At 42.2% G+C, this 144,179-nt stretch overlaps 2 protein-coding genes and 1 long non-coding RNA gene across 3 annotated transcripts in view; all 3 read right to left on the bottom strand.

Annotated features, from left to right (window-relative positions):
- Nucleotides 1-25,706: 25,706 nt before the first annotated feature.
- LOC311028044 lies at nucleotides 25,707-28,390 on the bottom strand. The gene is made up of 2 exons (XR_014598677.1): nucleotides 28,342-28,390; nucleotides 25,707-27,194 (listed from the first exon to the last, which is right to left on the bottom strand). It is a non-coding gene; the product is annotated as an uncharacterized lncRNA (long non-coding RNA).
- A 1,006-nt stretch (nucleotides 28,391-29,396) lies between these two features.
- On the bottom strand, nucleotides 29,397-109,028 carry khdrbs3 (KH domain containing, RNA binding, signal transduction associated 3). The gene is made up of 9 exons (XM_084031890.1): nucleotides 108,617-109,028; nucleotides 74,864-74,982; nucleotides 64,546-64,662; nucleotides 58,617-58,763; nucleotides 57,449-57,588; nucleotides 52,360-52,540; nucleotides 44,027-44,109; nucleotides 34,152-34,204; nucleotides 29,397-30,568 (listed from the first exon to the last, which is right to left on the bottom strand). Exons 1-9 carry the CDS (start codon nucleotides 108,705-108,707, stop codon nucleotides 30,477-30,479), a joined length of 1,023 nt encoding a protein of 340 aa, XP_083888016.1. The 5' UTR covers nucleotides 108,708-109,028; the 3' UTR covers nucleotides 29,397-30,476.
- A 25,888-nt stretch (nucleotides 109,029-134,916) lies between these two features.
- The window catches only part of LOC311027500 (uncharacterized protein), a 13,327-nt gene continuing 4,064 nt past the window's right edge, over nucleotides 134,917-144,179 (bottom strand). The window contains exons 8-14 of the mRNA XM_084031522.1: nucleotides 141,478-141,572; nucleotides 140,476-140,780; nucleotides 139,539-139,735; nucleotides 139,275-139,442; nucleotides 138,258-138,303; nucleotides 138,027-138,146; nucleotides 134,917-137,618 (exon numbers count right to left, since the gene is read on the bottom strand). Of these exons, the coding sequence (XP_083887648.1) occupies nucleotides 137,451-137,618; nucleotides 138,027-138,146; nucleotides 138,258-138,303; nucleotides 139,275-139,442; nucleotides 139,539-139,735; nucleotides 140,476-140,780; nucleotides 141,478-141,572 (1,099 nt within the window). The 3' untranslated portion in view covers nucleotides 134,917-137,450. The remainder of the gene's footprint in view (nucleotides 137,619-138,026; nucleotides 138,147-138,257; nucleotides 138,304-139,274; nucleotides 139,443-139,538; nucleotides 139,736-140,475; nucleotides 140,781-141,477; nucleotides 141,573-144,179) is intronic.

Raw genomic sequence — 144,179 nt, forward strand, 5'->3', positions numbered from 1 at the left:
ATAACGACTTATATCAAGTGTGCAGAAAACAGAAGCAAAACGCCCAGCAAATAAATAAATACATAAATAAATAACCCAACCGGTCTATTGTTTTTACTAATGTTATGAATAATAATGAGTTGACTGGTTCTTCTTGTCCGTAACATCTCATTGCATTGTGACAAATAAAGCTTGAATTTAATTTCAATGAAAAAAAACAACATTTGATTTGAGTGACAAAGATTCGACATGAGCTTCTGCTGAGTTCAGCGATGGTTGCCATGGTTGCGGTGGTCACACGGCAACAAGATGGAAAAACATTTGACAATTTCAGTAAAAGTGTCAGCAGTATAGAAGAAAACAGTGGAACTGGAACTCAAACCATTCACACGTTTTATTCCCTTTCTTTTCATGGAAAACATTCCAGAAAAGGCGTCACTTAATGTTTTTATTCATATTTTATAAGCCTCAATAACATCTATTGTTCATTTTTACCATGAAAGATGAAATCAGGTGGCTTACGTTTTAATTGTGCAGCGTTCCATTTCTTAATTTATAATCAGTTTTCACTATTTTTGTGTTGCAATTCTGCACGAAATGCATTCTATAAATGAATAAATACATAAATAAGACATTAAATAAATTATATACTTCTTTCCTACTGCTCCATAATTTGCCTACAGTTACATTTTAAGACACACAGATTCAACTTGCTCTGGCGACACTTTGACATGTGGACAGGAGCTGTCGAGGATCGAACCACCAGCACCCCACAATTAGCGGACGGCCCGCTCTACACCCTGTATCATGTCTGGGATTGTGGTTTAACAAGCAATTTGGAGGGATATACTGTCCAACCGTCCAGCGGCTAGTTTAGCCTCAGTAACTCCACCAGCTGTCAATACGTCCTCTAACTCCGAACAGCTGGACCGGTCCATCCGCTGGGCCCGGGGGGGGGGGGGGGGGGGGGTCAAACTAACCAGACAGCAAACAAGTCGGCAAACGTCAAAGTAAGTAAGTGGTCCTGGGATTTTAGGGTATATATTGGTTTATGATTTCACCTCCTAATTCCGTTTCCGTGGTAACATCAGAGCTCAGTACACGGGGAGGTCAGACAAACAATGGATTTCTGACCCAAGGAAGAACGTCGAATACACACACACAGGCAGGAAGTGGAACATCTGGAAGCAGGTAACAAAATAAAAGCACAAAAGACAGACAGAATGAGGATCTTCAGAAAGCTGGAAGATTAGTGGAGACGGATATCTGGTCGTGTTCTTTAAGGACACACAGAGATCTGCAAAGAATCAACATGAGGAAAAACGACAGCAAGGATCGATGAAGAGGAGGAAGAAGAAGCAAAACGGTTTATGAAGAAATTATACGTTTTAAAGTTTGCTGCTCATTTACATTTTCTGCAAAATGTGGCACGTCTCCTTACATAAAAAATGAAAAAGAAAAACCCAAAAAGCATGATTTTGGGTAAATCAGCCAAATAAAATCTCTGTATGTCTTTTAAAACACCAAACAAAAGTTATGCATGAATTAATGTTCACCTGTGTAACTGTGACACATAATGTAAATCATTGCACCTGATTAAAAGTGATTAATGATGTATTTAAATAGGAATAAACAGGATTGTGTCTGAAAACCAAATATACCAACTTTAAGGGCGACAGTGTACAATATATACAATGATATATATTGTATGTATATATATACTGTACTGCTGCCTGCTGATGTATTCCAGCCCTGAACCACATGTTCCCTCGTTGCATCACTCTCACTGCCGACAAGCACAAGCGGCACATCAGCCGGTTGCTATTCAAGCTATCTAGAGGCAATCGGCAACACGAGCATTGCTGACCAAGCCGATGCATTATTACCAACTCCATTTGGGTTCTTTTCATAAATATAAAAATAGATGTTTTTTATTTGGGGGTGAAGTGAGTCAGGTATTAGGCTGCACAGATATCACCGCGTGTACAAATGAACAACCGCGGTCAACAAAAACACGCTGCGATTCCTATCAGCGGGGAAATGCGGGCAATTTGTGTCGAGGCAGCCCTTTTTTTGTCAGCTCTATTTGCTAGATTTCCATACCCCCCCCTCACACCGGCAGGAAATAGGCATTCAATGCTTTTCTAGATGACTTCCTGAAAAGAAATGAATCTCTCACGGAAAATGAGAACAATGAATAATGAAACGCTGGATGGGATGTGCCTGACCCGCCGCTGTTCACGCAGCCCTGCTGCCGTCGCAGAGAGCCATGTATGAAATTGAAGGTTGTGATCACGGGGCTGGAAAGAAGCCGCGGGTCGGACCATTAGAGTGGGGGGGGGGAGGGGGAGGGGGGACAAATAGGTTTTTCTTGGCGCACGTATAATCATTTGATTTAGGCTGAGATGCAAACCAGACCTCCTTCAGTCGGGAGAGAGCTTGTGTTTTTGCAACTGTAAAATAGATTATATATGTTTTTTCCAACATTACTGACATCCTGCGTTTCTTTGGGTTTCAATCACAGCTTGTTTGACAAACATTTAGATTGAAAAATTGATATCAAACTTTACAGAGTCTTTACTATATACACGCACACACACACACACACACACACACACACACACACACACACACACACACACACACACACAGGGTCGCCCATTTGCAAATGTCTCGTCTTTTATAGCGTAAAACAAATATTACGCATGAATTCATTTCACCTGGGTGATTGTCTGAAACCCAAATATTCCATAAAATGTAAAAGATTAGCCGATATAAACAAGTTGCTTTGTTCCCTCTAAAACCGGATGTTTACCGTTGCTATGACAACAAGTGAAAGCTACCACTAGCATCTTAGCCCAACCGCCACGATCAATAAACACCTATAAGATGACAGTTTGTCCTCATATAAATAAAAACAACAATAAGCATCAACATCATCACCCTAAGGACCTTAACGAGGCGTTGTCACACGATGGGATGTATTCATTAGAAAAATAAATGTACATTCATGGGACGTTAGCCAGTGGCGGCTCCAGAGATTTTCTGTTGCAGGTGCTATGGGGATGCTCAACACTTAAGAGAAGATGCTTTGAATTTCGGGGCATTTCATTATGGCGGTGGCATCGGACCACCCTTGGTATATATAGCTACACACGTGTACACGCATTAACTATACTCGTTCCACGACTATAAGCAATATATGTAAAAGTATTCAACACAAGGGCTATAGATACAACATACATGACATCAAGGACAAAATTCTGATTTCAGAGGTGGGGGGGACACAAGTATTTTTAATAAAACTCTAACTCTTTCAGTTCACTGTGTTTTCTAGTAGTTCTTCTAGTTTTCTATTGCTAATTTTAAGTGTACTGTTCCCTTTTTTGGTTTGACTGGTTGTAAATCATGTAGCAAAACATTATCACCCAATTCTAATCCAATAGTAATAATAACAACAATAATAATAATACATTTTATTGATCAGATTATTGAGAGCTTTGTAGATGATGAGGAGGATCTTGAAGTGGATATGCTGTTTATTGGGAGCCAGTGAAGGTGTTGCAGGATGGGTGTAACGCATTTGAGTAACTTACACTTTGACTTCTAAAGAAGTCTCTTATGTCCACTTTTCTTTTTTTAGACATCCTGGCTGCGTCTAATTACCAAACACACGCGCACACACGCGCGCGCACATACGCACACGGACACCGATTCAAACGTAAATGTAAATGAAACCTCTGATATTAACATCCTTCTAGCGGACGTGAACTAACTTCCAGTAGCGGACTCCTGTAGGACTCCTGACCGCAGACTAGCAGACCGTCGGTGTGCAAGCAAGATGGAGTGACAGCGGGGACGGCCAATCACACAAGAAACGGCAGAGCCAATCGAGGAGCTTGTGGGCGGTCTAAACTAAGGGAAACAGGCTTCAGCTTGAGCGGACGTTTTCCGCTTGGTCCTAGTGCTTGACGGGTCTCTGTTTACTATAGCGTAACATTGTTTTTGGACGGTAAAAATTGCAACGGACCAAAACGGCCTTTTGAAAAAGTGCAGGGGACATGTCCCCTGTGTCCTCCCCCCCCCCCTAAATTACGTCCATGCATGACATTAAAATATAAATGTAAAAAAACTACAGACATTTCTTGGGGGTGCTGGGCGGGTGCTATGGCTATTATAGGGGGAGCTACAGCACCACCTAGCTCCCCCCTGGCGCCGCCACTGACGTTAGCTAGCATAGATGCCGGTTGTTAGCATTGTAATAAACTCCCCTCTCTCAGCTCTGTTTTACCCCCTTGGAGTGAAAGTGAACCCCAAAGTTCCTCATGGAGGAAAAACAGTCAAGAAGTTGGCGGCTACATTACGGCGGGAAAATGAGTCTTAACAGCATCATCACCCCGCGAGGCGTTAGCGGTGGGAGGGACCGGAGAACCTCGGAGGTATCGGCCTCTTTTCTGCCTCACGCCAGCCTTCCATTCTCTACGAAAGGAGTCCGAGCGTCTTCCCTCCAGCTGCACCGATCCCGACATGAAGGGGAGTCAGCGTGAGCACTTACAAATCTTTCTAATCCCTTTCAACATTGGAGCAGCATTCGCCAGACCCCCTTACTCCTCCGGGGGTCTTAGAGAGAGAGAGAGAGAGAGAGAGAGACTGTCAGTTGGTTAGGATGTGCAAAAGGACTTTTCGGGAGTCACAAGGCGAAGTCGAAGCACAGCGGCTGCTCAGTGTGAGCTATCATTTACCCGATGGATGTCTGGGTGGCTCACACCGCCTGTGTGCTACCAAAAGGCTGTGAACTGCGAGATCAAGTAATTACTGAACACTGCCAAGACTCCCGAGTGTGTGTGTGTGTGTGTGTGTGTGTGTGTGTGTGTGTGTGAGACTCCACTGTTCATTTGGCTGTGTATAATCATATTGAGCGTAATGGGAGGGGTGCCTATCCTGACACCCGGCGTGGACTGCTGCGCTCCGGGTCACCGAGCGCTGTTTACGAATCATTGATTTCGTTGTACAACAGCGAAAAAGACACACGGCGAGGCTACGCCTCATCACGGACCTTCCCAGTGAGGCAACAAACAGAAAGGGGAGGGGGGGTGAAGTCTCATGGCAGTCCCTCCAATTAGGTTTTTGTTCGAGGCCGGTCGCTGGAGACCTTCTTAATTCAAGCCGGAGTCGTCGATTCTAAAATCTAATCCTCGCGTCGTCGTCATCTTCAGAAAGATGTCGGTAATGAGATGATTGATTGGAGAGGAGCGCTGCTCTGACACGGACGCAGCTGGCTGCCTGTCAGAGGAGACGGCTGAATGATATACGAGCATCCTCGCTCCGAACAAAAAACACACAACGCCCACGTTTGCAAGGTGATGCTGCAGCCTCATCCACACATCTGGGTTTATTGTTTAGTGAGGTTAAAGCATCCCAAATAAAACCACGTTATCAATCCTGTCATGCATCATCAAAAGTCCAGCTATTAGAAAACATAGAGATCTTAATTCCAGAACAAATCGCCATCTATTTCCTCCCGTATTTGATATGTGGCTCATTTTAACCCTGTAAAGCCTGACTCATCAAAAAATAGCCAGAACATTGTTGTTTATTAAACCTTCTAATAAAATCCAAAATGTTTCTTTTTCAAATTTTGCTATTTAAAAAAAAGTTACATGACCGACCATATATACCTTTACATTTTAACACAATTTAACTGTTATATAAGAAATGAATTGTTACATAATTATGCATTATTTCAATAAAGAAAATGTAATGATATGAATGTTTTCCTGTGGTAAATTGAAAATTAGGTAAAAAGAGGTAAAAAAAAAAGCCTTACGCTGCCTGCAGTTGGATGATCATCCACTAGAGGGCAAAATACATCGGGTCATATACAACAGCTTAATAAGGAACATATTGATCATGTTGATAAGATCGAGGTCTCAGAAACTCGGGTAGATACAAGTACAGACTGGGTCATTAGTAAACGTGTGTTATTATTAATTTATATCATAAGTTTGAAATGCTTAAAGATAAATAATACCCGTGTACTGTAATACAACGATAGCATTGGATTGCATTACTTTGTGTCTGTAAAATGAGAAATCTATACGAGAAAAATCAAAAATCCATCACACCACTACTCCTATGATCTGATTGATGCCAAGGAAAAGTGGTATTGATTGATGACAGTCTCTTTATCATGTCTATTGATCGGGTTTTCGGTGGATTACAGCCACGTGTCCGTAAACACGAGAGGAAAAAAAACCTTCACATAATGAAATATGAGGATCTATTGAATTGGAAAAAAATAAATGCTTTCGAAAATATTGCTCCACAAAGCTAAATTGACGGGCTTCTGGAATGATCATTATTTATGGGGGGGGGGTCATGGCTCATCCCGTTCAGCATTTTTCATGCAACGAGATCCGACAGGACGGCCGGGGTCGGACCGCCGCCCGGCCGAGAGGGGAAAAGTGCATGTGGCAATATGCGTGAAAGAAAGCAGGATCAATAAGCAATCTCGGGAGCGGAGAGGGTCAGGTGGAGCGTCGGGGGCTTATTATATACCGCACCTCCACCCGAATAACGGAGGACTCGTCTCCCAGCTACAATGTAGGGTTTGGGCCGATTGTTTGGCGTATTGGAAAAGAGCTTTGTTATGAGAGAAAGTTCATTAGAGCTGTTAGATTACCTTTCACACGGCCCGACGACACATCGCTCTCCTGGACATGCAACTAGCATGATGCTAAGCTAGGCTAATCAACTGCCCTTCACAGGTAAAACACAGACGAGAGCTTTATTGATCTCCTCTTTCAACGCCACACCACAAATAAAATGTTTCTCAAACTATGCATCCCTTTACTCTGTCGCTACGGCAACGGGATTCACAGCTACTGCAGTGTGCACATGACTTTTTTATACTATAGCAGGGCTGAACATATGAGGTAAGTGTATATATATATATATATATATATACTTCAAAATGTTCACTTTGAGACAATCTTTGTCCAGTTGCGTCTGGCAGATTTTAAATGCATCTGCAAATATTGTACAATGAACATTTCTGATACTTCAATCAGCATGTATTTATATTTATATATACACACACACATAAAGGACACCCATAACTGTGTACTCCTAAAACAAACACATCAACATGTATAGTTACAGGAATTCCTCACCTCACATCCCATAAATAAGAAAATAAATGACATGAAATAAGAAATGACCTAGATCTGATCAAAGCCAGCCGGTTGAAAACATTCAACACACATTTTGCAAATAAATGCAAAGCTGGAATTAGTCATGCAGACGCTGACCCACATGAATGTAGTCTCTTCCTATGTGGTCCGGTTCTTTCACAAACCGGTTTACGGGACCCGTTATGACCCTGGACCACTAGAAGGCCGGCCACCGGCCCCGCTACCTGCTGGTTGTTCATCTCCGCTGCGTTTCCACAGCTTGTCATGGCGTCGAGGTGGTTTCGAAAATTCAAAGCGGAGTGTTTTGCAGTCGTCTCCTCGAGGGAGATAACTCCCAAAAAAACAACACGACAACAACCACAGCGCTGGAAGGAAAAGTGCCAAAACCAGGTCATCATCTTCACTTCGTACAGTAGATGAGAAATATCAAAATGTTAATGTTAAACTGTCGTTCGTAATCACCAGAGGATGAACCCATGTCTTTTTGGACCAAACTAAATGTCCACTTGTACAAAAAAAACAATATTTAATGATCAAACAGGCAAAACTTAACTTATGAGCGTTGGATATAAAACACTTTGTATTCGATGCCTCAGCCACTAAATAGTAGATGGATGTTTCCCCGCTGGCTTTTAATTCACCTAAACCCCCCAAAATGGACAGAAAACTCAGTGAACATGAAGAGTTCAGGAGGTGGTCTGGATCCAGCCTGGCAGTCGAACCCCCCTCACAGAGTCCAGCTGCATTCATGGTTCTGGTTTCAACAGAAGTCTCAGCAGGCCGGCTCCTGAAACGGCAGGAAAACTCTGCAGGAGCGACGTGATGAACAAGACCGCCGAGGCCGGGTCGGCCCAGAACGTTGGTTTTACTAAAGCTTGAACAAGAATCAGGATTTCAGAACTGCTCTTCTGTTTTTTATGTATAAATAACCCACGTACACGATGGATGGATATATATTAATAATCATAAAATATCAATGTCATTGTGGACGATCTCATCTGGAGATCAATGAGTGGATTGTAATCAGAAGTCCTCCTCAATCTGATCCAGGTTCAGCTTCTCCTCCTCTTTATTCTCAAGGCAACATTTAACCAGTCCCAGTCCGTCTGTCCCAGTATGAACAGTCCATGTGGCCTCCCAGTCCGTCTGTCCCAGTATGACCAGTCCATGTGGTCTCCCAGTCCCAGTCTGTCTGTCCCAGTATGACCAGTCCATGTGGCCTCCCAGTCCGTCTGTCCCAGTATGACAAGTCCATGTGGTCTCCCAGTCCCAGACTGTCTGTCCCAGCATGACAAGTCCATGTGGTCTCCCAGTCCGTCTGTCCCAGTATGACCAGTCCATGTGGTCTCCCAGTCCCAGTCTGTCTGTCCCAGTATGACCAGTCCATGTGGTCTCCCAGTCTGTCTGTCCCAGTATGACCAGTCCATGTGGTCTCCCAGTCCCAGTCCGTCTGTCCTAGTATGACCAGTCCATATGGTCTCCCAGTCTGTCTGTCCCAGTATGACCAGTCCATGTGGTCTCCCAGTCCCAGTCCGTCTGTCCCAGTATGACCAGTCCATGTGGTCTCCCAGTCCCAGTCCGTCCGTCCCAGTATGACCAGTCCATGTGGTCTCCCAGTCCCAGTCTGTCTGTCCCAGTATGACCAGTCCATGTGGTCTCCCAGTCCGTCCGTCCCAGTATGACCAGTCCATGTGGTCTCCCAGTCCCAGTCCGTCTGTCCCAGTATGACCAGTCCACTTGGCTACTCAAACTCTTAAAACCATTTAAACCCATCTAATTGCATATTAATACACTTTTAATGAAACACTTTCTTTGAAGACAATAATATACGTTTACACTTCGTAGCCATAAGACGGAATTAACGTGAAAAAAAGCCATTGTTCGCATTAATAACAAACACAGAGCCTTTTGACAAACATCGGAATGAGACTCACATCGTAGGATTGAGCTTCTTAAAGGAACGGAACGCAGCGGCCGAAATAACTCACTCCGTTAATTGAAACCAGTAAAAGATCAATAAAGCTCCTGGTCCCTCTCTCTTAAGTCTCCAGTATTAATTAAAGATTCTCACTTTGAAGAGGGTTTTTTTTTCCTGTATCTACTTAATTAGAAACTTTGAAGCAGTAAAAAAACCCGCCCTAAACTAGATGAACAAAACAGAAGATCAAATTAAGCCGCAGGATTTCTATCAGACTTTCAACAGTGACTCCAAATCTTCATATCATGACATCGTCATCTCAACTGGATCTGTCGGGTTAAATCCCATGTTTTTAGTCTGGTTTCAGTCACAGTTTAAATGACATGTTAGGGGGGTCCGGGACTCAAACCGACCCCCGCTGGCCCGAAGGCGGCGGACTGCGAGACGAGCGGCTTCCCGCTGCATCGTAACCTCGACCGCGGCGACCGAAGCTGGAGCCCAAGGGCCACTTTGTGCCAGCGTTCCCCGTCCATGTCGCAGCGAGGCCCGGCGGGCGGAAAAGAGGAAATAATGAAATGAAATGTCACAGGGAGAGGACAGAGGATGGTCTTTACCACAGGGCTTCACAGGGGAAGGGTATTTACTGCTGCTGCTCTCTGGATCGGGCTATATACTGCAACGTGGAGTCATGAAATATGAGCTAAATTCTCCTCAGATGCTGTGACAAGGCGTTGATGTTCAGTGCTAGAAGAAATCATTTAAATAAAGAACTTATACTTCATTTTATCTGTTAAGAATAAATGCTCAAACATCACTCGTTTAGCAGAAATACATGCTTCTTTTTTAAGAAGGTTTAACAACAAATGCATTCCACATTGACTGTTTTAATTCAAAATTAACTGCAAGAAAAATGTCCATATCCCCTCCATAATATATATATATGTATATTTCACAGACTCCCGAGTCCTGAAGCTGCAGGGACGACCTCCTGACCTCCCAGCAGACCTGGGATCAGTGTACTGTGTGGGGGCCTTGCTATGATCATCCTAGGGCCCTGTATTTTATTTTTTTTTTAGATGAGGTGTGCATAATGGGGAGGTTTCTCTCACTGAAGGATGAATCAATGTGGCATGAAGAAGAGAATTTCCAGGCCATTTCCCCCCCTGATTACCCCCACCACATACAGCGCCTTAATAGCTTGTTGTGTGTCATAAATCTCCTTTTTACCACCACAGCATCACGGATGTATTACACTGGGTATGCCTCACATACTAAACCGGGGAGAGAAACAGAAGGGTGCAGGTCTTCGGGGGTCTGCGGGGCCGGTAGCATGTTGAGACGGTGACTGTAAAGACATGTTCATGGTGTTGGGATGAATATCAGAGTGGTGCTGCTTCTCTGGTTTCTAATAACGCCGTCGCTGTGTGAGACGATGAGGTCATGCTGCTTCTCTGACCTGGAATCACTGCTTCAAACCTTTTAATTATCAGATTTACACAATAAAACACTAGACTAGATGTATAAATACGATCCTGTATCGCCTATCTGAAGTATCGATGTATTATCACCTGATAAATATACGTTCAATGTGTTGAATTCTGGGGTTTGAACAGCCTATGTGCTGCATTGTTCACCAGCTTATAGTCATAACCGTGTCTCTTGTGTTTCCCCTCCTCTCCCCTAATAAATACTATAGCAGCACTATAATTACCCATGATACTTTGGGGCAATCAAGGGAGCAAAAACTCTACCGGAGTACCAAGTTTCTTTTTGTTGTAACATTTATAAAAAAGTAGTTGCAGGTTTTGCAGTTTCCCTTCAGAAAATATTCCAAACCAAGCGTACAAATACACTAATATTGATTTTCTTTTCTTTCAGGTGGCCCCTGGTTCTGCTGCTGCCCCCGGTCCACGACGGTGCACGGCTTTGTTCCCGTATGGTTTTTTATCCAGATGTGCCAACATCATGACAAAATAACCCAAGCTACAACTGTTACTATGGCAACCACTACAGCAGCATCCATGACAACTAAACAAAATCAAGTCATCATGGATAATATCACTCGCCAGTCATTTGTTAGAACAAAAAAACAATCCCATCACGGCTAATAAGAACATGATGAATTAACAGTGATTTCAATCTGGAGCATCAGGATACAGAATCTGCTTCTGAGGGAACCCCATGGATGGAGATTGGCCATTTAAATGCAATGTCTGTAATTAAAACCAGCCATTGGAGTCTCGGTTTGTAATTCCTTAATAAATAGTGTCGAGGAGTCGGGCGGATCGGAAGCCTTTCATTTACATTTAACAGACGCCTTTTCCTTCCTGTACTTACATTCACTGTTCAAGTTTCCATTCTAGTCTAGGATCAGCATCACAAATCGTCGCCTGCTCAGATTCCAGGGAAGCACAGAGAACCTTTAATATTTAGCAAGAAGAATAAAAAAAATAAAAAAAATCTGAAAAATGCACATATTTTAGAGTGAAGGTCAAACATCCAAGAAAACAAGAATAAAAAACACGTTTTGAGTTCTTCAAAGCAAAGTGAAAGTTTAGGATCAAAAGAATATGTATCAATTAAAACACTTTGCAGATATGATATGAATCACAGAAGGAGTGTATTGATGTTGAAGATATTGGGATCAGATCTCACCAACCCTCACACTGATAATACAGAGAGAAAAGATAAAAAAGAACCAGCCTTCAATTAAATCTAAAATAGAGATTGATGCAACACTTGGCCGAGGTGAGAATCCATATATTCGCACTATTGTACGTGAACGCAACTCTTTTTCCAGTCAACCAATTACCGATGTAAGGCAGCTTTCCCGTGGCTTGTGTGTCATCCTGCTTTCAGAGAGAGAAGTGCAGAAACCTGTTCTACACCGAGCTGCACCGCCGGCTCCATTATTAGGCGGAGGGATTTCTCCCCTTCCTCGCTGTCAGAGCTACATATGCAAATGTGACAGAAATGTACCGACTGGTCATGAAGAGCAGTGGGAGAGCTCCATGGCATTAGTCATCCTCCGCAGAATGAACCGCCGCGCTGACACAACCACTAATTAATGGTTTAAAAAAAGACTCAGAGTGATTTCCATCCAGCTCTGCTCCACCTAATCAGTCTATAATAGCGTCTTCGTCCTCCGGGATGAGAACGTCTCCTCTCAGATGCTCCGTCATTAAGCCACTTAGTCATTAAGGTGCTTTTTTGTTGTTTTTTTTATTATAGAGGAACTGTAAATAAGACAAGCAAGGAGGAAAGGTGGTAAATAAAACACTTAGGTGACCCTCGTGTCTCACACGTATTAGACTTTACGAGCCAGAACATGGATTCACGCTGGAAGTAGCTGTGGATCGATTTAGCGTTTTTGAGGGCCATGTTAGGTAATTGGAGCAACCAAGCAACCAGCAACCTGAGGAATCCCAAGCAGCTCTTTACTTTACATTCAAAGCCGACACGCCAAGCTGATGCAGGAAGTAGAAACGGCGTGGGCGGCTGGAGGGAAAGGCATGCTGGGAGTCAGGGAGTTTGTGTTCTGGCACACACTGTTGGTTTTTTTTTAAGTGTAATCTGTCCAATAAATATTTTAGAACAGAGGTGTTCAGTATGAAGGCCCGAAAGCGCCATGGGCACACAAAAGAATGTAAACTATCTCCATGTTCACAAGTTTCCTGTGTTCAAAGACTATGAAAGTCAGGACTACATGTGTAGCTCCCTGAGGAACCCCCACAAACTTTAGATTCTTTGATTTGCCTCGTAACAGAAAAACGCTGGCAAATGGTTGAAAAGAGCCAACATTTTAAGAGCTCTCATCAGATCGTTGAAGTTTCCTGAAGCCCAAATTCAACGTTTCCTCCTTTAAATGAGAAATTCTCTCCATTCAGAATAGATCTGTAGATAAATGGTAATCATACCCGGATCTTTGAAGAGCCCCTTCTTTGTGTGTTGAGTTACATTCCTGTCGAAATAATCATTATTTACATTCAATCAATTATTGCATTTTTTTATTTTTTGTTGTTGCTGTGCATTTTTTATGAAACATTGTGGGAAACGTGTCACGGTTTCATTAAAGCTATCTGACACTCGAGGCTGTGATCGGCATGTCGTTCCAAAATAGCTAGGATGCGTTGCTAAGGGCGTTGCTAAGGGGCGTTGCTAGGAGCGCCAGATATAACCACAATCTTTTTTCCATCTCACCCGCACCGTCGTTTAACAGACACAGATTTAAGAAAGTGAAAACTTAAAAAAACAACTTGATCCAAAAGTTCAGTAAATCAGAAACAAAGTTTTGAAAATGTATTAAAACGAGATGTTTGCACATCTATTTCAATGCAATCCCCCCAAAATGGCAGAAATAATTGATGCAATGAATCTCATCCAAAAATCCAATAGTTGCTTTTCTCATCTAATTTAAAAAAGAAAAATGTATTACAGAATATGGGAAAAAAACGGATTTGTGGAAAAATGTGTCCATAAATTGACGACGAGTCGTTTCTTTCAACGTAGAAAACGAATCGCGTTCCCAGCTGATGAACGAAACGTAGAGTCGATATCGTCCCACAGCAAAAGTTAGGACGATCTCAATGAATCGTGAATCCATAACTGAAGGTGGTAGAAGTGTAACTCATAATTGGTAAATATGTAAATTAAAGAGACTTGGGAGCAGAGAGGGTCTATTATAGTTTATTCCTCCTCATAGGATATTGGAACACCAAGACTAATCTAAATGTCACATTGAGATATGTGTTATAGACACACATATACAGTAGATGTAATTACAGTATGTGGATATAGACCATTGGCTTCATAATCCCAGTGTTAAAGCTGATATATTCTCTCACATGAACACAATGGATGGAGAAAGCAGCTGTCGCCGGGGTGACGGCGAGTTCATTCATACCTTTGCTATGGAAATTAAGTCACTGCAACACTTGATATTTGTTTTCCCAGCTTCATTAAAAAAAGAGAAAGGTGTCTGAGCAGTAACTTGTTTATCACAACAGCAATTCAATTGTGTGTTTGTCATAGACGGCTGCACTGACACGCTTTATTTGAATAAACACAAATACATCACCCCAACCCCCAACGCCATAATAATAATAATGCACTGTAAGTGGAGAAAAGCCAACCGGCGACGGTTAAGCACGGCCATGAATTACATTCCGTCAAACATCTTTTTCAGGTTTATGTTTCATTGATTGTCGGTTTTGGTGGATCCATGCGGGTTTACGAAGACGGATGTTTCCGACCGTCCTGGACAACAACAGATTCTTCTTTGTGAAAGGGGAGCAGGATTATGATGCATGTGGTCACCGGCCTCCATCGATCCAGGACTATCTGTAAATCCAATAATCAATACCAGCAACAACCACGTTTGGACCTCTTATATACTCCTGGAAAAACTGTTTTTTAGAGAACGTATAAATATTAAATAAATGATTCATAAAACACTGTTTATAAGGAGTCGTAAGGAAATGTGTATTTTTAAGTGTATTTTCTCCTACGCAACATTAATCAATGTAATTAGTTTAAATCTTTAACTCGTGTTAATAAATGCTAATGAATAACAATATTACAGCTGTAATTATATTTATTGATATACACTATAATAAACGATAACATCATCCACAGACAAGTGAATACAATTTTCAAATCTAATTAAAACATCGAAGATAAAACTTTTTTTTTTAAATAACCTACTCAAGGTCCACTTACTAAATTTCTCATTTGCCTCTGAGAAAGAATAGAACATCAGCTATCGATCGAAATAAAGCAAAACAATAAAAACGGCCCGTATAAATGCCTAAAGCTGCATTACAGTGAGTTATTAACTATATACAATGTTAATAACAGAGTATACTACTCATTATTTCTAAGTGTAGGCATGTAAAAAAATTAAAATAAGGTGTTTCCAGGCTATCAATATCATTTTAACATTCAAACTTAATGATATATTTAATTTAACACAAAATATTCAACAGTGTTGTTGCCTCCATTCGCCACAATCATCTCCACATGACAATAAATAACTTAATAAATGAGAAGCTATGAGCAGACACGCTGATGAAATCCAAGCCAACACGATGGAGAATAAAAAGAAGAATAAAAAAGCTGGTGCTGGGAAACCAGAATACTGAAACCACACATATACCGTGCAGGTCGGCAGTGCGAGTGCAAATGTGATGTTCTCCAAATGCTAATTCGAATCCAAAACCATATTCTATACCTGCTGATTTACATGGAAAGCAGCAGAAACACCGACGGGAGGCCAGAGGCCGGGAGTCGGGGAGGCGATCCGGAGTGTAGCACGTCCGACTTTAACACAGGAGATCAGAGTTCGTGTCCCGTCGCGCACATGGAGCCACGCCTAGGTTTAAAAAACTGACGAGGTCGGCTTCTTTCTCATCATTATGTCGATGAACATTCAGATTGTTGACCTCTCAGCTGATTCTTGTGCATCAATTATGGCGTCATGGGGAAAACACAGGGGGGGGAGCGGAGATATCGGAAACCACTCTGTCGTCTCCAGATGCGATTCGGAGAGATCTTCTGAAAATCAGCTTCTAAACGGAGATCGACTCAAATCACGAAGGAGCCGACGTGATCGTCTGCAACCAAAAAAGCAAAAAAACGTCAGTCAGAGCAAAAGCACTCAGACATGCTTTCCGTTCTCCTCCATTACAGCGAATCATTTCGGCTGACATGTTTGACACGAGCTGATCAATCAACCAGCTGAATGAACATGTGTTTTACTTAAAGAGCACCTTTCAGCTGGTCAGACGGTAGAAGGCACCGGTCAAAGTTCATGCAGCAACAACATTCTGATTCAGACCTTTACAAACACCTTGGATCTGCTTTTCACACATCTGGAACAAAAGAGGGTTCTGTGGGCTTTTTGAGAAGAATCTATTTTTTAGCAGTCCAGGTAGTATTTTTGTAGCAGCAGTAAAAAAAGAAGAAGAAACCACCGAGACAACAAACCGTTTCATTCATACTTCGGCACCATTTATCTCCCCGTTCTCCTTTTACAGGCAGAGCCAGCAGCTTGGGGCTTCGGTTCAGAGGTCAGAGTTCACGCAGACTGCAGGACAGCGCTGCCTGATCCACCTGCCATCACAGCCGAGTCCCTCCTCCGGCCCCGGCATGCTGAGCAGCCACCAGGCGACCCCTGACCCCTGGCTAGTCATGTGAGTTTTGATCCTACCAGTCGGCCCAGCGGCGGCGGCACAGCTGCATCGACAGAGAGAGGGATGGGGGGGGGGGGCGTCCTCGGGCCCTAATTAGACTCCCGAGTCCCAGACCCCCTCCTCCTCGGGGATCCGGATCCTGACACTGATGCAGCCGTACAGCTGCTGGAGGGGAGGTGCTACCTTTGAGGCAACGCCAATAAGTGGTTTGAACATGTATGGCACCCCCCTGTCAAACTTTCTACATTTCACGGTGCCATGGCAACCGACGTGGGCTGGTGACACACACACACACACACACACACACACACACACACACACACACACACACACACACACACACACACACACACACACACACACACACACACACACACTACACAGAGCTGGCAGGAAACGACGGTGATTGAAGGACGAGGAGAGGAACTGGATTTGATCCTTTACAACCAAAAAACAAACAATACAGTTTGATTGAAGGCTGAACTCCTCTTATGAATTTATTATAATGTTTGCATTTGTATTAAAAAACAATATAAAGGCAGAGCAGTTCCTTAAATCTTACTTTAAAAATAGTAGGGAACTCCAACAGTTTCCACAAAAAACTAACTAACTAATTAACATTGTTATAAAAAGGAAAACCTGCATATTTGCAGTGCTGATTGAATGTGTCTACATCCATAACTAACAGTATTTAACTTAAATGGACCTTTAGACTCTCATTCAGGCTCACTGTACTCGTCGTGTTCACACGGTTTAGTGTTCTAACTGGGCTGATGGAGGCTTGATGGGCGGTGACAGCGACGCATTCAGGTGATCCAAGGCATCGTGGGTCATTTGAGTGACTCCTCCAGTCCCACCGGAGTCCTGCAGGATCCTGGATGGAGCCACGCCAGAGTCCCACACACTCAGCGACCTCCAACTGCTTATTTCATCCATCAAGCCGGGAGCAGAAACTGGGTTATGTCATAGCTTCCATCTCGGCTCTCCTCCTCTTCCTCGGGGGAACTTCGCTTTCGTCCTCGGACGGCCAATCGTCTCAAAGTACGTTGCACTTAATCCGATCCCAGCCTTTTTCTGGTGTCGCAATAAAAAAAAGAGAAAAGGACAACAAATTAAAGGCAGAGTAGGTCATCTTTGCAAAAACCACAGAGATTTTTCTGAAGAAGCCCCGCCCCCTTCAGTCAGACCAAGCATTGACAGACAGGCAGGACGTCCAATTATTTTCTCCAGCCCGACTTTTTGATTGGACGGAGGTTTTTACACTCCTGCCACTCCCAAAGATGACATTTTTTTTATTTATTTTTAGAGCATTTAATTCATTCATTGCTTTCCGTATGTTACGAGGATTTAAAGTAATATAACAGAAAGTGTTTCTGAGTAGAATCACCTCCTCAACCTTTAAGACCACAACCTGTTTAATTAACGGAAGCCACGGGCCGAACGTACACGTCGATAAGTTCCCGTGATATAATATAAAGAGGCTGACAGCACCGATCTCCACTTATGCTAATGAGGCGTCTCCCGTGTGGAATGGTGCCGGCAGCCTGCCGGTGCGAGGGCGTGAGAGTCTGTGCTGTCAATTATCCAACGGGAAAAGTAGCCTGATAGGACAGCTTGTGGCCCTCGCCGCTCATCGGACCAAATATAACCCAAACCCCCCCCCCGCCTTCAAAGTGTGTTTAATTCACGTCAAGTCAGCGAGACGACGTCGGTGTGATAAAATAAAAATGGTGTTTTTAGGTTCAACATGATCAATACGAAGTGACTGCGTAATTGTTTGGCCTGGAGCCGAGGTTTCTAACACACACACACACACACACACACACACACACACACACACACACACACACACACACACACACCTCATGTTAACGCTGAAAGCAGCCAAAAGGCATCACAAATCATTCCAGCGTTATTCCAGCATTTATCAAGGCAACATGTGTCCTCTTCACCAGACGTTTCTGTTCGCATCCCTGCTCTAATTACCCAGCATGCCGCTCTGCCTGGATGAAAATAGGATCCGTAAAAAATAAAAAATAAAAAGTCTCTGCCAAACACCTGGGCATCACGTCTCACAGACCTCCGAGCCGACGACTTAACGTTCCTTTAATTTAAGTGCCTCGTTTTCCCTGGTGTGTGTGTGTGTGTGTGTGTGTGTGTGTGTCATACATCGAGCACGTGAAGAAGACAAAGCTTTCATTAAGGGTTCCCCCCCGACGTTCATGCTCATTTCTGTAATTTAGCTCTTTTTGTCATATTTAATTACATTCCAGAGAAGTCAATTGTTTCTCTGGATTTGAAATAATTGCATTTTTTTTTTTAAAGAAAACTCCAAAGATTTGTGTTTCAGGTCAAAACACGGAGGGAACGCCTGACGATTGGACAAGAAAATACTCCTCCCATTTAATAATTTCATATACATCAGAGCTACGATAACCTTCTTGGCTGTATGACTGTACATTTCCAGGCTCATATTCTAATCAGTGTATATACTAATGAGGAATAATGTGAAGGTTTTTGTGATCTCCAGCTCATCTTCACACACATACGTGTTGAGTTCAGGGATTTTAAAACCTGGGACAGCCTTGAATCCCCTGATGCTTCCCCTCCCCCGTCTCATCATTCACTATCTATAGAAACAAGACATTGAGATGAATAGTTGGACAGTTAGGAAGCACCATGACCTTGAGTCCAACAGGAAGGACTTGTTGTGAACCGGGTCGTGGTCCAGACGAGGAGACCACGAACCAGAAACGCTTCATTAAACGATGTTATTTCAAAGAAAAAGCAACAAGGAGACCATGTGGCAGCTAGACCTGAGAGAGTGAGACAGGCTGGTTTTATAGGCGAGCTCAGGTGAGACGGGCTCCCTAACGACCTGCGAGGCTGCAGCGACATTAAACTGATTCACGGCCATTTCATCTCCTAAACTTACTCTTATTCATGTTATTTCTTCTGCATTGAAATCAAAGATTGCACATTTAAATAAATGTCTTTCTAAGTTTGAACCATTTGAAAGTGTGATATTTTTTACAGAAGAAATCAAATATATCTGCTGTTCAGAACTTTTTTTCACCTTTACGTTTACACACAAAGAGGAAGTTACACACAAGTCTGACAACTTGAAGCTCATGTTTCAGCAAAATGTCATCAGACTGCTAAACCCTCAGTATAATTCCATCGTTTTCACTCAAAAAGAAAGTCTAAATCAACCAGAAACCAGAATTTATTCCAATCAGTGTATTAAAAAGGCTTATCTGAAGAAATCAATATCCATTTAAATGTATTTGAAATCAGGTTTTGCCTTTGAAGACGGTGTTTCTGGTCAGTTCTCCATCAGAACGGCTTGTTTAACAGATTTCTTGACCACAAGATTAAAGGGATACAGATTTTTATTTTGGGTACTGAAGATATCTGACGTCTTTAATAAGGCGAGATGTGTATTTGACCTTTGATCTGACAGTTGTGACCGCTAACAGAGAATCCTGTATGACCTTTACATGAAGAGTGAATTATTCAAACGTGTAAACGACCGTCACATTTAAGGGGCTTTTTCCGCCTCCTGATTTAACGATGATTGGCAGGAGGTTGGTAACAAAAAAAAACAACAGAAAATGTTAGTTTTTGTATGAAAAAAACAGAAATCAGAGGAGCAGAAGAAGAAGAAGTTCATCTCCTCTCCTGTAGAGCTCTGAAATCTCAACATGAGCTTATTTGAAAGTCTAAAACTGTGGAAGCTCACGCTTCATGTTGTGAGATGTTCTCCTCGTTCACAGCGTTGTTTAGGACGCCGCCGGGAAGTGAAGACATTCAGAAAGCCAACGCCGTCTCTCCTCCGAATGCTGCGGTCGTGTCCGAGGAGAAATAACTCCGGAAAAACCAGGTGAAACGAGGACCGAGCTGTCCCTTGGAGGAGACAGTAAAAGCACAGCGTACCCATGAGTATTGTTAGGGTTGTGGTCTCGGTGAAGGATCCGGCTCTCGTATGAACGTGACCCGCTGGATCTCCGGAGGGAGGACTTCTCGTCTCAGGGACCCCAGAGACGGGGTGTTTTTCCCCAAGTGATTTATTTAATGGGGCCTCGGCTACAGAACGGCGTGGGGGGCCGTGATTGGAGGGGAGGCCTCCTATCATTATCCCTCGGGGTGTGTGAGTGTGTGTGTGTGTGTGTGTGTGTGTGTGTGTGTGTGTGTGTGTGTGTGAGTGTGTGTGTGTGAGTGTGTGTGTGTGTGTGTGTGTGTGTGTGTGTGTGAGTGTGTGTGTCAAATTAACATCAGAAGTGCCTCTTGTTTCGAGCAGCGTGGAGGGAGACTTCCTTACAGCAGGTTTTTGCCACCGACTCACATTAATGTAAAATCCGGATCACCTCGTTGTGTTTGGCCTAAACGTGACCCCCGGTGACCTCTCAGGGTGAGGGTCCTCCATCAGGTAAACAGAAAGGTAATAAACTCTATATATGTGTCTCCTGGAATCATCACTGGGCTCACTGTGGGTGGGAAGCCAGCTAGGGATCACACACTGAATAAGACATTATTTAGATGTTCCTGATTCTGGTTTCAAACCTGTGGGTTTCACTACGTGACGTAGTTAGTTATTAAGGTTTGGGCAGCTCCATCGCCATGGTAACACAGAAATGAAAGGTGGTATTTTGTTCACTCTTCCTTCCATCCCGACATTCTTGCAAACAAAGCTCTTGAACTGAAACGACTGACTGATGCTAACTCATAAACACGGGTGAGAGTTTGGTTTGTTTCTCACGTTATCGTAATCATCGACACAACTCGACAATTCACCAGCAGAAAAACTCCATAGGGTCCCTTTTCTGAGGGAGCAAACATGAGCTAATATAATGATATTATAATATTATACAGTTGGGTATCGTCATTTCATGTTTTGTGATTAATAACATCGGCTGTGGAATAAACGTAGTGAAATAGAGCGTTGAGCCTCGACAGCCTGTGATTTACGCTAATTTTACAGCAGCTGAGCATAAAACCTGAATAAGCAAGTACCTCAACACTATATGTGTGTATAGTTACTATTGTAAATGTACTGCAGCTAGCCTTCTCTGAGTTATATTTATCTCTCCTAACTATATGTGTGTATAGTTACTATTGTAAATGTACTGCAGCTAGCTTCTCTGAGTTATATTTATCTCTCCTGTGGTCAAATACTCAAGGTTACAATCTTCTATGAGCCTCATCAACATTATCGGTCTGACCTCCAGGAACAGAGAGAATGAATGAGAGAGAAGAAAACACTTCACCATGAGAGGGGGGGGGGGTTCCCAGAGGTCAAGAGGTCAATATCTGTATCTTTATTCTGAGCGCGTTTAGAGAAAACAGCGGTGGCGGTTTCATCATCCCGACGCTGATGCAACGCTAAAGCTGGATCGTGTTCACCCGGCCCTCCGGAGGATTGCCCCCCCCCACTCCTCTACCCCCCCCCCCCCCCCCATCAGAGAGTAGGAGACCAGTAACCAGTATGAGAGATCTGCTGGTGCACCACTTTCCAATAATGCAGCCTTCATAATCGCGTTGCATTCTAACCAATGGTTTTAATAACGGCTAATGAAAAATGCATATTTATTTATAAGCCTATTATTAAGGAGAATTTTTAATTAAGTCATTAATTAAGGCGTTTTAACTACGGTAAATGTTTTATGTCTGCTTTGTGTGTGTATATAAATATAAATATATATACATAAAAACATATTCTTATATGAATGACCCCTTCATATCATTTTTGACTTTAATCCACATCAACACACACAAACCCAAATGAGTCTTTTTCTCTTGGGCGACTCATGTTCTGAACCTTTTCTTCATGCTTTTATTATTTAGTCATTTTACTTTATTACTTTCCCTTTCTTTTACTTTATATGTAATTACTTTGATAATTTTGGGCCGTCACAGAAGGCAAGTGTCATAGCAAAGAGTCTTTTTTACAACCTGGCAACCCAAAATCATTCTGTTTAAACTACATAAAGTGCAAGAAAAGGGATGTTTGGATGTAAATGTGAATTTCAAATCACACTTTAACTAAACCTGCTGCACTTTTCCACTTGACTTTGACAGCTAAGCACATTTGCATGTTTACAATGTGACTTTTAACACAATCTTAACTCCCAGAATGTTGAAGGATCTTGCACGAGGACCCTTCAGCAAAAAATGAGGAGCAGGGATGGGGGAGGGGCCACCAACCAACCAATGGGTGACCGCCTCCCCTTCCTGTAATCCTGGCGTTAAACTCCTCGCTCCAATTAATTATCACCTTCCCGAACGACTGCGGAGCGTCGCGGCGGTGACTTTGCCGACGCCGGCGGGACGCTGCAGTCGTAGAGTGATGCTGCAGTTTCCTCCTCGACTTTCAAGCATCTACTTAGTACCTCACAATTGTTCCAGTTGTCATTAGACGATGTTGCACCTGCGGAAGTACACGATGCATTAGCAGGAACGCGGTGTATGATGTGTTACAAGCCTATAACACACACACGGGTTAATCCGCTGCAGTCTGAAGTGCAATCACACTTTTCCTGCAGGATGATACTTCCCTCCATGATTTACTTACAAACACAGCTATTACAGGTAAATGTGATATAGGTGTTAAAGCAAACAGTCTATACCTCGTATCCTCTCAGCTATACGAGCCTCTTTCATCTGCTCATATTGCTTCTATCTCACCCCAAAGCATAAACAATTGTTTTAATCTCGCGGCCCCGCTGGCGCCGTGGGTTAATATTTGTCTCCCTCGCTGCTGCAGATGGAATGAAAAGCCAACAACACAGTCCGAGGTGGAGGCTGGGTATCGTCAGGTTTATTAACCGGGCCGACCAGCGGGGGAGAGCAGCCTCACACTGGGTTTTTATTGGCAAATGTAAGTATGTTGCTATTCTCACCTGAAAGACACATAAAAAATAAATAAAGATGTTTTGTTTGCCGATGCACTCGTACACCTTTATGGAGCCGGGAGGACTTTCCCCGGCCTCGGCCCGCCGATGAATAAAGAGAAATTCATCGTCTGTGTCGGGGTGTAATTGATCCACGGGGGCCGCGACTGGCCCTTTAAGACATCGTGGCTCAATTTGACCCGTTAAAACACTTTATTTATTTTGAGGGTTGGTTTTTGTTGATATCTGTGTATGTATTGATGGGGGGGGATCACGAACAGATGGGCTTTAATCCCAAATTCCACACAGCTGAGAAACAAACTTCAAAGTGGAACGGCCTGAAGGATGGAAGCACAGGGAGAGGGAGGAGAAAAAAACCAAAAAGAAGCTGAAAGAATAAAGAAGAGCAGCATTTACATGAGGAGGGAGATGTATCCAAGGCAGCGGCGGAGGAGGGGAACATGCAATATTTAAAAGGTTGGAGACTGAGACAACACAAACTTATTTCATCTGCAACTATTATTCCAAAGGTGCATCAAGGTAAACAGTCTCCCTGCAGTGGTGCTGGTGGGGAGAAACTGCCAGAACGCACCATGAGGTTTCCCCCCTCGGAGTTATTAAGACTATATTTAGTTCAGACTTCATTATGAGTGTCAATCCTCAAGTCGGGACGGTGAAGCTGCCTTCACGACTCGCTCCCCCGACATGACGGAGCCGTAGCGTTCTCACTTTGAAGCTCGCTATCAAAGACGAAGGCAGCTTCACATTGTTGTCAGAAGTGCAGCGTCACAGCACGCGTTCCACAAAAGGATAGCAACAACTTTATTAGTCGGAAGGGAAACTACGACCTGACACCTCAGTGAGGAATCAGCATTCATACACCAGAATATTGGCTTTGCACACAATGTACTAAAACATATTTTTGCATTTACGTTTTAATGGAAGATTCCTGCACCTGCTTGTTTACTATAGAATAACAATGTGTAGTACCATGAATAGAAGTACATTGTATTGATGTATGTATTCAATGCTAAGCCATGAAAATAATAACTGCTGAAATATTCATGTTAGCATTTCTACATCACAATTACACAACATAAGATTTATATTTGCTTCTTATAAGTTGTATTCATGTTAATTTGGGTGTATTTTGGGACGTATTTAAAACATTTTTTGGCATCAAATAATGTCAGGGACCCCCGGTAGTAACCCTGCGGACCCCCTGTGGGTCACGGACCCCCTGTTGAAGATCTCTAGCTTTATTTCATTTGCTTGTTTTTTCTCTCGCTCTAACCTTTGAATAAAATAAGCACTCATTCCATTTCCCACATTAAGAAGTTTATTAGGTACATTATAATTGAAAAAAGATTCCCATCGGTCAACATAATGGCGGTACATTCTCCGTGTTATTGCGAGTTTGTAACAATCTGAGTTTCCACTTAGCGGGCGGCGTATTAGCGCTCTCCCTTCCAGAGGAGACGGACAAGCACTTCAGCATTGATCAGGGTGTTTTAATCAGTAAGATGAGGAGCCCTCCAGTTAATTACAGAACAAAAAGGCAGGAGACGGCCACTTTAGATCCTCCACACCATCACTGGGGGAAATACAAATGGATCCACACACTTCACAGAATCAAGAAGCGTCGCTTTGAGTCACAGAAGGACGGATGTAACCGAGGATCACTGGGTTTATATGCAGGACGTGAGATATGGAAAGCTGCTAGTCAGTCAGTCATTCCTTCCCGGATTTGTTGAAGGGAGTGGAATTAAAACCATTATGCATGGAACTCTAACAGTGTATGAAATACTCTGGCAGACAAATATGACCCAGGGACGGCAGGGGGCTCGAAGCAACACATAAATTGCACCAATTTCCTAAAAGACCAACTGTCTAATTTCACATGGAGAAAAAAAAAAAAAGTACACCATTTGAATATTATAAAGGATACTATAAACACATAGACGTCACACAGGAAATAAGTACAATAATTGCCAACAGCACCTATAAGGCTATAAGGCTCACTATATAACCCTGTAAATACATAATCATGTCTTTCGTTTTAGTGTTTGTTTAAAAAAAACAGTGTAAAAACAACAATTCAACTGGTTTCCTGGCAACTACTGGACACTGCAGAAACAATGGCCTTCGTTGACATGTAACAATAATTTAAAAGAACAGAACTGAAATATATAATGGTAATTCATTACAAATAAATAAACATAATGCTTATATGCTAAGTACAAACTCAATATAAACAAATCAAGTAAACTTTACTTTATTTATTAATTACTTGATTGAGTTCACCTTAAAATTTGCAATTCTTGAATAAACATAAGGTTCATGTAGAAGTTCAATTAATTTACCAATTTCATTTAATCAAATCCGATAAATGTATTTTAATTTGTTCACACTGACTCAACATGGTAGAAAAGCATTGCATTAAATGTGACCTTTTACATTGGACCTATGCAATTATTCAGTGTTTTTTTGGTATAATTATTTTTTTTTTGTGTACTGGTCCAAGAAATAGTCCGACGTATTCCCATATTTCCAATATTTATGCTAAGCTAAGCTAACTGGCTGCTGGCTACATATTGAGTGTCATAAAAACCTTCTCATCTAACTGAGCAATTATTCTTTTCAGAGTTCGCCACAAACACTGAGCACAATCTGCTTTTTTCAGGACTGTTTTTCCAACAGAATTGTTCCTGGATAGAATCAGTGACAAAGAAAAGGACAAATAGACAAATACAGAGACATTTTGAAGGAGACAAAACCTTTTAAAAAACAACCTCAAGGCTTTTAAAACCTCCTCTAGCGGTGCCTTTGCCCGAGGTTCGGGACCCATCGATCCGTCTCCCTGCGGGTGAAATGGAGACTCCCTCTGACACATCAAGACATCCTCCTTTGTATGCATTCGTAATCAAATAAGCCGCTCTTACTTTATTAACTTGGACAAGCTTAGTTGAGATAAGCCTGTCGTGTTAAGCCACCTCAGAGGAGAGGGGGGGATCAGATGAGAGTCGACTCCGGCGCCCCCAGATGCGAGCTTTAGGTCGCCGTGTTATTGTCTGAGGCTTGGCCCGAGGCTCCGCAGAGAATCACTTCCTCTAATGGAAAACTATTGTCAGCCGCGGAGGACATACAACCGTGTGGAATACGGATCAGCCGATCCGGACTTATGCACAAGACAGAAAAGAAGCTCTCCGTCCAACAGAGAAGGCTATTTTGGAATTGTAATATCCACTGAAGTCGATCCCGATTAGGCGATACATTCCGAGTAGACTGGACCCTCGTGTGCTGGGTGGTGTGTGTTTTTTTCCCCATCGTTGTGGTGGTGATGTGTACAGAAAGCAAACAAAACAACAACAAAAAACAACATGAAAGCTACATTTCTAGTGTGCTGCCCCATATTTTAATTCCGGCGACGGGACTAAACATCTAAAGCTGTCATAACAATAAAACAATAAGGCACTTGGTGAATTATTTATTCATGGGAGTGGATGAGATATAGGCTAATGAGCATAACCCCATCTTTGCTATGAATATGTCATTTCCCTTTCACACACGGCAATTTTTTATTTATTAGTCGTACCCTGGTAGGCTTTGCCTAATGTAAATTGACATGTCCCCTCAACAGCAGGCTGAATGAAGAAAGACGCCGGGCAGGTTCAGAGTCAGTTCAGAGCACTCCTGCGTATGTAAAATGTATACCGAGCGCTGAAGGAAATATTCCCCGACAGATCGTCCCGGGGGACGAGGAACTCCATTTGCCTCGCTGGTTTTCGTCTCTCCTTCGCTTTCTCCGTAGAACGACGACGTGTGATACATACGTTATCCCCCTCCCCCTCTTTTTTCCGGCATTTCAACAGGTCAGTCCATCTTCAGGATTCACCTCAGTCCAGGATGTGAAAACGTCCATTTGGCCTGAGAGGAATCCTTTGCAAAGTCGTTTTTTTTTTGTTGGTTTGACACTGTGTGGGCTTGTATATGTGGAAGGAAGCTGGTGTGTGATTTTTCAAGTCTATTAAGAGAGGAAAGAAGAGGGAGGAGGAAGAATATGAGCTTCAAATAAAAGCAAAGAAGAACATTTCTTGAAGGAAAGACCTTTTTGTCACATCCAGCTTTTTTTTTTGGCCAACGCAATCATCCGGGCATTACGTTCCTCCACTTAATACAAGTGAGGGTGTCATTTTCAAAGTGCAGCGACAGGGACCGCCGTTGTGGTTCAAATGACACAGAGTGCTCTTACACACTAATTGCATAGGTGCAAAGTGAAGAAGAGAGTCCTGCAGGACAGGAATCCCCTTGAGGGGATTGTGAAAGGGTATAATAAGAGAGCTGAGGGGTCGGGCCTCCAAACTAGGGGGGGCGAATCTGAAGGATTTCAAAAGCTCCGGGGAAAAAATATTTTCATCCATAAAGGGAACATCAAGGTAGCTCAAAGTCACATTAATATTTGATATGTCATGATTACACTGTGTCCTCGGTAGAATATTTCATTTTCGAGGGGGATTTCAAATCGACACCCGGCACAGGTTAGAGCATCGTTTTCCTGAGGGTCACCCCTTCACATCCTTCATTCTGTACTAGATAAAACCCCCAGCTCTCAACTTTATACAACTGCTTGTACTGCATGGGTTAGATCAATGCATACAATCACAACTTTTAAAAATCTGTAATTGAATCTTTTCAAGAATTCGCAAGACTCGTCTAATTCGGCCTCTAAGCTCAGATCATTCTAGTATATTATTAAGTTTACACACAAGAAATCATCATAGACAACCTTATTTAATGGCCTGGTGAAATCAATACATCTGATCAAAGAACACTGAAATCAAGCCATTGACCATTTTGTTTTGGAACCCTTTCCAGAATCCGGCAAGGGTCGCCAGATCCAAACTTTAAGGTCAAGAGATGTTTGGAGTTTCAGCATATTATCATGTTTACGTGAACAGAATTGACACCAGAGATGCAGAATGACTATCTATGATTGAAATTGACCTTTTTTTTTTGGAAGACTTCTTGGAAGCTTTCCAAAAATCGTTCAAGGTAATTCGGATCCTACCTTGTTTCAATTGCTATGACATGTTTTTGTGACCCCCCATACTACTACAGTATTTCAAAATGTCATCAATAACATCTGACACATAATACAGAAAACAACATACCTTTAGCACCAATGAGACAATCGGACGGATGGCCTGGTCGAGCCCCGACATCCGCCTAGAAAGGAGTATACAAGACACGGTGAAGTTCACAACATGAACATATTTCACAACTAATATCATGAAGACAAATGCCAAGACACATCATAGTTTATGGTTCAATTATTACAGAGGATATTACTGCTATTTATCATTATTATTTTTTTGTTACAGATATCTAATTATTCCCAGCTTCGTGGCTAGATTACGGACTTAACAGAGACAGGAAAACATGTTACATTTATGTTTAGAGAGGGTTTATGTTCAACTACGTTAGGGGGAGAGGTTAAATTGGGTCAGGTTGTTTACCTTGTGGGACGGAGGTCTTTTTAAACAGCTACTGCCATCCTCTCTCTGCGGAGGTCAGCTGGGGGTCATTTAGAGTCTCTTTAATGGACGGGAGCAAAGGCAGGCTCTTTAAACGACTGGGAGAGGGTCACATGACCGGAGAACAGAAAGAGCAAAAGCAAGAAGAGAGAGCAATCCCAAACCCCCGGTACTGAACTGAACAAGGCCTAGGAGGTCAAGGAGGCTTTTTCGTGGGGCGCCGCCAGCCGCTAACGTCGGGGGTAAACACTCAGAGAGTTAATGTGTGTTTACTGATGATGCTCGACGTGACCGCCGTTCTCTCCACATCGAATTATACGAGCAAACAGAGCAGATAGGGAGTTTCAGGAGCGGCAACATCGTTATCGCTAAATCCTGTAAATCTCAGGCGAGAGATTTCCAAAAAAAAAAAAAATGCATCACATGGCGTTCAAATACAAATAGGAAAGTCTTCTTATCAGATTCAAGAGGTCAGCAACAAGGTCACAAACAGCCATTTGCTGATTTTTTATTTTTTGGTAATACCATCTCGCTTCCAGTTTGGATTTTATGCCAGAACATATGTTTGTTGTTTTTTTATCTTGTTTTTCTCTTAGTTCTGATGACACACGATGTGTCGGAGCTTCTGTCCTGTTGGTAAATATTCCCCCCAAAAATGTATCCAGCTTTTCTTTTGTTTGGGTTTGTTAGTTTAAATTATGAGGATTATTTATGAGTCCATAATTATTCTCTCCAACACAAGTGGTTTCTTTCAAAATGTTTATTCAGCATCAACAAAGAAGAAAATATTAAAGGGCTTACATAAGCTCAAAATCATTAGAGTTGAACACATCTAGAGATGGAAATGTTTACCAATTCACCAGCATTAGATTTAGTGTCTGAAAATTGATTATTATGCCCACAAAGTCAGAAAAGTAAAAAAAAAACCTGTCATAATTACTCATGTAGAGCATCTAAATAGAACACAAAAATAAAAAAAGCCTGTGGATTGTTTTGCAGCTCTGCTTGTTCAGTGCACATAAATTATGAGTGGCTATTTATAGATGTGATAAGTGGATGTTTTTGGGGGCCGTGATGATGAACACAACTACATGACAATATCCACAGTAGCACACCACGCTTTTATAAGCCCTTTAACACTAAATAACTATTATTTTACAAAAAGGAGAGGGGGACAGCAAAAAACAATATGTATACAGTATGACTTTTCTCTTTTTTTCCAGATTGTAAATAATTCATTTACAAGGGACACAATTTCACCAATTACCCCCTTTAGAAAGAAATATCTACAGTACTGCACTTTCCTAGAACTAAGCTACTACATTTTAAAGTGATCAACCAACGCAGTTCAAGGTTCGGAGAATATCGGGTGATAAATTAAGTCGCACTGGCAGCTGTGTAGAAACATTTGTATCGACGGCTTATAGTGATTCACTCATCGGTACAATGTCGTTCTTCACAATCACATAGCTGAGAGAGAAACTTAATGTACTATGGAGTCTTTCTTAATCTCAAAGTCCAGTCAATTTCTCCTGGCAGGAAAAAAGGATAGATCGCCTAAATTTTTTACCAAGTGGGAGTATGCTTTTTTTTAAATGTTTAAAACGTTACTCATTCAAGTGTCTCGCTATCGCCGTTTCATTCGTATTATTATTAATTTTTTTTTGCGGTTTAAGTTTTTTCGATTCTAAAAAGGGGGGAAGCGTCCATAAAAAATCCATTACTTGGGTTGAAACAGCCATGAGGACTCAGGTGAAGGTTGTATAAACAGTTCAATATCTGGTGTATGGCTGATCTCTGTACGCTCCCTTGGTTGTTCGCGCTGGCGGCGCCTTGCCGCGACTGTTCGCCCATTCTTCCAGACCTGATTGACAAAAAAAGCAGAATTACAAAAAAAAGGTGTTACATTTAAAATCATTGGTTTTCCAGCTCTACAATTAAATACATAATTACACTCCCGCCAATGAAAATACAGCAGGAAGTCCAGAGTCTGGTCTCACACCACAAAGCTTGACTTCCACCTGGAAGGAAGCGTCTCAGATAACTGAAGGAGAGCATTGAAGAGCTACTTGAAAAGGACCCGTTTAGTGGCTCCCGGCAAAAAAAAGAAGGTCACAATTACCATTAGCCCAAATCAGCCCCCGGTTCACCCCCCACCATGCCTGGTTCAGTCAATGTGAGAGTGCCACTATCGATGGCACCCTTTGTCTGATCTGCAGCCAGCTTTGAGACTTTTCCCAGAGCCGAGGTACACAAAAGGGTTGTGTTGTTTTTTTTTGTTTCTGTGAACAGGCTTCTCTGTTGGCAGCACATAGCCAATACCCCTTAATTAAACCTGTCAGCCTTTCACCGGCAGTCACTTTGAAGAAACACACCAAAGTAACCTTGTGTTTGGAGAACAAGGATGCCCATCAATGCTGTTTATCTGTTTTCCTTTGAACCGTCGCCCTCCTCCTGTGTGACCCACGCGCCAGCAGCTCATTTCATTTTTATGTGGCGGTATGGTGGACCTCTAACGGCGGCTCGGTGCTTCGGCTTGTGTGGTCACAAAAGTTTGGAAAGTTTTCATCGTGACTTCCAAAAACACAATAAATTATCTTAAAGCAATACGTTTGCTGATGCAGAAAATATTATCGTTATGTATTTGCAAAAAAAGGTAATAATTCGTTCCTAGAGGGCTAATGTTGTTAGCATTGGAGCTAACCACTAATATATTATGACATGTTCAATGTCAAGACTTATTTATATTAGAGAGAGAATTATGACCTGTTTAGCTTCCTAAAACTTTCTAAGCAGCTTTAAAACACAAAGTTAAAACATGCCAAAGATCAATAGATCAATAAATATATCATCTTTTCTTTCCTCATAATTTGAAATGTGTTATTATGCAAATAACCAGACGACTGCAACAAAGTCAAAGACACATTTCTTGACAGTTGAAACAGTCTTCACATAGTCTGGAGCCTTCATAACAACCGCTATAACACCATGAAACAGACCATCAGCTCCACTTCAGCTGAACGGCAGCGCGGCCTACGCTACACTCCGTATCATCTCAGCTATCATCCGAGTGCAGTGCTAACGTCCTTGGCCCACTTTTTAACGGTATCTTGTCAGAGGTTGACGTAGTCGTCGAAAAGAAAAAAAGGTGTTAACTGTGTGAATCTCTGTGGCGACCGGGAGACGTTCACAGCTTCTTTCCAGACACGATAAACAGCCTCCAAACCAGAGAGTGGCCTTAAACAGAAAGCTCTTCCACTTAGCTGACACCGCCACTCACCAACATGCATTACTTACACCTTTAACACATCTTTGTTTTGTAATCCGACGGATTCTTTGAGCTTTACTGAATATAATCCAATCATCAGATTTCTTGCATATTTTCAGGAGACTAATTTGTGTTGATGTGTTGAGATGAATTGCATCCAAATTATTTTACAGTCAAGGATGGTTTATTATATAAACAAATAGGTCGTTAAACAAAATGAATGTGCAGTACACGCTATGGAAGCTATATCATTTTAAACTTGTGTATCTACGAACTAATCCAAGGATTTAACATGTTGAGCAGAAGGAAAAAACATATATCAGACAATATCTCATGACCATGTTTGCTAACAGTGTTAGCGCGCCGTGTTAGCATAGGCGTTGTTAGCATGTTAGCGTAGCTTTGGTCGGTGTACAAAGCCACCATGGAGGCAAAATCCCAACTGTGAAAGTGGAGAAATATTTCTTTTTTTTAATTAAGCTTTATTTTCATGATGCCATCGGCCTTAAACATATGGAAATAGCTGATTTTCTGTTGTCGTGGTTCTATAAATGTAATGTATGGTGCCAGACTGCCCCGGTTGGATAAGTGCATCACTTTTCTTTGCAGCAAGCTGGAGAGCAAAACATTATTTGTTGACCCCATTGAAAATGTGTTATTGAAAGACTAAATGGATTGAAGAGGAACATTTTGTTCGATAAAATCCTGTTGTGAATTTTGAAAATGATGACATACTTTTTTTCCCCTATAGATTTTGACTTTTGCACCGAGACAATTACAGAGAGCCGTGTTGCTCTCTGTGTGTGTGGGTGAGAGAGAGAAGGTGGGATGCAGATATTTCTGTAAGTTATTAATAAAAAAAAATGTCTGTCATTTATGATTCATTCTGAACTGAACTTTAAGACTGAAGACTCGTACACTGCAGCTTTTTTCATTTTCAAGTACTTAAATGTCAATACTCGAATATGGAAATTATATCTACTTATTTATATGCCTGTTTGGTAGCTTTCTGCAGCTGAACCCAACTTTAAAATGAGAAATAATTAACTAGGCTGTGTGAAGCAGCTCGTCCAGAGGGCCCACTTGCCATCTCAACACATCCCGACACGCTGCCGCCGGCGGCATGCAGCCAAAGTCGGGAAGCAAGAAGTTGTGAAGAAGCCTCCTCCACACCTCGGTTGTAATGGGCAACAACAAAGACCGGAGAAGTCTGAATGTCTCTCTCTCGCCCTCTCTCTCTCTGCTCTGCCTCTTCCTGCCTCGCGCTGAATACTTTGCTGCAGTCGACTACAAAGAAAAAGGGACTTTTGCAAGAAAAGACTTTAAATGAAAGGAACTTGCTCCAGCCAGAAAGGGGGGGGGGGAGAGAGATGATCCAGAGTCCTGCTCAGACCCCCTGGGAGCCCACGATGTCTGAAGATACCGGAAAGAGCCAAAGCAAGATGTTCCCAGAAGTGATGAGTCATCAGACGATTCTCAAGAACGCCCAAAGAGCGACGGCGGCCGACTTCTGATACGTACACGAATAAATGGATGTCACTTAATAAACCGACGTCAGACACGACGTACTGGACTGACTAAGCAATGAACGAAAGCATCAATCAGCTTCAGACGGAAAATTAAACTTTATATGAATCTTCACAATATGAATCTTCACTACTGCTTCGTAACCTAGCAACTGTTGAGCAACGCATTAATCTATTGAAAGTGTATTTAACTGGTAAATAATCAAGAACTTCAGTCACTGATTGCACCTGGTTACATATGGTCTGCTTTTAAAAATAATAATAATCATACATTTAATTTATATAGTGCTTTTAAAGGAACTCAAGGCACTTAAAATAAAAAACAACAGTAAAAATCTGTTTTCTTTTTTAAATGATTCGTCGTTGCATTCATCTATTCCTTTATTCATTGATCCGTCCTTTTAATGGAATTCTCTGTATTTTCTTGTGTAGTTAATGGATCAATAACATCTCATTTCTAAAGAACTTGATGCATTAACAACATTCATTAATTGAATGCCACAGTAATGCAAAAGTAAAGCAAAGTAGATGTTTAAGTGATTTTTCAGCTTGTTCAAGTCTCTTCTTATTCTTTTCTCATTTGTTATAAGGATTCTTTTTGTAATCAAAAACGAAATAAAACAAATTAAATGTATTTGAGGTGTTCAACTCACCGTACGAATCATACGACTCCCCGCTTTGTCCGTATTCGTAGTAGTCGTCTGAGCTGGAAACACACAGGAAGGTGAATATTAGTGTAAATGTGAAATAAAAACATATTGTCAGTAGAAACATTTATCACAGCATGTAACATAAGGCCTGCAGTGGCAATAAAGAAAAAGAGTGTTTTTTTCCCTCCCAGTTCTAATAAAAGTTAACAACAAAAACAAGAGGCAGCTTTCAATCAATCAATCAAAAGTTTCTGCAATATTTTCAGCTTTTACAAGGCAATTTCCCTCCAAATGTCCATTTCCATACCGCCGATACGGAGATCTATGAGAGGTGGCAACTTTAATGAAAAATAAAAAGATGGGCAAAGGCAGAGTCGCGTAGCGGGTTCATTTCTGGCTTCTTTCTTTCTTTCTTTATTTGCGGTCACCGTGGAGATGCTGACAGAACAATCCCGCGTTAGCATCACTCTGTAACGCCGCTATCATTCCAGAGAGGTAATTCATCATAAGGCTGCCACTGAGCCGACACCAGCCATCACAGCTGGGTCCTCTCCGCCTGCCTGTCAGTCAGTCTGTCAGCGCTCTGCTGCCGGATTAGAGAGCCCCTCCCCCCCCGACACCGCATCAACACCGGCCCGACCGCTGAGGGCAAAGAGGTGACGGGAATGACACCACGCTGGAAGTAACGCCACTACGCTTTACTCCACTAGATTTCTTTTTTTTTTAAATGCCAAAGTGAGAAGTCTCACTTTCCACCGCGGCTCCACGGAAATCAATCTCCACTACTTCTCATCTGCTATTAAGTCGGAGGCAGGAGAAGAGCTGCACAGTGATGAGTGTTTTAAAGGAAGTAAGTAATTATTCATCTTCACATTAATGCACAACAGCATGGTGGCACTTTGTTTTAGTGCCACCATGCTGGTCTGATGATGCACAAGAAACAAACGCCCATTAAACATCCAACTGTGACATCTTCCAGTTGCAAATCTACAGGACCTGTTAGCATCATGCTAAATGCTACAATTTAGTCACTGCATTAGCTTAGCATGCTACACAATAACATAACTGAAAATGTGCAATCATGCAGTATATATATTCAGGTTTATTGTCATTGCAGTTTATACAACTAACTTTGTTAAATCTCTAAATTCTAGTTCCAGCTAGAAAAAAATACAAAATAAATATCAAATATAAATATGAAAACGAAAATACAGCAGATGTCATTTTATAGTAACTTAACTTTGGTAAACTTCAAAATTCAAAAGCTACACTGCTGTTGCTGTTAATACGAACACATTTCTGGGACTATTTCCTCCGCAGAAAGTAGTTCCAGTTTGTATAGAATATTGTAATTTGTTTTTATTTAAATGTAATTATTCTATGCTGCAATCCCCAGATACAAAAAAAGACATTGTTTTCACGTAGAGGCGGAAAACAAATAAATAAACATAAATGCATAAATCATGTCCTGCGTTGCTTAAAAAAAAACTGTAAAAAGGGAGAAAGTGACAAAAATATGCTTTCTTGTGTCGTGGGTGAACTGATCCTTGCTTTTGGCAGCGTCCCAATAACCAATAATGCCTTTCGACAGCAACAGCATGACAAACCCTTTGCTCGTTTTATTGTTTTTTTTCCGCAAACAATTTCTCGGCGAGGATGAAAAAACAAAAAAAACAACCCGGCCAATTGAGGACAGTGGGAGGAATCGTTTTAAGAGCACTACGGCGGCTCAATGAGACATGAGACAGCTCCCTACAGAGGCTTGAGCCCTAAGTCAGGCTTAGCATAAATTTTACACAGTTCATAATTCAACCGCAAACAATGCCAAGCCGGCGGAAGCAAACAAGGCTGCGCTAATGTAGTCGCTCCCGAGCAGCGAGGCCAGCTGCCGGCGCTGCGAGGCTTTCCAGGCAGCCGAGGTGCCACCATGCATCTGCCACGGGTGTCAAGTCACCGCCATATCCTTGACACCGCTCGTTGGCCGACAGAGACGGAGACAGAGAGAGAGGGAGAGAGACATGGCAACCGAATGCATGTTTTGGCTCGTCATGTTGTGTACCCGGAGACAAGGCCTGACAGGATGCTAAATAATTACATTTCACACTACGCCAAAGAATTGCAGCGGTGTATTCCCGAGGTCGCCTTCAAAAATAAACATCAATTTTCATGAATGTCAGAAAATCAATTTGCCACAATTCACAGGTGCTTTGCCGACATATTGCGAAGTGTCTGAAATATTGGCGATGTCGTTGATGTCCGGCTCTCTGAAACAAACAACGATATTCCAGAGGATTGCTTACATGCCGTAATCAGCATCTTTTTGCATTTATTCCCACTGTCTATCTTACAGGAAAAAACTGTAAAAACAAGCCTTTTTTCTCTCCTTAACTCTGCAGGTTGCTGTGTTGCTGAAAGGCAAGAAAGGTCCAATAATAGCACTCTGTGGTGCTGAGAGCTGCCAGCGCCGACCTGCTCTTTGCACAAAGGAGAAGAGCTGTTAGGCGCCTCTAATTTCTGAGGTGACATTTCATCAATATCGCTACACAACTTCTCCCCGTAGTTACTTTCTTTTCTCAATTACAGAGTCCGGCGAAGTCTGAAGGTCAAAGATTCCAGTAGAAATTCTGCCTCGAGTTGTGAAAAGTTCAACGACGCCCGCGTTCCCCCCCTACAGCACGTTTAACTATCTAGCATGCTATAGTGCATCTAGCACTAATTTAACTGAAAATGACCTTTTCTGTTTTAACACCAATAAACACATTCAGCGTGTATAACAGTATTATCATACTCAGGGAGGGAACATATATCTGCTTTTTGGTCTATAAATAGAGACGTTTTTTGAGTGTGTGCTTCCGTGTGTCTGTCCATGGCTAATCTCGCATTCTGCTGAGTTAAACTGTCAAATATTTTGGGAGTCCAGTCCTTGCTGCACGCTTAAAGACCTCTCAGGGTTGTCGAGACTCGCAACTTTCTTAAAACACCATTTATTGCCTGTTGACTCACCAAAACAGTTTGCTCACTTTTATCGTAAATGTTGCGTTGCAGCTAACAGAGCTACCAGTACACACACAAACACACACACACACACACACACTTGATTTTGTTTTTGAAAAGATTGTATTCAATTATTTTAAACGCTTTCGAGAAGATTGCCTGCATTCGTTGTGAGTATCTTATGAAGACTTGCAGTCCATTAGTGTCGAGGTGGTTGATTGGCTGATTGCTGCAGACACACCTGGCACTCCACTGAGCACCTTTTTAGTATTATAAATAGGGGTGAGTATTGGCAATAACCTCACGATATGATACGTATCACGATACTTTGGTCACGATACGATACGTATCACGATATCATGATATAAATAAAGATGAAAACACAAGTACCTGTATATGTACATCAGATGATATTGATCAGAGGACAAATTAAGTCAAAACTATTTCATTCAAAACAGCCTCTCCATTTTGTTCATTCCCATGAAATTCACTGGAATAAATATTGAGTATTGGGCAGCAAAAGTATCGCGATATATTGCCGTATCGATATTTTTACCCACCCCAATTATAAATGCTATTTATTCGCAAAAAGTGAAACAATAAACCATGTGATGTAAAGTCAGGTTTACTAGAGGTCCAATATGTGACATTGAACATTTTCATTCATGTTGCTACAAGCCATCATGTTTCCTAGAGAGGCCAAAATACTAGACCAGCAACAAGTATGCTGAGTGGCTGAAATGAGACCTGAAAACCTTCTTAACTGCCTTGTAAAATCTACATAAATCCTCATTGATTCCAAATCACAGCGTGTCCTTATCACACAAACGGTGAACACCTTAGATCTCACAGGTGCAAAAGCTCTTTTGACTTTCTAAATAGGTCAAATTGGGATCGTGGCATTCACAGGATGAGGCGTCCGCTGATTTGCGTCGCGCCCCGAAGAAAAAAAACAAACACAGCAATGAGAGCTGCAGGCGATTTCATCAGGCATCTGATTCCAGACCTGCTGTTTTCCACAGGTAGAGACCCGGCCTCTCAAGCGTATCTGTCATCTCTTTAAACGCTTCGTCTTAAGCACCGATGTTGCCGTTCCCGAGCGCGGCGAAAAACAGATGGCGGTGTTAAATCTGAATGATGTAGTGCACGTCCCCGGTGGACTTTGTTTTCTCACATCGCCATTACTCTTCCAGTGCTCAGTGATGAATTGAAGGAATCTAGTAGGACATTACGAGGAGGGCTGCAGAGGTAATAGGATGCTGGTGGAGATGTGGACGGAGGCTGCTTTCCTTCTGAACACGACAAAAGGAACATTTTTATTCTGGATAACATTTGCTTTTTGTCGTGTCGTAAATACGTTTCAAATAAGAAGTGTGTGTGTGGGTCGTATTTTTGTTTTGTTTTAGTTCAATTTTGTAGATTTGAGCCAAACCATGATGTTTTTTTTTTTTTACCCAAACAATGTTTTGTTTTATAAGAAAACCGCAGAAAAGAATAAATGTTTTTCCTTGAAATGAATTGATTGTGGAATTTAAGCACGGAGATGTAATTTTGTAGGACAGAGGGGTTTTTTGGACGGTGAATCCTTGAGCAACAATAACTTTCTTGTGTAAGAATCTTTTTTTTTCATTTATTCTTGGCACAAGGTTGAAAAAGTAAAAAAATCGCTGATGAAAATACCAAACACTGAATGCTCTGATTACACCGGCTTAGCAGTGCTTTCTACAGACAACAATACGATGAAAATGAATGAAAAGACTGGAAAAAAAGCAGGTTTTTTTCCCCTTCCTCACCACTTAGTAGCAAATGAGGCTGACATAATTCCAAATGGAAAACCCTCCTCATGGATACACTGGTGATTGCTCAATGTGGTGGCTGATTGCAAAGCCATCTCCATCGCTGACCCCCCGCCGTAGAGCCACAAAGACGGACAGAATGGCCTCCAGCCACGATTTGACTCTACAAATGAGTCTTCATTTCTTTATTTATATGTGACTTCCCCATCGGAAAGTACATGAAATCCTCCTACAGGGAAAACGCCTCTTCTATCACTTCTAAACGTGTTTAGTGTCTACATCATGACAACCTGGAATCTGTGAATCTCTTGGTCTTATTGACATAACATTTACCTTTACAATTACCAGTATGCCGCTGTTTGTCTGAAGACAGAGAGAGGGGTGTAAATCCCGCCCTCATTCCCGCCGCCGCACCTGTCAATCATCCCGACAAGCTGTCTTCCTTGAAAACGGCATCGACATTCTCAGCATCTGTGAAGCCCCGTAGGCATTTTCTGAGGCCGACAGCTAACACAGAACAATCTGTGCTAAGATTCAAACACACACACACACACACACACACACACACACAATGCTGATATTCCCATTGTACTAAATGGGTGTTGTCTGCCTTCAGGCACAAGAAGAACACCTCAAAGAGGCATCGACAAAGGCGGGTAGATCAAATCAAATGATGAAATATCGATAACAGTGTTAATTTTAGGGGTTCGCTTTAGTAAACCAGCCGATGTGTCTTGCTATTCACAGTGAATACAACTCCTCTGGGTGATGTCATGAACTCAGACAAGTTCATGAGTAGCGCAAGCTGAAAAATTCGCTTCGCATTTGATGTGATCACACCTTCACACCGAGACTGGAGGTGTGTGTGTGTGTGTGTGTGTGTGTGTGTGTGTGTGGCTTCAGTAGTTCGAGGGCTCTTTCAAGCAATCGATTCTAAACTGCTACATAATGAAACTTAGAAATCCAGCCGCTCTCAGGCTCCTGTTCTCTTGTGTGCCCCGTCTCTTTTACTAAGATTTACACTCGTTCCTCGGGGGTGCGACTGCCCTTTAAAACACTGTCACACAGCGATCCTTGTGCCCCCCCACCACACCTCCACCCCGATCCCCCCTCCGTTCCCCCCGGGCCTCCGGGATCAGGCCTAAGATGTAGCGTATACCACAGCTAGATTCGAGGAAGGGAAGGTGCGAGGTGTCGGCGGCCGACAGCCTCCGAGGTGTCAAGTATGAAATAATGCTTTGATCGCACTCCGAAGACGACCTCGCCGTGACCTCGCCGAGTGTCCAGTCGGGCCACAGCTGTCATCGCTCTCATTTCCCTACAGTCGCCACCTTCGCTCCGCTTGATGAAATTAAAGACGCTCTCAAACACAAGCAGCCTCCTTGACCTTAACGCTTGATTGGTACCTCGGCGGCTCCAAGCTCTCTGCTGCCTCTTCAAAAAAAAAAAGATGACGGCTCGCCACTCTGTATTGTATAAACACGGTAAGAGGACGCTGTGATCTCGGAGCTGGCGTTCCATGAGGTTCCCCCCCTCCGGGTGCCAGCTGCCTTCTGGAACATGTAAATGTGGATAAACGTCTTCAAGACGTCTTAAAACGCTTAAGTCTCATGTCTTGAGCTCCTTAATTATATCTTGATTTCTAAATCCTGACTGAGAACGTTGCATTATAGTATACATCATTCATTAGAGTATGGGTGGCTTTCTTTTTGCAATTATGCAAATGTTTTTTAATGTTGTCGTTTATACAAAAATGTCGGCTTCGATTCAGAAAAATATTATCGTAACAAAAAAAAGATCTGTCTGATTGAGTTAGTAGTATTTACAGAATGGGCAGAGCATACAATTAAATAATGATACGTATTTCATTATCCGGCTGTGAACTGTGTGACAGTTTTAGAACAAACACAACAACACAAGATATTTCTCTGCTGAAACTCGAGGCGGTCGCACTGAGAGGAACTCAGTAGCATTAAACAGCGGTGAGTGGGACAAACAAAAGGACTTTCACACAGGAGGCCGGTGTTCGCGTCACGGTGAAACCAAACATGTTGAATTTACGACCTTACTTCCATCGTGTTTTCACATGTAATTATTTTAAGTGAAACCAAATCCTTTCTTCTGACCTAAACTAAGTGTTTTTCTCACCTAAACTGAACCGCGACCATTTCACAACATTAAATTATGCAAAAGACTGCTTCTGCCCAGGTGGCAAAATATAATTTTTTAGTGTTTCTGCTAATAAAAATGAGTCTCTGAGAATTTGTCTTAATGGGTGTTTTTCCTTTTTGACTGTTAAGCAGAGCGATGAAGAACGGTTATATGTATTTCAATTCAAACTCAGGACTTCAATTAGGTAATATTTCAATCCTAGACATAATTTAAAAGGTATACCTTCAGACATTCTGACCACAGTAGTGCCATGCAGCAATGGTTTCACGTTATTTCACCAAATCAGCAGCTGGCTCGAGAAACGAGGAAATGATGTGCCGACAGAATCAGCCTGATGTCTTGATTCATCAATTATCTTAATTTCCCGATGGACGACCAATTAACTCACAAACCCAGAATCCTCTCAGATTCTGTGTCCAGTGAGAAACGTGGGAACAAACCTTCACTTTTTGAGCAAAAGTAATATAACCACTTCTAGCTAAATGTACTTTGTGCCTTATGGAAATATACTTGAACATAATTAAGGTATCAGCGATCTTTTTAAGAGCAGCAGCCTTTTAAAAACCATCCTTTCCCCTTCACGACGAGGGCTCCTGTTTGCAGCAGAAGCCGGCGGGGGAACGCCGTGACAGAGAGACTGTAAATTGTTCTGCTTGTTATCCTCCGGCAGCTGAAACCCTGCCACGCAGTCAGAGCTGAGATTGGTGACTGGGAGCTCCTTAGGCCTGAGAAACATTGTTAGGAGACTTGTGGTCCACACACACACACACACACGACTCTCCTTGGGCTCGGGTTAGAAATAATGCACTTTTGTCCATCAAAAAGCCAAGAAGGAATGCGACCGAGAAGAGGAGGCCGTGGAGCACAGGCAGCATTGATTGCAGGAGTTTAAATGGAAGAATTAAATGTAATAAATTGGTAACAGCGTCAGAATATTTTTTTTTTATTCATAATCATGAACATCCTTTCCATGTAGCTGCTTCTCTGCAGGTGTAAAAATCTAACAAAGTCACACAATTGATTCCGTCTCCTTCAAAATAAAGTTCCCATACAATTAGAGGGGAGTCTCTTTGATTCCCGTTGACCTCCCCGACCTCGATGCAGACTTATTTGAAACTAGGGTCCAATATATTCAGAGCAAACCTTTCCTTCAAAACAGAACTCGCAATGCCGTTTCCCAACCAGAGACTGCGTAGTGCAGCTTATGATATGCAAGTACACGACGTCCGCCTGCAGTAACAGTAACTTTCCAACCAAATCCAGGACACGAGACAACCAGAGTAAGTGAATCAGCCGTCTCTGGAGGCAGAACCCCTCCATGTCCACGTCGGAGTTGCTTTGTTTCCCAGCAGATAACAGACATGGAAATCTCTTTTGAGTCGACCCCAGCCTCCAGCCCTTACATGATGGACTCCATTTTTCTTCACATCCCCCCCCACCATCAACACCACCACCTTTGCCAAAAACACCCCGACATTATTCACGACGACGCTCATAAAACAAATAGCTGCAGCTTCCTGAGGCGGACCTGCATCTCCCCCAGCGAGCATAAACACCACCACTTCAAGATACGTCCCTCTGTGTGTGTGTGTGTGTGTGTGTGTGTGTGTGTGTGTGTGTGTGATGTGGCCCCTGAAAAAGAGATAGCACAAAAGATGGATGAAGCCTGGGTGACATACATCCCGACACCTCGACAAAAGAAAACATCGACCGCCGTGCTGCACAAAAGCCAGAAGCAGAGACTAATGTTCTTTTTTTCCCTCCCTCCCTCCCTCTCTGTGCGTCTGTTTTCATCTTTTCCAGTTGCTGCCAATCCAATCCCACTTTTGACACACTAAATGTTGCAACAATCACTCTTTCTTTGAGGTGGCACAGACGGCCATACATAAATGCAGTGGGACGGCTTTGACCTTGTGTGGCGTGGAGAGTGGGATGGAAGGAAATCAATATCCTCCGTTTAAATGGAGCGGCGTATCACTGAGGCTGGTTTATTCTTTGCGTTGACGTGGACAACACATGCACCTTTCAGCCCGATATTTCAAAGGCTGATTAAAACTAAGAGATAACTCATTGAACACAATGAGCTCCGTCTGCAGACGTGGGTTTATTTACAAATTCCATCTTTTTAAACTCTTCTGAAGACGTTTTTTTTTTTTAAGAAGTGGAACTTTCATGAGTTCATCTTAATACGACAACATAAAGGTCAGTTAATACATTTCACACCAAACAAAATGCCTAATTAACACGGAGTGTTTGGCCTCCTAACAGCTCTCGCACCATAATCAAGCTGTTCCCAAATCTCAAGTCTACCTAATCTAGTCCACATGGCCAGACTCCGGAGAAACCCAACCGAACTGCCACATTAAATACATCTGTTTGTGTACACATGCACTCCCTCAAACCGTCTGGAGTCCTGCTGTCCGTCGTCCCGTCTTGCCCTGAACTATAAAGAGTACCATAATATGATAACCCAGTTGAATTGAGTCATTTGTTCTGCACAAGTACACTCAGTTGCCAGTTTATTAGGTACGCCTGGTTTAAAATAATTCACTCTGCTACAGAAGTCCTGCAATAAATTCTCCTTCTGGAAGGTTATAGTCTTCAGAGAGGCATTGGAACTGCTTCATGATCATTATTCAGCCCCCGTTGGGAGGAATCAGTGTTGTTACACAAGGTGTGTAGTAATACAGGTTGTAACACTCGTTAATGAAGCTCCAGGTTTTTAAAAAAACTTTGGAAGTTACCCCTTTACAACCCAACAAGTATCTAGTATCATTCATTTCATGTACCAAGGTAAACGTTTAACCATGAAATCCACAAAACCTGAGTGAGCACGCTGGGATCTGACTGATGCTCTGCACATATAAACAGGTTCTGGTAATGCCTCGTAAAAGCAGAAACAACAGCAGAACTTACTTCTGTCCTTGATCAGTGTAGCTGTCGTCGTACGCTTCGTATCCTTGGTCGTCGTAAGTCGCTCCGTAGCCGTCGTCATATTCCTGAAGTGGAGGAGACCGAATGCAGTGAGATGAGGCAGAAACAAGGGGAAACATTGTCCATATTACAACCTGTTGAAATGTAAAGACGTACGCTGGATGAGAGTTTCAATGTTTGGTCTTTCTTGCATCAATTAATGGTTTTAGTGGACGTTTCTTCTTACTATCCCTGAAATGCTTACGGGGTTGTTTTTATTTGAGGACACGTCGCAGCACACTGAAGCCTTCGACCGATGCACAGATGTAGGTCAAACTGCCTGATCCGCTGCTGTCGGTGGAGCGGCCCATACGCAGCACCATTAACGCAGCGACGGCAGCCCTGCCCTTGTCTCCGTGACGACCGGCTGACAGCGGGATGTGAAGACTCTCGCTGTGGCGACGTTTCATCACAACCTCAAAAGGATGAGCCTTGAACATCTGTTTGTGCTCCAGCAATCTGCCCCCCCCCCCTCCCACACTCCCAACATCAAAGGCAACCAGTGCTGCACCGTCCTAATTTGGGATAAATGGGACTTATGTTCCCACAAAAGGCGTCGACCCCTAGCGACACATCGCTCATCCCCCTCCGCGCACTTCTTGGCTAATTCCATCTGCCCCTGATTTGCATGCTTTGAAATGAACGCACCAGAAGAAAAATGCTCATCACACTATTATTATTCAGGCCTCCCTAATTCCTGATTAGAAACATGCATTTTTTTTCTCAGATGACAAGCATTTCATTTGACTCTTTTATCTTTAATCCTTCGGAAAACGAAGTGCGAGTGAAGGAACTTAGACCCGGATGTCATACCTCCTTGTTTCTGGGTGAAGTGCATTTTACACTTGGCAGGTGCATTTTTTTAGGAATCACTTTAATATGCTCAAACCTCTGCTTGGCCTTCCCATTGCGTAGCTTTCAAATATTTCCTTTTGTTGTTTATGTGCGATCGGGAGGCCTGTTGGTTTTTTGGAGGTCCTTCTATTTGTCGAGACGTAGCTCGAGGGGATTTTAAGTTCCCTGCTCGCATTTGTAATTCTGCAGCTACAAGAGCTTTTTTCCAAAGTCAACAACTCCCCTACGCTGACGACTAAGTTTAGTCAACAACTGTACTTTCACAATATTAAACCCCTTTCCAACAGTCACATTATTTCTCCAAAGGGGGAATTGTTAAAAAACACACTTTTCAACAGGCCCATCAAACTGTAGACTTTGATATGCAATTACGCTTCATAACCTCATTCTGCCTAATGAAACACTGAAGAGGCATGTCCACGTGGTTTCTGGAGGGGACAGGAGTTTGAAAGCTTGTGTTTCTGATTGTTGGAATAATAAGTTAGTGTACAATCTAATTTAAAGTTAAGTTGTAGAATAAATACTAGCATTTTGAAGGTTATTGCTCCAATTTGTTGAGGTTTATACTTACTATACATAAAGGGACATTGCATATATTAGCAGTGCTTTTGTATGGTGTCACAATACTGAATTTTCAACAAACTCCCTTCATAGACACTCGATCTTTGGAAATGCTAAATTATTTTATAATATGTGTCACTCTTAGCCAGTCTCAGATAGTAAATCATTCAATCCAACAATAAAATCAGTAATATCTGTCTGTATCACACTCGACAGGCGTATTGCCAAGGGGAGTGCTTTTGTCAAATTTGGACACATCTAATATTAATAAGCTTTGAATAAACAAGTGACCTGCACTCTGTTTAGCAGCGGGGGAGGGGCATGCTGTCAACACGAGCAGACCTGGAAGCAGATACACACCAGTATCTGTATTTTACTGCTGTAGGACCTGATACTAACTTATAACATTAATACTATTACCTCCAGCTAAATATAAATGTTTTATGGGAATAAATACTTCCCATTGTTAAATCCACGTTGTGCTTGATAATCACAGAGGTTATATCTGAGCAGGCGACTTTTTGGTAATTAACTAAAAGTGTATTTCATCACTTGAGCAGGTTTTTCAGGGGAAAAGCTGTGTTTCTTTATTTGTTTTATCCTTTCTCTGACTGCTAATGTAAAGTATCGGGACTGCACAAGTATATTAAATTGGTACTTTTCTGTCAAGCAGCTGACGTTTTCCTGCATATTAAATATACATGTAGGTATCAGGGTATAATCAGCTGTATTTTATCTATGAATTGTTAATACTTTAGCATTTCAAAGTGGTAAAAACAAAAAACAACATACACTCGAAGCCACAGCTTCAGTCTTTGAAGCGAAGACAGCTTTAACTAAAAAGGCAGCGACTGAAGGAAGTCTGTTCGTGCGTACTGCCAGGAAAATGTCATCTCATTTGAAATTGAAATAATTTCTCTGTTTTTCGTCGGAAACTATTCTGTTTTTGTCACAAAACTCGAGGGATCATTCTATTTCAATCCATTTAAAAGTTGTCTCTATTATACCTATTGCAGGCTGGAATAAACAAGTGTGGTTATGAATATTGTATGATGGGAATCTCGACATGAGGACACAAAGGAAAAACCTGTGTCGCTGTGATTGTGCAGTAAAATACTATCTTTGACTATAAAATCACAAGGAAAGTCAACTTTCTCATAAGATAAGACCATAACTATGCCTGCAATGTGGACATAATAAATAAGGGAAAAAGCAATTTACACATTCAACAGGTAAATCAAGACAATGAAGTAATAACACAATATTTCTCTCAACTGTTTAATAACTACGGCATATTGCTTTCAAGGGGTAATTTATGAAACGTGACATCTACAGGAAAACTAATGTAAAAATAAATAAAAACATGCACATTATGTACTGCAGCCATTAACGTGCACCGCTCAACTGTTCAACAAATCAATATAGTCAATTAGCGCCCTGTCAGGAAGCCCCTCGTCCAGCACAATACGCTATAAATGGAACGTGAACTTTAGAAGTTAATAAAGTTCAGATGTGTTCCAGTCTGAAGACGCAGCAGAGATGAATGAGTGAATAATTCACTTTAATTTACTTGTAAAATGTCTGAATTGATCTAATTGTTTATACACATACATTATTACATTCCCATGCTACATAAAAAAACTCGTAATAATACACTTTTGCACAGCTCCTCATGTCAAACTCCATCATTTCTATTCCTGTAGGGACTTAAAGTGTCTTATATTTGGTGACATATGTTTCATATAATTCATATTGTCCACATGATACATATTTAGCTGCTGGAACTCAATGATTCAGACCATGTGACTTACTACATACACCGTTTCCCATAAAGTAAACACAATCCTCTGTTTATTCCTACTTAAATGCATCAGTAATCACCTTTGATCTGGTTGAATGATTTACATTATGTGTCCCAATTACCCAGGTGAACATTAATTCATGCATAACATTTGTTTGTTCTATAAAAGACAAGACATTTGCAAATTATTCCAACTTTATGTGCGACCTGTACTTACTTGAGAAACAACGCTGACATAATGAGATAATGTCACAGTGGCAACACAAGAAAACACGGCAATACTGGCTGATTTAAAATGCTAAAGGTTCATCCTTTTAAATGAATTAATGCACTTTCATGGACATCTGATTTTATTTTCGGGGGGGATTGTGAATTGGAATCAATCCTCTGGGGACCATGAATCTCCAACATTAATTCCAAAGAAATCCATCCATTACATTTCCAGGTAGCAAGCGAATGTAAGAAGGTCTTGCAGATTTCTTTTATTGGTGCAGTACAACACAGTTTTTGAAAGCCGCTGCGATATCTGGACTAACAAAACAAGACTCAACTTACACCTGAACAGATATTAGACTGACCAGCACTGACCAGGTACCAGATACCCCATTCCTTTTCCCCACATCGGCCATTAGCGCTAAGTGAGCTCTCGATGACGAATCTCTCGAGGTTCCCGACAACATTGCCCGGTATTAAGGACCATATTAAACTTCAACAATGGCATGTTATTGCTATTTATTAGAGCGGCTATACTCCATAATTGAGTTACAAGCGAGCTGAGGGGAGGAACATGCTCGGGTTTATAAATCACGCCGGCACACTGAAAATGTTCTGACACGAAGAGAAAAACTACTTTTTAAAGCGGAACGCAGAGATGCCGCGATGGAAGACGTGTTCGTATCCATATACCATTTACTCAAAATATCTTGGAGGGGACGACAATACTGCAATAGCGCAAACAGGATTAGTGTGACAGTGAGAGGGGGTGGGGGGGGGGGGGGTGCAGACAGAGAGAGGAGCCCCTAAGTGAGTCTTTCATTTGTATGCCAGTGGATGGCTGAGAGGCGTGTTGTTAAGAGATAAGGACTGGCCTCTGAGGCCACTGAAGACTAACAGAGGGCCTGGCACTGCATGTTACAACAGCAGTATCACAGCTGCTCCACTGTGCTCTACAATACCAGAGTAACAGATAGGACGCCGCTGACACCCAGAGCAGGGCTTCTTCCAGGCGCTGGATTTGTTCCTCCTGCACGCTGCGCTGCATCTAAATGAGTCCAACAACGGAGTGTCCTCACATTATTGAACTTTGGAGACAAACTGTGTGCAAAATAAAAAAATAAAAAAAGGTGTCAGGAATGCAACGAAAATTAAGCAAATCAAAAAGAAGAAGAAAGAAAAGGCCTTGTTCTTCCACAAATGACTTGTAGTACAATACCATCTGTTCAAAAAAGGCAAATAAAAAAGTCTCGCCGCCGCACAGCTGTGCCACACATTGCTCTTAAGTTCTTGACAATAAAAGCAAAGTAAGACCCTGTGATGTTGTTCAAAGACAACAAATAACCGCACTATCTGTAACCCTCGGTCATCCGTCTTGCGCTCGGTGTTTTCTCAAAGCTGCGTGTCATTTATTCTGCTCCTCCTGCCAGCATATTTCAGAATGCTGAACAGGCTGGAATTTGCAGAAGCCTTTTTTCCGCTGCAGGGGTGGAAATACAACTCGAGCTATCAAACCGGTGCCCATGCATCACGCTGAAGTATCACTAACCTGTGCACATCTGACATACTTTACTACCTTTTTGTTTTTCCATCTTAGTTGAGTTTTGAATAGCGCTTTTTCACTCGTTGACAAGTATTATCAGGGGGAATTTGTGTAATAATGAAATAATGAATTCGCCCTGCAGATACATTCCGAAATTTCAACATCGCTGTCTCTGATGCAAATAGCTGAACTCATCTATGTGCGGAGTCATGCAGGTACCGGGAGGAAAAATGCAAACTCTTCACAACGCACACGGATGACCAGCGGGGTCGAACTGTTTTAACACTGAGGTGGTGAAACAAAGGGATAACCACGTCTGGGATTTTACCAACTCATCATTTCAGAAATTCTTCATGTATTGATTGCCATATTTTCACTCCCATTTTAGAGCCGTAACATAAAAAGGTGAAGAGTCTACAGCAACTCTGTGAGGTGAATGGTAACATCAGCATGCTAACATGCTAACAGTGATGCTAAGCGGGTTTAATGTGTTACAAATTCAACATCTCAGTTTGGAGTGTTAGCATGCTAATTAGCACAAAGCTGAAGAAATGTCTTGGACAAAGTTAATGTGTGACCTGCTGATGCAAAGTCATTAGGATTTACCCTCATTTTCGGGGTGCCCAGAGGATTTACCCTCTGGGCAAATTTCATGGCAATGTCGTAAAATATTTCACGCTATAATTGGGAAATAATTGTCCTGCTGGTGTCGCTGCATGGAAAGTGCATGGGATTGCCAAAGTAATGAGGGTGCATCCTCTGGGCACCATGAATACAGATACCAAATTTCATGGTGAACCCTCCATAGTGGTGGGCGGATCCAGCAACCAATGTTGCTGTCTCTGAAGCCACACTGCCAGTAAAAAACAATATGAGAAGACCAATTATTTGTGCTAAAAATAAAAACAAATACCATCTGCATTCGTTAAAAAGAAACCATTTCTAAAAATGATAACTGAAATGTCTCACTTGTAGAGGAAATTACAGATGATTCACATTGAGACAGAAATGTTCTCTGCAATTATGACAAATGGCCGGTTTTGTCCCATGTGGATAGGTTTTAATCTTATCTCCACATCGGTCATATGCGGCTTCTTTTATAACTGTATCTGAAATATTCTTTCTTTGCCATTACACCCAGTTTAGATTAAAACTACACGGGAACCACAGAGAACACAATTCAATTAACAATGCTTGGCTCTCAGAAGGGTTGGACATGCGGAGAGGGGGATGTTTTTTTGTTTTTTTTAATACCACAACAGTTAGCGAGGAGCCACAGTGCTCAGATCGGATTACTGTATCTGGAGGATTTAACACAAACAAAAGCAACCCACGTGAGTTGCACATTTCTCCGTCTTCTCACCGAGAGCAATTAAGATTCACATATAGCTCCAGATTTAGCAGGAAAGCAAAGTTCTACTACTTTGATTGGTCTCCTCGTATTTCTGGCGATTATGTGCAGCCACGTTTCAAAATGAGGATTACATCATGTTTTAATTGTTCTCCAATGTGATTAGCAGCAGGTAAGACGGAGCTCTCAATGCACCTAATGAATTCCACACAATGAGATCTGGCAGCACTCATGGTGACCATTTAAGACCGATGGGAGGGCTGCCGAGACCGGATCAGGATAATGCAATTTTCTTATGATTTCATTTGGTAACAATTGGATTCAGAGTAATTTAATACTGACCCAAAATTCTTGATTATGTAAAGCAAAATAACGGACAATAAAAATCACCAAAAGTTTACCCCGAAAGAAGAAAAACACCTCCAGCCGAGCAAAATGTTTGGGCCCACGGCGACGCCTCGCAGCGACAGGAACACGTGTAAAAAATTAATGCCGAGCAGCGATAAATGAAGGGCGACAAATGTGAACAAGAAACGTCTCTTTGTCATTTCATTGATGACTACAAGAGCCCGATGGAGAACACTTGTCCTGCGACGTGATGGATTCAGATAACACAAGAGTCATTCAGCCTCTAATTTGCGGCGATGCTGTGAGATTTATCATCCGCCAGATGTTGGGGGTCTTTTTTTTAGCAGGTGCAGGTGTCGGTGGGGGTGCGGTTTACAACTGTGACAATGATGGGAAACAGCTGGTCCAGGAGTCATTCTCTCCGACCTCCACACATTTGAATTGCAACCTCTGAATAAACCTGTCAGATGTGGTTAGGTATGGGCTGCTGGGGCAATTTTCCACCGCAAGGCCACCTCCTCTCTCTCCCTCTCTCTTCTTCTATCTGCTAAATATGCGATGTTGATGCCGGAGTCCCCCAGGGAACATGCCCTGACGGTGCGGCGGGAGACTCTCTTGGCAAATACACAAAGAGTCTGACTCTAAGCCTAATATATTCATCTCTGGCAGCTGTTGATATTACAGCCAAGTTCCCCAAAGACTGCAGGTAAGCTGAAACACCGATTCACAGTCTTTGTGCTAACACCTCGTGTAGCAAGACAAAAAAAAAAAAGACAAAAAAAGAAAACATGCTGGAGTTGAACTCATACAGACTGATGTGTAAGCAACTATATCATTTTCTGCAAAGGGGCATTTTTCAAGGGCCATGCGATGGAATGAAGGGATCATTTTGGCCTTGTGTTTAGAATTTAAATGAGATCATTAGTGAGAGAGTATCCTGAAGTGTGATTCAGTGGTCTACAATGTTGGGATGTGTCCTATTTATTATAATGAAAGAAAAATATCTTTCAATCATTTGTGGGGATAATTCTGCTCTGTGAACAACACTACCCATAATGCTTTGTGGGTTGTAAACAGGAAATCAAATGTTAGCATTGGACCAAAGCTTGAGTCCAGTGTTTCAGCTTGTATTTGTTCACAGTTTGTCAAATTGGAGCCATAAATAGTATCTTGAACTTCGGTGTGAGCAGTTTTTGTTCTGTGGATTACCGTGATACTGAAAGAAATCTTAAAATTGTGATGATTGATAAAGTTCTGTAATATAGTTGTGACTCAGTGTACGATGCTTGATGCAACAGCTGATTGCGATGGTGAGTGGATCAAATCAGCAGGCCGATCTACCAGAACTATCTGCAGGTAAAGTTGTGTGCACATTCGAGAAATCGAACCTCAGTGTTCTTAGTAATCTAACATGCAAATAGACATATTCTCCTGAAACATGCACGCGTTGATGACTAATTGCACATCCTGAAACCGTGGAGATGAATGGGACACAGATCGGTGATTTTCAGTGGTATACCATTGTGATTTTCAATGGTATACCATTGAAAAGTTCCTCACAATTGAGAAACTAATGAGCAAAGAAAGAGTTTTATCATACTCACGTATTCGCCGTACGCGTCTTGGACTACGGGCGGAGCCGGCCGGTACCCGGCAGTTGGGGGGGCGCCTCGGGGTCTCTGCACCCCTCTGCCTCTGGAAGATGGGACCCGGCTGGGCGGGGCTCCCCTGGGTGCTGCCCCTCGGGGCACCGCCGCATGCAGTGGAGGAACTCCTCCTCGAGTCCTGACAAACGACACAAAAACATTTGGTTTAGATGAAAATTCATTTTTAGCTGCGAGTGTGATTCATTCTGTGAATTATCGGAGGGAGGAATGGATATGTTTACACACACGGGATGCATCAGGTGACATGCAGTGTATCCTCTCTCTACACAACATGCGATCTTAAAGCATCACCGGATACTATCGCAAGGACACCATTATATATCATCAATACGAGACGTCCACTGGATCCCAGATATTTATGATGAGACGCTGTAATTTATTATGTTTGGAGTCGAGCTGCCTCGTCTACTTTCCCTCCAGTTAGTGATTTCTCGCCGGTGAATTTGACACGTTCAGCAGCGGGTTATGTGAGTAGGTGGAGAGACAGAGGAAAAGCGAGGGCGGAGGACAAGTTCCTCCAGTCGAGGAATAAAAGTGACTCATGTCCATTACTCAAAACACAGCATGTCTTATGGCTGAATTGCTTTCCTTTCTATTAAGGAAAATGCGGACGACAAAAAGGTGGCATTTCTGTCTGTTCGGTGATGGATGTTTTTTCTCGTCTCGGAACAAATGCCTTGCATTTAAACTCGGGGGGGTTGGTCGCCATGGGGTCCAGACCTTTGAATCCACCCACTTTGCTGAGTTCAGTCGTCGCAAAGATAGAAAAGCGGGATAGAAATGAAGGTCCGTTTACCACAAACAGCGTTGTGTTGTCAGCATTGCGGCAATACCTCTTCTCAACCTTTCTTGGGGGCTTGAGCTTCCTTTGTGTCCAATCTCCAACTTTCACCTCAGAATCGTCAACCCTGACGAGTAATCTTAAACATTTTACACAAATCCTTTCAGAATAGTGGCTGGGTCGAGATGGGAGTATCACTTTGATCCCTCTGCATTGATCCCTCAACGGCCTTTCCTTCATGTTTGATAGGGCACCCTTGATCCGTTTGACTTCCACGACATGTTCCAACTTTCTCTTTTAACGGATATGTTGCTCCCCAGTGATTGAATCTCCCACACCTATGAAATCAATTAGAAGGCAATGTCAGCCTGCAGATGGAAACAAGAGCGTAACACGTTGACAGCTCTGCCTGCTGTCATGCTAGGGAGGTTAACGATTCACCAGATTCTCCCCGTTCGTGTTCGCGATGCTAGTTTTGGGTACTTTTTAAAAAATGTCTTGATAAACAAGCACGACTCCAGTAAAGCTCTGCAATAAAATAGCTCCGGCGAGATAGTGATCTGTACAATCATCCAGATGAATTAACACAGAACCGCGGAGTCTAAACTGCACTGTAATCGTGATGGAAGCAAAGTCAAGCTGCTCTGCTGGGAATCAAAGGCAGTCTGACCTTGTGGTTCGGCAAATGTGTTGTTTGAGCTTTTTTCACACCGACTGAGCTTTCTTTTAAAAGCTAGTCAACTGATCTGAAGCGGCGGCAGGAAAACCACCGAGGTTGATCTCCGGGTTATTTTCTTTCTATGCTTTCCATTTCTCCATGAAAAAAAAGAAGTCTGTTCATTTTCGACCGCAAGGGAGGATTTTTACTTGATAAGAATTTGGACCTGTTTTCACTTTAACACCGCGACGGTCAAACGATCAAAAGTAAGCACGTGAGTCAGATTCTACAGAAAACTTCCATCTTATCGCACTCAAATTAGTCCTGGTAAATTCTAATTAGAGTGCAATTTAAAGCACAGCTAATTATATTCTGACTCAAAGCAATACAAACAGCCCATCACGGTGACCTTGTTTATCTCAGAATCCGATGAAAGAAGCGTTTTCTTTTCTAAACACAAAGAACAAACAACACCACTCCATGCATTTTATTCCCTTCCTTTTTAAGCCACAGCATCAATGCAAAGCCCAGAGCCTTAAAGTTTTTCTAATGGCCGCGAGTATTTATATTTGCCGTCCTCTGGGGTTTCAGAAGAGCTAGAATTAGCGTGCGTTCACAGGGATAGTAGAGTGGGAAGCATCTACTGGACGTCATTTGCATATACATAAAGCTTTTATGCAAATGTGGCTTTGCATCACTGTGTCCTACCAGACACCGTTTACTATCATCTATTTTTCTATTAAAAGGTACTTGCTCACTTAAAGGCCCCTGTGACCTATTTCAGCACACGCGAATGCTTAAATACGGCAGCACAACACAGATCACAAGTCTTATATTCACCAAATAGTAACGGCCTCAATCCCAGTGTGTCTGTTTTAAATATTGCACTAGTGGAACGACTAGTTAAACAAGAACTTAGACTCTCTTATTTCAGAAGAAGAATTCAATTTTCAAGCATGGCGTAAAAAAGTGGAGCATAACATTGGCTTTTTATTTCACATTCAATTAGCGAGCTGTGTGGAACTGCAGTCTCAGGACTGTGCAGCAGGCGTTTACGGAGAAGGAAGGCGAGGCGGGCATAGCGGAGAGCAGCCGCCGCCCACGTTCCCACACAACGCAACTGCACTCAATTACGCTTAGAAAAAACACATTTCCTCCAGGATTATTTGGGAGTTAAAAAGGTCTGAAACACGTTGTTAACTTTGTAAATGGAAACAAAACCAAAAATAGCTACAAAACGACATCATTAGGTTCAGGAAATGAATCTACTTGATTAGATTTAGTGGAAATCTGTTTGATGAGGACGAAACCGAAACGAGACAAAAGCAAACGTAGGGGAACGTACTTTGGGTTAAAGAAAAAAGACCTACGCAATTATTTTATATGTATTAACGAAGACATAACACCATCAAAATAGACTGCTTCATATATGATTAGTGGGACAGGATTCATCCAATGAAGTGAATATGAAGAGATTGTTATGAAATAGTGAGTAAAATATACGTTGGATGGAAGCCAAGGGGGTGCGACTGGGAACAAGTGACCATGAAAGAAAAGGAGGGAAAAGAGTGAGATCGTCCTTCTGATTGAACTTTCCCAAACTTTATTGACAGCTCCGTCCCGAGGAAGCTTTGACTCAGATCAGATTGTGTTTGTCTCTCTTGTGCAGCCGGTTTCCATCCAACAAACAGCCTAGCGGGTTGAGTAAATAAGCAGGCCTAACTTTAAATGAAAGCAGCGACGCTTGGGTTTGTAGTTTCATGCCAATCATCTATGGTTTCTGCCTCTTCTTTGTAGTTCCTGCTGAGGTCTGCACACAGTCAGCAGGGCTCGTTTTTCTGTCCTCTGAAGAAGCGTTTTGCTGCCATTCATTCTTGTAGAATATGAGAAATAACTTCCCACACAGAGAGAGAGAGAGAGATAACGCATCACATTAAACAGGACACCTTTGTTTGGCTCGTTCTTAATTTTATTTCAGGATGTCCTTTTGGAAGAATTCTATATCGGCATGTACCTGAACACGATGATACGCTGAGCTTCCTGCCAGTCAGCCGACAAGTCCAGAGGACAAAATAGAGCCTTCATAAAACACCTGCTTTGGTTATATAGGATATAGAATATATACAATATAGGGTCTAAAGGTCATGGAACCAATGCATCGAGGGGCGTGTCCAACTCGAGCACAACAGGGTTGTAATCAGTCTCTTCATTAATCATTGATGTTTTGGGCAACAATCACCATGTCACCACCCATTCCCTTTTCAGACCACAGTGCAAATGAATATGTGGATTCAAACAGATTGAAGGCAGAATTGCTAGATAGGATGACATCTCTCTTTTTTTCTCAATAGCATTAAGACTTTTGGACTTTTTAAAAAAAGTTATTGGACATATTTTTAATCTAGAATCTCATTCTACAGTAACTATTATGCTTAACATATTAGCTGCCAGAATGAAAACACAGAATTAGAACTCAAGTGTCAATGTTATGAATGAAGCTTTGAAATTTCCAATTATTGTGGCCAATCCTGGAATTGTCTTTTATTGATGAGTTTCATATTGTAATTACAAGGACACACTGTAAACCATTTCTCACTGTCCATTGATGGAGGGGGGTGGGGTGCAGGATAAATGGGGATAAACGACGGGTATGTGGTCCTTGGAGGGTCGGTGGACCCTCCGCCGCCTCCCAATCCCCAATCCTCCGTCCCATACAACTTCCCATACCCACTGAATCCAAGCAAAGGCACTGCTATTTATCAAACTGCTGCACATCTCGTGTTACAAGCAGCTTGTAATCTTACTATCTGAATAATTCACACTTTAATTAGCAGGAAAATACTGGTTTTGTTGGTCAATCACACAATGAAGACAACTACACCTCGCTTTAAAGACCAACTCGCCCACGGGTGCAGAGATCATGCATTTGCAACGAACACAACTGCATTGGTTTGATGCGTTCCCACTGCATTTATTATCTCTGAACTTCCCACCACCACCCGTAGTGACCTATGTATATATTGTGCACATTATTATTCCTCATGAAAATTGGAATATTGGAATTAAATGAGCAATGTGGATTGTGTTTCTCCTACAGAGTTTATACACCATCAAAGTAAAAGTTGTGCAGTCAAGTTCACCATGTCATATTTCTTTTCGGAGGTTTGTGAAGTTGCAGAAGCTGACTTCTTAGACAATCAAGAGTGAATATACACACATCATCTGCAAATACGCAAACATTTGCACAGACACATCTAGTAAACCTCCAAAATCTGGCAAGATGTCAAGACAAAAAGTTCAAAGTGGCATCCGTTTCTTGTATTCACCAAACAAGACAAACAGACTGCATGTTCCTGGTCCTGTTGTTCCAGACGGAGGCGGCCGTAAATGTTCTGCAACTCTAAATGGCACCATTAACTCTGAAGAAGCAACAGGATACTGTACAAACACTGCCTTCCAGTAGCTCCTTAACTGTAAATAATACCCATCTCTCTGCTGGAATAAACTCCACGTATACACAACATACACACACACACACACACACACACACACACACACACACACACACACATTTGGAGGCCGGTTACCTGGGAGGCCCCGGAACAGGTGTCCCTCTTCCGCGGGCGACCGATTTGCCTCTCACCGATGGCACCTTGGCATCCTCCGAGCCGCCGTTCAGGTACGTGAGCTCCTGCAGCTGGGCCTGTCTGATCTCATCATTGTAATCCTGCACACAGAGAGGCAGTGTGTTTACACACAACCACACACACACACACACACACACACAGACGCAGACACACACAGACAGCAATAGACTCGCTTTCAATTACACTGTATTAAATTCCGTCCTTTATCTGCAGGGCTACAGCTCCGGGAATATCTAATTAATGTACTTTACAGTGCTGCCGCGACTGCTGTTCCTGAGGCAGCAAAACATTTCAGATCTCCCGTTGATAAATCCTCCTGGACCCCGTCTGCCCCTTTATCTCCTCACACAGTTGTTCTTTCACCAAATTGAAAGGCGTTATTAACATGGAAATGGGTCTTTAATCATAAAAAAACAATGACATGATCGTCGCGTGTCCGCTCTCAATCGATCAATTATTGTTACGGCAACAAAGGGAAGAGGTAACACGCAGGTGGGTGTGGGGGGGGTCTGCTGGTAATTAACGGTGAGATGTAAATCATCATCACAGCTCTGAGCGTCGGAGGTCCATAATGAATGGAGGGAGAGTAACGAGCCCGTGCAGAGATCCCCCCTCCTGTTCCTCGCACACTTCCTGACACGATTTACCGGAATGATGGACAACTTCAACTTCACTTCACTGGGCGCCAGTTGAAGACGAGGACAACAGAGTATAAAGGCCACTGTAGTGGAATAAAAAAATAAAAAAACGAGCCGAGAGAGGGGGGCAATATTCAGAGAAAAAAAAGGCGCAAATTTGAGTTTATTACAATGCTAACAACTGGCATCTATGCGAGCTTACTTGCTTTTATTTCTCTTATTAATCCATCAAAACGTGTGACAACACCTCGTTAAGGGTGGTGATGTTGATGGTTATTGTTGATGGGTTCAAATTGTCATCTTATAGGTGTTTTTTGATCGGGCGGTTGGGCTAAGATGCCAGCGTTAGCTTCCACTTGTTGTCATAGCCGATATAAAGAAGTTGCTTGGCTAAGACCTGATGTTTGCCGTTGCTATGACAACAACAACTCTCTAAACTTGCAAATGTGTGAGTTAAGAAGGAAACCTACGGGAATGAGAAACTTCTTGATCTCCTCCAGGGCGTGGCCCATCCTGGCGTAGGCCTCGGCCGGCGGGGCGAACACCTCGATGAGGACGTGCAGGTCTTCGTTCAGGTGCTGGTATTTGGCCTCGCCGCTCTGCCGTAGCTCTTCTTCCTGGTGGTTTAGAAAAAAAAACAAAAAAACTGCTTAGTCTCATATATCCTGTCTCTGGGGAACGAGCGTGAGTTAGCTGTCACAGTCAGCAACAATTTATCTTGTTTTGTTTTTCTTCCCTGTATTTTGTGGAGGATGTACGGCTACTACAGGATATACTGATTTATTTCCTCCTATGACTGTTACATAATGAGGATGACGCTCCGGTGATGGAGAGTTACAAAAAGACCCAACATATTCATGCGGGTTCTCGTGAACGTGAGCGGCTGTCACATTTCCCCGATTGCTTTTGTCCTCACACAGCTGCCTGTCCTCCCAACAAATCTCATGCTCTTCAATATTATTGTATTTTTCAGCTCTGTTTGAAGAAATTCAGCAACTTTGGGAGGCAAGATTAAACCAAATGTGTTGTTTACAGTGTCTTGCGTTTGAATAAAGAGTAACCATCGCTTTATATTAGCAGTGTCAAGAGTCGTAGTAAAAGAGCGTGTTTGAAAATTGTGTTTATGTAAGCTAAATTATTTGGTGGCCTATTATCTGTTGCTTACAGTAGTTTCGGTGGAATCATAAGGTCAAATATGATTTATTTGCAACAAATGACTTTAACTACCTAAATAAGAGGCTTGTTTAAGAGAGTCTAAAGAAAAATATATTGGACAACTTTTACTTGACTGGCAGTTAATTGTCCTTAAAGGTGGAGTCTGTGATTCCGATCAACACATCCGTCCATTATCTGTAACTGCTTATCCTGTTAGAGGTCGTGGAGGGGTTCGGAGCTGATGCAGGGTCTAATGCAGGTTGAAGGCAGCCTACGACCTGGACGGAAATCAGTTCACTTTCTGTCAAATTCTGCATAATATCGTGTTCATATCGGACCAAATCCACACGACACTCTTCCAGCCACTTAGTTGTGCACCGGACCGGTGAAAGGCCATCACAGAAAGACAGCGGCTGCTCGACGGACAGAGATTTGACAGGTAATGTCATCTGAAACACACGATATTACATTTCCTGCATGTATCTATCTATAGCCGATCCACGGGGTCCATATTTAAAAACACTGAAGCAGGAGTGACTGCTGGTGTCCATCAAACCACCGGTGCTCTTGGCAGGAGAAACGTAATCCAGAAAGGTCGGACTGTGTTAAACCAAGCAGATATATATCCAGGCATGCTTCTTTTTTAAGGAAAAGGACCTTTTATCAATATGGGCTGCAAAACGTTTTAACAAACTCATAAACATAATTCCTGGATTACCGTCGATTACGCTTGAGTTTCACAGACTGTGATGTCGGATGCAAGATGTCCGTCCGCCTGTGAGGTCTGACATGTTGTTGCTGCCGCCGCCGCCAAAATAAAGTCTGTTCAAAGCCACTGCCGCCCCAGATATTTTCCTTGCACTACACTCAGCAACTCAAACTCAGGAGTTCCTCCATCAGGGTGTTTTCGATGACTGACAACAACTCCGCTGTCTTCGCTTGAGTTTCAAACCTCAATCCGATCACCCGTCGCCGCCACAGCAGGTGTCAACGCGTCGGAAATGACACATTTTCTAGGTTTAAACAACTTGTAAAAAAGAGCATGCATTTGTTTTTTCGTTAGTATCCACTCAAACCAGTGAAAGTAGAGCAGACACCGCTCTGGCGTGGACGGCAACAGAGAAACACAGCGTGTAAACAGCGAGGGGTTGCACGGGCCACTCAGGCCCGACAGAAACAGGCCAGCATCGTGTTATTGATGGCCAGAAATAGGACAGCAGAACCCCCAAACGTCTCCCACCACATTACACAAAGGAAACAAAAAGGTTCGGCGCCCCACTTTCTCTCTTTTCCGACCAAAAAAAAAGGAAAAAAGTCTTTCCAATGGCTGCAACTTCCTCTTCCCCAGCTCCCTCTCTAGCTGCCATGCAAGCCCGTGTCTCTGATGTCACCTAATTATAAATAACCTTCTTTTAAGAGTGCCTGTGGTATGTTAATGATATGTTAATTTCCCCCCATAAATCTGTGCTTTTTTTTTACGAGCGGAGGGTTCCTCGGCGCGGCGGCACCGGCGGAGCTGCCGGTGTCGAGGAGGGAGCGTAGGCAGGGTGTTAGAAAGAGACGACTGCTCCCAGATCTGCCTCTCCTTACTCCCTTTCATGTGCTCCTTGTTATATTTGCATAAAAAACAATCATTATCATCGTGTGCTTCAACTATCATCCGGCGAGGAACCAGACTCATGTCAGCGTGCGTCATCTGAGGACTTCCTTTCACTTTAAAGATCTGTTCTTTCCATCTCGGCCGTCTGTTTAACACGTGCAGAGTGTCCATGTAATACCTCTTTCTGTGTGAAACCCAATCTGCATGTGTGACCGCATCATTTGCATATGGTATTGTAGATATAATAGCAGCTTTCATACATCGGAGCCCCTCCCCCCCTCATGCTGATAAGAAGCGCCGGTGATCCAGTGGAGTCCTATTGCAGCTAAGCAGCCGACAGCGGGAGATTACAGCTGTCTATTTTCCTTGTATCTGCTGGCAGCATCTTCCCCTCCTGTTTACTTTTTTCATTTTTTAAAATCTGCTTATGAAAAGCCGTTCACCCTGGAAACAGAAGGAGGGCCACAATGCTGGACCCGGGCGCTCCTGCAGACGGAGCTTAGATGAGCTCCGAGCGTTAAAATGAAATTAAAATGGGAGTTTTATCATTCTGTGATATGAACTGCAAAACTCATATCAGCCTCGTTCATCCACACTGCTGACATTCGCTTTATATATATATATATATACTCTATATATTCTGAAGAAATCTATCTTCCAGCTTGTCCAGTGTACCCAGAGAGGCTGTATCAGTAATGTACAGAATTGATTTATAGATTCTTTGATTTGTTTAAAGCACTGAATGGCTGCAGCTTTTTCCATCCAATCCACTCATTCCAAATAAACCAGACATGAACACAGGAAGTCCTTAAATCCTACAAGGCTGTACAAAGCTAATCTACCCGACAACCACCGGAAACCTTGAGGGAAGACAACAATAAAAATCCTGAGGAGGAAAAAAGAAAAGAAAAGAGGGTTCCCCCGTCGCAAGGTGTAACGATGAAGACATGACGAAACAATAAAACAATAGATTGACTTATTAAGTAAACTAGATAGCACAATAAAACGTGTAATTTGCTTCAAAGTGCTACCCTGAACTTTATCTCTAGTAATTTATAGCCTGGTTAATGTGATTTAAATCATATCATCCCTCTTCACATAATAATGGACCTTGTCATTCATTTGCCAGCACGCACACAGCTGGGTGCCTTTTCTTTGTTCTTTTTTTGGGGTGATGCTCTCACACATGCAGAACAGACGACGAAGGTGTTGCAGCTCGCAATTAAACCCTGATGCAGGACTTAATACCGAAAGTGAAACCGAAGTGATTGTTTTTCTCTATCGGGAAAATTAAAGCGGGAATACAAGTCCCAGGGAGGAAAACGGATGAGTTAATCATGGCGCTAACGAGGAGGAGGGGCTCGGAGACGCCAATACCTTTACATCATCCTGTTTGACAGCGACGGCTCGACGGCGGCGCCGTAACCAGACGGCGAGGCTCCGCCGCCGACAGCTTTCAACCTCTCCGCACTCCTGTTCTTGTCGACACGAAGATCAAGGTCGTGTAGCAGCAAATATTTGAGCAATTATCCTTACAGCCAAACGTAAGAGCTCATAGTGCAGTTCATACGCCTACAGTATACTGTATTATTCTGAAAACTCAAAGCTAACGTCTTCCACAACACTGTGTGCATATTATAGTCTTTATATATCACATCAGTACGAATAGAAACGGATAGACGGAAGCAGATGTGGTCATCATGACGTCATCCGTTGGTTCATGGTCTCCGGTTTCGAAGTATTTGGATTTTGCCCTTCACCATATTTTTTTGCAACCAGTGAACAGACGTGACCATATTTGGACAGCGGAGGAGCGACGGGTGGATCTGATGAACACAACTCCGCAAAAATTTAATTCTTATGGATCCTTCTGGCTTCTGGTCTGAAGAGTTCTTCTACAATTCAAGACTTTACAGCTAAGTTGTCTATACTTTGTATCTAATTGCATCGGTAGCGACAGTAGCAACAGTAGCGACAGTAGCGACGGTAGCGACGGTAGCGACGGTAGCAACAGTAGCGACGGTAGCGACGGTAGCGACGGTAGCGACAGTAGCAACAGTGGTAACGGTAGCAACAGTAGCGGCAGTAGCGACAGTAGCAACGGTAGCAACAGTAGCAACAGTAGCAACAGTAGCGACAGTAGTGACGGTTGCAACATTAGCAACGGTAGCGACAGTAGAAACAGTAGCGACGGTAGCGACGGTAGCGACAGTAGAAACAGTAGCGACGGTAGCGACGGTAGCGACAGTAGCGACAGTAGAAACAGTAGCGACAGTAGCGACAGTAGCGACAGTAGAAACAGTAGCAACGGTAGCGACGGTAGCGACAGTAGCGACAGTAGCAACAGTAGCAACAGTAGCAACAGTAGCCCAGCCCCAAAGATTAAGGCACTTCAGAACCGGAGGTGGCCACCTGGTTTCACCTTGAGTGATCCCTCTTTTCCCGCTCTGCAGTGGATCGACTGCGTGACCTACACGAGGAATTTCAAGCGCTAAAAAAATAAAAAATCTGATGACACACACTGCTGGGCCGAAACAAGAACGTCAGCAAGCAGCTGAAGATAAAGTGATAGCTTTGTAGCGAAGGTGCATCCCTCTTCCCTCCATATAAAAGAGGAAGCGGCGTCCCCGACAGAAAGCTGTCAGTCATAAATCCCGCGGTGGGTTTGTGCCGACAGGTAAGGGCTGCCGAGGTCAGCACATCTCCATGACACATCCTTTCTCTTCTCTCCACGTCCTCCAGAGGAGTCGGCCCATCAAAGCCTCCACAGTAATCAGAATGAATGTGCTGTGTGAGAGCAGAAATCAGCCCTGACAAACAAGAGGGGAAGATGCAGACAAGCCGGGGGAAGTGGATTCATTCTCCGTTAACGGTCCGGCCTGCAATCAATTCCTCCGCTAAAGAGCCGCCGCTGATATCTCCCCTTTATGTACTCATGCATGATCACCGCCGTCGTTACAGCGGACTGAGCTTTGAAATTTAAAGTTTTCTGTCAAAGTTTCCAGTTTATGTTTAAATCATGACGATGTTTTATTATCCTGTTTCTGAAATCAAAGCCACAGATTGAGATGACGTTGTCGTCCCTCTGTGTTTTGTTTACTGCGAGAGAGAAAAGGCTTTGAAAGATGTCAGGCCTGCTCCGTGATCCAAGAAATCCATTTCCATAAACTTGTTGAAAAGTGTTTTTTCAACAACGGCATGTGACCCACGAGCTGTCAATCAAACGCCGTTTCTAGGGTGATTTAAAATGAGACAAACGTGGTAAAAGTGAAGAGTTCAAACATCTGAATCATTTAATTTGCTCACATTTTTGGAGAATAATTGAGTTCAAGCTGATTTGAAACGGTTCGATTTCTAATAGTCTAAAACGCGTATGAACCAGATTTCAACAATGATATGGTTTAGCAACAACATGAATCATTCATCAATAAATTGTTAAATTCTCATATTTAAGTCATTTTTCCATGATGATAAACTAAATATCATGGAAATGTTTTTTTCAGATACATTTCCTGAAAGTTTAGTGACAGAACAGATTTGACGTGAATTGACGACAGATCTGTTCCCGATATTTGTTGTCAGAACAACGTTTTGGAGCAGAGAGTCACCTCAGGAATAAAACAAAACGATGAAAAGAGCGTTACCTTTTCTTTGTCTCTCATGGATCCTTTCCCCAGAATGGACATCTTGGTGAGCGTGTCCTCCTGTAGTCTCTTTAACGAGTTCCCGCGAGGCCCGAGGAGTTTACCCACGAAGTTAAACTGCAACAGAGAGAACCAGAATCTGACATGAACAGCAAACCAGCGACTGGAGACAGTAAAAACTTAGCAGCAGAGTGTCCCAAAACCATTAAATTAGCTTTAAATTGATGATTATGTACAGGAGAACGTTTTGTTCTATTCATATCAATACTCTTGATTTATCAATAAAGCTGGTTCTTTACCATGAAGGTATAACAACGTACATTTACACTAACGATCTACTTTAGTGTATTTCACCTGTGACGTGTCACACTATTTATAATCTACATCATTAATAATTCAGGTTTATCATCTTTTCAACAAAGTCTGGTGTCCTTTACGTTTTTATTACAGTAATGAGATAAAATTATTAAACTGCAGATAAAGTCAACATATAACAGTCAAATCGAATATGCAAATAAGATAAATATTTTTTTTAAATAGAACAAGAATAGAAGTCATCAACATTTCTCTGAATGTCGGCATTTCTACTGATTGAACTAACCTGGATGAGACAAAACATCCCACAATGCACTTGTTATATGCAATAATTAATAGTCTATATTTGCAACACGTCTAATTGATCAAATAACTAGAGATTCCTACAAAGTCTGACCTGCTGATATTGATTAATTTTTTTACTTTTCCCCCCAATATCCTGAAAAAATAGTCAAATATTCTTAATGTGATCCTTTCACTCTGTTGTTGTTGTTGTTGTTGTCTTCAATGATTAATTGCATAAAAACCCACATAATTCAAATAATCAGGAAATATGTGATGGTATTTGACTTTGATTAAACAAAGTATTGGTGTTAATAGTTTTGATAATGTATCAGAAGTTGCTTGGAGCTTGTTAATAAGGTCATCATTTGCTCTCTATTATCTTATTTCTATTGCTATGACAACTGAATTTATTCAAGTTTCTAATAAAAAACACATTTGAACCCATCATGACGCTCAATGAAACAGCTGCAACTTCTTCATTCACGCTGAAAACTTCCACACTAATGATGTGGTAGTAAAGGTGCATGCTGGGAAATATGTGGAACCGACAGACAGCCAAGTTTTTTGTGTTTTTTTGCCTTTAACCCACTGGCCCAGCAGGGGATTCAACCTTTCACTGATCCATTCATCGTTCACTCACATCACACATTTCTTATCACAGTCCCACAAACATGGTTTCAAAATCGATTGCAGCAGAAGCCAAAATATCCCCAGTCTAAGTCCCTAGGTATATGTCCCACAATGCAACAGTTAGCTCAGTGATGTCAGCCTTTTCTCAGCCTTGATAAATCCCCCTCCAGAGCGACAGAAAGACATGACACAAACGCACAACTAACTCCCCGAGGCCGGGAAATAGACTTGGAAATGTAAAAGTTGACTCTTTTAACAGCAGACAGAACAATAAATAACATATAACAAGAAGTTCAACCCACAAATGTGATAAACTGACAGTTACATCAAGGAGCCGATGTCATGAAAATATACAGTATTTTAAGAAATCCCATGTTAACCGAATGTTCAAATCCTGAATCCATTGAGCTGCATTTTTTACTGCATGTCTGAATATAAATGTTCAATGTGTAATATTATCATAATGTGCACGTTTGAGCTCAGATTACTTCACAAGGTTGCTGCTTTTTTTTAGCCGTAAAAGCCCAAATGTTATGCATTACTATGTCGAGGCGTGTTGCGAGCAGACAGCCATCAAAGTCTTGCCGAATGTAATTCCACCAGCAGCAGCTGGAGATGGTCAGGGAGACAAAAGGGAGAGCAACCCCCCCTCCGCTCCGTGTTTTCCTTTACCAGTGAGTTATACAGCTGTCTCCCTCAACTATCTAGGTCATCAATTAGCGGGCACCTCACCTATATTTCTCCTGCATTTTGCTCAGGAAAGCGAGTGCTTATTAGGCTTCCTGGGTGAGAGATTTGAGAGGTGAGCTTTAGTGATTCACTCTAATGCAGTAAGTGTTGGCTTTCTTTTTTCTCTATCCTGGCCGAGCTGAACTCTCAGTTGTATTTTCCTTCCACTTTCATAATTACAGCCTGGAGTCCTGTGGTCATGGATACGTTCCTCGTAGTCGCCGCTAATTCCAAACCCTGCACTCTCTAACCTTGGATCGGGCATGGGACGAGAACACACTCGCCTTCATCACGGGAATCATAAATATCATCACGGGGGGATTGAAGAAGTTGTCGATCTCGATACCGTGGTAGAGACGTGAAGATTAACAGTGCAAAAATACGTATTTATCCGTTATTCATGATTTCTGATCAACTTATTTCAGATTATTTGATCGTTTTATCTAGAAAAGGATGTTCAAATATTTAGGGCATCTTACTACCTCAATACTACAGAGTACTACCTCAATAATGCAGACTACTACCTCAATACTGCAGACTACTACCTCAATACTACAGAGTACTACCTCAATACTGCAGACTACTACCTCAATAATGCAGACTACTACCTCAATACTGCAGACTACTACCTCAATACTACAGAGTACTACCTCAATACTACAGACTAATACCTCAATACTGCAGACTACTACCTCAATACTACAGACTACTTCCTCAATACTGCAGACTACTACCTCAATACTACAGATTACTACCTCAATACTACATACTACTACCTCAATACTACAGCCTATAGCCTACATACTACAGACTAATACCCCAATACAACAGAGTACTACCTCAATACTACAGACTAATACCTCAATACTACAGATTACTTCTTCTACCTCAACAACAAATACACAAATGGACCTTATAGTGCTTTTATGCATACATTGTCCATACATAACTGATATTTGGTGTCATTTTTTATATTCTGATGCTGTTGTACTTATTTGACTACTTGTATGTACATACTTACATATGTATAGGACTTGTCACATCACAGTGTTTAAAAGCTTGTATTTATGAGCACGACTCTCTCTTTCATCCCAACTCATATGAAAGTTTCATATTGTGATGTTGGGATTTTGAAAATGCATTGAGTCTGAAAAAGATGAGCGTGTTCTCGTCCTGCTCAATGTGTAATGTGTCCTGAGATGACTTCTGGTGTGATATGACTAGAAATAAAATGGAAATTAATTAAATTTTCATATCGCCATGCCGATCGATTGATGGAACGTGTCCACCTTCACATCAGAACCTGTTGATACCTCAATACTTCCATATATACGTTGAGTAGGACTCGTTGGGTCGGGAGAAATTAAATATTAAGTTCAAGCAAACGAGACTCCGCCTCTAATGTATTCAAATTGACTAAAGGGTCCTCAGAGGAGTCGGAGTACGTATACCGGGGGGAACGGAGGTATTTAAACATGTAGTTGAAGCCATGTCCTGCTCATCCATCATCTCCACCTGGATGGAGCCTCAGCCGCTGAGCTGTGTCGTCTCTTGAACAATGATTTGCAGAGGGCCGGATCACTTCCCTGCACCTGTTTTCCATCCTGACAGGTTGTGTTTCACACACAGTGTCCAGGAGGTTAGTTGTAGTTCAACAACGCTGATGAATATAAATGCTTGAACAAGCAATGCGAGAACAAGCGGCTACTGTGTTGCTGCCAATATCATATTATCAACCGTACACAACCAGGGGCATCGGGGAACGAGAATGAAGGGGGACATTCATAGTGGAGGAATAATTAAACAATCATCATTACGGACTGAACTACCAGAAAACCCACTTTTAATGAAAGATTTTAAATTCAGAATTTCTATAGATAAATGTCAGATTTTGTAAACAAATGTGTGTTTATACTAGAAACGTCCTGCTGCTAATAAAATATTAGGTTTTAATATCACGATTTCCATGATTACAAATAAGAATATCTCTAATGTAGCTAATGAATGAAAATAGTATATTTAATGTGTGGCTACTTAAATCATGTAAATGGTCGAATGGTGAATAAGTTACATATATAGAACATAACACAGAGTTTTAACTGGAGTTGTTCCGATTCCGATACCAGTGTCGGAAATGCCTCCGATACTGCCGAAAATGCTGGCATCGGTATCAGCGAGTACTGGAGTCCAGGCACCGATCGATACCACCTAATTTATTAGAAATAGGAATTTATTTACTGGTTAGCTCTGTTAGCTTTGACACAGTTCTTCTTCACCGCTCTTAAAACAGTTGCGCTGTGCTGCCATCGGCTTTTTTATTTTACAATATTGTCGGTACTTTGTATCGGCTGATACACAGCATGAGTATCTGTTAGCGAGGTACTTTTACCTTGATTCGGGTTTAATGGGGGAGGGGGCGATTATCATGGAGATGTTTTGGAACATATTCACAGTGTTGGATGCCTATGCAGTCACTTTTTTGACACTTTAGATATTAACCTCCCTGGTCATTGTGTAGAAATCAGATCCCCAAAGGGCCCCTAGAAGTACCATCAAAACGGTCTCAGGTATTCACAAACAAGTGTCAAGTGTGGTAAGTTGTAAAAAAACATGATGCACAAACACATGCAAAGTCTAACAACTTCATCATCTTCTGTGCATCAACTTAGCAGGAAATATATTTGTGAATCTTCACCTACTTGTGTCGATTCTTTTGAGAAAATATGCAAATACAGGAAGCTTGTAAAATATCACGTGACTCGTGTCAGTACAACACGGATAAATGCAGAGGGATTTGTATCATGCAAAACACATTTGCATGGCTTTATAACATTGGAAAATGAAAATGTATTTGTGAATCTCAACCGATTGTGGTGTATCCTTTAGAGACACTTTGCATTTTTTTCCCCGAGTTCAGATGCAGAAACAAATCTCTGCATTTATTTGTGCATCGTGTTTTATGAAACTTAACCTTTTATATGTGAAGACTAGGAACTGTTTTGACACCATCCACAAGCCCCGAATGTGCAATGTGTGTGGGTTTGACGTGTTGTTGAATTGTTATGGTAAAAGAAAAACTGGTATTTTTTGACTGTAATACTTGATCTTGCAACTCTAATAAAAATACATTCATATGTATTTAAAAGCTACTTCCCCTCAGGAGCTCGCCGTTGGTAGAACTTTTTTACAAACTTGAGCCACTTCAGACAGTGTAATAGACAATAGAGTGGCATCATGGTATTAGCACGCCCTATTTTAAAGTTCCTGACTATTTATGAAGAGATCATGCAGATTTACTTCATATTGTTGGACTAATGCCGGTAAATGCCACGGAGGAAATCTTAATCTGGATGTTGGAACGCGGTCGCCGCCCGGTCGATAACGTTTCCTCATCTCCTCGTACGGACGATCCTCCGAAGACGAGAGTCTTCTGAACACAGGACTCTAATCCCCCGCTGTTTATCACAAATCAAAATCCGTCCCACTCCTACTGTGATTGATGCTCTGGGGTTTAGCTAATGCTTTAGTTATCGCAAAGGATTATGTGACTTACAGGGAAAAAAAAGAAAAAAAACCCTGCCTGGGCTCCTGTGCTGGTTCATGTCATTAAACTGTCTGCTGTCTATAATCATAGCTGCTTAATCACAAGCTAGTGGGGTTAGTTCAAAAAGAAAATAATAATAACATACAAAATACCATATTGAGATGAACAAAAAAGAAGTCATGCAGGTGATTAGAAAGACAGCGGACACAAGGATGTATGATTAATCACACTTAGCATGAAGGGGGTGCAGCAGGGAGGGTGGTAGCAGGGTGGAGGGGGGTGGAGGGGTACATCTGAGATCTTTTCATCATTTGCTGAAAGGTGTGTGTTCGCAGAGAGCCGGTGCAGAGTGATTGTGCTGACGACAGCAGGACAGGAACTACAGCAGGAGGATAAATCACCGCTCCCAGCGCAGAGAAAAAGCCACAGTCTGAGACTGGAAATAAACCAGTGGGACTCCTCACGCCTCGCTAATGGCCCGCGGCGCGCTCTGCCAAAAGATGGGGGGGGGGCACAGATGCGGTGAAATGTACAGATGAGAGCCGATAGTGCACACTTGTTCAGAAGGTGGGGTATTTTTAGTCCCTGAGTAGGTGTGACATTATGTGTCATGTGGTTTAAATCATGATTTAAAAGTCTTGGGCTCTCTCTATTTCTGTAGTCGAAGGTTTCCATTCAGTGTTGGATTCTTTAACAGCCGTTTGTTAGAACGACGGCCTCCTTCGCTGCTAAGCTTTGTCTTAAATGTGTTGAGAAAGGTCATAAGAAAATAAAGATGAAAGACATGTTCTTAAACTGCAGATTTGCTCAGTGCTCTGATGATGATGAAGACCACTGGCCTCATTAATTGTAAGGTGGTAGTCGGTTGATCCTAATTACCTGAGCACAGGAACAAAAAAGAAAAGTTGAGATTAGGTCAAACTAAAGTCTAAAGCGACGTTAAAACAAAAACTTCAAAGTTTTAAGTGGTGTTAAATCAGCAGGAAGCAATCTATATAAATAGCACTAATAGTCACTAATAATTGGTTTCCAAGTTAAAATTAAATACATATTATTGTAATTTGAATCCTTTAATTGTATATAACGTAGAATTAATGAAAAAAAAATAACCAATTATTTTGCAAGAAGATGCTTTGTTAAATTATATTTAAAAAATCCAATTTCAAAATAAAAACATAACACAATATAACTGTAGAATTAATAACAAACACAACCAGGCACTTTGCTCCCAAACAAGAAAACTTTGTTGAGATTCTTTGTCTCAAAGAAAATCCCTTCTAACGGTTGGTTTGCTGCAGAGCTCCCACTATAGAAGAGTCCAGAACGATCCACGCAGAACTTTTTACACCATCACTCATCTTCCAACAGTGCAGAAATTCATCAGCGTTGCTATTAAAAACTAATCGCCGAAGAACAGCTCCGTTCTATCACGGAGAATCAGCCGCCTGCAACTTTCCGCGTGGCGTCCTTGCCCCCTTCATCTTTGATAAAAAGCGATGTTTGTGCGGGATGGATTCAACCTCTCCGCCCGTGTGCCGCTAAATAGCTATATGGGAAATTTTCTGTGCCACTTCAATGCCAGAAGCCCAAAGGTGATGCTCGCAAGCTCGAGCGGAAAAAACCCATTCGAGTCAGACCGATCACTCTTGCCATTGCTACCTGTCAGATAGAACAAATTGAATTTGTCTTCCTCCGGTGGCTTGTTGGAGCTCTAAACAGCGTATTAGTGGCTCCACTTATCAAAGCTGTCAAAGCAAATCTGTTTAGCTGTGAACCTGGGAGACTCGGAACAGCCTCCAGATGACACTGCGTACGTACGTACACGGCCGTAAGGGCTCGCCATAAAAAAAGCAGCATCGGCTTTTCCAGCAGAGCGTGCGTCGATATCTGATGATGTAATGTGTCTGATATCTGAGATGATGCAAAAGCAGCCAGCCGAGCTTCGATGTGGTGATTAGCAGGTACTAAGACACTCTGGTCACGTTGGAACTAAATTTGGTTTTGAAATTGAGCATTTTGTGTTGATTCGACAGCCTTAAAATAACTATATTTCCCTTCTAAAGTAGCTCCTGAACATCTATATATGTATATAGTCATCTATATTCACACAACAGCTATGTAAGCTGGCTTCCAAAAACTTGCAGCACTTTACCAGTGTAACTTTCACAGACTACTCGGACCATCACAATGTGTTGTGACGGATTAGACTTTGGTCAATTTGGTCACAGCGCTTACTTTCAAAAAGGAAGCCCTATAAATAATCTATATATATATATATATATATATATATATATATATAATATTTGAAATGATAGCATAAAGATCAATTAATTCAAATTTGTGGTTAAGGACGATGTGTAAATATGAAAATCAGTTTCCACTAAACACCAGTTCTCTTCAGGCAGACACGGGTAAAACACCAACATGGCAGCATGCGCCACTAAAAGTGATGTTTGTTCCCAAAAATGTGAGTATTCTCGAGCAAGAACGGCGTCTGCTGTAAAGTTAGTCTAAATTCTGTGACAGCTCTAAGTAGCAGCACGACTAATTCAATCCGTCCCAAACAGAGGCGACGCAGTCGAGTGGGAGAAGTGTGTGAATGGCCCGAGACGGCAGCAGCCCTAAAACACAATCTGGTAAAAAGACATCATCATATCCCATAAGAGAAGAATGTGAACGCAAATGAAAAAAGGCTGGAAGAGCCGCCCACTGGTTCCATTTATGTACGTTTGCTGTAATCGAAGAAATACCTTTCTATCAGAGAGGCTCTTAGTGTGTGTGTGTGTGTGTGTGTGTGTGTGTGTGTGTGTGTGTGTGTGCGTGTGTGTGTGTGTGTGTGTGTGTGTGTGTGTGTGTGTGTGTGTGTGTGTGTGTGTGTGTGGAAGAGGGGCATGCACAACATTAAACATTGGGTTGTTTTTAAGGACAAAAAAACAATTAAACTATGAAATAAGATGTGAAATGAAATCTGAGATTTTAGGATAACATTTGCAGAAAATCACTTCTTCATAATATCGGTGATTGTTTCCTCCTTTCTCACTCCAGACAAATTTCCGGTGCTCACATGTTTTGATTTTTTTCAGCATTCAACAACGCATAGTTTTTGGCTGAATGCACCTCCAGTGTGTCGATCCACACACTGCAGGTTCCTCGTTGTCCTTCCCCCTGAAGGGCTGAGGTGAAAACTTGAGTGATGTTGCCCGTCTAAGGGCGGCCCCTCTCGCTTTTACGCCAGCCTCCCCATCGCGCTCCCAGCGGGAAATCCCTGTCATGCGCCGAGCCGAGGCTCCAATGAGCGCTGCTGTCCGTGAAAGGCTTCCTCGTTGGCTGGGCGAGGCTGAAGTGCTCTCAAATGTGGCAACGGTGTTATCGCTCAAAGCGGCTTTGTGTGGAGGTCATCGTGAAGTCGACTGTCTAGGACTCTATACATGTGACTTATGTGCTGCATTGCAATCGTGGCTCTCGCCCCCGACAAGCTTCCTGTGTCATCGAGAACTTGAGAATGACGCAAAGTACACGTATCCTATAAGAAATGCACTGCACACTCAAGAAAATCAAATCCACTGTGCAGATAACTCTTTTAAATCATATATTAATAAATATTAATTGACAAATTAATATACCGAGTCATCAAAGGGTCATTGACCAAGGTCAGTGTAATAGATGTGTGTGTGTGTGTGTGTGTGTGTGTGTGTGTGTGTGAGGGAGGAGAATGATGTCACGTTTACAAATGCGGCGTCTCCCTGATTTTTTAGGAACATTTCATGAGATCACGTGTGATATCTCACCGCGAGGCCGAGAAACATTTCAGGAAATATGCAGATATCGCCACGTAGTCAATGGAAGACGGGAACCAATCCCAAGGCTGATGATGTCATGGGGTCGGTGAGGGTTGATTACATGTGTGGACAAAAACCACTTAGTTAAGTTTAGGAAAAGGGGGTGGTTGACATTAACGTGAATGACTAGTGTTTTAATAAATACACAACAGTCGATTTGATATTTCTATTTGTGTTTTCCATTCATTTAACTAACGGGGCACCGTTCTCAAACGGGGCGCCGTTCTCACACGGGGCACCGCTCTCAAACGGGGCACCGTTCTCACACGGGGCACCGTTCTCACACGGGGCACCGTTCTCACACGGAGCACCGTTCTCACACGGGGCGCCGTTCTCACACGGGGCACCGTTCTCACACGGGGCACCGTTCTCACACGGAGCACCGTTCTCACACGGGGCACCGTTCTCAAACGGGGCACCGTTCTCACACGGGGCACCGTTCGCACACGGGGCACCGTTCTCAAACGGGGCACCGTTCTCACACGGGGCACCGTTCTCACACGGGGCACCACCTCCACTCCTGCCCACCATGTTTCAGTCTTTATTCTTCGTCTTTGGTTTCACCCATAATGCAGCCAGTGGGGGCGTCGCATATAAATGCACAAATAAAAATATAAATAAGCACTGTGTCGTGATCGGCCAATGAGCGCATTCGTGTAGGAAAGGCTCCTCTGTTCCTGAATGTATGTGCACGTGTGTGAATACCCCCCGTAATTCACTGTTAACTTTGTGTGAAAGAGACTCTGTTTTTAAACGCTAGAAAAACTTCTTAGGAAGGACAGGAAGTAACATCCCTAATATAGTTCTACCCCAGTTCTGTCAACATCTCGCAGATATGTTAGATCTAATAACATAAATCATCAACAAAAAACTTTCAAATGGCTCGTGGAAGGAATCTGGCTTCATTATCTATAAATACCAACGACGTTAAAAAAAATCTCTATATGTGTACGACAATCTCGGAGAAGTTACTCACTTTAGGAAACTGCTTGACTGGTATCAAAACTTTCTGGCCCAGTTTCATGTTCTTGTTGATGACGACATCGATGAACTTCTCCTCTTCCTTCCCCTCGTCTTTCTGAATTTTCTCAATTTCTAGAAGGAGGGGAAAAATAATAGTAATGAGTCGGTGTTGACAAGCAGCAAATAAACAAGACTGTTAATAAGCTTCTACTGTGACAACGAAAAATCATCCTTATCAATACAAACAGTTCAGGTAACTGAATCACTGCACCCAGATGTTCACTAATATATAACCGCAGCATGTGACCATCTCACAGACGCAGTTTAAACAAACAGGATTCGTGATGTTAACGTCTCTAAACATTAACATGCTCACTCAATTAGAGCCATATCAATAACAATCATATAATCGATTGATAAGCTGATTAATAGAAAATGAATCCTCATTATTTTTGAAAATGTATTGATTATGAATTGATTGATCATCTTCGCAAATTATTGGTCTTGGGCTGTTGGCTGGAGAAGAATAATTTGATTGATTTATGAACTTGGCATCAATATTACCATCCCTCGTTTGGGAAGAAAGTTCATATGTGGAGTTTCTAAAATAGAAAACAACTATTTTCATTTGATTTAATCCATCAAAGAATAATCATTGATAAGCTTGAATGTTTAAATGTCTTAAAAGATTAACCAATTATCATAAAGATTTGCTCCTATCGTTTTCCTGGGTGGTGGTCTGCAGATGTGCTCAACCCTTTCAGGCCTTTTAGACAAAGGGTGCTAGCTCCCTTCGGGGTCATCCATCTAACCTATCGGCTGCAGTCTCGATCACCATAACACTCTTCAATTCAAGCAGAGATACCAATTTCCTCGTACAGAAAAAAATAATGGGGCGGACGCCGGACACTCGCACCCCCAGGCTACCAAAACATGTTGGGTGTCACGGTTCTTCTTGTGGGGAGCGGTGGACTTTGATGTATTTGGAGATGTAACCTTGGACGTTTAATCAGATGGATAACATCTGTGTTTCGGTGCCGGGAAAATGGTTTTTGCAGGGAGGGAAGCCGAGAGGTGCGCTGAGGCTACGACAAAGACTCCAGGCTAAAAGCCCAGCAGGGGGAAGGGTGAGGCAGAGGGCAAACTCCATCACAGATTTATTTCTGGTGTTCAAAACGAATTTTGAATGAAAAGAAAAAAAGAAAGGAAAAAACAAGATTAAAAAGGGAGAGGTCACAATGCTTCAGCTTCACAGTTCACATCCAGGGAGAGACAGAGAGAAAGAGAGAGAGATTTCGGAGGATTGGTTCAGAATTAAGACGTGATATTGAGATTCAGTTCCAATTCGAAAACATCACAAACCCAGACATGTTCAAAGACACACCACGTACCGATTTTTCAATTACTGCTCGATCAGGAAACGAGGCGAGCGTATCAGCACTGCAAACGAAGAAACTCTGTAAAGGCAACAGTGATTTCTCAACAAAGCTCTGCAGCAAAACTGCGGAATGTAATTAAAACCTTTTGATATGAGTTTTAACGAGGATAAAAGAAGTATCAGGGAGATGGAGATATCTTTAAGCTTCGGTTTATCCCAAGGGGGGGCAGAGAGAGCACACATTCTGAGGAAAGACAACATTAATATTAATGCATCGCCTAGCAACATGCCAAGACGGAGTTTTTTCCCTCCACCAGGCGTTGTCCTCAAAACATTGATGTGTTTGGGCGATTGTGACCGAGATTGTGTTTCAACTGAAAATCATTCAGTGTTTTTTTTTTTTAAAGATTACAGCACAATTTCTCCCCCCCGACTCGCCAGCAAAGAGCGTTTTTTAGCATTTCAAACCCCAACAGTGCACGGCAATCAATCAGCAGGTGTAATAAGCAGCTGAACTGCAGCTTCGAATCAGCTCACCCCTCTGAACACTATCGTGCAACACAATATCAGCTGGTGTGAATTAACCGACTGCGGTTCTTTCAAATGATCTTGTTTGTGTTTACGAGGGAGAAAAAAAAAGGTGGCGACGTGAACCGAGAACCACCTCAATCTCCGAGACGTTAAAACGTGCATCAATGACACCAGCACAATACGCCTGCTGCTGTTTTCTGTATTTCTTTTTTCCCCCTTGCTTCCAGCTCTGTGAGACTCCTCTCTTCTGGCTGCAAATGGATAGGAAAGCAAAGCGTGTTCTCTTTTGGCCATTTGCGAGGCACAAAAAATTCCTTTTTATTGAATCAGTGGAATCCAGTAAAATATCACTGGAAGTCTCTTTCTCAATAGTAATGGCTTCTGTTCTTCACTCTTCCCTTTGACAACAATGATGTGAATAATAAAAGTAAATTCACATTTAAAGTCAATGCGTCTCCGCTGCTCCGAGACCCAAATATGTGGGAATATTACATTTTGAAGATTTCCTGTTTGACTATACGGGCTCTCTGGAAGCCACTTGGTCTATATATTGTTGCATATGTACATTCATGCAGGATTTATCATTCCTTTTCTTCCTTAAGGCAAGAATGCTTTTGGGGTTTTAATCTGGAGATTAAAGGAAAAATCTGGGTTATTCAAACTTCGGTGTCTATTGTGCTGGCCATCGCTTGTGAACAGGGTGACATCACAGAAACACAGATCCACAGGGCCATGCACATAAGAAGTGGACCATGATGTCACCGAGAGTTACACATTTTGTCCGCTGCTATTTTCATTTGTTTGGCCACCGCCATCTTCGCTTTTTGCAAGTAACCCAAGAGGGTGGCGCTAAGTACAAGTTTGATTAAAAGGTCAAAATTAACTTTCATCTACTGAAAACACACTGCAAAAGGATTCAAGTTGTTTGACGCAAAAAATAACACCACTTGTCTCTCACAAGGTAGCCCCGCCCCAAATAATACCCTGCTTCGTCCATAATTTACCAATTGAACATCCAACTGGATTGAAGAAGGTCAAGAGACGGTTGAGACCATAAACTCATGTTTACTATCAGAGGAGATGAGTATTCTTAAAGATTTCTATATAATCAGACTATTTTAACTTGCATGTTTATGGCACTTCGGCATTGGCATCACTTTTCAGACCCAGAGGATGATGCCTCTTGAGATACATAAGTGATCAGAAAAGGTTCAGTAGTTGGAGTTGACCTTTCAAACATTCAAACCCCCTAATATATCACACTTTGCCCAAACTATTAGTTTATGAAGGTACCTACTTGCAACAACATACAGGGCAAGAGGACATACAAACATAACATGACATAAAAAATGTAATTCATCCATTCCTCATTTCAGTCTCTGAGCAGCAGAGATATATTCGCATACAAATATATATATATATATATATATATATATATATATATATATATATATATATATTTTGCACAGCTTCACACTGTTGCTGGATGTCAATCCCAGATCAGAACAATTAACTCGGCGGCTCCGAGAAGTACATGACGTTACACCAGAGCTGTAATAAACTGCCATCATCGAGCGTGTCACAGCGTCTGGATTCTAGGTAGGGGTACGTTTTTGAAAGGTTTCTCATGCATCAAATATGTCAACTTTTACAACCTTCACGCACATTAAAAATATATTTACCGTCTATAAAATGCACCCGCCTGGGTGACGACGCCCGATAACGGGACACCATCCCAGCTGCCTGCTTTTCTATTAGAAATGGATTCACTTAAAAAAAGCAGCTCTGTGATTTAGGCCTTTCCCCATTTAAAATTCATAAGCCGGGTTGATTTTGTGGGATTATGCATTACTTCAGCTGCGTGCCGGAGAGTCAAGTTGGGGAGTTGGGGACTGAGGCAATTGGTTCATTAAGTCTACCAATTTCATGTTGAGGGGTGTGATACATCATAAATACGGTATCCGGGTGTCTCCTTGGTTACAGACGTAATGGCTCCATACGGATCTCATCTAAAATCTTGGCATTAATCCAATCAACATAAGTGCGCAAAAAATGTTGAACTATTCCTTTAATGTGAATGAAACTAATGGATAACACTATTGGGAATACTCACTTTACACTGCAATATAAGGGAATGTTTCCTTTTTGTTTTTTTGTTTTTTTTAAATTATCCTTTCATTTCCCATGACTGATTACCAATAATAGCAAAGTGGTATAAGAGCCGGGGTTTGCTTCATTTAAATGTGAAAAATAGCATTGGGTCAGCGGTTCTCCAGCAAAGCAGTCTGGGTAGTCTGGGTCTCCTTATCGGCGCCACTGTGGTAAACAATATGTGTGAAGCAAAAGTTCACGGCGAAGGACTATAATGAGAAGTACATTCTCCCTGGTGTGTACACACTGATTCCAACACTAATTAACCGAGGCAGTGGCTTTGTGTGATCGCCAGTTTGTGTTTCAAACTTTGAATTAACTCGACACAGACGTTAGATTATAAGAACTCGTGCACCTTTTTTTTGTTGGTGTGTATGAGACCATGTTAGCACAGAAAGAACGTGTTTTCTTTCACAGACGAGCGATTCTTGGTGCAATTTACTGGAACTGACAGGTGCTTCAGAATTAATTGTACATAAAAAAATTTAAAAACTGCTCCGCGACATATTTGCCGTCAGTGGCTCAAACCCATATGTATATATCTCGTCCTGAAGCCTTTTTAAACTGCAGTAAATACAGACTGTCAGGTGTTTCATCCGCCTATATGCACAATTCATAGACATCCCTTTGGTCGAAACAATAGGAGAACATTTCACATGACAATTAAACAACAAGTTTGATGTTAAACATTATGAGTCAAGGTGTTACATCCAGGCAATGCTGTTAGCATTCCTAATCGTGAAATAACAGCAAAACTCACGTCCATTTCTATATTCATTTGTATTTTTATGAACGTTATTATTTTTTTTGCACCGCTCTTCATTTCTGCACAGCGCAGGGACGCGACGCACCTGCATAGGAGAGCTCAGCTCACAGTGTTTCCTTGCATAAATAATTGAATTGAAAATGAGAAGACACTGACTTTCTCTTCTGCTCTAACAAGCGTCTGAGGCAATAAAAATACATCTTTTCTAACTAGCGTAATGGTAGCTGGCAGCTTTCCGCCACTTCCTTTATGCGACTGATTCTGCGGCAGACAGACTCATTATTTTTGCTGTTTTGCAATTACGGGTCAAATGAATGAAATGCTTCAACATGAGCGCCGCATCATTATTCTCGTTTTCCAGTTTCTATCCGACATAACATGCTTATGTAAACACAATCAAAAGGACATTGAGGCCACTCGGAAAGTAAACAACTTCTGCATTGAAGCTTGTTCACGGTTTTTATTTTATAGTACTGCATACAACGGGATTTTGCATGAGATGTTTATTTTTCAGATTAAACAGTTCTTTTTTTTTTTTTTACGAAATGTTATTTTACGAGGGATTTTTGCCACTCTGGTTTTGTCCCAGCTTTTCTCCCTGGTTGGAAGTGGGCCTAATGCCCAAATCACATCATTTTTAGGATTAGGTTTTGTTGATGTGGCAGTTATGTTAGCATGCTTAGTGTACTCGTTATAACCCTTTATCAATTAACCTTTTAATTTGTAACTTGAAGAATGTCGTCTTCTTTTCAACACTCAAACATTAAAACTTAGTTTTAAGTGGATTTCAATGCATCTCAAACATGTTTATGCTAATTATTTCTATTATTTCAGTTTAAAGTATAAAAAATCTGTATAGTTGTACTGAAGCCCACATTTTCTTCTTTATTGCCATCTTAAAGGCTATAACAGGGAAGTCTTCATCGGCATATATGCTAATCCGCTCTGTCTTGAAAAATGAGAGAAAAAGTTGAAATCCCAGCCAATTAGGAGAAACTCTGGATGTATTTCATGTGGTAGCTTCACCCCACAAAGACTGCACTGACTGCAGTACGGTCAATGCCAGAAGCAGTTTGCTCCACACACATTTCATGTGTGCTACCAGTGTGACCACACGCATTTAGCGTGAATCATGGTGTCAAGGCAGTGACCCTTGAAAGAGAAATACTAACGCAAAAAAAAAAAAAAAAGAATACGCCTCGACCCGTTCCTGTCCTGAAATCTCAATTTCATTCTGGCTCCTTCGTTGGCTTGACAAGGTCAGGCTGGCAGCAGAAATTCGTCTCGCCCCTTAATCTGGAGATTACATTCTCGGCGGCCGGGCGAGGCCCTCCCTTCTTCCCCCCTTTCCCTTTCTGCCTCTCTCTCTCCCTGAAACCCCGCCAGCCTGGCTCTCCACTGCGAGGTAACGAGCCAAGACCCGCTTACAGTGTAGAGATAATGTCCGCGGATTAAGACACAGAACCCCTTGAGTGGCGCCCCTTTTCATTTCGGCATCCGGCCTCGCGAAGCATCATAAACACATCGCAGCCAAGTCAGAGACTCTCGTTCTGTGGATCTCTGAGGAACTCAAACTCTGTCATCTCATGGCAGCAGATGATCTTAATCCGCTAAACTCGGTGGTAATGGTGAGAGCTTTACAAACAAAAAAAGAACAGTTTCACTGCAAAAATCATGGGATCCGGCTCTTGTCGCCCTCTGGGTGAGTCGCAAATTTTGAAAAAAAAGGTTGCTGAAGAACACTAAAGTTCCCTTAAGGTCCCATTGGGTGGCGGGGTTGTTCAAAGTGCACAAGCTTGTTTTTTAAGGTTCAACTCGCCATAAAGATGCCGCTACAGGCTTCGACGTGGTTTACCAGCCTCCCGTAAACTCACGGCCCGTGTTGTTTGCTCATCATTAGGATAGTTGCGGGGCGCATTAATCTTGGCACCTGTTAATTTAAAGACTTGGTCGCACGGTGATTATCAAAGCGTTCTCAACCCGCCAGCGGGGTACGTTGCTCTACAAATGTGTCCTCATCCATGAAATCGTGAGCGGCTGCAATAAACAGCAAAAGCGCCAAAAACAGGGAGGTTTGACACGGATATGGATATGGCACCGACAGTCTTGAAAGTATCTACCTGTTGTCTGTTGCGTTCTTATCCAGGTCACATTGGGTTGAAGTAGGAATGTAGTAGTAGTAGTACTAGTAGTAGTAGTACTAGTAGTACTAGTAGTAGTAGTAGTAGTAGTAGTAGTAGTAGTAGTAGTAGTAGAAGAATAAAAACAGGCGGGAGGGGAGGTGGATGATGGGTCAAACAAACACAGGACTTTCATCCAGCAGACCTGTGCCTGTGTTGTCGAGTTCTTTTAAAGTGATCTTTGTTTTAATTGGTTTGCTTCATTATTTTAAGTTTTGTTTTTGTTTTTGTTAACCACAAGTTTACTGTTTTTTGTTGTTTTGTTTTCTTGCCGGGCTACTCAGTGTGTTTGAAAGCGAGGACTAAAAGCATCAGGATGTGGCGAGAATGTGTTGAAAAGCAAAGAGAAAATTAGCAAGATAAAGAATTGTCCTTAAAAGGTTCCCTGCTATATGTTCCCAGGATTTCCCTGCCTGCATAACTAAAGTTAGTTCATTATCATTATATTCATATTCCGATTTGTGACTAAAAAACAAATGCACCTGTGTAATGCAGAGAAACCCCAGTGGTGAAACTCTAAGGTGATAAAAAAAAAAGGCTGACGGAGAAATACGTTCTCAAAAAAAGTAATGCACATATAATGTAATCGCAGGGTCTTTTTAATGCATCTGCGGTCAAGCAAGACCAGAAGAAGTGGACCGCATGACTGAGCTGAGACCCGATACCAGAGTAAAAAAAAGGCCTCTATGACGCTGAATCCGATACATCGAGCTAACGCTAGAAGACACCCATTTAGTGTTCTCTGCTCGGATTACAGCTTTGATGAATCACCATCTTTGTTTAGCAATCCACAGTAGCCTGTGATGCTTTCTCTTCATTAGGGCGGTGTGCACACCAATGTGTGTGTGTGTGTGTGGGGGGGGCCTCCAATGGATGGGGAGGAAAGATGAATAATTTTTAAAGATGTATTAAGAAACAATAAATCATCAGTCTGGTCACACCCCAACCTCGACGATAAACTCGGACATCAGCATGAAAGGAGGCCGCTTTATCACGGAGTTAACAACGAGCTGATGTTTATCGGTTCGACATCCCTTTGCCTAATGAAGTTTCCCATAAAACTGTCATTAGGCTGTGGAAGGGTTGGTGGGGGGGTTGGAGGATGAAAACTGTGCAGCGTAATGTACATCATTATCGTGGCTGCATTATCAAAATACACTGAATCATCAGAACTGATAATGAGCAGACCACCTTCATTTTTTTTTTTACTTCAATTACTCGTCGGGTGTCAATTAAAACTGCAGACCGATGCTTGAAAGAGCGTAAGTGCCTTTTAAAAGCATCTCCGCGCTGGTTTGCACACACACACACATACGTGCACACACACACACACACACACACACACACACACACACACACGCGCACACACACACACACACACACACCGCATCTCAGATTCTAGTGAATAAAGAAAATTAATTTCCACACTAAGTCGGCGAGCATTAGAGGAGCGTTGATATCATCACATGCGTATTATTGTCTAACATTTTTTTTTTTCCAAACACGGCCACCACTCAGCGAACGCTCATCCTCAGAAAAAGCTCCGTCAACCTCCCCGTTCCCAAATCAATTACATCGCAGTATGTCATCTTTTCATGCTAGTGAGCATCAAACAATTTCAGAGAACAAAAAAAAAAAGATCAATATTGCAAATGAAATAAAAAGCGCTTGATGTTTTTTTCTACACGGAGACAAGCGACAGTGTTTTTGGCATCGCCGGCAGAAAGTGCTGGCAGAGCCTCCCTGGATCCGCTCTACGAACACATCCTCTGTTGTTTTATTACCGGAAGATTATCTGACAGTTTTGTATTTGAGATTAATAGGCGACGCGGCTGAGTACATGATCACACAGCGTCTGTCCATCCATCCGATTCGCCCTCCTAGAGGTTGTTCATTGTGTTTCCTAATAAAACATGAATGTGGGTTTATGTTACAATTGTCACTACGTAAGCCAGAACGTCACAGTTGGGGGTTCTGGGGGATTGAACCGGCTTCAATCAATGTACACGGCCCACTCTACCTCCCGGGCCGTCGTTAGAGGCGATACAGGGACGCAACAGTGTATCATTAACACAATTAAGGTTAGTCCACGTATGACCATCAATCCAGTATTATGATGATGATGATGAAATGTAACTGCATCACTTCCTGCTCTTCAGGCTGTTACTGTCATCAATCTCTCAGCTCTGCACTGCAGCAGCTTCTGTCTGTTAGCATTAGTTGGTGTACATGGAGTCCTGGATTCTTCACACATACAGGGCAACAGAGAGTGTGGTGGTGGTGGTGGGGGGGGGGGGGGGTTAGCACATCGTTTGCTTTCAGAAAGAGATCAGGAGCTAATCTCATTCACATTCACAAGCCCATGGTAAAGGCTTGTCTTATTGTAAGTCACTTTGGACAAAAGCGTCTGCTAAATGCACTAAATGTAAATGTATAGCCTTCGGGGGCAATTGTGGGGTTCAGTATCTTGCCCAAGGACACTTCGGCATGTGGACTGGAGGAGCCGGGATTCAAACCACCGATGACTTGCTCTACCCCTAATGTCAATGGTGAGTAATTTGGGACACAATTAAACACATGGAGGTGACGATCATTAACTGTATAAGGAGTGGACGTAGTCATGGTGAACCTTTTGGTTACAGTTTTGAAGCCTCGAGTCCTGCCTTTTGGAAATCGGCATCTTGGTATTTTTGCAACCGGTGAACGAAGGCGACCATATTTGGACTGCGGAGGAGCGACGGGCGGATCTGACGGACACAAGCGGGAAACCTCGTTGTACCAAATTAGTCATGATCTAATGAAATAAAGGATGAAGGAAGGACGTTTGCAGTTCAAAGTGCATCAGTTGTAATTGTGATATTACACTCTGATGCACCAAATCCCGTTCTGGTAATAATGTGAATGAATCTGAAGTGACTTGACTCGCCTCATTGCTCGTCCTCCGATTACAAATGCAGTAAAATTGTGCAGATGTTGGTGGGGGGTTTTTTTTGGGGGGGGGGGGGGGGGGGGGGGTTAAACAATCCTCAACGGCAACATTAAGTGTCCCATTATAAATGAAAACTTCTTTTTATGGGTGGCGAAGAATTCCTAATTGCTCCGAACTAAAACAGCTTCGGTATTTAACTGCGGCCCATGTGCAGAAATAAGTCAAATGTGAGAAAAAGTAAAACAAGACATCTGAAAGGAAATGTCTTGATTAAGCCGGAGTCGGAGCGGAGCTGGTGAACCATGACGAGTTTTAACGGTTATGAGCGAGGACCTAACGAGTCTCAGAGGGGAAGAGAGACTCCGTTACCGCCTTAACAGAGCTGGAAGAGAGACTCCGTTACCGCCTTAACAGAGCTGCAGCTGCCTCCTTAGCTCTCATTTGATGCGCTTCCTTCTCCTTTGCACTTACTCAATGTTTTTTTTGTCGTGATCCTGCTGGTGCACTCGAGGTTTTAAGCATCGCCTGCGAATGTAAAGATGTCATTGGTGTCACGCTCTGAGCTCTCAGATCTCCAGCTTTACAGTTTTATGGATGCTCACTGTAAAGAAAGTGTTTGGATGGTGACCTCGAGGGCTCTCTAGACTCTGTTTTTTGTTTCCACAGCGAGAGGCCGTCCGGGCCTGATGCATGTCAAACACCTTCTTTTTCTAGGGAAATATTAAGAGATGAGTAATTCAGTTTTTGCGCTTAATTATTCCAGTTTGACGCACAAAACATTTGTCTTTCATCCTGTTCCCCTCCGTGTCATTCTCATATAAATCACCAGATTTATAGGCTAACGTATATATGCAGAAATTCTCTCTAATGAGTTTGGGAACTAATTAAATAGTGATGTGATACTTTCCACATTTCTTTGCCAAACCTCCATTTCATGACTGTCAAAAGTTTAATTACAAAAAGGAGATTAAAATGATTTTACATTGATCAAATATTAATACGGCTGGTCTGATCATTTCTCTTGGCCCTCATATTTCTTCATAATAAGTTGAGGGTATTTTTGTAATCGTTTGTCTGGTGGAGACATGACCTCGATGAAAAAAGCAGTGAATTACCCCCGAGATGGAGCTTTTGTACGGCTGCTTGTTTCCGTGATCGCCTCTCGATTTGTGTTTGTTTTTTTGTTGTTTTCCTTACAAGACGAAGAACATCGCATCCCGCCTCATCCGTATACTCCTCACAGCGTGGACAGTTTGGACAACAGTGAAGTACTTCAGCGCCTGCTCGCCGTCCCACGGCGGCGGCGGCGGCGGGCAGAGTTACGGTAAGTGATACCCTTGAATGGACAAAGAAATTGATACGCGCCGCTCTCTTATTTCCAGGCGCCCACACACATTGTTCACTTTTACTTCTCTGTGCACCTTTCATTTGAAACCCAGGCTGCTAAGAGAGTGGAACACGGGAAACTAAATTTAGCCGGAAAGAGCCGGGCTGGTGGACAGGAAGCCGAGTTTAATCTGCGCTAGCAAATGAGGAAACATCCACGCGTGAATCATTAATTAGGAGGTGGAATTACATTCACGCTAATGACTGTTGTTAAGCTGAATTTATTTTTTCACTTTAGCTCGTTTTACTTTCAAATATGGAGACTTTCATGCAGAGAAATAAGTTGTATTATATGATACGGCATTATTATATTTTTACACTATACTTTGTTGTTGTTGTGCAGCTAGCTTTAGTAGCATTAGATTTTGTATCTTTATTATATTAATGATCTGTCTTTACCTATGAATAATGTTAAACACCACGTATCGAGTTCAGATATTATCTTTTGTGTTCTTTGGGAAAGGATCGCAAGAATGCACTTCCTTTTTTTAAAGCCAAGTCAGCACTTTTTTCTACTTTTCTCACCATGAACTAACTCACAGTAAAGGAACAGTTTGACATTTTGGGAGGAAGCTGAGGGCGTGAACCTCGCTCTGTCTAACGGTTAAAAAAGAATAAAAATCTGCCTCTACCAGCATCTCTAAGAGTAAATAATCTATGATGACAAGACTCTGGAAAAGTCTCTGTGCTTGGCCAAGAAATAGTTCCATTACTTTACTCCCCAAACAAACACAAATCATTACTTTTGCATTGAAGTTTTTGTACGTTAATCAGTGTGATTTAAGAGGCACTGGGAGTCGCAAAAAGCAATGAGCGTATTTCCCCCAAAAAATGGTCATCCACCACTGGAAAGTGTCCTCCATAAGATAAGTGTTTGAGCCAAGTGTGACATATTAAGAGAGCTGGATATGGCGCCCCCTGTAGTCTGTTATAGATGATCAGAATGTTTGAAAGGACATTAAACAACCGTACGGTTTCTCTATTTGTTGTTGTTAGTGGTGAGGTCGGCTCATGGACGAATTAAATAGTCAGTTATAAGACTTTCGTTTTGTCTTACATTATGTGATGTTATGTTTTTTTATGTCCTAAATATTGTTGGAGTAGGGTCCTCCATAAGATATAAGAGAGCTGGGTATGTTGTAGGCCGTTCTAGATGCCGTTCTAGAGGACATTAAACATCTGTAGGGTTTCTCTATTTGCTGTTGTTAGTGGTGAGGTCAGCTGCAGATTATCTATGATGGGGTATAAAATCTAGTAAGCTTTGAGTGTTGCTACACCACAGCGAGTCCAGAGAGGCAGAGCATGACAGAAAGAGAGATGTGGATGGAAGGGGGGGGTGGAAGGCGGGGGAGGGGGGAGTCAGCGCGAGGTGGAGGGGTGGTTAGCAGTAGGCAGCTGGGGCCGGCTGTGCTGAACGGGCAGCAGCCAGGCTGATGGATTACACCGGCTCTCTCCTGGGTAAACGGACACCCCCCCACACACACACACACACACTCACACACACACACACACACACACACTCACACACACACATGCAGCGTCTCAGCCCGTATCGTCATTGAAACGTCTCCAAAGATGGAGGTGAAAATGCAGCTGAGCCACTTAATCTGAGAGGTTTTCTAGCACAAGCAGTGGATTTGAGAGAGACCCCCCCCCCCCCCCCCCCTCACCCCCACGCAAAAATATACTTTCGAAACAAATCTGATATAATTTAAAAGAAATTGCCGAGAGCAACGCCCCCCAAAAAAACGAAGAGGAATTCAGCCGAGCATCGATTCAGTCAAGACTAATTGTCGGGAAAGGAGCCCGTATTGTTTTCATACATATTTCCTTTCCACGTTGTCATTTTTTTGCAGCGGTGTGGCTTCTTTTTTTTTTACGAGTTATGACACCGGGGATCATCACTGGCTCTCCGAGTATGAATGAAGCGTTTTAGGGCACCGCTGATAGCAACACAAGCCACTTCAATGAGGTCTGTGCTAAAAGGTCACGCTGCTTAAGAGTGTACTCTGACTAAATAAATAATGAGAAATGGGAAATGTGCGAGGGCAAAGCAGCGCAAATTAATCCCCCCTTAAACACACACACACACATGCTCTTTCACATTTCCTCTCCATAGTGTCTATGTCAAGGGGCTGTCTTCATGTTTCACAGCTACGAAGCGAGTCCTCAGTAAGCCCTTGACATTTCCTCAGCTACTTCATCAGGCTTTGAAGCGAGGAAACCCCCCCTTCCTGTCTGAACGCTTCCCTGTGCTGGGTGTCAAAGTAACAAATTACTATAAAAGTCACAGTAATCCTTTTTTTTTTTTTAACGATAAAACACTTTTTGTTTTTTAAAAAAAGACATTAAAACACAAAATAAAGTGTCCGACTGATAATCCCCTCGAGGCAATAATAGCTATAATATTATAGATGAAACAATTATGGCTGTAAATAATTGCAACATTATTCACTAAACATTTAATAGACCAAAAAAAAAAATACTCTAAATTGCTGGCAAGTGTCCATTAACACTGAGAAATCTCAACAACAGCCAACAGTTTAATCATCATCGCGAACTGATGTTACATTCATGATTAAAATCACCACAAGGTTAAAGTCAATATATTCAGCAGATAAATAAAGTGCACTCTGAAATGTTCTGTTTGACTTCTTCTCACCCTCCTTTGCTCATTTATGCTACACAGGAGCAACACATGCTAGTTAGCATTAGCGGAGGTTAAGCTCTATTCGGTCAAAAAATAAATCGAGTGAAACTATACGTATAATTTCAATTATTAATTTATTTTTATCGTACCGGGTTTGGATAAGTATCAAATTCACGTGTCAGAATCGGTGAAAAATGTATCATCTTTTTATCTCTGTATTTTTTTGGAGGCAAAACATTTTTAGCATAAATTTCAAATTTAGAGTTAACTGAGTTGTAGCGACCCAGCAACCCAGCAACCCAGCAACCCAGCGACCCAGCAACCCAGCGACCCAGCGGACGCCATTATGGATTCATTAACATCGGCCCTTTTTTTAAAAAAACAACCCCTTTGCTACTTTGATAGCAGTTTCCAGAAGGTCAACCTATCAGATTAACCTTCTTTTTTTATGAGGTGAAGCTTTTAAAAAAGCAGGCGAGGGGGATGAACAGAGCCTCCCTGTTATTCTGCTGCTATTCTAAGTGATTAAATCAATCGTGAGTGCTTAGCCCGACGTCGGGCAGCGATAGCGTCGGCGCGGCTGCTGATTCGTTACACGCCCCCCAGGAAGCACATCAAACCTGGATTGTATGACGAGGACACGATGGGGAGCCCGGTGGCCAGATTAAAGATTGTTATGAGGCTCCTTTCGGAGGGACTTCTACGGTCCGGTAGCCTGAGGTCACAAGTTGCTCGCGGGCTTCCGAGTTGCGAGGAATTCTGCGATTAATCACCTGACAGGGGGGGGGGGGGGGGGCTAAACAAGGGGATTTGTTCGCCGTCTTTATTAAAAGATATTGAATTACGGAGCTTTCTCTTTGTAGCAGCAGGATCTGTTTCCTCTCCCCATCTTTAATCCTTCCCCATAGGAGGTGATACGTGTGATCAAGTAGCGAGCAAAACTGATGGAAAATAATGGCTCCAGCGTTTGCCGGACTGGCCTGGGGGGCAGAGATTAAGGAAATGAAAAAAGAAGGAGTTCATAGTTATTCATGCTCGCTCTCCCGGTCTCATTATCGACCGTGCACCAGAGGGGACGGCTCTCTGGCTCTTAGGTTCTCTGGCTCTTAGGTCCTCTGGCTCTTTGGTTCTTTGGCTCTTTGGTTCTTGGGCTCTTTGGTTCTTTGGTTCTTTGGTTCTTTGGCTCTTTGGTTCTTTGGTTCTTTGGTTCTTTGGCTCTTTGGTTCTTTGGTTCTTTGGTTCTCTGGCTCTTTGGTTCTTTAGCTCTTTGGTTCTTTGGCTCTTTGGTCCTCTGGCTCTTTGGTTCTCTGGCTCTTTGGTCCTCTGGCTCTTTGGTCCTCTGGCTCTTTGGTTCTTTGGCTCTTTGGTTCTTTGGCTCTTTGGTTCTTTGGTTCTTTGGCTCTTTGGTTCTTTGGCTCTTGGGTCCTCTGGCTCTTTGGTTCTTTGGCTCTTTGGTTCTTTGGCTCTTTGGTTCTTTGGTTCTTTGGTTCTTTGGCTCTTTGGTTCTTTGGTTCTTTGGTTCTCTGGCTCTTTGGTCCTCTGGCTCTTTGGTCCTCTGGCTCTTTGGTTCTTTGGCTCTTTGGTTCTTTGGCTCTTTGGTTCTTTGGCGTCTTCGCCAGCACTGACTTTTCCGTGACTCCAAACAAAACCGAGACGGAGGAAATGAAGTCTGGAACTGAACGGGGCAGGGGGAGTAGCGGCGCTGTAGACCCTATTGACCGAAAGTTGTTGAGTGGAAATAACCCCAAGGTGGATGAGGTTTGCTTTCAGGATTTTTTTTCCCACATTGCACAGAAATTGATGCATTCTGAGGAAAAGATAATTAACACATTTTCACGGGGAGCTCAAACGTTATTAGCAAAACACTGGAGCGAGCTAGTTTTCTCGTGTTGGCTCACAGAAAGAAATGACAACAACACATATGGCTCTCGACTTGCACGCATTGTTTTCCCTTTTCGCCGTCTTGCTTCAACATTTCTGACAAACGGACTCAGATGTAACTTTGAACCGGAGTGGGTGGTTCAGCTTTGTTTAGGCCGCCGCGGTTTAAGATGCCACCTAAAGACTCCGGGTATAGCCGGTGTTACGTGCGGCCAATCATTCGACAGATTGGAATTTCTTTTTGTTCAAAAAACACATTTTCTCAGAGAGCAGAGCTGCTCTGCAGGCAGATGGTCGGGCTCGGCTCTCCATGTGCAGAGCGAAGGAAGAAGGCTTGTTTTGGTTGCAACAGGGCAAAACAAAACATTCTGGTACATTTGTCATACAATGTGGGGGAAATAGGAATTCATGAAATGTTTAACTGCTCTGGAGTTTTACATTTTCTACTACTTTTACTACAAAGAATACTTTCACATAAGTGTAGATTTAGTGTAGGAACGGCCTCAGTTACCACGACACGGTTTCCAATGTTCACATGAGGTTTTAGAGGTTAAGCTAACTTGGACAACAGACTGTTGTTTTGTACCAGCTGGCAACTTAAATCTGGGCTTTGCTATCTCCCAGTAAACGGAGTATTTCTCCTCTTTATAGGTCCGAAATGTGTGCCTTCCTCCATGTAAATGAAATCTGTTTCTAGAAGAGCATCAAAAGAAGTCCCGTATGAATGATACAACGGGCTGCGCATCGGCATCTGGGCCGACCAGAGTGTGCAGGCTGACACAGAACCTCCATCTCCCGGGGTTGCAGCCACCGCCGCCGCCGCCGGCACCGCGGCTGTCAGGAAGATGAAAATATGCCTGGCTTCATTTCGTGCTGTTGGGGATCCTGTGGAGAAACTGGGGGGGCAGGTAGAGCTAATGGACTACTCTAGGACGGCAGTGGGGGCTGTCGACTCAGCAAACGCCACCGGCATTTTTTTTTTATGACAATCTCTCCGAGGCCACAGCGGGCGAACGAGAGGAACCCGGGAGCCGTCACCTCCGTGTCCAGACTGCAGCTTTTACTGTAAACAAAATCCATTCTCAGGGAAGTTCAGAGGATTTCAGAAGCGGCTGTTTCAAGATTCAGACATCTAATGCAGCAATCTGTTGTAAAAAAAAGGGGGTGTTTTGTGCTTCTTTAAGGACTAAATCCTAAGCAAAATTCTAATTTTTGCTTTGCAGTGTGATCATGCACATGTGCAGGTGGATGTAGGTCTCCCTCACACACAAATATATGCATGTATTTGCATGCTCGTCCACGTAATGACACATTTCCGCCCGCTAACCGAGAAGCAGATCCATCAGCAGCTGTCAGTCTGGCGGAGCAGTGAGAGAGATACCGCCGCTGCACTGACTGACGGGGAGGAAATTGAAGTGTCACATGAAACATGTTAACTGTATTTTGCCGTGAAGCGGCGTCTAGCAAAACCGGCAAACCGGCGCAGGGCGGGGGGGAAAACAACAACAAGGAGGGGAAAATATTCAAGGGGGAAGGAAAAGGGGAAATAATGGGGATTGTTGCACCAATTATTGAGCGTGTTAACGTCTGGCGAGGACGTCGCTGTGTAAGGTCGGCGTCCTACTCTTCGGGATTGTTCACGGTACAACGTGACTTTGTCATCTGAAAGTGAGGATCCGTTGCCACGCCGATGCGAAAGACGCCTTTTGAAAGCACGGCAACTGTGTGGAGGTGATTATGGGATGGAAACAGCTTAAAGAGAGAATATCTTCACAATAAAACCTTCTAAAAGATCATGAAGATCAACTCCACATAACCTTTAAACTCATTCCCAAAAACACAAGGAAAGCATTACCTTTGAGTGAACACAAGAAGTGGAGTAGTATTTTGTGATTTGCCCATAAAGACTTTATGTTAAGTGGTGATCAAGAGCCACAAAACCAAATAGGCTCCTAAATATGATTATGTTTGTTCCGTGCCGGAGCCGTCGTCGCACGTTGGTATGCAAGAAAAAAATAAAAAATAATAATTGTGCTCTGTTGTAATTGTGGTGTTTAGTCCCTGCTTTCTGGAGATTTCAACAAACAACACGAACAACAACAGCAGCAACAGCAAACGGCTGTATGTGACTCGATGCCTCGCCACTTCTATTTCCGTCTCCAGATGTCGGAGAGCAATTTGGGACAGAATTCAACTTTGACACGTTCAGACGTGTGACAGCGAAGCGTTGAACACGTGATGATGAAAGTTAACGCCTTTCCTCCGAGAAGACGCCGAAGCCGAGTGGCGAGTTAATTAATTTCACATCCAGGGGAACCTTAAAGGTGAGCAATAAATCCTGATTATTTTTGATCAATCGCAATGATTTATCACAGTTATGTTGTTCTACATTCCTGCTCATCAACACATCTTTACACCTTAAAATAAAGGTCTTCGTCACCTTGGTTCAGTGTTTTTTGTTGTTTTTTGCTGAGTCATGTTAAACATTTCGCCTCTCATCCAGTTGCCTCAGCTCTTCAAAGACCAACATGACCTGGATGAGTCTTCAGACTGCCTGTCTGATGTGATACCCAGCAGAGCTTTTCTATAATTGTGGTAAGCCAAAAATCGTAATGGTGATTAATATTTGATTAATTGTGCAGCCCTAGTTCTTCGGCGTCCCCTTGAGGCCTTTTTACTCCCTCGGTGTATGAAAACGACACACATGCCAAAACTTTTCTTAAAAATAAATAAATAAATAAACCTGTTTCGCACAATTGGTTTATTCACAGTATAAGACTTTAAAAAGCAGGCTTGTTACAAAAAAAGTGTACTTTTTGCCACATTCTGTGAAAAAGTATGTGTGATAAAAACAACTGTTCAAAAAAAAAAAATGTGCAAATTAATCACACGAAGAAGAAAAAAAGCATTCCCCCTGTGAGTTAAGGCCATAAGGCAGAAAAAAAGAGGAGCAACTGTTTATGAAAACATCCAGATTCCTCAGTGGAATTTATAAAAAGAGACTGATTAAAACCCTATATGGATACAACACTGTAAGTACCATTAGAAGTACAAATCTAGATTATCCCATGGCACAACACTGCTTAACATCCTGCACGCAAAGATAGAAGTCATATATATATATATATATATATATATATATATGGGGAGAAGCTGGAATGGAATTTGTAATTTTCATCTCTTAAAAATGATCATGATACCTTTTTATTGTACTTGTCATGATAGGAATCCATCATAAACTAGTATAATTGTGTATAAGTGTGTGCCGGATTATTTATACACCATTATTATAAACGTGACATTAGTATTACCCCTCCCCCCCTCTACTCCGGGTACATTAGCTCCACCATAATGACGACCCTGTGGGTGTTGACACAGGTGGTATTTTTCGAATCATTACACCTGACTGAATAAAGGCTTATTATAAACATTTCCCTCCTGCTGGACTCGTAGACGTGTCTGGAAGTGTCGACCTGAACGAGCTCATCCAGTGTCCGTGCAGCATGTTTTTTTTCCTCCCTCCACCGCTATAGAACAAACATGAGATTGCTTGTTAACACCTCAGCTCCTAAACTTCCTCCCAGCAGGCGAGACGAACCAGACGTGCACATCTCATTAATTATGTCTCAGTTGAAATATCAGTCCGGAGCTCGCAGCCATTTGACTAAGGCAGAGGTAATGAAACCCTGTGCAATGAAGCTAAACGAGACAGTGTGGAGGAAGGAGGGTGGGGGATGGGGGGTTGCCAGGTTTGGGGGCTAAATCTGAAGCTAAAGCCGGAGCTGAGGTTAAATCAATGTGAGGCTAAAGTTCAAGTGGGTTAGGCTTTGGTGTCCAAAATCCTATAAGACACTTCTAAGTCGCCACCCCGACTCAAGCAGAGTTCAACCGGCTGAATCGTTCAACACAACAAGCCAGTGATGTGCCCCCCCTCCCCCACCCATGCAGACAGCCTCATCATATCAGCATGTACAGTATTTAAAGCACCAGAGAGCAAGCTTCATCAATAAACCTAAATGTAAAGCCGTTTCAGAAGGTCACCGTCAATTAGATAGATAAGGTAACAGCGATGACATTCACCCCCCCATCCCATAAGAGGACGGATCTGACCCTCCGGGACCAAAGGGGGGCAGACCGAGTCCAGACATGCTGCCTGCAGCAATGCCGATGACTGATGCCGGCAGAGACAACAATATTTTTTTTGCCTTTTGTGCAAATTGAAGTAACATAACCATAAATTTGCAAGCGGGCGGATCGATACGGCTCCAGACGTTCGTCCAAGTCCTGAGAAATGGATCCGATGGGGGGGGGGGGGGGGACCACTCGATAAGTCCGATCAGAGAGTAGCCCCGCTATCAGTCGTCCATTACCAGCCACAGGTCGCCAGCCGGCCTGAAACGGGCGCTCCAGAACATTTTGTGACCGATTCTGAGCCATTAAAGTGCGCATTTCTATACCTTCTGTGTTATCGGTGCGATCACGACCAATTCATCAGATGTGGTCCATTAGAGCAATCGCGTTTCATCCCGTCTCCCTTCCACAATGTCACTGGCCAACGGGCAAACACATCCTGCATTTCATCTCGTATTGCTTACATGACAGATCATTGATCGCGTGAGTTGGATTTCCAACGTGGAAGAAGATTGAGGGTTGTTTTTTAACAGTCTGCAGTTTTGCTTTGCACCTGTAATAACGCTGTCTTTGTAACCTGAAACAGAAGATGTCTTTCTCGTTTTCTTTTTTAAATGACAAGGACAGGATACACTTAACGGTGATGTTTCCCATCATGCACGGCGGAATTTCTCCGGAGACTCCCCTTAAATATGGGACCACTCAATCATGTCGGGAGGAACCCATGTCAGAACGAAATGGGTCATACGATACTTTAAATAAATATGATAATGAGGCAGACTGATGGCTGGGGAGGGGAGGGGGGTATTTGCATTATGTTGGGGAGGACTGAATACCAGAGAAGATGGAAAGATGGATGTGTGAATGAGCAATGCAAATGATTCAATGTCTTCACACGATGCCAGTTTGGGTGAATTAAAAAAAAAAGTATTATAAATGCCCTCGTGTTTGTGTGAGTAATATGTCACTTTGTAAGATAATTTACTGCTGAAAAAGTGGTAGCAGGAAAAACACTATTTAAAGCTAGCCTATGTCCATTTTGCTCTTGTATATGAGGTTTAAGTGAAATGCTAAAATCAGGTAAGGGTTTTTTTCCGAATGTATAGCTTTGAATGTCTGTCTTCATATTGTGTGATGTAATCAACGGGGGAAAATATGATTTTGTGTCATCGTGCGTTTGAATCTAACATCAAATTTGCAGCCATGGTGACCTCGACCTTTGACCACCAAATTCCAATTAGTTCTGTCAGGAATACAACTGTATGGTATTGAGACATTTAGCTAAAAAAAATATGTTTAAATCTTTAAAAAAGTCGACAGTAGCGATATGATGGAAGGGGAAACATGTCACAGAAGAAGACATGAAATATTTAGATCCTGATGCGAGACCCAGATCTTCAGTTCTGCATAAAAAAAAAAGAAAAAACAGAATTGTAAATCTGCTGAGGCCCCTCGCTGCTGCTGCTTTACTGTTAAAAAGCCAGTTTAGAAAGAAAAACATCACAGGAAGGAGCCGCGGATTACAACTTTCACTCTGATGGAAGAGGCTTTAAATGAGCGGCTGCCGATGAATGGGAAGGTGGCTCCTGTAGCCGAGCTCTTCCCTCTCAGCGGGGGTCACAATTATCTCTCACTGGGCGACCCGAGCAGCTCAGTGGGGGTAATGTACTGCTGACGGGGAGATCTATGACACACATAGTGCAATTTGTCCGACAGCATTGTAGATCCCACCCCCAGGCTCAAAGGCAACGTGTAAGACAGAGCAATAAGTCAAGTGTTCACGTGAGGAGTTAGATACGTAAATTACGTCTTCTACACATCTCGTATCGATCCTGGAGGTTCCTCCCTGAACCGGACCGGCCGACGAAAGACTTTAAATCCTCTTCATGATCGTTTAGTCTTAAATGGAACTTGTTCGGCGGGTGAATTATTCTGACTTGCGACCTAATGCAGCTTAAAGGTTTGTGTGTAATGATGTTCTGAATGGCTGTTTCCGCCCAGAAGCGATCGCACGATGACTGTAAATGCTTCGGCGTAGACATTGAAAGCCCCAAAAATCACACAACGGTGCAAAAATGATTCAGATTATTATGTAATCATGTGAAAAGCTGAGGAATGAATGAAATAAGTAGGAAGTCGTGCTCCTTGTTTCTGACTAAATGCTCCCGAGCAGATGCTCCGGTAAATAGGAAGCATGCAGCAGAGTCCCCTGTGTTTGTGTTTTGTTTTTGGAAATCAATGCACTTTCCCTCATTGATTTTGAACACAATGCTGCTGTGTTGATTTAACGTTACAAGGTTGCCGGCTCCTGCGTGCCCACCTGCTCCGTCACCCTGTTGTTCACCCTCAGACCTTGCAGACGTCCCGGTTGGGACAAAAATCCCGTCCCTGAAATGCAATCCACTCCCCTGGATCCTCTGGTCTTATCAGCTCCCCTCCTGGATGAGAAGCTGTCAATACAACAACCGCAGAGAAAGAAAACCCCCCCCCCCCCTTTACTTCTCATATCAACGCGCCCATCTTCACACAGGACCGACTCCCGGTCAGACAGCAATTAAAACCTCAGCCCTCCGGTGGAGGAGCGGGCCAACCACAGATCTATAAAACTTGATTTCTATCCATTCACCTCTCGCCGCCTCCCATCGACACGCCGGCCCGGGGGGGTCGACTGTGTGGACCGCACGCTCGCTGTAATTACAATCATCTTTTCCAGAGATGCATTATGGGTGACGGAGAAGAATTATGATCCCGTCATTAACAAATGAGCTTAATATCTCTCAAAAAAGAGACAAAAAACGTTGCCCATTTTGCCCATTTAAAATCAGAATAAATATATACATATATATATTAGGGGTGGGTAAAAATATCGATACGGCAATATATCGCAATACTTTGCCACCCAATACAATATCGATTTTTCAACTCCAAAGATCGAAAAAAAAAGATTCATGTTTAGACGCGTTGTGAATGCAGTAATTGATCCTTTTTCATTTTATTTTCAATATTTATACCAGTGAATTTCATGGGAATTAATAGAATGGAGAGGTTGTTTTGAATGAAATTGTTTTGACTCAATTTGTCCTCTGATCAATATCATCTGATGTACATATACAGGTACTTGTGTTTTCATCTTTATTTATATCACAATATCGTGATACGTATCGAATCGTGATCAAAGTATCGTAATATGTATCGTATCGTGACCAAAGTATCATGATATGTATCGTATCGTGACCAAAGTATCGTGATACGTATCGTATCGTGAGGTTCTTGCCGATACTCACCCCTAATATATATATATATGACTGATTTATTCACAAATATGCTGCCTGTTGCAACAGGTGACATGTTCCTTCATCACCGTGAACATGAGGACTCTTTACATCAGCACTAAATACGCTGCTGCTTGTAAATACTCACTTGTGTGCCAAATGTGTATTAATCCACAGCTGAAAATAATCCCCTGCAAACACACTATTTACCGCTGCTTTAGTCGTGTTTTCCAAAGCTTTTTGGGGAATTACTGAGCCCTTTTTTTTAAAAAGACTATATATTTGTGATCTGTTTTGATAGATTTACTACAGTGGAAACCAACGAGCGTCTAGACGAACGTAGTGTTTTGTGAAAAGTATGGGATTTATAGTGAAAGTATGGGATAATGGCATCAATCAATCAAGTTGAAATGACATCAAAAAGTGTTAAATGTTACAACTCTCCTGGAATTCAGTGTCATTTCATGGATTGAAATGAAGCAGCTGCTTCATCTTGGTTTGTCGAATAGAGACATTGTTTCTCAGAAAGACCTTAAAAAAAAACACACGAGCATAACTAGAAATTAGATGGATGAATCATATTTCAGTAAGTGTTATTAAGTTCCTATATTTAAAAAGAATGCCTTTTTCTAACAAGAAACTACAGCTCCACGGCCTTTGCAGAACAGCAGCCCCTTATTTTACATAATAATTAACACTCCAACGTGTTGATTTCGGTCGAGCCGTGCACTCCTTCCGATCACGCTGCAAGGCTTTTGTTTTCTCCAGGATATACCAAAAAAAAAATAGAAATCCGACCCCATGGAAGCTCTGTGGACTAATGATGGCCGCGGAGAGAGAGACAGAGATTTAACAAGCAGACAAACACAGATCCACTTCCAGGTCGAAGCCTCTGATTGGGCCAAAATCCTGGGTCAAACTTTAACAAGAAGCCACCGAGGAGGAGCAGACGCCGGCATGAATTCATCACCGAGCAGAGAGGGGATAATTGTGCTTGTTATGAGGGCTGTATCTGATTTGACCCCCTTGTTTATGGTTTTGCCTCTAAGACTTAATGAATGTTTTACAGCCAACTGTTAACAACCGGCTGCCCTAAACAATGTACGTGCTGCATCTGTTCGCTGGTGCTTTATTAATGGAAATGAGGCAATGAGGGATCATTGGCTGAGAATGAAGACAAACTAAATATTGTGCATTACAGCTGAATTAATTTGTTGGCATGCCATATTATATGGCACAAGAAACAAAAGTGGAAGTCTCTAAAAAAAAAAACTCCAAACTGAAACACAATTAAGCTTTCAGAGGGACTCTTGGCACGCGGTGGTGAACGAGCATCCGTGTCTCGGTGCGATACAAGAGAACTCCAACAAACCCAGAAAATGCACTTAACTTTTCATTTCCTGAGATCCCACCACCCCTCGCTCATTAAACATTCACGCCGCCGCCACCCAAGCCTCCGCTTCTTCTTCTCTATTCAAAAAGGTATAGTGACAGTCCAACAAATTACATTTCTCTTCTATTTTTTTGGCTGCTACAGCAAACTTATCTGCTCTAAGTAACTTCACTTCAATCTGAAACCAAAAGGGAATTATTATTATTTATTTATATTTTTGGTTTTATTTTGGCAGCTCCTAGTTTCTCATTAATTCAAGGGAATCTATCTACTTGTAGTCGTGTCACCAGTATTACACACGGCAATTATTTGACTTGCCCAACCGTCCTTTTTGCTTTTTTCTTCATCACTAAAAAACCACACCAAGCTTGACCCGAGAAGCCACCGTTAAAGATCAAAGTCAGCACTTTACACGCATCGTTGTCGATTTAATATCTTTTCTTTGTAAAATAAAAATGTCCAAACTGGTTTATTAACTGATGGGAACAAGCTGGTTTCAGACAAACATTCACGGACTTTGAACAAAAACTCAAATTAGCTTTCCTGCTAAAAATCACCGCTAACACCACGCCGTCAAAAACACCTTGACTTTTATTTTTTTAACTAAATGCTATTTCAGTTGGTCTTTAAAGCACCAAAGCAGACCAACCCAGATAATGGTAACTGATGAAAGAACGATGACATTGAAGTGTCTTCCTGTGAAATGAAAATTACACTTCCTGTGACAAAAGAAAGCAATCTTCTTTCCCATGTTCTGCATAATATGTGAATATTATCTATAGTTTCTTTCTATGGGGAATGGTGCTGTTTATCTCAGCACAAAGACCCTTTTAAATACTGAATACAAAAATAAATAGAATAAACAAGAAGAGGCATCTGAGTCCTGGAGTATTTATACCAGACTTTTCTTGACGGAGGCGATGTGGTCGTTTCTTTCCTGTGATCCTCGTCGTCGAGCTGTAACATCTGCTGCTCCGTGTCTCTGGATCGGAGAACTTGTGAGATAAGTACCCGAAAGCCCATAAACACATTTAACCTTGCAACAAAAAATGTACCATCTCCGGCTGCACGATCGCATTCACAAGGAATAAAAAGTCAAACCCCTTGAACTGTAGTCTGAAAACATGCTTTTGATATCTGACGTCGAGCATCAGACTCACAGAAGTGATAATAAAAGGAGACTGAATACACACATTAATCCTCCCAACATCAGCGAGGGATGGAGAGGCTGCTAAACTGTACAAATTCCCCTAACAACAACAACATAAAAAATTGAGGTTATGATCTTCAACCTTGGCTATTTTTCCCGTTGTCCCAGCGATGCTCGAGGGGAGCTCTGAATCACAATATTGCACCTAACAGAGTGTTTGCTGCGAGCGTAGGTGACTTACACCATCTGTTTAGAAAAGCAACAGGCTCAGACACTCTGCCAGCAAAGAGGCACAAGGTCCCCGGGCTTATCTCGGCAGAGGTGTGCCGCCGGCGCCGCCACCGCTGCTCCTCGGCAGCAGCGAGGTGGAACGATAAACATAATTAAATTGAGTTGGATTACACAAAATGGATCGGATCAGCCGGGGAAGGCGGAGAAGCTAATCCAGTGCAATCCAGTGTATAGAGGTGCCAACCACACAAAACGACATAAATAAAAGGAGGAGGAGGGAGACGAGGAAGTGGTGGATGTCAAGGCGGCTCACAGAAAAAGGACCCGTTCAAGGGAAAAATCAGCATCAAATATTAACCCTGATAGTGAGGTTTTAGTGCAGATGAGAAGAAACTGGGCATTTTTTCCAGAGCTCCTGAAACTACGACGGCGTATTTAGGAGAAAGAGAAAAAAAACAGACCCCAAAGAGGGGGCAATATTCAGAGAAAACAACTCACAAATTTGCCACTTTATAAATATATATACCCGATATAAAGAAGTTTCTTGGTTACGCTAAAACCGGATGTATACCGTTGCTATGACAAGTGAAAGCTACCGCTAGTATCTTAGCCCAACCGCCCTGATCAATACACCCATAAGATGACAATTTGGCCACATATAAATAAAAGCAACAATAAGCATCAACATCATCACCCTAAGGACTACATTCATGGGAAGTTAGCTAGCATAAATGCCGGTTGTTAGCATCGTAATAAACTCGCAAATTTGCACGTTTTTTTCTTTGAATATCGCCCCCCTCTCTCGGCTCTCAAACCAAAATAAAAAAACAATGTGTTTGGAAAGCTTCCAGTTTCACATATAATACTCTAATATATATTTATGACAATAACAATGACACATAAGTTGGCTTTCTAATTTGTCGTTTCATCGTGGCGTTTCAGTTCTAGAAGATGACTTTGAGGTTTCCGGTAGAAATCAGAGGTCAACAGCAGCCTGGCAGCTTTTATACTTTTTCTTTTTAAGACATCTGAACTTTTTTCTTATTCATCACTAACGCATCTGTGACAACGTTCCTATATAGCCACTTTTTTTTCCCATTCCATTCCGCTCCTCCATTTTTTTTGTTTCCCCCCTCTCAGATTGCATTTTCCCTTTTGTAACTGACTTTGGTACAAATAACCTTTCCCTGGGAGAAGAGACTGTTACTCTCTCTGCAGCGCTGCCATCCAGACTCCCTCTCTGTCTTCCACATCTCCCTTTGTCTCTCAGCCTCGGGCACAGGAAATAGATTGATACAGACTTGGTGGGGGGGGTCACTTCTTAATTCCTAACTAATCCAGTGTAAACCCAGTCTCCTGTCCCGGTCTTGGTGGTTGTCATCCAATCAAATTGATGGATTAATGTATATCTAAGTGATGTGGGGAAGAGGCTATATTGTTGAGTGCTGAGGACACGGGCTCCTCCCGATACTTTTTACACTTTTGTGGTCTTGTTTTCAATCTGGGAACCCCTGATAAGCATCTCTGGGGCAAGGAAAGGCAAAAAAGTTGCAAATTTGCGAGTTTATAAATGTATATATTAGCCGATAAAACAAACATCGGATGTTTGCCGTTGCTATGACAACAGGTGAAAGTTACCGCTAGCATCTTAGCCCAACTGCCCCGATCAAGAAACACCCATAAGATGTCCTCATCTAAATAAAGGCAACAATAAGCATCAACATCATCACCCTAAGGACTTTAACGAGGCAGCCTCTCTCGGCTCCGTTGTTTTTTTAAAGTGGCTCTTATAAGCCGTCGTAGTTTACAGTCCAATTAGTAACTTGATTAATATTAAACTAATAAATTGCAAACAAAGAGATGGAATGCTTCCAATATCATTATCTTCTCACATTGCAGAATCTGTTTTTGGGAAATATACTTTTAGAATTATTTGTCTGCTCGGGTTTAGACTGCATGTAACATTGGGGACTTTCTTCGATAGGAATCTGCAAAAACTCAAGAGTAAGGTGAATGAAACAAAAACAGTGTAACTATACTCGGCTGTGCCATTGACCTAGCAACACACATCTCTAAACGATCTCCTTACAAGACGTGTGGTAGATCAGATTTCAGCATCGCTCCTGCCTAAAGAAGTGCAGTTTGCATTATTTAGGCCACGCTGGCTGGACGCTTTAATTGGGAGTCTCCTCTCGGCGGCGGCCGTCCGAGCAGACGGCTCCAGGCGGGCCCCTCGGTGCTGTGTGGATGCAGGCGGGAGGAAGGGAAATGCACATTTGTGGCATTTTGAAATATGATTGCAGCATTTATACCGGAGCAGCGTGTTCAACATTGGAATTTGACAGCCTCAACATTAAATCAACAAGCTGAGAGCCGAAGGGCGAGCTCCGTTTCCAGGTTGGAGGAGACGGGTTGTGCAACACGGCGGAGGTAATTTTGCATGGACGGATCACAAAAGAAGAAAAAGAGCAACGGACCGACAGATGGAGAGAAGGAACGCAATTAATAACTCCCGGTGTTGTCGTTTAACTTTTTAACAGGGCTGAAAACGAGCACAGGATGTTACTGAAAAGTAGAACTGCCTTTAGAAAGTGACTTCTCAAACAATACTTTCATTCTTTTATGTTTTGTACAATCTGCGATTAAATAATGACTATATTTTGATGATTATCGGGATGATATTGTGACTCAAATGAATATTTCGGTGCCTTCGTCCTTCTCCGAACCATTGCCATCATCTAAACCACCATTAGAGCATCATTAGGGAATCCACCTGGCTCTGTTGTGGTCTCCACCGACTTCTGAGAGCAATATCTCCCTCTTCATCTTGCTAGCTGCTTTTCTATGTTCACCAGCTTGTTGCTAACTGTGTCTACCTGCTGCTTGATGCTGAGCAAACAAAATTGTGTTCATAAGAGCTCTTTGGCTGGAAACAGCCTCCTGCTGTAGCTGGATAAGAGGATTGTGGGAAGTTCTTGGCTATCAAATGAAACAAACCAAACTTTGTTCAAGTCATTAGTGCAGTTTTACGTAGATGATGTAACGCTATACGTTCACACTTAGAGGCACTTGCACGTGGCTTTCTTCCAGCACAGTTGTAATATATTTGATTATTCCTCATTAACAACTACTCTCTGTTTGTTTGCGTGCAGAGGAACACGGATGACTCATATATATTGCAGGTTTTGACATTTTAACCCTATTAAAGGCTATTAAGCTCTGCGTCTGAGTGGGGAAAGATCAGAGAAATCGCATAACGCCAGCTCATCATTGCTATTACGAGTGAGTACGTGCATCCCACATTAGCGGTGAAGATCAATGCGGGCGTCTGTCTGTTAGACGAGGTGTCGTTTCTTATGAAACCAGGATCCGTGTTATTCCTGGCCTACATTTCGCCCCTGAATTCCAGCGGGAGCTGCAGCAAAGCAGAGAGAGAGAGACGAAGCTCTGCAAACACACCGCTCATCCACCGCGCCGCTCGTCCTGAATGCAAAGCTGGTTTCCGGACGCTCCTCCCAAGTTCATGACATCCTGCAGGGTCATATGACCCGGCAGCTCTCGGGGGCCTCTGGTGGGGTTTCGGGAAGCCGCTTCTCCACCTCAGCGTGTCGGCCAGCCGTAGATCCAGCAGATCATTATCACCATCGAGTCCTGTTTCCCCAACAAAACGCTATCCCTGCCTTTGATCATACGCCAGAGCTTATTGCTGTTCACTGCTGGGCATTCGAGCCCAGGAACTACTCCCCAACCTCGAGCATGAGCTGATGAGATGTGCAAATTAATGATGGGGCATCGTGTCTGAAATCGTGATACCCCTTTCCCCCTCCTTCACCCTGTCTTGTGCAGATAATGTATGTTTTGTTGTTGTTCTTGTTCCCCTTTGTGAGGGTTAAGCAAGCCGAGGCTGTAAATTCAATGCAAACACGGTGCCGGGGCTCCTGCTGTGGAATATCCAATTAAAAAGCACCAGATAGGGAAGTGTGTGTGTGTTTGCAGCAGCATCGTCGAGGTTACGACGTCCAAACTGGGCCAGAGGTCCTGAAACATTCAGAGAGACCTGCACGCCGCTCTGCATCCGCACGGCCCAGCAAACACAACACTTCGGCTGCAGGGAGAGACTTTACATTTTAAGAACTGCCTTATATGGCTTAAACAACTTTGCCCCGTAGATATTCATTAATATTGTTGAGCAAGGTGAAGTAAATGTTTAATGAGGAAAAATCTGAACAGCTGTGATAATCACAATAATCCAAATAATGTGCTTTTTGGGGCGTTTTTGAAACCGAGAGGTCACATACATCAAATAGAAAACTGCGATATTAATCAAATGACGAGGCCGAATGTAATTGATTCTCTTGCTTCTTCGCTAACACTTTAATTGAGAGCTGCAACGCTGAAAGTAGAATCACAGGGAGCATAGTTCTACGCTAAATGATGAGCTCCAAAATTATTTTCATCAGGTTGCACTCCCGACATTAATGAGACGACCTGTTTGTGTAAAGGATTAAATTACATGAAGGTGTCGTGAATTAACAATAACCACCCTTAGCTCATGTTAGTGCTCAACAATGTTACATAAAACGTGTAAAAGTCAGCAATTGCTTTTGATTTTTACATGGGACATGCACAGGGGTCTCCTGGGTAAAAGTCTTGTGTGTTTGTTGGTTGTGTTATTTACAATATCTCCCCCTTTTACGTTATTGACATCTTTTCTTGATATGTTTTTATATGTATTTCAGATATTTCTGGGATTAATGTATTGTTGGCAGTTGGGCGACTTTTTTTATTTAGTTGTTTCAACAATTCTATCTCTTAATCATTTATCAATTTTGCTTTTTTTCTGTTTTGTACCATTTTCTTTTAAATATTTTTGCATTTGTGGATGTTTGTAGACAAAACTTTGACCAAGAAAATCCGAACTGTTAACAAGAAGATACCAACTACCTCTCACAGTCGTTGAATGATGAACACATGTAGTCCAAACCTTATAAACATGTTGTAGAAGGTCATTGTTATTCAGTCCAGTTGCATTGCCTCCACTTACAAAGTCAGTGAACGGCTTAATTTTTATGCGCAATTCTTCCACGCTTCAGCGTCACAACTTTTTAGGACGGCTCGAGCAGAATATGGTTTTCTGCATTTTGCACTATAGCGAACACAACAACAGCCTTGGGGTACAAAGGGGCGACGGGGCCAACGACGGGTCAAACTGCATGGAAATTAGAAGTTTGAATAAAATAGTTAAAGCCCTAAAGTGACCATTTTCCTTGCTGTCAAACTAATCTTCCCAAGGTCAGGAAATATCTTAAAATAGGACCTTTTTTTAAATATTGTAAATGTAAGTGCTGCCCACGTGTGCCGCAGGGCAGCGCCGGTTTAATGTAAATAACGGATGCACTTCATGCCACCCGACTCGTCTCCATACCTAGAAGCCCTTCATTAGTATGCTGCTGAGGATTTTTCATTCCACGTAGGCTCCCTGTTTGTCTTTTATTTTGGCTTAAGATATTTCTCTCCCGGTGTCTGGTGCAGACTGGATGAGGCTTGTCACCGGAGGGGGGGGGCAGAGATATAGTCCTTGTGGGATAAGAGCTCCGCTGCACGGCCCCTAACTTATCAAAAGCAGCCCGCCCCCTTGTCCCCGAGCCGCCAAACACAATGCACCCCCCCTCTAATTTCTCCTGAATGGAAGTCTCTCCAGACATGGAGTAATCTCATATTCGCCCGGCTCGCAACACAGCAACTCTAGCTACTCTAGCTCTGTTCCCTGCATCCCCTGCCAATTGCATAATCAGGTCCAGAACTCATCAGCAAGATGGCAGAAGAAGTGCTCTATTAAGCTGAGTCGTATCCCATCTGTTGTGTAAGAGAGAGATAACAGTATTTACAGTTTTGGAGTCGTGGCAGACTGTTTTCGGCCAATTTTTTTTTTTTTGGGGGGGGGGGGCCGCAGAGTTCTGCTTGTACTTCATGAAATGTCACGGATTAATTCTGCCTCTTGCGATTGGCGTCCAACTTGCAAACTTTGCCCCTCCCCCACCAGAAATATCACAAGCTAAATTACAAGTGTTGCATCCAGAACTTCCACTGCGAGATGAAACTGTTTGAATGTGCCTCGTGTTCTTCGTACTCCATCAGTTAAATTTGATTTTTGGGGAACGGCCAATATTTGGGTATGAGTCTAAATACCGTAGTTGCAGTGGATGCAGGGCTTTAGGAGCGTCTCTGTCGAGGAAGTTGGCTGGTGAAGAGCCGCTTTAACTCATATTAAGTATTCAGAGCTCCTGTCTTCCCATCAGTGGGGGAAATATACCGTTCTATGGAACCAGATTTGGAGAACGAAACCAGCTGATAACAGAAATTGCTGAGTAAAATCTGACGTTATCTCCCTTTGTGCCTCACTGTACATGATTCAGCTCACTGCTCACTTTTCTATCAAAAGAAAAAAAGACTTCAATCTGCACCTGATATTGTCGAGGCCGTCACATCCATTACGAGTCTACACTTTACACATCGCGGTATTTAAAGACGACAATAGGGCTTACGAAGGTCAAGTCTAATATACGTATTTCTTTTCACGAGGGCGTCTGTTTAAAACATGATTGTATTGGTGAAGGCCATCTAAGGGCAGAGCAGCAGCGCCGACCTCTTCCATATCAGAGACTTTCAAAATGTAATGAATTCCACCATAAAACCAGACGATTCAATCTGATTTCATCAGAGAGATGGAATGATTCGCTTAATTGGATTCAGTCCGTTGATCAATTAGTCAATCGTCAGAAAATTCATCTGATAATCCATTAGCCTAATCTTTAAATCATCCCTCAAGCAAAAAACAACAACAAATAAACAGCCAAATATGTCCAAGCTTAAGCACAAATATTATTGGAAACTGAATATCTTTGGGGCTTTTGGTCGGACGAATCAAGCAACTTGATGACACGACATCATCTCACTTCAACTTCAACTTCAATGTCAATCAATCAATCAATCAATCAGCAGAGGAATCATAACAAAAATAACCATGTATATTCATTTTGCAGAAGGTGACAGTATATCTGGAAATGTCATGCTGTTTGTCCCTGAACGCAACATGAAAATGTAATCACCCCTTTGGAACCGTTTTCAGCACCCATGGGTGGGGTGGGGGGGTAAGTTTAGGATGGACATGGCTGTCTGAAAACAGCTTGGTGCAGGAGCTGCATCTAAGAGGGGGGGGGGTTCAATAGAATTAGTTACACTGCAGCAGGACTGTTTACAGACCAGTGCTCCTTGTCTGCTCCCCTTAAAGCCAACACGCTGCTGTGGACCGGAGACGAAGCCCAGCAGAGGGGGAGCGTGCACGGGAACCGCGTGCACGCTCCCAGCTCCGTTCACCATTACAGTTCAGTCACGTACTCTTCTTCAAAGCCAGGAGACACACATGTACATGGGAATGAGAGGGGGATCATTCCACAACCGCAGTCATGTCACGTGACTCCATCTAAGACAGTAAATGTCCACTTTGACATCACATTTGTTGTTAGAATGTCACGTGAATATGAAGAGTGAGTCCACCTCTGTGCTGGTAATGAAGCAGGTGAACCTGTTGGGTTTTAATGGCATGCCTCCTTTAAAACAGCTGCGTTAACAACTTGGCAAAGCTGGAACAATAAAGAAAACAAAAGGGACCTCGCTTATTCTGGAAGTAGTTATTTATAACTTGCAGCAGCAAAACCCGAAACTGTTGTGTCTTACCTTGATCCAGTAGCCGCATAGAGTGCTGAAAAGACGGATCCAGCGTGTCCTTCTCTGCCATGAGCTCCGGTAAGTACTTCTCGCTCTCCATCTCGGGGCTTCGGAGGGGGGGCTCCCGGTTTAAACGGCTCGAATACAAGTTAATACAGCCACACAAAAAATAAAAAAATATACAAAATGAAAGGAAAAAACTTGCTCAGCGTCCAAACGGCTCCAAGTTTAAAGGCGCCGCCAGATGTGTCTTTGAAAGATAATAATACAATTAGTCGCTCGCTCGTCGCGCTACAAGAGCATTCCACGCGGCACACACGCGCGCACGCGCACGGTAAAGCGGTTAAACGTGTGTTGTTCAGCCGGCAGAGTCCCGTTATACGCGTCACAGCCGCCGCGAGCTCCCCTCTGTCCTCTCTGCGCGCGCGGACACAGTCGGTTCTGAAGCTCACGCGCTTGTTATCCAGTGCTGAAGTGAGGAACAGGCAGCGATTGGTCAATGAAAAGGGGGGCGGGGCGACACGAAGGAGCTGTCCGCGGTGCAGAATCCCGCCTGTTAGCGTATCATGAAGCGCGTCCACGGAACCTGCCGTGAAACGGGGGCGCGCCTCCATTCAAACATGTTATTAATAATACATCTCATTGGAGCTCCATGATATTTAGAAGAAGAACACAATGAGACACTTATCCACCATCGACGTTATTCACGTCATCCACACGAGGACCAATTACAGATGTGATGATGAGCCATTACATTACATTACATCATTACATTTTATTACATTTTACACAAAAGAACCAGTCCTCCTATATTGGCTTATTGTCTCTCAGGAGCGTTTGTAGCTAATTGTTCTTCATCTGTATACATTAGCATAAAAACGTTTTGAAATATGCTAAATTACACATTTATAATAACTATTAAAGCAGCAAACAACTATTCTATTTAAAGATAAAGAGGAGTAATGTCCTCTGTGTGTGTTGTAATCCGAGCTTCTCCTTGCTTTTTTTTTTTTTTTTTTTTTTTGACATACCTGGTGTCCAGACATGCTTTTAGTGCATGTTCACGGACACAAACCCTGTGGTTCCTCAGTTTGCACCGTTAGCACCGTTAGCTGCAAGATGCCGGCTCAGCCCATCACCGTATTGAGAGCCATTGAGAAGCAATAAAAATGCTCAAAAATCTCATATTCAGCACCTTTAAGTTACATAAGATAGGCAGGGTAGGAAGCACTACTCATCCTGAAATCTATTTTTGTGATACTACGCTGGAGTTCACAGAGTGAATGTTTAGATAAATGTGTGTGAATCGAAGCGCCATAACAAGCTGGAATCCCTCTAATTGCAAATCAAGGATCCCCACCAGCAATGCCGAAATATAACACCCACCATGACAAACGATGACGTTTTTCATTCATTAATTTATTTGAGTAGGAGAGGCTGAGGGGAACCTTTGAAGGTGCTTTTAAACTCTAGAAGATTCAGAGCTTTTGAGAAAACATTAAGCTCTCCATATCTGCAGCCTCAGGCCAATGTCCACAAAGATTCGTGCAAATGCATTTATTTTAGAAAGCACATAAATACAAGCACAGTTGACCCATCGTATTTCAAATCGGCCGTTACAGGAAAGTTACTGGAACATCTCAGGAGGCCACATAATTGCCTCTTTATTCATTTAAGCCATTGATTGGGACCGCGCGACTCCTTAGGTTGCTTTTCCTTGTTAGGACAAACTGTCAATAGACCTCAGGAAATCCATTTTACCTTCTCATAGGTCAAGCATGCGTTTCTCCGGGGCATGTTTACGAATTAATTAAATGAGGGGGAAAAAAGCCTGTTGTCTCGGAAAACAGCCACAACAAAACTTGGCCATAACACGTAACAGACCGCATACTGGTGTCATTAGAGTTTATCCAGACCAAACCGCAAATCCACTTTATCAGCCATCCTGAGCTCATGCAGTTCCTGGAAACATACAGTGAATGTCTTTGCGAGGGTATTTGCTGGTGTTTAGAGGCTGTCAAAGACAGGATTTGTACGCTTTGTATTTGTGAGAAAATGTGGCAAAAAGCTGAGGATTCTGTCAATATTTGTGGAGGCTGCTGAGGAAGCCTCAGGTGGGCGGCTATCTGTAGGCTGATCAGCGCTGGTTATATAATTGAGATGATCATTTCTATTTCAATAACTTGGAGGAAATGTGACCCAGAGGCTAAAAACCAAGATGGGTTTATGTATATTTATCAACGTTGTATCCTCCATGAACTTTGTGAATGTGCTATTGGTTATTTTTTCTTATTATTTCTTACTTTTGTGGCTTTATTTGTGCTCTGGAATAACCGCCCCGGGGCATTAATGATGATTTATTTTTATTTTTAAATATAGACATACATTTAAAACAGTGTGCATGGAAAATAAATGAGTGGAAATATGCACACCTTGCTTGTTGAGGTCTGCGGTGATGCAGGGGGCGTTTCTAAAGCTACAAAATGTGGAAATCAATAACTGATGCATGATAAGATTCCTGAAATTGCAGCCATGCAGAGAAAAGCAGGTGTATTGATGTATCGTCCTGTTGGCATGTTGGAGAGGTTTCTTTCGTTTCCTCCACTGCTTCTTTCCAGACTCTTGTTTGTGAGTGATTCACCGCATTATGAATCAGCTTACTTTTTAATCTCTCCCACAGACCATTAAAAAGCGGCTCAAATGCATTAATCTCCCATTCAGAAGAGCGACTTATTTATAGATACGCTTGCCATCTGTTGCACCCCGTCTCCCTTTCTGAACAAAAGCCTCACGTCGTCGTTGATGTTTGAATCAAAAAGTTGGGTTTCTCTAAGTGATTGCGATACATCAGTTGCTATGAAATCATCGTTTATGGGGAGGTTTTTATATTTGTCACGGCCGACCACGAGCAGCACCGGTGTAAACAAAGAGCTGAGGAATGTTTCTGTCAGGTGGGTGTAAAGGATGAGGAACAGTGGGCTATTACGTTGACAAAGTGTTATTTTTATCATTAGAGAACGGCTGCACCCTCCACCTCAACCCTCAGCCCTTTAAATATGATGTTCAGCAGCACCCCGGGGTGTCATATGTGAGAGTACACCGTGCTTTTATGCTACCACACGTCTCCATCAGGGATCTAATCAGAGCTGCAGTTCTTGATTTAATCTGACTTCGATGCAAACACTTATCTTGCAAGCTTTCAATCTTTATTTCAGTGAGAGGATGCCATCGGGGGAGGGGGAGGGGTGGTCACCTGAGGAGTAGGTAGGCCTTCCTTACGTCCAGGATCAGGATGTAGGAGAATCACCCGAAATAAATGGATTCCTTCCATCAGCACATTTGAGTGCAAGGAGAGTGGCAACACTGCCTCCTTGTGACCGTGTCAAATTATTAAAGGAGGTATGAGGAGCTCATGTGGGAAAATAAAGCCCTTTATTTGGAAAAAAAGTCATGAAGCGTTCCTGGAAACGCCTCGTTACCGAGAGCCAAACATGGTTGTCCTGCGTATTTGGAAGGAAAGAATGTTTTAATGGATCACAACAGAATTATAAGATCCATAAATACAGAGGAAAATGTTTTTATGTCTATGTTTTCTCTTCATGTAGCCTCTGGTTACTCATGTCTAAAAGCTTCGACAAGCTCTTTGAAAGAAAGATGCTAAAGGCCTTGATGACGCTGGATTTATTTCATACATTCAATACTCTCAAATAACAGCAGAATAAGAACCGTCCCTTCCAAAGTAATTCAAACAAAGCTTTTTCTTTCCCCCCACAACGCTGCTTCAGTCACAAGAGGCACCTTATTGTGGCTAAATGGAGCGCTCACATCCATTAAACAGCCATTCACCAGAATTATATGGCCAGCGCCAATCTATCAGGTCCATTGATCACGCATCGCCGGCTGTGAAGTGCAGACTCTGGTCTCCTCTCCTGGAAGTGTTGTGCAAAAGAAACCTAATGAGAAACTGTCAGCAGTGCACAGGTAAACAAATCAATGGCACCCAGCAGGGCTCCCAAGGTCGAGCCACACACACACACACACACACACACACACACACACACACACGGACCTGAGGTACGATACGCTGCCGAGGCTTACCGTGTAACGGGTGCTGTCAACGTTTGACTTTCAGCAGATAAACAGGCTTCAAATGGGATTTACTTTCCACCGGTGGGAACATTGCTTTGCCTTTTAAAAGGAATCATTTTTGACATTTTAGGGGAAATATGCTTATTTGCTTCACTTGTCAAGAGTTGACGGATGAGAAGATTGATACCACACTAATGTATGTTTGTATGTATGATGGAAGCTCTGCCCGGTAACACAATCCCCCTACCAACACCTTTAAACCTGGCTAATTAGCATGGACAGTCTTACCGTTATTAAAGGAATTAAATAAACTAAATAGGAAATCTTCATTAGTGATTTTAGAGGAGAGAGACGTGAGATTCATATCAATCTGTCAAAAAAAAAGTAGCAAACGTATTATAAAAAAATGTTTCCCTTTCAATGCTACAACATGCCCGAATGTGTGCTAGTGATATATTTTTAAATATTAAAAGTTCCATGTTTTAACACTAATTTAGTCAACAAGACAATTAGCCTATATTGTATTTTTGGTTGAAGCTCCAGAAAAACCAGTCAGTGTACCTTGAGTGACACATGTAAACTATTATTCAAAAAACAAGTCTGTGTGTGTGTTCTTGTACTTGCTACGTAGTGAGGACTGAAACAAACAGGTGTTTTTAATCAACAGAATGAGGACACTTTTGCCGGTCCTCACTTCGTCAAAGCTCTGTTTGAGGACCAAGACTTGATTTTAGTTCTGTTTGGGTTAAAGGTATCTAGTTGTGATGGTAAGTTTACTGTGAGGGGCTCGGGAATGCAGTACTTTGATTACAGTCCTCACAAAGCCTTCTGGACAGGGATGTGTGTGTACATGCCGGTGTATATGTATTATTTGATGTTGAGAAAAAAAGCCAAATTGCAGTGGAAAAAGTAGTCCGGAACAATACAAACGATGACAAGCACTATAAAAGCCCAATCGATAGGTGAGTAAATGTGAGGGGATTTAGAAATAATACACTGACATGTTCCATTAGGCCTCGTTGCTCTGGCAGATTATCACACCGCCTACACAATCGGTGTATTTTTACTCTCCTGAAATATGACAAGACGTGTACTGATAGCAGCAAACTGTGCCTGATGTCACCAGTTTGCTTTTCTTTTATCAGACGGATCCTTTTTCATTTCTATCAGTGTCACTGACTCTGTTTCTATATTCTCTGTTTGCCTCTAATGAGTACGAGCTTGACTGGGCCGGCCTGAAGTAGTCCGCCATGTGTCGTAACCAAGCGTGCGGTGAGAGTTATTATCGCGGGCGCACTTACAAACCAGAGAGAGGCACAAGGTCAACAGCGGTGATTATTCTGTGGGAAGCGTGTTGGTCTTCAGTGGGTGATTTCATTTCCTGTCATTAGCCACGGTGATTAAGCAGCAAAACAATGATGCTACGATAGCATCAGCAAGCCGCCACACAGGCCCCGGGCCCTCCCACCCCCCCACCCCCATATACTCTCCAGTATTGTCTGAATGTCACTTTGCATGGGTTAACCCCTCCTGTTGTCTTTGAGCCTTTCTCTGCTCGCCTCAATTAGCAAAAATTACGATTATGGTGAGATGAAATCTCATCATGATGCATAAACTCAACATGATCCGCGTCCCAAATTACCGTTTTAACAGCCATTACGTTGTGTGGCCTGTTATTTAAAACCAACTCAGTGAATTTGTGAATTTGTTAAATTCACTGCTGACGAACAAGATGTGATTGTTGACATTTGGATGGTCTCATATATAGAATTATAATGTCCTGATGTGGGAGAAAAGTGAATGTAATCACATTGCCTTGCCTATACAGATGGAGATCTACATTTTGATGTGGTTTAATGATTATTTTTTAATGCTAACTATAATCAAAGTAAGTCCTTAGTTCACTCTTCTTTTAGCTCTGTTTTGGTCTCCACCATCTCCGAAAATACCGTGAAATGCTGCAGTAGTTCCCACCCTTGTTCACCAGTTAGTTGCTAGCGTTGCTTGGATGTAAATTGCAAAAAAACATTTGTTCTTTTCATAAAAAGCAACTATAATCTCTTTGGTTCTGTTATTCAGTCTGTAAATTGTTGATTTTCAATCAAATCATACGTCACAGATAAAATATAGCTAGTTTAACACAAACAAAGTCTGGAGTTTTTTCAAAGTTTACTATTCTATTACTAGTCTTCCACTAAGTCTGTCTGGCAAATGAATGGTGTCAGAAATGGATAAAACATCCACCGACGGCAGAAAGACTGAGCTTGAAGTTTTACAGCTGACCTTGGAAATAGAAATTTGACGAGCACTTCTCGGCATCGAGGCTTGTTTTTCCCCCAACATGAGATAATTTCCTCCGACGTTAAACTTGAGGTATTTTACTTGATGAAAAAGGGGAATTCCTCTTTGGTTTTGATTTCCTTCATTACTGATAACCGTAGAACCCGTTTTCATGCCATGGCAGTTGAGAATAAAAATCAGCAGATCATCTATGAAGACAGACATCTCACACGCCGATGCTAATTGACATTTATTTATCAGAACAGCACCCGTATGGATGTCCAACATGTGGCGCTCACAATCATCCTGTTTTAAATGATCAAGTCAGCCGTTAATGGAGCGTTACGGACCTGTGACGTTTGAGATGAAGGGATGACCTGCAGGAGATGGTCTGAGGAGCACATTTAAATACTCAACCCCACATTTCACAAAGAAAATGACATGTTAAATCACAGTACCATATGATCACATGGATTGCTTATTGTCATATTTAAATTAAAAATATTAGGGCTGCTCTCTAATCTGATTAATCACAGGGTAGCTGTGGATTAATCCCAATTAACTACGATTAATAACCATTTTTAAATATACCCAAAATTCCCATTTTCTCTGATTATTGTTGTGGGAAGGGAAAAATAAATAAAGTACAAATACTTAAATTTCATTAAATGCTGATACGGAGTTCTGATACGAGTACTTAACAATATTTAAACAATAATAATTAAAGTCAATGTTGAATTAGAGTACGTTTGGTACATAAAATGTGTACTCTTGTTACGTAAGTCTGGAAGTTACTGGAGTAAAATAATTCAATGTTAACTTTGACACAGGACACGAACAGCAATTGCCTGGATGAAAGTCCTGTGTTTGTTTGTTTGTTATTCTCCTTATTATCCCACTTAAATTTGAATACCTGTCGCTCGTTGGACCATCAGCATTTGGTTTGTTACAAACAACCCAGAAAATGTGGTTTACAGAAGCATGCAACGCCAACATTATCTGCTGGTGACTGTGTAGAATCAAATATGTACAAACTCTTTGTTTCTTTTCTTTATTTTTATACGTGTTAAGAAAGTAATGTAAAAAATAATACAACGCATATTTTCCTGGTGACTTGGCTGCAACAAAGTGGAAAATATTAAATGAATGTCGTTTTATTTCTGTATGTGTGTTTAATGGAAGTAGGCGGGAAGGTAATACAAAGAAAAAGGCTAGACGAGTCATTTAGACGCTGTAAAGTCTGAATTCTGATGAGGACGATTTGAAAAAAATAACTGTTTAGCGGAGATTTGGCTGTTGAGGTAAATCCTCCTGGAAAGAGCAAAAAGTGATATGGAAAGAGGAAATTGTAAAAGGCAAGCAAGGAACCTCACAAGGGGCCAAATATGGATCGCGGCGTTCGCCGCTAAGGTTTCGTTAAGTGGCAGGGCGACCCACTGGTTCGGGAGTTCATCCTGTGACAGGAAGGTCGCAGGTTCGATCTCCACGAATGTCAATATTCATCAAAAGTGAAGCCGCTCCGCTCGCTGTAAGCACGTCTGGATGAAAGAGTCACTTACTGTAAAATGTCCCGCGAAGGTAAAGGCCAAGTGCCCTTATTTGTAATGCTATATATTCATTTCAAGGGGGGGGGAGGAAAATCATTACTCATAATTCATTATTCATCAGCAGTAAAGTATGAGGAATTAATATGCTGAGGAGTCTCGACTTACAGAGCATCCACAGAAGATGAATTCATAGCAATGCAGCATATCTGTGTTTAGTGTGTGACATCTTAAATCTGGAACAAGGCCACAGCAGAATAACAACACTTCCCTCCGAATCCTTCCTAAATACCTGGATATTCTTCGTTTCTTCCCACCTCTGAATGCCGACACCCCAAATTTGGTGAAAAAACTGAATTATGCTTTGAATCAACATCGTTATCGACTTAACGTTATTCTCTCTGCATCCTGAATGATGTCACTGAGAACGTGAGTGTGAAGGTGTGAGGCTGTAAACTTTATTTTTTTGTTGTAAAAACAAGCATTTGCATGTAGAGGCTCCTCTTTTGTGTTTTACTGTTGTTGTATTTTGTATTTATTTGTCACATGCTGCCTTTTTGAAATTGCTTTTCATATTATTTATCTATTTTATACTTTTATAAGTTTTTTTTATTTTATTTTTGTACATTGTTTGGCATTCTGTGGAACGAAGAGAATTTGATTGTTGAAACATGTTTCTTTACTGTGAATATGATAATAAATACTTTGAATCTTGAATCTTTGAATCGTGTGTGTGTGTGTTAGGGGTGGGTCAAAATATTGATACGGCAATAAACCGTGATACTTTGCCGCCCAATACAATATCGATTTTTCAACTCTAAAGATCGATTTAAAAAAAAAAGATTCATGTTTAGATGCGTTGTGAATGCAGTACTACATCCTTTTTCATTTTATTTTCAATATTTATTCCAGTGAATTTCCTGAATTAATAAAATGGAGAGGCTGTTTTGAATTAAATAGTTTTGACTCAATTTGTCCTCTGATCAATATCATCTGATGTACATATACAGGTACTTGTGTTTTCATCTTCATTTATATCGCAATATCGTGATACGTATCGTATCGTGACCAAAGTATCGTAATACATATCGTATCGTGAGGTTCTTGCCAATACTCACCCCTAGTGTGTGTGTACACATACTTATAAACCACTGCAGTTTCATCCATGCGGCCTCAGGAATATCTGTTTGTGTGTGTGTGTGTGTGTGTGTGTGTGTGTGTGTGTGTGTGTGTGTGTGTGTGTGTGTGTGTGTGTGTGTGTGTGTGTGTTGGGTGCGGGGGGAGGGGGATGAGGATGAGATCAAACAGTTTTACAGTCCTGGACGGTGAAAAGAAAAGGAGAATAATTTATAGAGTAACCATTGAAAATTAAACACCCCCAAGCCAGTAGGAGGGAATATCCCACGGTGCACTGAGGGCTCTTCTCTGTTTCATAGCTCTGTGTCTTTTTTATTCTTTTTTTTTCAAGGAATGAATACGTTTCATGTCCGGGGGGCAATTACAAGATGGGCGAGCGAGAGCTTTCATCTGGAAAAAAAAAAGCAGCTGCCCGGAGTAAAAAGGGGACACATCAAGTAGAAAAGAAAGGGAACGCGTTGTCATTCGATTTTCCGGGGAATGAGGTGTGATTGCAAGTTTTTTTGACGGGGACGTTAATTTACCGAAATATCAAATGAAATGGCGCCCAGACTCCGGACTAAGCTTGTCATTTTAGTGGCGATCAACAAATGAAGCTCTCCACCATCTAAAAGATCTGTTAGCTCCTGTTAACGAGAGAGGAAACAGAAACATGGACGTGCTGGTTGGGCGGGGGAGGGGCGGGGGAGAGAGGGTAATTGGCTGTGACTCTCTTCCAACCAGCAAGCAGCCAGTGTATGATTGTGCAGCGCCGATGCCGCCACCGCCGCCGCCGCCGCCGGGAAACATCCTTGTCAGTACAGGGATGAGAGCGGCTTATTACACCGGGGGCGACGGCGGCGCTGAGTGGCAGCTACAAAGGAAAAGGAATGATAATTATCTTTTAAAGTGGCAAAAAAATGTATGGGGGTAACTTGACAGTTTGGATACGGCGTCCTGCCAGCGGAAGGAACCGCGTTCCTTCTTCCACCTGCGAGACGTCCTCAAGCTGAAAATTACACCAAAGACGTTTCACCGTTGAAATGAATCCTCGATGTGTAAGAACATCTCATGCAGTTTGGGACATTTCTCACGTCCGCCATGAGTCACACCGAAAGCAAATTAAAATTCACCTTTTTCACCATTAACATAATGAATGCTTTAAAAAAATCCTTACCTTAGCTAATAAACCTTTAAATATTGACAAAAACAAACATACACAAAGTATTTAAGTTGTATGTAGGATGGAAATAAGAATAATACGAGTGACACATCTGAGAGAACTGCAGCCTCGTTAGAGAGATGAGTCTCACCTGTGTGAGAGTCAGGATATCTGCTGGAGGAAAGCTCTGTCCACCAGGCTGCCTGCCTGTCTGTCTGTCTGTCTGTCTGCCTGTCTGTCTGTCTGTCTGCTTGTCTGTCTGCCTGTCTGTCTGCCTGCCTGCCTGTCTGTCTGTCTGCCGGCCTGTCTGCCTGTCTGTCTGCCTGCCTGCCTGTCTGTCTGTCTGTCTGTCTGTCTGTCTGCCTGCCTGCCTGCCTGCCTGTCTGCCTGTCTGCCTGTCTTCAGGGCAGACACTCACAAGGGGTTGTTAGTCCAAGTCAGTCTCAAGTCTTTGCATTCATGCCCAACTCGACTCTCGTGTCTTTGAGCTAGAGTCTAAGTCAAGTCTTTAGTCTTTGGTTACAAGTCTCATGTCTCTCCGTGTTGATTATTTGATTAGTTTGTCCGTCGTCTCTGTTGTAGACAGGGCTGTAAACTAACTTTTTAGTTAAGGGGACCGGTAGATGAAAGAATCTACCGGCCAAGTACATTTTTTACCGGCCAAATAATAAATTTTGCTTTTTTCGTCGATGTTTCGCCTTCTTTGTCACCTTCCTTTCCACCTATCTCCCATGTATGGTAGTGCAGATATACCGTTGAAATACGCATATTTGTTTATCTACTCTTCACATTTATTAAATGTATTGTCTCTTCCTGTTTCCCAGTGCGAGTTGAGATACACAAATATGATCGCATTTGTCAATCGCGGTATTTTATTTTGAAAATTGGCCGGATTGTCTCGTGTTTCTTTGTGTGATTTACTGCCAGAATTGACGCGTTCGCTCGCGGCACGCGCAAAAAATAGAGCAGATGCCGAAACGATCGCTTCACGGCGCGGGACGGCCACGCCTATTCGCGGCGCTCCACGTCTGGTGTGAACTACACTATCGCTTAACAGGGGCGCCGAAAGGAAGCGGGCTCCGCTACGCGCCTATTCGCGGCGCTTCCGCGGCCGGTGTGAACCAGGCGTCACTCACTGCGCCAAACTTTTAAAGAGCTGTGACGCGCACGCTACGTTGCTTCGGGGGAACTATTTTCTACAGCGGTGACGTCGGGGGAGCTACTTCAGTGTGACACACAACAAATCACCGGTTTAGCTTGACGTTTGCTACCGTCATAATTTATCAGTTTACAGCTACTACAATGTTTTGTTATATCATGCATAATTTATTGCAAGAGCACGACCATCGGGACAAATATTTACCCGCCCCAGTGGCATGTATCCCTCTAAAATTAAGTCGCCAGGAGAATATTTAAGTTGCATTTGGCGAGTGGCGACCGCTAGTTTACAGCCCTGGATGTAGATGAATGTTATTTGGTCTTCTCCCCTCTCTAGATCCTTTCTGGAGGTCGTACCAGACCTGAGAAGCAGAGGACGAGATAATAAACTAAATCAAACCAAAAAGGAACAAATCATTTGATGTTGTTTGTATGCAGAAATACTACATTTCTGATTAAAAGATGTTGGTGGACGTCCAAGACTTCCTCGACACCAAAGAAAAGACTTAAAAGCCACATTCACTCTGCCTCCATGAGTCCGTCTCGATCCTTCAATGTCTCACAAACAAACGGCGTCTTTGTAAATGAAATCAGAGTGTTTTCTGAGCTGGACGAGCCTCTTTCTGCTCCCCATCACAGCCGTCAGCTCCACTCAGCGACTCCCTTTAATCACCTCAGATATCAGTTCACACGACGGAGTTTCACTCTCCGGAGAAGACAAAGGAAACGGCGAAGTGAGAGAAGTGAGTTCGCAGGCCGGCAGCTCGGCGACGCCACACCTGAGGAATTGTGACTTTTTCCCCGAGAAAACCAGTTGTTGTTTTTTTTTCTGGTGTGAAACCGCTAAATAGATGAAAGAATCTGAATTTATTACCGTAAAATCACATTTGGTTTGACTGCTGCCAGTATCGGTTCCTCGCTTTGATTCACGACGTCCACCCTTTTGAGCCAGGATTTTTTGATATGACCGAGTGATCCCTCGTGCCGGAAACAGATCAAAGACTCAATTTTCTGCTTGTCTGATATCTCAATGTCAGAACTATTTACTGGGGAGCTTTGGTTTTGTGTTGCAGGCCGACCACCCACCGGAATAACGACGCGTGTCCGTGCTGAAGTGTGCTGCCGAGGACCGTTTACTGTTAAAAACCTTCTTCTTCACTCTGTCCTGTATTTACACACTTCTACAAGAACCCCACTCGTACATGTGCTGGTGTACAATGCCCTATTATTAACCTTTGACCCCAGTCATGAAGTTGAAGCACTCGCTGCTCCAGCGGTGATCAGCTGCGTACTCTCTCATTTATACAGCAGCAGGGTGGGTATGTATTTATTTTGTATTTATTTGAAACGTCGGGTCAAAGGAGAGGTTTTGTGCCGAGGAGCAGGAAGTTTCTCTTTCGCTGACTCATCTTCGTTATCGGCAACGGAATATGCTTTTTTATTTTTGTGTGGGTTTAAACGCTAACTTGAACTTTTAGTCCGGCTGTTATTCCACGTTGGGCTCGTGGTCGGACGGGGGTTCAAACATGTTTTGGACTTCGCAAATGCCTTTTATGTAACAACCGCAGTTCCATGTGAATTATCTTTTCTCTAAGTGTTTTTGTTGCATAAACCTAAAAATTGGATTTTGAAGGCAATTTTATTTGTATAGCACCTTTCAACAACTCATTCAAAGTGCGTTACATAAAACATTAAAAGCATTGGAGAAAAAAACATTACAGTTTTTCTCGATTGCTAAGACACATTTCTCAAAAGCTGCTCTCCTTTTCTCTAAACTGTGAACACAAAACCCAATTTTCAAGCTACATTCACAAAACCTCAGACTCTTCTTGCAAAACCAAACTTTCAACTCAAAACAGTTTAATCTGTGCCCAAAACTGAACTCTCACCTCAAAACAGTTCAATCGGTGCTCAAAACTGAACTATGTTGTCAAATCGTGCCCCGAGTCAATCATAATTAAAAACACTACAGAGCAGTCACTAAACACTACATAGAAAAATAGAAAACACAATGCTCAGGACATGAAGCGGTAGAAATAAATGTTCATTGTTCACTGTAGCCTAAATGCATGTTGCAAAACAAAAAACCTGTTTATTTAGCACTTGTACATAGTAAAAAATAAAAGTACCAAAAACAGAAATCCTGTGCATTTACACGTAGCACTTGTACAGTACAAAAACAAATAGAAACCTTGTGCATTTAGCACTTGTATACAGTAAGCCTACGTAAACATAAAGTACAAAAATATACATGGAATACTAGGCCTACAAACAATTAGACTAACCCTCCATTACAATACTACAGTACATTGGCACAGTGATTTACTGAAAGATATATTTACTTACAGTATACTGTGGTACAGTATATAGTATAGTCATACAGTAATTGCTGTCAACATTTACATACTATAATGTCAAAAAATTACCTGTTCTCTTCTCTAAATCTTGGGATTATGGTGGACACAGTGAATCTACTATTGTTTGGTTGTACCCTTTGTCCGGCCTCCCTCATGCTCATACCATGGACAAGAACATGGTCAATCACAGTAGCTCTGATTTCATCAGATATTACTGTTCTTTGTCTTCGCTGACCACCTCGACCTCCTCGACCACCTCGACCACCTCGACCACCTTGACCACCTCGAACACCTCTCACACGAACTCCTCCTCTCAGATTTCTATCCATTGTAATGCCTCACAAACCAGTGCTCTTTGAATATATGTTCCCTCACATTGTTAGCCACAAGTGTGATCAATTTTGAGTTGTTGTGTTCAACCCGTGACTTTTGTGCTTTACTTGTGTTTGACTTTTGCCACCTGTGCTCACCATTATGCAACACAGGTGCATCACAATGAAAATGTGTTGGCAAGTTGTGTCTAAACAGGTGAAAAGTGCTTATGGTTTTGCCAAAAGAGTGACTGATTCAATCAGTGGGTTCAGGCAACGGAGCAATAGGGTTTAGTGTTTTAGCAATTGAGAAAAACTGTAAAACAAGCCAATAATAAAATAACGTTTAAAATAAATAAATAAATAACAATAAAAAAATGCATGCAGGTAACGACATGAAACTGTCCATTTCGTATTTTGAATGTAGATGATTATTTTAAAAAGGCATCATGCATGAAATGAGCATAAGCATTGTACTTTAATATACTGTATTTAAATTTGCCAAACAGTGGCCACAAAAAAAAAAAAAGCTAAAACGTAGCATAGCGTAAACGTAGCATAGCGTAAAGGTAGCGTAAAGGTAGCGTAAAGGTAGCGTAAAGGTAGCGTAAAGGTAGCGTAAAGGTAGCGCGGCGGAGTCATAAATGTGTTGGGCAAGTTACTTGTGTCATGTAATCTTTAAAGCAGCACAAATAATGAGTTAAATTGCTTTATATTACTCAGCACAGCTCCATGAAAAGTATCTCCTCCACACTCAAACATCATGTTGATTTTAAATTGCATTCCTTTAAACTGCTCATTAATGAGACAAAATAATCACACTGCTGTAATGTGTCACTACTAAATGTCGGTCAAACTGTGAGGGAACCGACTCAGTAATGATATCTAATAAGCTTGTCTCCTGTTTAAAAGGACCAGATGGTCTGGCTGTCGGAGCTGCAGTGTATTTTTGTATTTCATGTCTTTTCCACTCGTGTGTTTGTGTATTTCATTTTTGTCCAGCATCTCATGTAAAGTGTCTTTGATTATCCAGAAAAGCACTATATAAGTCCAACTGAACCGAGAATGTGTTTTATCGTTTTCAAGGAGGAATATATTCCTTCTTCTTCCTTTTAAACTGAGACCTTTCCTCCACGTCTCCTCCTGATAAATGTCACATCTGTCTGACTGACGTGGATCCATCAGAGGCGGTCTGGGTTTGTTCCTGTCACGAACCGGAGCCCACCATATCCATTACCTCCACCCTCTTCAACCCATGGGGTCCTCGTGTTTTCTGAGTGAGAGGACACGGCTCCAGCATCGTCCCTCCCTGTCTCCACGGTGACCCGCTGGGACCTCTTAGGTGACTAGGGCGTCACTGGAGCCGAGGTCGAGGGGGCTTCCTCCAGCCCGGCTGCCTGGCTGCCTGCCTGCCTGCCCCTCTCTGCTCCGAGCTCCATGGGCATCGATCCCCCCCAAGCAGCGACACCGCGTCCCTGGGAAGGGTAAGCGGATCCACCTCGTTGCCTCCAACAATCATTGTGCCCCTGTAGGGACGGGTCGTGGTAAATTAATAGTGTGCTTGCAGCGACTGGATATTGTTAATGTATTTGCTATTGATGGAGTGAGATAACATGAGTAGCTTCAGCCTTACTTAACACAAAACATAAATCCTCCAAGGCCATTGAAGGAGGGGGAGCGGCTCGGCCAGTGGATTACTACAGGCGTTGAAGCGGAGTGCATCCATTTTTTTCCTTCAAATTATTTCACTGGTAAAGAGAAAAAGATACAGAAATGTGTTAGAGGACGTGGTTTCTTTTTTAAATTCTTTTTTTGCTTTCTTGGAAATTGAACAAATAGCGATGGCAACCACCATTTAGTGACAAGGAGTGGGCAGGAAGTGGCAAAAATAACCCACCAGGCCTCGCAATTTTCCACTCAAAATCAAGATGTCTTATTTTACCGACGTTTAGAAATTGAACCTCCACTGTATGATTGAAGGTTTTAGCCTTTTTGTTGCCATTATCCATACAGTGCTTAGGAAATGTGATTGAAATCGCTCCTTCATGAGACTCCTTGCTGTGGCTCAATTAACGTACTTCCTTAATTCCACTTTATATTTCTCACAGTGTGGCAGACTTGTGAAAATGGAGGATAATTTTCCACCTTGTGTGAAAAAAAACAAAAGCGGGCCACAAGAAAGTAACAGTAAAATCACAAGCTGATGGATAGAAGAAGAAGAAGAAGAAGAAGAAGAAGAAGAAGAAGAAGAAGAAGAAGATGATGAAGAAATGCACTGTAACTTCTATTTCTTTGATATTCTTGGGTTTATTTCACACCAGGACATGAACAGCCAAAAGTCCAATTATTTGTTTGAGCCACTCTTCCATCACCTAGTAAGAAGTTGATTTGTGATGCATAAAAAAACAGAGAGAAAATTGATGCAACTGTCATTGAGTCCCACCGGTTTCCACAAGCAGCCTGCAGTAACACCCACCGGCTAACCAGACACCAGACTGCTTTTCCTGCACGAACAAATCGAGCAAACACAAAACCCCAGAGCAGCGTCTTTGATACGCGTTGGCCTCGAGGCAGCAGCTGGACGGGGAAGCGTGGACGGCAGCATGTGCAGTATGAAGAGGAGATGGTATCACCAGCAAGTATATGTGCTTATACAATAATCCAAAAATGTGAGTACGCAAGAGAAGGTGATTTTTGTCAGTTTCTCAAAAGCAACCAACACCGGCTGAACACTATGGGACGATATATCAAAATATTAATATATTGTGATACTCCCTGCTGCGATACATTATTGATACACTGGTGCCAAATATCGACATTATAATTCTCATATTTTTTTAGATTTGTATTAAAATGGGACTAAGGGACTAAGCCTGGTATTTTTCTCCTTCAGATACACAGATATCGTGATACATATCGTAGATGATTACTTGCAATATATCGTGTATTGCAGAATTGCCATATTGTGATATTATCGTTATTGTAGGCAATATATCGTGATGTAATTGTGTTGTGGGCAACATATCGTGATATTATTGTATCGTGGGCAACATATCGTGATATTATTGTATCGTGGGCAACATATCGTGATATTATTGAATTGCAGGCAACATATCGTGATATTATCGTATTGTGGGCAACATATCGCGATATTATTGTATCAGGCAACATCGTGATATTATCATATCGCGGGCAACATATCGTGATATTATCGTGGATTTTTCGTTGGTTGTATTGGGAGTGAAAATGTACTGTATAACTCTCTGTTCCTTGAACGTCACCCACCCTCGGCCGATTCCCCCGCCCAGCGCCCAAGTAACCCACTTTCTGTGAAGGACGGCGAAAGGGACACAAGGCTGAGGGGAGGACGCTGAATGTTATCCAATCAAACGTAATGGTTTAAAGTGATCGTAGGAGTTTTGTGTTGTGTTTGACTTTTGTGGCCTGTAAGAATGTCAAAGCTTTTCCAGCTCTGCGGGATGTCAGTCAATCATGATGGTAGATAGAAAAATGTATGGCGAGTTAGTTCAAGGGAGCAGGTGGTGGCACGGTTAGATGTAACAAGTGCGTGAACGTCTTCAGAGGTGAGGGGGCTAAAGCTGGTAAGACCATCCGAGTTGAGAGTTGGGGGAGATGTCTTCTGGGAGGGAATAGGCGTAAATGATGAGCTGATGTCATTTACTTTCTTGGTAAAGTAAGTTGCAAAGTCATCGGCAGTAAGGAAGGAAGGGGGCGGAGGGGTAGGAGGGGTGAGGAGGGAAGAGAACATGGAGAAGAGTTTCCTGGGGTTGGAGGCAGAAGAGTTGATCTTTGCCAGGTAGAAGGCAGATTTAGCTGCCGAAACAGTTGAGGTGAAGTCAGAGAGGAGGAGGTGGTAGTGAGCAAGGTCCTCGTGCTGTCCCGATTTCTTCCATTTTCTCTCTGACGCTCGCAACAATGATCTGTTGGTTCGCAGAGGTTCAGACAGCCAGGGAGGGGGGGGAGATGATCGCGCCGGTCGTGCGATTGGGGGACAGAGAGTGTCCAAAGAAGAGGCGAGTGAGGACATCAGGATAGAGGAGGCTTCCTCAGTAGGCATTAAGGAGAACTGTTCCGAGGATGGGAGCGAGGAGATAACAGTTGAGGAGAGAGCGGAGGGAGTGAGGGATTTCAGGTTGCGGCGGCTGGTGACCATTCGAGGCGTAGAGGGGAGGGATGTGGTGGGCTTCATGGGGAGGGAGAAAGTCACAAAGTGGTGGTCGGACACGGTGAGCGGGGTAACAGAGATTGCCGAGATGCCACAGGATCTTGTGAAGACAAGGTCAAGTTGGTTCCCGGCCCGGTGAGTTGGTGGAGAGGGGGAGAGCGTAAGGTCAAATGCGGAAAAGAAGTCGATGAATTCAGATGAGTGTAGCTTTCCCAAGTGGATGTTGAAGTCACCGAGGACGACGAGCGGTGTGCCATCATCAGGGGAGCAGCTCAGGAGGGCATCCATCTCATCCAAAAAGTCACCAAGAGGACCGGGTGGGCGATAGATCACTATGATGTTGAGTTTGAAAGGAATGGTGACAGCGACGGCGTGAAATTCAAGCGTAGATCGGGGTAGGTGGTCGAGAGGAAGGACCTGGTAGGACCATGTGGGTGAGATGAGGAGCCCAGTTCCTCCTCCTCGCCCTGTTCGTCTTGGGGAGTGTGAAAACGAGTAGGCAGTTGAAAGGGCAGCTGGAGTGGCAGTGTTTTCCGGGGTGATCCAGGTCTCTGTGAGGGCCAGGAAGTGGAGAGACTGCAGGGAGGCATAGGCTGAGATGGTGTCCGCCTTCTTGACTGCAGACTGGCAGTTCCACAGCCCCCCTAGTACTTCAAGTTCCTTACCGGTGGAGATTGGTGGGTAGCAGAGATTGGATGGGTTACAGCCTCGAATGAAGGGACTTCGGTAAAATCTTCTCCAGTGCGATGTCCTGACTGGGATAAGACACATGGCTGCGGGGGGGGGGGGGGGGGGGGTTGAGATGTTATACCTACCTCAATGGGCTTCCTCGATGGACTCCCACAGATAGACTCCCTGTGTCTTTGTTCAGCTGTCTTCGTTCTGATGGCCCGACGCTGCAGCTGACGCTGTAGTGACAGCCTTTTAAGTGCTCAATTTACCGCAAGTACTGACTGGGGCTCCTCCTTCCCTCTAATCAAGTCTATTCACTACAGGTGAGCTGGCTCAAACAAGCTGATTGCTCACTTACCATAGACAGCTTCACAAGAAGTTCAACAACAAGCTATCAATACTAGACTAAATGTTACCACTAGCTTTACACACACAATGCCTAAACCCAAATCTACAATTAGTTTCTGACTTACCAACAAGAGACAAAGCAGCTTCCTTCCTTTCTCCAGACCAAATGTGGTTTGAAGAGAACTACTGCTGTCCTTTAAGTTCTGACTGGGGCTCCTCCTTCCCTCTAATCAAGTCTATTCACTACAGGTGAGCTGGCTCAAACAAGCTGATTGCTCACTTACCATAGACAGCTTCACAAGAAGTTCAACAACAAGCTATCAATACTAGACTAAATGTTACCACTAGCTTTACACACACAATGCCTAAACCCAAATCTACAATTAGTTTCTGACTTACCAACAAGAGACAAAGCAGCTTCCTTCCTTTCTCCAGACCAAATGTGGTTTGAAGAGAACTACTGCTGTCCTTTAAGTTCTGACTGGGGCTCCTCCTTCCCTCTAATCAAGTCTATTCACTACAGGTGAGCTGGCTCAAACAAGCTGATTGCTCACTTACCATAGACAGCTTCACAAGAAGTTCAACAACAAGCTATCAATACTAGACTAAATGTTACCACTAGCTTTACACACACAATGCCTAAACCCAAATCTACAATTAGTTTCTGACTTACCAACAAGAGACAAAGCAGCTTCCTTCCTTTCTCCAGACCAAATGTGGTTTGAAGAGAACTACTGCTGTCCTTTAAGTTCTGACTGGGGCTCCTCCTTCCCTCTAATCAAGTCTATTCACTACAGGTGAGCTGGCTCAAACAAGCTGATTGCTCACTTACCATAGACAGCTTCACAAGAAGTTCAACAACAAGCTATCAATACTAGACTAAATGTTACCACTAGCTTTACACACACAATGCCTAAACCCAAATCTACAATTAGTTTCTGACTTACCAACAAGAGACAAAGCAGCTTCCTTCCTTTCTCCAGACCAAATGTGGTTTGAAGAGAACTACTGCTGTCCTTTAAGTTCTGACTGGGGCTCCTCCTTCCCTCTAATCAAGTCTATTCACTACAGGTGAGCTGGCTCAAACAAGCTGATTGCTCACTTACCATAGACAGCTTCACAAGAAGTTCAACAACAAGCTATCAATACTAGACTAAATGTTACCACTAGCTTTACACACACAATGCCTAAACCCAAATCTACAATTAGTTTCTGACTTACCAACAAGAGACAAAGCAGCTTCCTTCCTTTCTCCAGACCAAATGTGGTTTGAAGAGAACTACTGCTGTCCTTTAAGTTCTGACTGGGGCTCCTCCTTCCCTCTAATCAAGTCTATTCACTACAGGTGAGCTGGCTCAAACAAGCTGATTGCTCACTTACCATAGACAGCTTCACAAGAAGTTCAACAACAAGCTATCAATACTAGACTAAATGTTACCACTAGCTTTACACACACAATGCCTAAACCCAAATCTACAATTAGTTTCTGACTTACCAACAAGAGACAAAGCAGCTTCCTTCCTTTCTCCAGACCAAATGTGGTTTGAAGAGAACTACTGCTGTCCTTTAAGTTCTGACTGGGGCTCCTCCTTCCCTCTAATCAAGTCTATTCACTACAGGTGAGCTGGCTCAAACAAGCTGATTGCTCACTTACCATAGACAGCTTCACAAGAAGTTCAACAACAAGCTATCAATACTAGACTAAATGTTACCACTAGCTTTACACACACAATGCCTAAACCCAAATCTACAATTAGTTTCTGACTTACCAACAAGAGACAAAGCAGCTTCCTTCCTTTCTCCAGACCAAATGTGATCTCTTCTCTCCTGTATCTCTTCTTTCATTCCTCTCTAAAACCTTGGAACGTGCTGCCTACAACCAACTGTCATCCTATCTCTTGCGGAAGAACCTCCTAGACCCTAACCAATCAGGATTCAGGACTGCCCACTCCACTGAGACGGCCCTCCTCACTGTGACCGAGTCCCTGCGAGACGCCAAAACATCATCCAACTCCTCCGTTCTCATTCTCCTTGACCTATCTGCTGCATTCGACACAGTCGACCACCAAATTCTCCTCTCCACTCTGGCTGAACTTGGCATAACCGACTCTGCTCTCACCTGGTTTACATCATACCTGACAAACCGCACCTTTCAGGTCACATGGAATGGCTCTATGTCCAAACCCTGCTCTCTGGACACGGGCGTCCCTCAAGGCTCAGTATTAGGACCGCTTCTGTTCTCACTATACACCAGATCACTAGGTTCTGTTATCACATCGCATGGATTCTCCTACCATTGCTACGCTGATGACACCCAGCTGTTCCTCTCTTTTCCCCCGTCCTCTGACGCTCACATTGCAACTCGCATCTCGGACTGTCTGGCTGACATCTCTGTCTGGACAACTGCACATCACCTCAAGCTTAACCTGAATAAAACCGAACTCCTCTTCATCCCAGGGAAAGACTGCCCTCACATGGACCTGTCGGTCACTGTTGAGGGCATCACAGTATTTCCTTCCTCAACTGCGAGGAACCTGGGTGTAATCCTCGATGACCAACTATCCTGCACCCCCAACATCACTGCTGTGGCCCGATCCTGCAGATTTGCCCTCTACAATATCCGCAGGATTCGGACCTTCCTCACAAAGGATGCAACGCAGCTCTTGGTCCAAGCACTGGTCATCTCCCGCCTTGACTACTGCAACTCTCTCCTGGCCGGACTCCCGGCCTATGCGATTAAACCATTGCAGCGTATCCAGAACGCTGCAGCACGCCTTATCTTCAATCTACCCAAATTCTCCCACGTGACCCCCCTCCTCCGTGACCTCCACTGGCTCCCTGTTGCAGCACGCATCCAATTCAAGACGATGACACTGGCCTTCAGGGCCATCAATGGAACGGCACCTGCCTACCTTCAAACACTGGTCAAACCTCATGCCCCGAAGCGAGCACTCCGCTCCTCTACTTCAGCTGGCCGGCTGGTACCACCATCGCTGAAATCAAACAAATGTCGCTCAGCAAAGTCCAGACTCTTCTCTGTTCTGGTGCCTCAGTGGTGGAACGAACTCCCGACCAATGTCAGGACAGCAGAGTCATTTGCCATCTTCCGAAAAAGGCTCAAGACTCACCTGTTCAGACTTCACCTCGACTCTACATAGCATGACCCACTAACACCCTCCCTCGACCCCCCCCCCCCCCCGCAAAAAAAAAAAAAAAAAAAAAAAAAAAAAAAACTCGGATCGTAGCACTGTTACTCTTGAAGTACTACTTTACTCAGATGAGGACCTAGCACTTGTTCTATTTTTAGCTCTTACTGCATCGGCAATGATACGTCGTGGTTTCTTTGTTTCCTTCTTTTGACAAATGTACTTATTGTAAGTCGCTTTGGACAAAAGCGTCTGCTAAATGACCTAAATGTAAATGTAAATGTTAGTTTAAATGTGTCTGTATAGCTCACCCCAGGATTAGGAAACAGAAATGCAGGTTCTCAGGTTCACGTACCAAATTGTACCCACATCATCCGAGATTTCGGCTGACTTCGGCGTCGGTGGAGAACGTGGAGAAGGAGGCATTTTATGTAAATGAGCCATTCTATGATTGCAGGAAGACACATATCAAACTTTATCACACTAGCTGGTTTGTTCCGGACGGAAGTCCAATGCCAAAACAATCTTTTTTCCAGGAAAAGAAACTCTCAGAACTCTCAGAAAAGCTCTTTTTTTCAAGAAACCTTGAAATGACTATCGTTTTATATCACTTCACAAAAAAAACGACAACCAGGAACATTTGTTGCTGAGATCACTGCCATCATTTGTTTGTTTAGTAAATCATGTTTTGTGACATTAACGACAGTTTAGTGTAACGTTTTTCTCACAATGATTATGCATCATTGATTGTTAAAGCTGTGTGACTTTCATTACAACAAGATGCAATTTACATCAAACGTGTTAATTTGGTATTTATTATATGGGTTAGGGTTAGGGTTAGATGATAGTTACTTTATATATGTACAAATATATGTTTCTTTTCTTTTCTTTTGTTTGTTGTATTCTAAACAACTTTAAAAGACAAGTACATTTTCTTGAATAAGTCAATTGACTCCTTTATTGTCACATTTATTTTCAAACATACAGAAAATTTGATTTTTATTTTATTATTTTAAAAGAAATCTGACAAAATTTACGTTTTTTTTTCATATATATATATATACACACACACACACACACACATACCTCTTTAACAGTGCTGTTGCTTATGAATCTGTTCACATCTCGGAGAACGGACAGAATGTTCCACTTCACTGCACACAGAAAATCAGTCTCTCTCATAATAGCTCTGGGCAATTTCAGACCACACCGAATGACAAGGGAATCAATTTTCCTGGTTAGGCTATAGATGGATTTTTTTTCTCCGCCCCGGTCTTTTCATAAGAAAATAACTGAGATATGTTATATGAATTATTAAGAAATCCTCAGCAGTGTTACATACCGAGTGTAACACCCTTCTTCCTCAAACCTAATGAATATCGTTATCATTATACACTCGGGAGAGCATTCTAGAAATTTGAAGAGGCTGATCTTGCTTTACATTTCAGAAAGAAAAAAAAATGAGCACAGAGAGCACATCTCGCAACACGTCCGTGTGCACTGAATATTAAATATGGAATGGATGTCCTGTAATCCAACACAAGTTCACAGTGAACTTGGCTCCGGTGGATGGAGAGGAGGTGGAGAGGAGGCGGCGAGGAGACGGCGAGGAGACGGCGAGGAGACGGATCCAGCCTGACCTCATGTGGACGAAACTGAACAAAGCAGTTATGGAGTATGAGCTGGTGGCAAGTATGTGTACATCCTTTTTTGTGGACACTTATACTTTCATAAATCCATTTTTGTTGGGGTTTATGTTGCCTTCAAACAAAAAGTTTGCCAACCAATTAAATATTCACCCTGTACTGACCAAATAATATTCTTACATAGTCAATATATTCATAGGCAAAGGTGGCATTTAATTAAATACAATTGTCTTTTACTTTAGTAATTCCCATTCCCTGTTACTTTACAGTATACAGTTTACAGCATTAGCGTCAGCAGCATTATTTCCCACATTCTGGTGCATTCTAACATGATTTTAGAAGATGTCTCTTCCGTCTCTAATGTCTCTTGTTCCTAGAAATGATAATGATAATTAAATAGGCCTATCATTGTTAAACTGACATTTTTTATAATGCCTTTGCAATAGTAGTTATACAACTGACTACAGAATAAAAACAAGCTTTTGCACAGTGTATAGTGGCATACACTCATGATAGACTGAATATTAATCTCAGAGTGCATTGTTAATTTACACAAAACGCTAAATAACCATAACCCTAACCCCAACCATAACCCCAATCCTAACCCTAACCCCAAGTAATAATTATATGAATTATTATTATTATTATTATTATAAATAAAGTAATAATCATAATAATTATTAGTATTAATAAAGTAACAACAATAATATAATACTAATAATGATAAAGGCCTATAACCATTGTTAACAGTCAACTAGTTGCGTCACTCACTTTGCCTGAGTTTGGGACTAAATATATTTTAGTAGTCCAAAGTATTTAATATAAATATGTATACAAAAACAACCGCATTATTAAGATGCTGCAGTTAATGGGTTTGAATGTCAAGTGTCCGCTCTACATCCGTGGACACACCAAGGGGCATCGCCGGTGGTGGGCGGGACTCCTGTTGCCATGACGATGACGTCAATGTTGGTGTCGAGTAACCAAAGGTCAAAATAAAGACAAGTGAATGAAAAACGGAAGGAAACTTAACATTGTGGAGGAGAGGAGGGGGTCTTCACACAGGACGGGACAGGAACGGAACCGAGCCAAACTTCAAACCTGGTCCACTTGCAGTTTTGGGCGTCGAGCTAACGGAACGGATTGTGCGGGTTTTGTTGTTTGTTCGCCCCGGCAAAGAGGAGACGTCAGACGGCAGAAGGTTAGGGTCACAGACGAGCTAACGTAGCTAGCGAGCTAACTAGCAAGCTAGCGAACCTCTAGGTCGTTGGCTAACGGGTAGCTTACGTGCTAACGGCGCTACCACAGAACACTATTTCGCCTTTTATCCGGCTGTCTGACAAAGACAAAGTTACTTTAAGCTGCTTCGCCGGCGATACAAGGCCACTTCCGGCTACTTCTAAAGCTACATTGCTATTTTAAGTTAGCTTCTTTTTTCTCTCTCGGTTGTTGCAGTCCCAGTCCCCGGGTAGGACACAGTAGCTGGCCTTGCAACCTCCTCCTCCTCCCAGCTGTTTAACTCCACTGACATAACAATAACGTTACCGTTAGACCGACAACATAATAATAATATAATGATAATAACGTACATTTTTGTTGTGGCGAATTGTCATTAACGCAAAAGTTAGTGTCCTAGCATGCTAGCTGCGTTTAATCTTTTCCAAAACACAGATAAACAAAAGTTGTTTTTCTTATTTTTATTGACTCAAGATTACGAGACTTAATCGATTATTGGTATCGAGAGAGTGCATGTGAATATGCTCGTGCGTTGTCATTGAAGAGTCGTCCTCAACATCAGTGTGTTTTACAGGCTATCCGAGAAAAAACGAGGTCAGGCTAACTTCTCTCTTCCTCTGTTGTTGTTGTTTGTTTTTTTAAGGAAACAAGACTAGGATCTAGATCTACAGCGGAAGTCTAATCCTGATCAGATGGCCTTTTACTGAGTTACACCAGCCGGGTAGAAGCCCACACACACACACACACACACACACACACACACAGTGTTTAGTATGCTTCATTTGAGAATATAATGAGGGAAGGCCTTCAACTTGTCCTGCTATCTCCGTTAAACCTCTCAACGTACTCTGTCTCCGCCCGGGAGCATTTATTTATTTATTTCATCCAGGTTGCAAAAAAAGAAGGTAGTTTGAGGCTGTAAACATCCCCGACTGGAAGCTGTCTATATCTGCAGAGCTTTCAGTCTGATGTTTGCTGCCGCCGACTGCCTCCGTCTCCACGGCGATGGAAGAGCTTCTCTTTTTTTGAATGTTTTGGTAGCCCTTTTTTATCTCAATATCAGTCGTTCAGACTCCGTTCATGTAAACATCCTACACTCAGCTGTAATCCGTTGGAGCAGAGGCTGAGAGAAGGTTGTTTACTTGAACTGGCTGGAAGTGGCGCTTTGACATCGGCATCAAGGTCATCCATCACAGGGCAAGACGTGGATGTACAAATGAAACCATTTTGGAAGCGTGATTAAGTAAAAATGACCAAACAGTCGTCTGTCACAACTTTGTAATGTACTTTTCTTTATTCACTTGTATTAAAGCCCTTTTGGCCTTTTTTTTTGTTGGCTTTTTGAAAGCTGTGTGGCAGCATCTTTGGCTTTTCAGTTTGACATTTCATATGCTAAATGATTTATTTTGTTTTAATTATATCATTAATAATACAAACAATCAATAGTCGGAGCCCTAATAAATAGTCTGATAATAATTCATGTAAATGTGACATGTATAGACTCGTCTCTTTGAGATCTCCATCTCCTCGCTGCAAAGAAACATCATACAGCGAGTACATAGTGAGAAGTGTTTGGGCAAAAAATCACCTAAATCGAGATGTGTGGAAGATATGGATGCCAGACCCTTAATATTTAGGGTCTGAGTTATCGGTACGTGGAGAGAACATGGATAAAAGATCATACACAGTTTGTTTCAGTGAAGGAAAATCCATCAGATTTCCTGTTCCTGCATTCCTGTTGCCCTCTTAAACAATGTTCTATATATAGAGGCGGAGCCAGGGCCTAACAGAGGAGTCTACTTTCTGGATTCATCCATTAATCAGCAAGACCTGGTAGGCTAGTGATTTAAAGAAAAAACATTAAGTTACACCACTTCATTGTTGGGCTGTGGCGTCACAAAGGAAGTCAAAGGCTTGATACTTGATTGATGGGCTGATGCTTGTTGTTCTTTTAATATTTAACATTTCATGTTTTTAAACCATGTAACTTGAAAAATGTTTATTAATAAAAGTTAGAGCATATCTCTTTATCTTTGTGGATTTTTGGAGTACAGATGACCAAAAGTCAATTAGAAATGAATTCGTAAAATGTGGATGTATCACTGTGTTATAAAATACTACACATATTGCATATGTTTGGGAATGAGAAAAATAAGATTAGAAAAGTGTTATTTGTGAAGAAAGTAGCTTCTTGGATTAAAACAGAAAAATCAATTTTACATTACATTTACACTTTACATATGAATATATTTGTTTAAATATCTGATTTTTTTCACTTTCTGCATCATACATTTAACTTATGTAAGTTATGTACAACAAGCTGCAGACTTGATTGTCAATGTGCTGCACATACTATCGATTGACCACTAGGTGTCAGACTTGTGCTTCTATTGGATCAGCTGTGACCTTCACCTGACTTCATGTCACTGGCGGGTCCTCCAAAAAAATCCCACGACCACGACGCATGGTGGCGAAACATTTGAGTGAAATAAAATCCTTCCTTCTCCTGGATGTGCCTTTAAATGCAATAATAAAACAAAACACTGGCAGCCGCACACATTATCTCTGATCCTATCACAAGATATACTGGATACAGTATCTCTTCTCGTCTAATAAACATCATTAATGTACATCAACAAGAATTGTTTAACGTCCTTGCAAAAGAAAAAAACTTTATTATTCCAATTTCAGGCTGCCAGCTCATGAATCCCCTTTCACTCCATTGGGGGGGGGGATTTAAAGGTGCAGTGTGCAGGATTTGGGAGGATGCGATGGTGAGGTCTTTTGACAGTTATCTGATGTTTCCTCTGGTCTCAAGGTCTAGTGAACAACGATCTGAAGATTGGCGATAACAACTGATACATCCAGTAGTGTAGACACAATATATACCTGTTGTGTGTCTCGTTATCTTTTTTTTCCGTCCGTCTCTCACCTCCCCTTCAAAGAGAAAACATGAAATGATTTGAGTGACAATGGCTGGCAGGAAAGATTGCCATCCATTGGCAACATTCCAACAAATTGCTGTTGCATCACTTTTCGACTTGTACTTTCCTGCTCACCCGTGACAGGCCCAGTTCCTTAGTTCTTTGTCGGTTTGTCCTCGAGGTTGTGTTGTTCCGTTTGCCTGCCATTGGGCTAAATAACTTAAAGAAAAGGCAATCACACAACCTCACTAATAAGCATACCGGCACCTCCATGTATTTGAAATTTCTTTATTTGCAACTGCATGGATGGAAAAAAAAACACTTTATATAAGTGTTCCAACTTTTTTTTTTTTATTATTGTTACTTATATGAAAGGCGATTTTAAAACCCAACCAAACCAACTCAGTCCACCAAACCCAGATAATGAAGTCAACATCGTAACAATAGCACACACACACATAAATGGTGTTTTGTATGCAACAATGAATACTTGGACTTGATTTTATAAATAACAAAATGCTCAATAAAAAATACTAATATATATATATAAATATTACCTATAAAAGGCCAAATCAACAAGTAATACCTTTTCCCAATGCTCTCTTGAAGCTAAAGTACTAGGTTTTGTTCATCTTAACTGAGAAACAGAAAAAGAGGGGAAGATCCCTTCAAAATCCTTTATAAAAAACAATTTTCTCGGTGTGGTGTAGTTGGTGAATAATTTCATATTCTTGCTTTCCAGGATGAGGTCCAGTTTTTAACCCTTTGTTTCTTAGAATTTCATAGTAATGGTTCCAGTTTCCGTCTCGGTCTGCTCCAAACCCGAAAACATTCACCTGCGAAGGCAAACCGTGAAATCTCAGCTGGATTTAAATCAAAGTATTCTTGGCAATTTAGATTTGTTTTTTTGTACTTTGTAGTTTCCTCTTGGTTAACACTTAAACCTTAATGTAAACTTGGCTTTCTTCGGGGGTAAATGATCCTATCCTCTTTCTTAACGAGAGGCTGGAGCTTAGTTTAGCTTAGCTTAGCTTAGGGTAAAGAGTGGAAACCGTGGGAAGTTAGTATTGTGGTGTCATAAATGTCATTTTTATAAACTACAAACACAAGATATAAGTTAGTGTCCTGTAAGTGCTGGGAGGCTACTACGCTAGCTGTTTCCAGTAGTCATGCTAATCTAAGCTAACAGGCTAAATGAACGGGTTTGCAGTAATTTGAGGATTTTTATACACAGTTGAACGTACCTCGTCACAGATGTACATGCTGAAAAGCAACGTCATGAAGCCGGTGGATGGATACTTGCCCTTCCGTCCCAGCCATACTTCGTGGGCATATTTCATGAAAGCCGGATTGAGGATCATCACCTATTGTGGATCAGACTTAGCCTTTTAAACTAGACATTTATAAAGCATTAATTTCTTTTAGTCAATGCGCCACACAATCCAATACAAAAAAAAGATAATTTAAAGACTCACCAAATCCTTGTTAGCTATCCTCTTTGAGTTCACGGCATTGTTTTCCCTGTCGGAGGGAACAGTCATTGTTAGTCATTATTATTATTTATCATTATTGGTCAGATTAAACATTTTAATTTTAATCAACATTGTATGATCTTCTACATCCCTTAAAGGGCCAGCATGTAGCATATTTGGGGTTAGCCATTAGTAGAATTGGAATATGAAATTCACAACCATGTTTTTCCTTTTGTGTATAACACTCACCATAAACTAAGATTGGTTATTTTATTTTATTTTATTTTTTTGTCAGCATAGAATAAGCCCTATATATCTACAAATGGAGCCGGGTCTTCTTCACAGATTCCCGCCATGTTGGACCATCGTTTCTACGATAAAACACGTAAAACGCGAATCTGTGTCACTGCTAGCCACCATCTGACTTCCATCATTTCCTAAAGTAGCCTAATAGACTGTAAACCATATTGTTTGTAGCTGCTCAAATTAATGTTTAAATTAAAAATTGCTCCAGATTGATTAAAGGACTTCAGGCCAACTTCAAAGTAAGCCATTTGCATTAGCAGCTAAAGGTCCAGATTATTTGCTAACATTCGTTTGATGACCAGAAACAAAATTTGATAAAATCACGTCTCAGCTGGATTGTTAAAGAAGCAATTGTGTGCTCAAACGTTAATAAGGTGGTAAAAAGTGAAAGCTACAGCACACAGGAGTACGATTACTAGAAAGCCTGGAGATAGCTGTATCTCCCAAGATGTGGCGCCCTTTGGAATCTGGCATGGTTCGTCTGGCGATAGGGAAGCTTGACAACTGAGCCAAAACTGAATTGCATCATTTAATCCTATTTATTGCTGCGAACAGAAGCTCTACAACAATGACCCTGCAGTACACTTTCCCCACGCAGTCAACATTAAAGCTCCCACACGATTCCATTCAATGCTATTTAATTATTTTTTAAAGCAGATTTGTATTCAAATATTGTTTGTAAATGAACATATAGAGACAGCAGCTCATACACACCCCGAGTTGAATTTCCTGAGGAGCCACAGTAAATCATTCATTTTGAATGCAAACAGCACGAGATGAGTGGTGTTGTCCAAATTAACAGCGCTCTCCGGATACATCACATGATGAGTGGTTTTGGTCCCGACGTCGGCTTCGTAGCCTTTGGTCCGACCCCGGTTCATTCTGAAACATACAGTTGACTTCATGTTTGATATCAGGAAGAACAACTGGTTCATTGTTACTCGAGTTTTGCTAAACTAAATAAACATTTTACCTTACCTTATTACAATATCATGGAAATCTATGAGAGGGCCATAATGGGATCTCCTCAAATTACCGGAATTCCCCACCACAGCACAAGTCCTGCAGCGGTCCGGACTGGACTCTACGACATCTGGACTTTGTGGGAACGTCTGAAACAGGTCGTCCACTGTTTTATTGTAGAAGGTAAAGTTGCGGCTTTCCGACTGTAAGCCCTGACGCAAGTAACAGAGAAAAAAACGTTATTCCGGCGTCATTTTACAGACACATACCAGGAGTTTTCAGGAGCCTCAATACTCGAGGTTCTCATGAAATCAAACCCTCGATATTATTACAGCATTGTCTGTAATTTCACAGAAACTTTCATTGTGAAGCACAGTTCCTGACAGTGACCATTCTGAATATTGCAGGAAGTAATGAAACAAGACAGAGCAAGTGTACCTGCAGTTACTACCAACAACCAAAGGTGGCGCCAAATCCACACGGACTGAAATCTTAAATATTTGGGCTTAAGCGTATGACGGCGTACATACAGGTGTGTGTCATGAGACTTGTTTATTTTGGGCGTTTCATTTCGAAAATTATTTCTGAATTATGACACTAACACCGGATGTTTGCAGTTACTGTGACAAGTAGTGAAAACTACCGCTAGCATATTAGCCCAACCGCGAGACCAGCAATATAAAATAAAATACACACAGGCATTATACACAACAAGTGAGTTTTTTAAACTTTTTTTCTCATACATTTTTCAACTTTAAAACTCCTTAATGTGCAACTTTATAACTGACTAACTAACTGATTTAAAATATATATATATATATATATATTTGGCCACACGTGGCACCGGAAAGTTGTTTCAACATTTTATAGTAAGACATCAAATGTGCAGAGAACCCAAAACAGTCTAAATCAATCAACGGTGAAGCAGAATGTCTTTAAAGATAAAACATGCCTTCCACCAGTCGAACGTCTCCTCTGCGGTTGTGTATTTTCTGGACAAAAAGGGCTCAGGAGATGCATTGATGAGCTCTTTAAACCACGGATCGCCCTCCGTTAAACATTTCTGACAGCCACACAGATTTGAGTTCAGACGTCCGACGCACTTTAGGATGAGATCCCACGACGATCCATACAACACGCCGATGGCGACGACGCTCAGCAGGGAAATGAGAACTCTGCTTTTTCCCAATTTGGAAAGCATCTCGGCAGCGTGACGCTCTCGTGGAGGCGCCGACCCGATCTGGTGATAAGATGAGTCTAAAAGCAGGTGATAAAAGCAGGTGAATCAGGTTATTAAACATGAACCATTGTGCCCTTACTGTTTTTCCCCAAACATGACATTTGTTCCAAACACAACATTGATACATTCCAGCTGCCACTTCAGCCTGGTTCTGTTTATTATTATCACGTTTTATCTTGACAAATGAGTTCCAAACAGAAATAGCCCATGGGGGTCAGGGTGGCGGGGATCGGATAACAGCATAACATGGAATTGATAACAAAAATCAAAATGATGTCTGGACTACTGAATACCCAAGAAGGACGGTTGTTGTTTTCTTTTTTTGTGGTTTGTGATACAGCTGAAGATAACTGCATTCAGTAGAACTTCTCCGATTTCCCAGTAATTTTGATCTTTTCTTTGACGTCAAACTGGTAAAATAATAATGACTCGGCACCACGGCTCCTTGATAGATTTATCCTTGATAAAATCAATTAAATATGTTTCCATAAATGACTTGAAGCAGTAGTAGTTGTTGTAGTAGTTAGATTTTAGTCTTCAGTGAATGTGTCACAAATGTTATTCAAATGTGTACAACTTAATTATAAAATACTGTGAGGGAATAAACCCATAAACAAGAAGATATTTTCTATATCTTTTTTAGCCTTCAACCCATTAAAAACACAACATCATTTAAAATGTCTTATATACACACATACATGTTTTTTCTCTTACCTGAGGAGAGATGAGCAAAAACAGGCGTGAAGAAACAGTTGCAGTTGATAAAGGGAGAGAACAGCTGTTGAACAGCAGGTATGGCAAGAGGAAGACTGGGCGTCTGTGGCAGTGAGGTGTGTCAGTAAGAAGAGTCAGTATGTTTTCACCATTTTACCGTTTAAAAAAAACCAAACACGCTGAGCATCCACAAAGGTTTCATTCTCATGAAGTCCCTCCCTGTTTCCCTTCCAGTTTGTTGAGGTTTTGGGGGATTCGGGAACTCCGGTGGGCCATGTGGGCCAATGTGTGATCGGAAAGGTCATCGGTGCCAGTCTTTTGCGGCGACCTGAGGAACCCCCCGGTGGTGGAGGGGTCGGTCAAGCTTCCAGGCTATAAGGTTGGTGTCCTGGCAAACAACAGATAGGTGCTAGTTGGTCAAAGAGCGGTTACCTGGATGCGTGGGAGGAGTTAGTTAGCTATTGGAGAAGTTCTGGCAAACCCTACCTCTCAGAAGGGGGGGTCCTGCAGGAAAATGTGGGCTGATTGGCCCTTGTATAACCCTTGTTAAACTTTAATTATATTAGGGTTGCCTGTAAATGTAAATGGGAGGTCTGAAGGTGAACTGGTTTGGGATGTGGGAGCTCGGTTAAGGGTCTGGAAGGTAATTAAAGGGGTGTGTGGGTCTAAACTACCGATGGTCAGTAAATACCTCCAAAGTGAGAGATTGCTGTTTCCTTAAGCACAATGTCTCATTTTTCTATGATTCATTCAGTAAAAATGCAACGTGAAGGGAGGGCTTATATCAACAATTGTCTTTACACTATCATCTGTTCATTTAATTACATTTTTTGTTATTGTTCCGTCCTTTTTAAGGGTGTCCTATCTTTCATTTTAACTCACTATCTTAAAGATGTGCATAAAGTTACAGATACGGTTTGCTTTGTTTGTCAAAGCACTTTGTACACCTTTTGTTTCCAAAAGGTTCTATACAAATGAAGTCATCATGAAGCTGATTTATTTTATGATCACTATCAGTGCACAGCTGTACAGTGACATCGCCGTGTTGACATTTAAAGCGATGACGTGGAAGAAAGTCTCATTCCAGTGAAGCATCTGTCACGCATCACAGCGAGCTGCTTGTGTATGTATGCTACACCCAACACACGGATGCTCTGTTCAGGTTTCTGGGTGTGGTGTGTTCACAAGAAAAGATAACACTTTCTGATGCAATGGATATGGACTATTTTTAAGTTTTTTATGCTTTGTTCCTGAAAGCTTTTTTTATTTTTATTTTTTGTCTCATTTAGTGCTTCATTGCTTCATTTTACCCATCAGTCTACATTGTTTGTGAGTGTTTTATAGTTATTAACAATGTGTTGTTGCAAGCTGACGTGCAACAAACAGTTGCTAATGCAACTATGGTTTAGTTCATGTACAGCCTCACACAAGCACACACACACACACACACACACACACACACACACACACAACGTGCAAACAGACAAACGTCTGTGGTTCACGGATTGATGAAGGCTGAAAGACGATGATGATGACAGACTGGTGACCTCAGAATATTTAATATAATATAATAATGATATACTACTTTTCTATTCATATTTTACAACTAATTATTATTAGTAATTTACTTTTACTAATATTACAACAGTGCTGACCCATTTCTCCTTAAAGGAAAAAGTTTTATTAAAAACTTAGATATTATTTTTACATTTGTTTGAATGTGCTTTAAGTCAACAGAAAATAATTTAAATTAAAAATAATTTAATCGGCTAAATTGTATTTTTGTCATTGTGATAAAAGACGTCAGATCTGCTTTGTACAGATTTTCAGGGAAAGTAGAGTTAACAAGGCATCATGGCAGGTCCAGCAAATGTTAAAATATATGTTTTATTGTCTCAAATATCCTGGAATATGATTGGATGGCTCGTATCCACGTGGCAGCTGTTCAGAATGGAGTTAATACAGTATATACTATTGTGTAGTTTAATGCATGGCAATACATCATGTTGTAACTCACAACTACACGTATACTTGAGAAAAAACCTCATGTTTTTAAGTCATGTTTATTTATTTAAAGTGAAAAGTAATAATAGCACTCGTTATTCACTGGAAACCACATTTTCACCACAGATGGAAAAACATATTGATCAAAAAGCACTTTGACAAATAATAAATAAACTGAGAATATCAAGATGTCAATGAGAAATAAAAATAATAATAAAGCCAGTAATACTGGATTACATGCCTCCTTATGATCTATAGGAGGAAGTTCAAATGTAAATATATTGACTATTGCTGAAAACATTCTGCTCAAAATTATTCAAAAACAGGGTTTGATTACATCAAAGTTTTAAAGATTATAACTTGGAGCTTCTGTGATGTATGACACAATACAAATGTTTTATTATTTTTCTTTTTTTACAATGCTGTTGTAGTGTATGTCCTTACAATAAAGGTGCCAATAAAACTAAGTAAAAATGACAGAAAACATGAGTAATGTATCATCAAAATAACCCAGAACATGTTGGGACAGGAACCTGATCTCTTGGGTGAAGATCAATTAGAAACTTTTTTATTATAATGTAAGACATGTACATAAAGCACCAGATTTAAACCGTTTTGTGTGTGAAGGTTCCAATCTGTTACATTAAATTGGCATTTTTCTCCTATAATTTCCCTGATTAGAGAAAGAGAAACAAAGC

The sequence above is a fragment of the Eutrigla gurnardus genome (assembly GCF_963514095.1).
Source record: "Eutrigla gurnardus genome assembly, chromosome: 17".
Taxonomy (NCBI): Eukaryota; Metazoa; Chordata; class Actinopteri; order Perciformes; family Triglidae; genus Eutrigla; species Eutrigla gurnardus.

What these genes read in the sequence shown, in the direction of transcription:
- khdrbs3 (XM_084031890.1), bottom strand. Translation starts at nt 108,707, where the DNA reads ATGGAGAGCGAGAAGTACTTACCGGAGCTCATGGCAGAGAAGGACACG. An exon ending in CCTGTTCCGGGGCCTCCCAG is followed by an intron (nt 52,541 to 57,448) that starts GTAACCGGCCTC and finishes GTCGTTTGTCAG; the next exon opens with GACTCGAGGAGGAGTTCCTC. An exon ending in GGAGTCGTATGATTCGTACG is followed by an intron (nt 30,569 to 34,151) that starts GTGAGTTGAACA and finishes TTTGTCAATCAG; the next exon opens with GTCTGGAAGAATGGGCGAAC.